Source organism: Neopelma chrysocephalum, unplaced genomic scaffold (assembly GCF_003984885.1).
Source record: "Neopelma chrysocephalum unplaced genomic scaffold, ASM398488v2 Primary Assembly neopelma1_23, whole genome shotgun sequence".
NCBI classification, from domain to species: domain Eukaryota; kingdom Metazoa; phylum Chordata; class Aves; order Passeriformes; family Pipridae; genus Neopelma; species Neopelma chrysocephalum.
Genome location: NW_020897691.1, coordinates 19,181,087 through 19,325,265, shown reverse-complemented (window position 1 = coordinate 19,325,265; position 144,179 = coordinate 19,181,087). Strand labels below are relative to the sequence as shown.

The 144,179-nt window shown below is 37.5% G+C and overlaps 2 protein-coding genes across 5 annotated transcripts; one reads left to right on the top strand and one right to left on the bottom strand.

The window, feature by feature from the left end:
• Positions 1-31,914: 31,914 nt before the first annotated feature.
• Positions 31,915-129,425, bottom strand: ZDHHC14 (zinc finger DHHC-type containing 14). 4 transcript variants are annotated; one of them, XM_027688994.1, is made up of 9 exons: positions 128,094-129,425; positions 75,316-75,488; positions 65,909-66,067; positions 53,773-53,910; positions 50,100-50,148; positions 45,024-45,126; positions 43,275-43,384; positions 40,741-40,843; positions 31,915-33,133 (listed from the first exon to the last, which is right to left on the bottom strand). In XM_027688994.1, the coding sequence occupies exons 1-9, from the start codon at positions 128,342-128,344 to the stop codon at positions 32,777-32,779; spliced, it is 1,443 nt and encodes a 480-aa protein (XP_027544795.1). In that variant the 5' UTR covers positions 128,345-129,425; the 3' UTR covers positions 31,915-32,776. The 4 variants fall into 4 exon arrangements, with proteins under 4 accessions (XP_027544795.1, XP_027544777.1, XP_027544786.1 ...); XM_027688976.1 differs by having other exon boundaries at positions 31,915-33,178; positions 128,094-129,424; XM_027688985.1 differs by having other exon boundaries at positions 31,915-33,178; positions 75,328-75,488; positions 128,094-129,424.
• On the top strand, positions 129,267-130,168 carry LOC113967699 (proline-rich protein 2-like). Its single transcript, XM_027683518.1, has 2 exons — positions 129,267-129,550; positions 129,649-130,168. The coding sequence occupies exons 1-2, from the start codon at positions 129,267-129,269 to the stop codon at positions 130,166-130,168; spliced, it is 804 nt and encodes a 267-aa protein (XP_027539319.1).
• The last annotated feature ends 14,011 nt before the right edge of the window (positions 130,169-144,179 follow it).

The window sequence follows — 144,179 nt, the reverse complement described above, 5'->3', positions numbered from 1 at the left end:
CTGACCTGATAATTTTTGTAAGAAAATGTGTGTCCTTACAAGATTTTGGAGACTTCTCAGTTTCAAATCCCTTATAAACCAAGAATTTTTCCATAACATTCTTTCAAAACACATTCTTAGCTGAAATCTTTGAATCTGTGACTACTGCTGCTGCATTTACATTTTCAAAAGCTATTCTGCTGATGGAAATGGACAGGAAATCTTATTATGCAGCTACTTAGATATAGGGGAGAATAACATACTAGAGCAATAAAGGAAATCTTAATATTTGGGCTACTGAAATAAACAGGGTAATAATGAAATCTAGCATAAAGGGGGAGGAAGTCATAGTTGAGAAACAAGCAGGTAGTATCTATTTTGGGTAATGGATAAGCCACAGCCTAACGAGAAAGGAAGAAAATATCAATTCTTTACCATAAAACTTGGCATTTTGTCTTTATTAAACAATGTGCCTACCCTCCCATAGCATAGCATTTCCTTTTACATATGTTGAAAGAAGAACAGGATGGGGGATGAGGTTTCAGAAGATAGGAAGAAAGGCTGTATAATGCCAATTTCAAACAGCGGAAAACAGAGGAAGCAGCTAATTATAGTCTTTTCAGTAGGAGGAAACCACTTGGAAGAGTCTTGGCCCTTTGGGAGAGACTGGGAAGCGAGGTAGCTGTCGGGATGGCTTTACAGAGTGGTCCCAGCAGACAAAGAGCATCTGTCTAGGCAAGAAAAGGAGGTCACATTTAAAAGAAAACTAGCTAGGGTAGAGACAAAGACTGATCCTAATCTCTTAGATATGTTAAATCTGTTTTAAGTAGCATTTACCATTGGTTTGTTTGGGAGTGGGGGTGTTAAGAGCATGTTAGCCCACATCTTTTTAAACATGACCTGTTTTCCTCATCTGGGCAGACAACATGGATTTTTTAATTCTTTCCAAGGGAAACAAACAAACAAAAAACCAAATTCCTACCAGGCAAACCGGTAATTTATATGGGAAAGATATGTTCTGAGTGGATTTCAGTCTCGTTTTTAGTAACATATTCCAAAGAAGATTAAAGATTAAATATTTAAATGTGGTCATGATGCTTGATCTGAAAGAGAAGTTCTGCAGGAGGCCAGGTGGGAGCACAGCTCAGAGATAGTAATTGAGCCTTGACCCAGAATATTTCTCCTGTTTGGGGCTTTTGAGAGCGCATTATCAAGGCTACTGAATATCACAACGTAGGATGGGGAGCCTAATAACTTCATACTGACATTCCACTACCCTTCTGCAGTATATTTCTTCTCAAGTTGCTAAGGTATTTCAGCTTGCACAGCTCATCAAGGAAATGGAATAATACTGTTTCCTAGTAGTTAACCAAAGTGTAGAGATGTACAAGATTTTGTAACCTTTGCTCAGGTTAGTGACTGCTCACTCATGTCTTACCTGTAGCAGTCAGTTGGACTGCTCATGTGTTTTAAATACTCATCAACATGAGTAAGGATGATACCACCCAGCCCAAATGCCTGGTACACAAGGTTGCACGGGAAGTATGTGGAAGATCTGGCAGTAAACTCCTGATTCCACCACCTCTGCTGATCATTTGATCAGGCAAAAGTTCAATAGTATTATAATATGAAGTCATATATTGCAGTAAAACCAAATTGCAAGAGGTAACACATGAATATATAAAAGAAGGAAAAAGGGACCCACGGACAAGCATTGCCCAAAAGTGTAGATCCTGTGTAGTGAGAGAAAAAAATCTCATTTATTGAATTTAGAAAGACGGCAAAAGTTGCAAAACAAAAGGAACAAAACGAAAAGGAAAGATTACAACACGTGTTGGATGTCCTAGGCATGCAGGGTTCCCAGGAACACACCCTTCAATTCAAAAGTCCCACTTTTTAAACATTCTTAAGGTTCAACCCCGTTTACGTCATAGAAGAGGCGTTCCCCTCTTTCTGGTTGGCTGTGTCATGCTGGGAGGTGGAGTGTCCAGCAGCATGGCAGCTTCCAGGACCAGCCATGTAGTATAAGGGGTTTCCTTACCAATATTCATTTACAGTTCCCTGTTCCCGTTCGCATGTTTCCCTGACACCGGTTCCAGGCTGAATCCGGCGTCTTACAACTCCGCGATACGCCCTATAGGTTAGTAAAGAAAAACTCTTATGTTAGTGATTTGCTAAATTCATTTGCTTGTAATAAAACCGATTCTTTATTTCTCACAGTAGGGCAACAGAATTCAGTCCACCATGTCCTCTCTGTGACATTAGTAGTTTTATTGGGTGGAGGAGCTGGTCCCACAAATTATTCTGTGCCATCCAACAGCCAGAACAAGACTTTTGGATGGAGATGTCACTGGACCAGAAGAAGGGAAACCAGATGTCTGCCTGGATTTACTGAGTCAAAATGTAGGTGGGTGGAATCTACCTCTGAATAAAAGTTCTTGGTTCTGGCCTCATTAACCAAGTCTATGAAGTAAACATAGCTTAATACACAGTATTAATAATGTAATATTTTATGATAATATTGGATTAATATATTTCCCAAACAAAAAGTTTCTATAGGACTTAAAATTCTCAGGAACTGCAGAATTTTTAAGTGGGAGGAAAATACTGTAAAAGTGACCACATGTAAATTCAAAGTGCTAACAGATTGAGAATGGTTTAGCCACAAAGTTGTAGGTACCTCACAAAATGCCCTGTATCAGCTCCACCCTGGACTTGTGGCAGATAATTTGTCCCCACAAAAGACAATGCTCCTGGACAAGATCTGCTCCTTTCTTGCCATTGAAAATGCTAGACCAGATGCTGGCATGGGAGGCAGCCATCTCCAAGGGGGAGAATTAAGGGAGGACACAGCTTGCTAATTTCCATTTTCCCTGGTCTCAAGTGTGAAGTGTCTTTCTAAGTTTATGGTAATGATTTCTCGAGGAGGCTTCTGAAACTCAGATGCTTTTGTCCTATGTGAGACTGAAACAATGCAATTTTATTTGTGAGATAAATGCTAATTGTTCATTATAAAAACGTTCTGCCAATTTCCAAACCCTTTTGGCTTTGCCTGAGCTGATGGAATGTGTATATTTGGATTTATAAAAGCGAGAGAGTTTTTGACTACAGAAAATTTATTTTTGCACTTAAATAGCGGTTCAATACAAAATAAAGCACTTTACATTCTCACAAACTTCAGGAAATTGAAAACATCTTAATTTCCCCCCCCTCATTTTTCAGCTTTTCATAATAGCATAAATAAAGCTGAAGGTTTGTTTGCTTTGGGGTTTTTGTTTGTTTTTGTTTGTTGGGGGGGGTTGTTTGTTTTTTTTGTTTGGTTTGGTTTGTTGGTGGTTTTTTTTTTCATATGGAGACTTTACAGCCTGGGAAGCAAAGGAATTCTTGAATTAACTCTGCTCAGCAATCTACTGGCACAGATGCTGCTCAAATACCACACTCTGCTGAAGTCTACACTCTTCATGTTGATTCTTAAAACTAGACATTATGTGTTACTTTTTGTAGCCAAAGAGGCCTTGCACAGATTTATCTCGACAATGGGAACCTTCACATAGTTTTAGTCTCATCCAAGCTGACACTCCTTTACTCACCATGGACAAGCTTTGGATCAAGCCTTATGTGGGGCACAAATCAGAACTGTTGTTGGGCAGACAGATTAACCTCTTTTTGTTGAAGGGAGCATGACTCAGTACAATGAGCAGGCAGTTGCTGCCTGCCAACAGGCAGAGTTGTCTTTTTATAAAATTTAAATTGATTGCCCTTTAAACCCACTAGTTTTGCAGAAGGCTGCAGAGTTAGGTTATTGCTGTCCCTGGACTCTCCTATGTGGCAATCCGGGAGGTATAGTGGAATAAGTCCTGCATTTCCTGACTTCTTACAGTTCCTAAAACAGTGAGTAACAACCGTGATTTATCAAGTTTTAATGCATTGCCCTCCTCATCCAGTCCTCTGGGGGGGGGGTGTGGAGCTGGCATGCCACAGCAACAGCAGTTCTGACCAGACAACAGAAACTTCTGTGAGCAACGAGGTCATAGAAGCTCGTGACAGCTAAACCCTCATTTACAGCAGCACTGATGCCTAGAAGGTGCTGGCCACCACTACAATTACAGCAATGTCTGTTCTCCTGGAGCACAGGAGTCCTGTTTATGCAGGGACAGGTAGTTTTGCTTGCTGTGCTATCTTGTCTCTACTTCTTTGCTTTTTTGATAACTTATTTGTGAAGGTACTTACAGTATTACAAGATAATCTATTTTACAGAATATCACAGAGAGCTATTGTATAAATAAACACAGCTACCCATACTTACTGTGGTAAAAACTTCACATGCACTTTAAAAACTCTGGAGCATGTTAAGGTTTCTTAGGCATTTTGTTCAAATACTATATTTTTAAGAGGGACGCACCATTCTGTGATCACACAAATATGACTGAATCCATCCTTAAGGTAACTGCATTGATTTTGATAGATCTGCAGCAACATTATATTCGATCACAAGTTTTCAAAACCAAAATCTGAATGTCTCGCCATCTTTGCAGTGGCAAAGAAGGGAAAAATCCCTCATGGTTTTTGTACAGTTACTGCTGCCTTTACAACTGAATTTCACTGCAGTTTGAATTACTTTTCTTTTGAAAGTAGCATGTATAATTATCATTTGTTGAGCTAGATGCTAATAGCATCTATCTGGCCTCAGACATGTAATGGAGCTGTGCTCTTAAGCCTTGACAAATTGCTATTTAATCCTAATCTTACAATTAAACTCTAGCTGTGTGCTCTGTGTTGCTGACCCACTCACTGCCTTTCACTTTAGAAAAGCCTCTGAGCTGTGCCAGTGAGCTTGTTGTCAAGATCACTTCCACTCTGGCCAACATCTCCTCTTTACCTGAGGGCTCACATCCAGAAAAACACTCAGTGATTCATCACTGCAGCCTGGAGAGATTCCTAAGCCATGAGTTTGCTGCTATTTCATCACGTGCTTTGCTCTGGATTATAGGCTATTTCCTTTTCCCAGCCCTTTAACTCTGATGGGTCAGCAGGAATTTAATCCACTCTCTGCTACTCATTATTTACATATACTCCCTAGATATGGCTGCATTGTGTGCGTGCGTGTGTGTGCACATGTGCATGTTTTAATAACTTGCTGGCAAAATTTCTTCATTAAGTGAATCACGCTCTTCTGCCAATCATTCCTCCACCTGTCAGCCAATGGAGCCTATTCATGCTATTCTGATGCAATAATCACAAATAAGGACCATGTGATAAGAAATTCAGGAGGAGCTTGAAAAACATAGTGACAAGATCATGCCTCTATAGATTGCTCTATAAGCAATCTATACTGGAGTAATGCAAATACACAGGGCTGGTGTCCCGTATGGTTGCTAGTGCTGAACTTCATCCACAAAACAACATTGGCTGTCCCCTATTTTTTCTCTAAGTTCCTTGTACTCTCATCCCTACAGAGAGACCCGCTGAATAAAATGACCCAGTAAACACAATTAAACCCAGAACTGGCTCCGTATAAGTTGCCTATGTGGAATATCTGACTACTTTTTCCAGCATAATATAAATTCTCCAAATATGCACATTGTTTCATTTTCAGATAAGCTCATCTTACATGTAGGCATTAAATGAAACATTTTTCAGATGAATCTTGCACTCAGCACATAGAAATCTTGGAAAAGCCAGCCCTTGACAGCTGCTATGATGCCTGTCACAAATACTTTGGAGGAAGAAGCAATTATTACACACAATAAGAATTGATATAATTTAGATTATAATTAGACTTAGATCAGGAGAAATAGTTTCGACACAGATCCTTAGGCAAGAGTCAACATTTCTTTTCCATGAATCATATAGTAACTTTCAAGGTTACATCCAGTAGAGGCAGTGAGAATGTAAACACAAATCTTGAATTTCACTCTAATGACCTACACAGCTTTAATCAACCTTCACTGCTGCATCAAACTTCACTGTATGCATCTGTTTCAGACTGGGTTTATGCATAATTACAAAATATATTACAAGAAGACCTTCAAAGAACTTCATAGTGTCTTTGCATATTTAAGTATCTCAGAACCGTCCTGACTAGCAAATGACATAATTAGATCCAAACAGGGGCAAAATTCAGGATGTTTGATAAAATATTTCTTTTTCACAAGCCAGCAGAGGAACTTCAATGTCAGACACATCCTGAGAAGATGGATGGTATCCTGCAACTAAGAGGCCTCTATTCTACAAAAAAGGCATTTCCCTTTCCTACCTTCTCCACTCCTCAGAACTATATTGCTTACTTGGGGAAAAAGAATTGAGAGATGGGGCTATTTTTTGAACAATATCATGCTAAACTTAGGTTAACTCCTTGTTTGCCTTGGGGTGATATGCCAGAGGGATCAGGAACTAACTGTTAGCACCACATTGTTACAGGGATGGCAGAACATACTGTGGAGACAGATGGATTCACTCCGAGGCAACTTTTATTTTGCCATCTTTTGAAAGAGCAGAGGACATTCCCTTGCGCTGTGTGCAGTCAACTAGCTCATCCTTTTCACGAAAAAACTGGGCAGACGTAAGGGCTGCTTATCTGAAGCAGCTCCTCTTGTTTCATTGGGAGCGTTGTGAAACCACTTCTTGCTGGATTCCAGAACAATCCTCTTTGCTGTCCCACTACTCTTTCTGTCTAATATAAATTATTAAAAAACACACATGAGCATTAACATACATCATCTCATACAGCTTTTATTTCCTGTACTCTTCTGCCCTGTATCCCAAACTGCTCACTGGAGATTGAATTTCCTGAAAACTAGTCCTTAAATCCAAATTTTTATGTTGTCTTTTATGTTGCCACAGTGCATCGTAACTAGAAGGCATATCAGCACCTTGCACGCTATGCACCATCCCCTGTCAAGCCACCTGCCCAAATCTTATCAGATCGGAGTAGTTCAAGCAGCCCAGCACGCTGAAAATATGTTGTTAATATTGCACTTTGCTTTATTTGTGAAAGAATTACAGAATCACATAGAATCAACTAGGTTGGAAAAGACCTCTGAGGTCATCGAGTCCAACCTATGACCTAACACCACCTCGTCAACGAGACCATGGCAGTGTGGCACATCCAGTGCCATATCTTCTCTGAAGTAATTCATGCCACCACTGTCACCACTTGCTATGTCCACTAGAGTTTGGCTGTAATTACTAAATTCATTTTTAGAAGCAGGTGATTATGATTATTGATATGTAAATGGTAAGAATTAGATTTCCTTTTCAACTGAAGAACTGAGCTTTTTTTTTTTTTTGACAGAAAGTACAAAAGTATTTAGGATACTAGAACTAAGTTCTTAGGTATTCTGAGACCTAAGAAGAATGGTACCCTATATGCTAAGAAGCTTCAGCTTCTTCCCAAAGTTGTATGCCTATGCCGATGCTGATATGAATTTGTTTTAATTAAGCTATACTGATGATTACATTTTGTGTTTGAAGCAACATAATTTTCCTCATTTTGACTCCTACCCTTCTAGCTGAGTTCTCAGATTTTATACTTTGTTATACACTTGAAAGTTTTGGAGAACCGTTTTCCTGTGATTATGTAGAGTACAGATTGTAGTGAAAACACTCCAGATAGACCTATATAGGGTCTGAAAAAACCCCAGTTGCACAGAAGGCTAGCTGGAAAGAAGCAGCTGACTCACAGGAAAAACAGCTGTAGTTGATCTTGACATGGATCACCAAGGGGGACAAGAATTTCCATCTTGTGTGTGAGGAAACAAAAGTAATTTGGGGTAAAAGTTACAGCATACATTGTCTGTATGTTGGAGTCCCTTTAAATAGATGCCAAAAGTATCAGTATAAGAGATAATAGATACTGACACATTTAAACACATCCTAAAAATTGCAAGTTTCCTGGTTTTGTTTAATCAAAATGTGTCATATTTTATTTGGTTTAGATGTCTGGTAATTGATGTTTTTAATCAGATGCATGCAGCTGGATCAGACTTGTTTCAGACGAGTACTTTCCATTTGCCTCACATTAGTCACTTTTGGGAAAGATCAGCTTTCTGAGACTTCAGGCCATTTGTTCCAGGGTCATCTCTTACTGACATAGAGTCTGTTTAAACAGAGGTTTTTAAGACACAAATATTGCATAAAGCATAAATATAGCATGACACCCTTAGTGACCATCAGCTCAGTGACAGAACTGAGTGCTTCTGCTAAACAAAGCCAGGAAACAGTCAAAAGTAACTTAGAATAAAAAGGCAGGAGGACAATGAAGGTGACCTTTCAGTCACCTCATATTGTCAGGGCCAGGAATACAAGCCTCCTCACTTTATTTAATTCAAGCATCATACTGTCCTCTGTCAAGTTCATTAGATTTAAAAAAGTCACACATTAAAAATGTAAAGTAGTAAATCTTTTAAATTTTATATGCACATCAAGTGGCACTGTAAGAAAATGATTTCTAATATTGCCATTCATTTTAAGGTATATTGTTCTTTCCATGAGCAACTCCCTCATGGAGAGGATGGATTTCATCTGTGTAAATTCCAGTCTGGTCTGAAATCTGGCATCAAACCATCCAGATTAATAACTCAAACCATCTGGATTCATAACATTAATAATACCAATCAAAAGTATTCAATGCTTTCAGAAGAGCTATTTTCATCTATTGCGTTAACACTGTAACACATTTTCCTTGTCATCTTGCAAAGTATGGCCAAGGAGAGTGCTCAGAACTCGAACGCGAAGTGGATCTTAGTGTCTTGTGGGTTCCCATGTGCTCCAAATTATGGAGGCTGGAGGAGTGTCCCGGTGTGCTTCCTTGCCAGCCCTCTGCAGGTGCACACAAGTCCTCTGTCCCAAGGTATGAACCTTCCAGCAGACCCAGAGAAAGCTGTCATGGCACAGCACACTAAGCCTGAGGTAGTCCTTTCCTGCCCAGCCGTGCCAGTCTTGGGGGCACGCTCCTCCAGGCAGCACAAAGCAGCTGCAGTGCAGGAGAGGATCTGATTCTCCACTTTATGGCAGGAGCACACACTGAACTCTTTCTCAGGGCACCAGGAACGAACAGACGAGGTTGTGTTCACTCACACATAAGTGAGTATTTATTCGGTCCTCTGCAGACTGCCTCTCTCACAGACGCCCATCTCTCAGCTTCCCGTCTCCTCGAGCAGGAGAGAAAACACAGGAGCAGAAGCCAAGGACTCATGAGCTTCAGTTTAACTGCTGGTATTGACTCATTGTTTGGCCTTACTTAGTCGTTTAACTTCTCTGTCTTTAGTTCCCTCATGGAAAAAGGACAAAGCATCTGGACTCAACTGGGCAAGACAGCTCTCCCAAGGAAAAAAACAGGGGGGCTATTTCGGAGAGCAGAGGCAGCAGCTATCTCCCCAGGGCAATCCCAGCTTGCAGCAGGGACAGGGCAAAGTACAAGGGGCAGAGTTGTGCTGTGATTCGAGGTATACTGCTGCTAATCTTTAACCTCTGAAAGCAATTTGCCTGAGCTCCAGCAGCACATCTCCCTGCAGCTGGTATAACATAGACACCAAGCTATTCTCTGTCTTTCTGCTGTAACGAAAGAAATCATGGCTTACCAGTGCTTACCAATAGTGTGATCCCCCCAGTTCAGAGATGGTGGCTGGCTGCCACATTCCCCTTGGAAAGAGGTCACAGAAAGGGCTGCCAAGCCTTGGACCCTGAGAGGCATTTGAAGGAAGGGAACTGCTCTGCCTTGGAAAATACCCATGTGTCCTTGCTGATAGCAAGGGACCTTGTATATACCAATCGTTGTACCAACAAACCTACTACATAAGAGGCAAGTAGTGCTGCCCAAATGGCTGAACAAATACAGAATGAAGATTTGTGTCACTGTGTTGTGGCCTGGAGAATTTCCTCCTAGCAAAATTCAAAATTCTGTGACCTTTGGTATGTGTTCTTCACTGCCACATGTGTCTCATAATGTGACTAGCAGTATAACATCGTGGTTTTATTATTATTAACAACAATGAATAGTCAGTTCTTTTTTCTTTTTCTTAGTTTCTAGATTTAAAAATTCTGATATGGTGGCATTTCTTTCTCAGCCATAAAAAAACCCCAAGGATAGAGGTTGTCATTTATCATTTGGCTGCAGGAGCCAAAGGAAGCTTAACAGACCAACCCAGTGGCTTTTGACAAAAGCAGGAAAGCTGCCAACACAGGCACTTGCCAATATTAACAGATAAAAGAGATAGGAAAATATTTCAAAGCACCAGTGAAGACACTGAAATGCTCTTTAACTGTGGGATGTCTTTCTGCATTTCTTTAGCCAGGATAAAGGTAGAAGACAGAGCTGTGCAGTTCTGGCCAACATAGCTACTCTAAGCAGAGCTTGAATACTTGCCAGGACACAAGCTGTCTGGCTGCTTTATAATTCCTATTTCTCTTGCAGGGATGCAGCAATGAAGTGTCGAGCAAGGGTAGAAATCAGAACTTGGCCATGTGTGCACCCTACACATTCTACCCTCACAGGGCACCATCTCTAGGCAGGAGCACTGATGGGCTACCATCCACAAGGCCAAAGACTCTGCTGGGGGCTTGCCCTGGAGAGGAAATGCAGTTGGGGTGGGCCAGGAACAGAAGACTTGACCTCTTTTTTTCATGTCCAAAAGAAGTCAGAAGGAGAAAGTCAATTTGGTTGGCCTTGGAAGGCATACTCCAACTCCCTGCTCCAACATGGCCTTACTCAGATGCTTCACAGGAAGTCTGCAAAGTAATTTAAGCACTAGTCACCTATTTATGCACATGCATTCCTACCAAAATTTCCAAAGCAGCTGTAAGGTACCCAATATCTTTGCAGAGCTGGTCTTTATTAGGTGGGTGTGACTGCGCTGATGTAGAATCAAAGGCACAAACAGTCCATCTCCAAGACTTGAAGGGAGGTAATGGAGGAGCCCAACCATACTCACCACCTTAGCATAGGAGCACAGGCAGATTGAGCAGGGTTAAGGTACAGCTTGCTATCAGAGCTACCAGCAGTGTGCCAGCACACATCCTGGACTCATCATAAGAACAAGTGTGAACCATTCAGGTGTGACAGTGGCAAGCACTGAACCAGCAACTCAGACAACAGTGACATCCCCATACTGCTGGCTGAATATCCCAAAGCAGCTGCAGCTCAGGGTGTTGAAATGGGGGAAAGCTCCTACACAGAAGCATAGAGTCCTTTACTAGGTCATGTAAAGTCCCAGGTTTTGCCACTCCTTAGGGAGGTTACTATGATACATCATACCACAGTATCCCCAGCGAGGGACTGTGGTGCAGTCTGCTGGCAGAAATTCTTGTCCCTCAGCTTCCCCTAGGCCTCTTTTTGCAGAAAGAACGAGCTGGTCTTAGGTAATGCTTCAGATCTCACATTTAGAGAAGAAAAGCCAAAGCATGCTGCTTAAAAACCTGATAAAAAGATATTTCAATGACTAATATGTCACATGGGGAGATACCCACTGTCTATTTCAGAAGTAGGGTTTGGGCAAGCTGTCCTCCACAGAAGCTACACTTCAATAAAAGGATCTCACCAATACTGTGTCCACAGTAATGGATTATGTGCATTAAATCCCATGAATTTATAGTATGAAAATATGTACTAAATACTACTGCATAAATTCATGTGCTTATATCAAATACATGGATAATTATGTGAAAAAAACCTGCAATCTACAATATGAATGTTGTCCAGCCTCATGCGGAAGGACATTCTGCTTCACAGTGGGTTTGCAATCTGTTAGGACTCAGGTTGGCTCTCAAGTGCTAGTTACTTAACAGTTTAACATTTGGGAAGGCAGGAATTGCAGCAAGAGAGGACAGCAAAAAGTTTGGCAGAAAGAAAACTGAAACTCCAGGCTCAAAAATAAAGTAAAAGTGGGATATACTAATGATCCTACTTTGTTAATCTGAAGTCCTCTCTTGCAAATGCATCCTGAAGAGAGAAGACACAATATAGATCAACTGCACCTTGAGAAGACAGAATACATAATATTATAAAGCCCTTTTTAGCATCTACAGCTTGTCAGCTGCAGAAGGTGGATTCAAAATACTTTCACCATTAGCTAAGTAAGCATGGCTTTCTTTACTGTGTTTTATAAGAACCCGGAGGGAGTTTTACTAAGACAGAAAAAACACTTTAGGCATGACTTATTGAGCACAGCAAAATGATAAGGAAAAGGTCACAAATAAGTCCTGGTGAAAGTAAAGCTGTTTCAGAGCACAAGGTTTTGGGTGCTTTGCTGAGGGAATATCTTCTGCAGAGACTCTTGATTGAGCCTCAAACTCCCTAATTTGGGAAAAAATGGTTATATAGCACCATTAGTGCTGTACACAACCTAAACCAATGACCTCTGCTGAGAATACCTTGGGAGAACTCATTTGTTCTGCTTCTATTCACTGGGGAAATTACTTGTTCAAGCAAAACTATTTAGTTCACTGGAGTAGTGATGGAGTTACTCCAGCTGGATATCCATGCAGCAGGTAGCAGAATGCACTCCTTTCAAAAAAAAATGCTATATGAAGAAGGTGACAAGTGTCAAGCACAAAGGCAATGAAAATGCTGACATTCAGGCAATCTCTCTTTGCTTTCTAAGAACTGCTTTGAGAGAGAACAACACAAGCAACCACAAGGCAGCCAAACCCTTCTTGCCCCAGTTTCTTGCTGCCTGAGGAAAGCCTGAGCATTTCTTCCAGAGCCTCTCAACCTTGGTGGTCAGCCTTTCCTGCCCTTCCAATCAAAAGGTTGTATTTGACTAAAAGCAGGCACAAGAGGAGAGGAAAGGAAAAGCATGGGCAGAAATAAAGTTCTCTGGAATACAACTGCATTCGCTGGAACCCCTGTGGGTTCATAGAAATGTACTATAAGAGCGAATAACACTTCAGAGGCTGAGCACAAGGCTTGGGTGACAGATATTGGCTGTTGCCACCACTGCACAAATATCAGAGGGCAGAATTGAAAATGACATGTACAGTGTTTGTAGGCCGTAATTAACAGTGCAGCTTCCCATGCAGGCACTGTGAAAGTGCCACATAAACAGTCATCTGTCCACATTACAGTGAAAGATGCTCTATGGAGAGATTAATGTTCTTCAGCCTCTGCTGAAGAACGTTCTGCACATTTCTACATTTAAATGAACACTTGGATGGTTAAAACTCCACAGTTTCTTGCACTTCCACAAAAGGAGGTACTCCAGTTCAGCTCCAAAGCCCAGGTAGCCTAAAAGGAATTCCCATGGTGTTTGCTTAGGGGCAAAACTCAAGAACAGATTGAGGCTGAACACATTTTTCTTAAGTGAATTAACTGGATGCAAGTCCTGGAGAAGGCTGGAGACAGCCCAGGGAGTCCTGAACTTTGCTCCTGAAAAGGAACCTGTATACAATCTGCAGGGAGTGCTGCTCTCAAGAACTGGCCCTGCATCTGTCTCTATGTGTAAGAAGTTGCAGTAAGCCTAAATCAAGTGATGACTTAGTACCATAGACAAGCAATCCACCTATTTGCTTTGCCTCAGAAGGTCATGGAGAAAAACAAAACAAACCCAAACCCAACAAAAAAGATAGAAAGCTAATATGGAGATCAAAAGTAAGAAAAAGTGTTTGAAAAATTATTTTTGGAGAGGAAACATGTATTGACTAATTAGGGAAACCTACTACTACATGTATTACAAATGCCAAGATCTTAGTAGGAATGAAAAGCACTGGGAATTTCCAGGGAAACAGAAACCCACCTTTTTTATTTGTTTTTTTTAAACAAAAAGTGAACAGCATCATCCTGGATGTTATGAAATGGCTAAAAGTCATCAGGTTTCATATCTTGGGCCTGCCCTTCCTCTGAGAGATTATTTCCTCACTGCTCATGCCAGGATATAGTGCATCTTCCTTCTAGCCATTGCAATCAAATATGACCACACTAAACAGATCGATGACCTGATAACTTCTCTGGTTCTATGTTGTATTTGTAATTAAGTTTAAAGAAGAGGTCAAGTTTAAATTTGCAGCTTATAGTAACACATCATTCTACTTCTGAAACTTGCTCTGACTTTCTATTTTATTAATTGTACAGAGACATCTCAAAATGATTACAAGTATCCTGAATAACAAGGAAATAAATAAATTAACTAGTTGCAGGAACCTTTTCACATGAAACCAGACCCGATCAAATTAATCTAAATGATTTATTAGGACACCACAGATTTCATTCCTCCTTCTCTAAGGAAATTAAATAAAAAGAAATAAATGCTTAAATTCAATTTATTTTGAACAGATTTGATCTAGTAGTTGATTTTTAGAGAACAAAACTATGATATTTGTCAAGACTTTTCTACATAACAGTGTTTTACACTAGTGCTAGTGAAAAATAGAGATAAAAACTAATTTTTTTCCTGAAGTTTGCTGAGATGAGTCTAATTTAGAAAAGTTCTTTACAGTTTTCTGACCTTTTCAGTAGGAAAGAACTTATCCATATTCATTTCAGCAAGATCATTTGTATAGAGCAAATGCTTCAGAATGAAATAAAATTCACTGAGCTCTTGGTATTTTTTCTTGTTCCTTTGGGCATTGGGAGAGCAGTTGCAAGCCAGGCAGATACAGCTGGTCTTCATCCCCCTTGTATCACTGCCATCGGCTGACTGAGGTCACAATCCCTCCTCTCTTTGCAATATGTTTGCTTATTAAAGTAACCAAAACAATAAAAAACAACCAAACAACCAAACATCACCCCCCCAAACTACAACCTGGAAAATTGGTCATTCAAATTCCAATATGATTTAATGACAGGCTGAAAATAACATATCTACCCTTCAAAGGTGTAGTCATTTTAGCCAACGTGAAGATATCTGAATCATCTTGAAATATGGGTTGAAAGGACAAGATGTGCAGAAATAAGACTGTGTTACGGATATAGGCCTATGTACCATGCAGAAACCCAGATCACAGAAAATACTGGTTTGCACACTTTTAGGACGTAATAAAAGGCATCCAAAAGGGTAATAAATAACAAGGATAGCTACAGCACAGGCACGTGTTCAGCTCTGGATAACCACGAAGGCATGGAAAGAGTCATAGCTATGGGCATACGTGGCATACTGTCCACATTTGAGATAGCTCTAGATTGCAAGGAAGGAAGTTGGAAGGACATTTGTCTTCCCTTTCCTATTTTGCATCCACTTAGGACAGCCCTAGCATTAGGACAATACCATTTCATCTCTGCTTCTCAACCCTCTCAGCACAAAATCTGCCAGACATCGGCAAATATAATCTATGCCAACAATGAGAGACACTCATTCAGGCCACAGCCCAAATATAAGAAGTCATAATATCTCCTCTTCTCTTCCAAATCTATGTGCTTAAAAAGGGACTGGCCTAGTTTCTGGCTTGCACGGTCACTGCTTTGAACCACCCTGGCAGCACTAAAAGGCTCTAAGGCTGATGTCATTGCAAGGTCTCTAAGCTGGAGAGTAAATTTCCAGTGGCACCATGACTGTGTAGCATCTGCACTGCATTCCTCTTGGATGAGGAATTGTGGATCCTAGCACTCTAACAGCTCTTTTCTGCTGCACTGGATTCCTGAAGATACTATCAGATAAGTCTGAGTTGCAGCAAATTATAGGACACCAACCTGCTACTTGGAGAGCAGCAGCAGAGCTCTTAGTTGTCACTAGCTGGGGCAGCACAGAGACTAAAGCTGTTTTTGTACAATCTGCCCCAGAGCTGTTCCATCCAGCCTATGACCACTATGTAGTATTCATCTCTTTTGCACTGTGGTATAAGCAATAAGGACTCCATAAAAACTTTCAAGATCTGGAAGGCTGCAGCAAAATGCCTCAGAAAAGTGTTTCCCTGATGCCTTGGAGAGGCAGCTGGGGGAGGAGACATGATTTAGCATTTCAGAATCTCAGCACATATGAACCCCTGTGCAACTCTCAGAAATCTGAAGGACAGATTTATAATGAAGCCAACAAAGCTGCACCAAGATCTTCTGAACCTGGGCTACAATCTGTCCCCACAGATTCTGGAAGAGCAGGAAAAGGTTTCAGCTCAGTACAAAATCATGTGATTTGGCAGACACTGCCTGGAATAGTCTGGCAGAGCCAGAGGTTCTTAGTTCAGTTCCTAGACTGTGAAAATGACTGCTCTTCCTTCTGCTAGCGACTGATAACATCTTTATGGCAATGAAAGCCATTTTTTTCTTACCAAGGTAATAAATTAAAAAAACAAATTATAAATTAGGGCTTCTGTTAAGTCTAGTGCAGCAGCAACAGCAAACAAGAACAGCCCATTTTTTTATGAACTACTACAAAGAAATTCAAAAATTGCAGGTAGTCTGAGAAACAGATTTTGGAAACCATTATTTTAGCTATCATTAGGTTCCTATATAGCATCTAACATATGGTCAAAGTTATCACAAGTTTTCTTTCAGCAGTGAATCATAGGAAATGCATTCCACTTAAGAAATACGATGATATTTTGCATTATATACTAGTTGATATTAAAATGTTTATTTATTTCTTAATAATTATATATTAATAAACTGAATAAGTTAATTAAGTTAAATTTAATTAATTTAATTAATTTAAGTGAAACATTGTCATATTTTCTCTCCTTACAGGATGGTGCAAAAATGAAGCATTCCTGAATAGAGGGAGTTTAATGTCTGACAATAACTCAGATAGGGGAGCAATTTTTCTCTTTGTTGCCTGGACCCTGCCATAACTATCAATGTCAGAACACATTTATCTATACACAAATATATTTATTACAATGTGTTCAGGTGTAGGTACACGTGTACACACGCATGTAGTAAATACATATAGTAAATGTCTGTGAGAAAAATACTTGATCCATGACAAATCTATAATGCACTATAATGTACACTTACACCACATCACAGTACAGCACATATTACTCCATCAAGCTGGAGCACCTAGGAACTGCAGAACATGATAAACCTGAACCTCGGAATTCTCAAGTTCAAAATCTCTGGTACGTGCTTTCAGTGTAGTAAGCAAATTTAACTTAATGCAGTTCCTCTCTGGAGGGAAGGGAGGGAGCAAGAAACCACATTCTACGTATGAGGAAACAGAAGATTAAGAGAAATTGCTTTTCTGCCCGGGAACTGCATCTTTGTATTGTAACACAGTTAGTTCCCATAATGAACCCAACCAGTTTGTAGAACATTTGGTACTGTAAACAGGACGACAATAAACAACTTGCTTGAGATCACCCAGCAAGTCAGCAATCCAGCTTCATGACTGACAACTCACTCACTAAGGGTAGGCCTGCATGACACACTTACTCCAGATGACTGGCTCTACTGACTGAACACCAAGATTAATTAGCCCAGGATTACTGTGCAGATGTGCCTTAAATGGTTCCCAATCTTAGAAAAAACCCTTTAGCGCTACTGTCTTGTATTCAGAACAGGGCTTTCAGTTCAACAAAAAACACAAGATCACGAGGTCTGAGTGTGAAGTATCAAATTTCCATAGCAATGGCTATTATAATTTTTCTTTTGTGTTTCCTGCTTCTTTTTGTTTCCAAAGCGATAGCTTCAGCCAAGTGGTCAGTTCAGAACTCTGTTATTTCCAGGTCAATGACGTTTTGCTGGATTTCTGAGGACTGTTACCTTCATCTCTGCTCACTGAGATGCCAGTCTTTTCAGAAGTTCTTTTCTGCCAAGTGCTGAGCTGAAACAGAGCCTAACTTGCATTCTAGGCTCTACTTGTCTTTCATACTTCTCTCTTCCTCTGCAACTCTATGTTTTTATCGCATCAAGCCATTTGTAAAAAATAATTGAAATTACTTTGGAAAAGCCTGAACAGTTGAAAGTAAAGTTGCCTGTTTAGGGTAGGAGGTACATGTACCCAAACTTTCTTGCTTACACACCTTTCACTTGCTCCTTAGAGCTCCCTTTCAAATCCTTTGAACACCCTTATAGCACTGCATGACACAGTGCAAGACACATACTACCTGCCAGTGACTAGTAGCACCCTTCTGACTCTACACAGTCTCTCATCAGAGAGTAACACTGCCTAATTCAAGTTCTCTGATAAATAAATAAATGCAGCAATAAATCTCTCATAGGAACAGGCTGCATTTCTAGTATGGGAGGGGAGGGAGCTAAGGACTCCTGAACTGACCAGTTGGCATGCTCAGAGGAGGAATGACCCACTGCTGGAACAGCTGAGGCCCAGGATATTTCACACCAGAACAAGTAGATTCAGCACTTACTGGAGCATTACTAGGGAGCACTGGTGCTCACCAGGACTGCAAAGGGAGCCCGAGGAGCATTGCAAATGCTTTGTAACTGGTAGGCGGCTTGAAATTCCATATTAGGTTGCATTTGGTTAGGTATTTGCTATTTTTGCCATTTTCTCTGGGGTGAAAGCAGGGGATGTGCTGCTTTTAAGGTCCTTTCCACAGAGTAATCAGAAGGCAGCTGCTGGAGAGTAAAATCTGTTTACTCTGTATGCTGAGAAAGCAGAACTTGTATGTAAAAGTGAAGCACAGGCTCCATATACCCAAATTATTTCAGCACAACACATCCTAAAACGCAGAACTATGTACCATTAATCTCCTTACTTAGACTTAAAACATGTGTTAGTTCATCCCTGTGGAAATACATGTTCCTTCTTTACTCCCTTCCTTTCCTTCTCCCCTTCTCCTTCCCCATCCATCTCCCAACAGTTCTCCATTATTGAACAAGATGAACACATGAAATTCATGGTATACACAGAACAAGATGCTCAAAGGGTGCTCAAAGGGATACTTCCATGAGGAATGTGTGCGATGGTCTCATCGCACACATTCCTCATGGAAGTATCCCTTTTTCAGAGCACAGGAACTACTGGCACCACATGCACAATCCACCCAGCTTTGCAGCTTTTCTGATAGCACTGTACCTGAGAGTATCCAACAGAGATGTACCAATGTCATGCCTCTTCTGCCACTGTGCAGTGCTGCCTAATGTAAGATGCGATCATCAGCAACAGACTCTCATATGTGTCTGGAAAATGAAGACTTTCATAGTACCTATCTTGTCATAGCAAAGACTGGGGATCTGTCTTGTACCAAAACTTGATATTGGAATTGCATGATGAAGACAAGGTTTCTTTCCAAAGAATCATATCAGTTATATTAGGAATTTTGGATGAGCTGGCATAAATAGACTGTCACAATGCATTCACTGAAACAAAGTTATTTAAAATCTCTATCATCTTTCCCATGCTTTCAGGTAAGATAGTAGGATCTAAGTACTTTTTCAGCTTTCCCTCACTTCTATTGCAGATTAGGAAAAAAAAAATCAAAATAAAATCAAATACAGTAAGATATTCTGAATCTTCTGTAAGTAACCAAAGGTGAATACAATTGCCAGCACTGAAAAAATCGCTGCCTGCACAATATGCCCCAAACAGCCACAAAGTGGGATAATGGGAATGAGTTACCTTGTGGGAGATTTAATTTAGACCCTGAGAAAACGTGTCTAACAGTGAGGCTACTGAAGCAACAGAAGGTTGCCTGGAGAGTCTGTGAAGTCTCCCTCATTACACACAGTATAACCAAGAACTATTCAGGTGTGACAGAGACAGGTATTTGTATGTGTCGGGACACAAGGATGGGTTAGAAGCTTTCAGGGTCCCTTCTAGCAGTGCTTCTTCTCAGTAACTATTTCTTGAATTTAAGCTGGGATTTAACACTGAACTTTTGCTTTTGTTCTCTGTGAGATATAATCTACTGAATTACTAATATTTATTTAACGACTTGACTGGACCACACACTTCTGATTTAGTTTCCTCACTGAGAAAATGAGAGTGGAGAACAAAAAACACCCTTAAAAATACATTTCACTTCCTTGTAGAGCTAAACTTTCCATTCCCAGAGCCTAGAACATGGGTTAAATGAGAACAAATGACACTAATTTTGAGACTGGGAGGCTTCAAGCAGAAAAAACTCCCAGTTAATTTCCTGACAGACAGAAAAGCTTCTCACTTTCTTGGAAATTATAAAAGACAATAAAAATTCCAAATCCCAGAATTTACTAAGGGCAACATTAAAGTAGTTAACAAGAGAGGATAACAAAATGTAATCTGTTTACTAGGTCACACATGCATCTAACTCTTGTCACTGCAGAGCAGCGCCGATTCTACATTTTAAGAATTGGCATCGACGTAAACCTATTTAGTTAATTGTTTTTGTAAAACATTAACCTGAGGCAACAGTGACTCAAAGCTTGGCAGATATGGCAATAAAGAGGTCAAATGAAAAGGCTTTTTTTCTAATTGTTAATCATATCTTAATCTTAGCTGATCAAACCACTGGATGTAAACACACAGTTTTGTATAATACCTTGTGTGCTAGCTTCCAACTCCTTTTACGTGCAATGGGAAAAACTATCAGTTGCTTAGCCCATTTTGCAGCATTACAGGCAGGTAGGAAAAGACTTTCACAAGATCTGGACTGCAAAATTTTATCTCTTGGAAATGGGGTCCTTCTTTTTCGTCATAGGAATTATTACAAAACTCTTTCCTATTCACACCGTTTTGCTAATTTTGTCTACATCAGATCTTGAAAAAAAGGCAATTATTTTTCTTTGATTGATAAATATATTAATTCCCAGTGAAACTCACATTTCAAGAGGAAGGTCTTCACAACATATATAGAGACCACAGTTACGCACAGGTGTCTTATGTAAAGTCACACGTTAGAGTGTTTTTTCACCAGTTTAACTAAAAACCACACAAGGAACTTCCCATATTATTGCAAGTGGGCAAGATTATTGCCTGAAACTTTCCTCTTTAGAAAAATGGTAGCTATGAACTATATTTCAGTAAATAAACATTTACTTAAATGAATGGAAGAGATGCATCTTAAGGTGATCTGATAAACAACACACCTGTTTACAGCACAAATGCCTTCTACAGATACTTATTTTCCCAGGAAAAGAACCAGTAAATTTTCTGGAGGAACAAAATGGCACCTCACTGAGCCCAACTGCACTGAAACAAGCAGTTTATTCTGAAAGAAAAAAGAACAAACAACATTTGTTTTTATAACCAGTAAGTTTTAAGTGTTCTGATGTAACAGCACAATTAAACAGGGTTGTTACTGTTCCTGTTGCCTTTCTAGACCTGGATGTATACTCCTACATACCTAACTTCATTTAACATAGAATGAGGAACATTGAACAATGATGAAGGAAAAAAAAATTACATGCAAGAGATTTGCTTTAATACCAGGTGAATCATATTTCTTTTTGTATGTGCCTGTTCACTCAAGTGTGAAGTGTTTTCTGAATTATAGAACATATAACCTAGCTTCCGCCATTCTGGAAAGACAGGTACTGAATCATTTATAGGTTGAGTCGTCCAGCAAGCCACTTACACAAAGTAATCTGCTATCTTGGAGCTTTCAGCAGACTTAGAAATAAGCTCAAGGAATTACTTTAGGTAAAACTCAGAAACACTGGGGAGTTGCAGAAGTATACTGAAAGAAACTCTATGTTATGGCTTATATTCTTTGAACAGGAAAACAACATCAGATATTAGTCAGCATTATATGCACGTGGATGAAAGTCCACGCTATCTATAGTGGACTTGCACGTAAAGAAAATCAAAGCATAAAGCAAAATTGTGTGGATTGTTTAGAAGGGTTTTCTAAGGCAAAACAGACTTAAGCAATCATCCTGAGCTTGTGGGTATGCATGCGGGTGTGGATCCTCCTAATAACCTTGAAGCTACCAGAGAATGATGCCAACAGTTGTATGGTGGGGTAGAGATGGGGGTTCAGCCAGTGTGCAGAGGGAAAGGCTGACGTTCAGGGAGCCTGAGGCAGGCTGGAGGACTACACAACATCCCTGTTAAGTTCAGCAATAAACAACGCAGAGCTTGGCAGCTGGAGCACAATAAGCCCCTGCAGCAATACAGGGAGCGTGTACGTGTATATATTTATACATACGCATAAATATATATATCTCCATTGCAAGTCTGTGGGAGATGGTCATGCTGCTGTGGCAAGCAAATCACAGAAAATATGAGTCTTGGGCAGGAAATTGATATTCCAGGGCTTTCAGATGAAGAGGATAAGGCAATATATTCTTCCATCACCCAGCTCAGACTCAAAACTGGTGTGTTCCCAATTTAGGAAGCAAATGCAAACACAGAAGTGAGTAGTGGTGACAAGTGAAAATTTAGTGTAAGTAACAAAGGTGAGTGTTGCCAGACAAAAGGACTACTTAAAAAGCCCAGAATTGTAGAGCAGCTCTTTTCCCATGTGAACTGAATATGTCTATTTGTTTGTTTTTGAAACATAATTAATTTACAGAACCAATACAATCTTGTTATTCCCTACTCTTTGAAATTCATGCAACCATGAGGAAAACTCTTTTCAGTTCATGTACCACCACAAAAATTTTCAATTTATTCACTCACTTAATCATAAATATAACTGCATCTTTGTTATACCTGTAAATTCATATATTCACTAGGGAAACTAATAAATACCTACAAAACTATGGAACCCCCCCCATATATAAAGTCCTGTCTCAAACAGAAGACATGACATTTCAGGCACAATGGGAGGCTACAGACCTCATCAGCTTCCAGTTTAAGAACTGAACATTTGAAACTGTTTATAGCTGATCCCCTCCAAAGAGTTGCAACTAGAAATCAAAAGAGAAACACAGCTAAATGTTCCATTAGATGAAACTTCCTAGTAGAACACCCTCCTTACGAACAAATGACAAAAACCATGCAGGACAGAGGAACATCCAGAAACCTAGAAGAAGGAAATGCAGAAGAAATTGCAGAGATAAGTATTTATGAAACTGAAGTGGCAGAAAAGAAGCCTGAAAGGAGTTCCTGCTCCTTGTTTGGGGCAGAACTGCAACCAATTGCATTGTCCATTAGAAAAAGATTAAAGCAGAGCACTAACTAAATCTGTGAGGACAGAAAAACCACCTCAGATCTATATGACAGATAAGGTCTTGGGACAGCACCAGGCTCTGTAAAATCAGCACAGCACCCTGGCAAGATGTCAAACTTGGATATTTGATTTTTAAGATGGGTTATACATTATCCAATATAATAAAACAGAGTATTGAAAAGTTGTGTTTAAAAAAAATAAAACCAAACAGACTTTCTACACTCAGGAATAGTACCCTGGTCTTTTAATATATCTTGTTCAGAAAATATTGCTTATTTAATTACAAAATTCTACATATGTTACACCAACACAGTATTTGCCATTTATGTACCCCTGAAATGGTAAAAACAAAATAAATAAAAATCCTTTAATTATGTGGGACTGCCTGCACTAGGTCAGAGATTTTGTCTTCTGAGCTGTATTTTTCCTTTAGAAATTCCATGTCTACCTAAACTCAGCAGCACTTCCAAGATAAATATTCAAAATTGTGATTTCACACAAAGACACACATGTGGTTATATTTCTAAATTATTTACAAATTGTAAAATTAATCTTAGTAACTAATCATTTCACACTGCTTGTTCTTTACTGCATGTTATTGCTCAAACATATTAGTTATATAAAACTGCCTACTTATTACTGGGGAACGATTTGGAAAGAATTTTTTTTTCCTATGAGAAATAAGCAAAAGCCAGCTGCAGAAACAACAAGAGAAGTTTCTGTGCTTTTAGAACAATTACTCACAGTATGTTTTACTATAGAATTCTCAGTATGAACAAATCTTTACAATGCAGATGTTCAAGGACTGATAACATGAATAGCATGCTGGGTCAACAGCTAATAACTAGAATAAGATAAAATACAATAGCAAGTCGTAATTTTTAAGTGTGTCAGCATCCTTAATTTGCACACAGTTGTTGTGAATCATATCACAGGCTGCGTGCAGCATTCCCCACTCTTATTTTCCTTTCATGTATAGGCATTGCACCTGCCACTGTACTGGTGCTACCAACAGCTCATTGCTGTGTATCTCAATAGAAAGACACTAAATTAAAGACTTAAAGGCTACCTCTTTATACTTACATTGCTTTCCCACTAACACTAGTGTGACCACAGACAAGTATCAGTTTGTGTGAATGTAATGCTGCTCAAATGAGCCTAGATAAAATCCAACACACTAGTCTATGTTTCTGTTTTCTCTAATGTAATCTGTTTTTTCCTTATTGTTAGTGGGAGAAATGCATCTCTTTAAGACTTTTTAGGTATGTATTCTAATCAGTGCTGTGCTCCTTTATTATCCTTGACATACGTGTTAGTAAAATTCTGTAGGACGCTATTGTCATTATAGCTGAAGTGTTAAGCAGAGGTAACAAGAAAACAAACTTCAAAAGTGCATTGAAATACTAATGCGAATACATACAGAAACAAAGGCCAGAAGAAATTCAGTCCCAAGCATTTAGTAGTCAGACAGTTCTGGATATAAGTCTTCTTGTTCTCTCCTCACCCATATATTCCTTTCCCACAACATATTTTGGTCTGTCAATCCAAATTTTTAGTGTTTTTTTTTCAGTCTGGTTTCCTACGCAATTATACGGCCAGCGTGTCTCTCTGTCTCCCTACCCCTAAATAAGAATATATTTCAATCAAATTATATAAAAGGGTAGGTATCTTGGAAATACAGGGAACTTTTGCTTTTCATGAAAACGAACAACTGAGGAACAACTCCTGTTCCTGTGTGCCTCCCAGAAAACCTCCCTGGTCATCTCAATGACAGGATTGGTTTCAAGAGCAACCCCACATGAAGGAGCAGAGAAAGCCCAGCTGGATTTGTTGCAGACTGAGGGTTTCTCGGGAGCCACAGCAGTAAGGGAAGCTGTGCACCAGGGTGCTGGGCAGGCACAGAGAGGGGGGCTGTGACTAAGGGGGTAAAGGCCGAGTCAGACACAACTGTCTGACAGATGGGACGATCCAAAGTTTCTTCGTCCCAGGATTTTCTGATTAGGTGGGGAAACAGGAGGATGAAAGGGAAAAGACACTCTAAAATGGAAGATAGGAATTCTCTCTGCCTCTCTTTGATATCAGAATCTGGAATCTAGAGCAAGTCATCTCATATCAACTGCAGTTATACTACTACTATTGTGAAGTCTTGTGACCGAATTAACAAAAAATATTATTTTGGGGTTTTCTCCTGATTTGTGTGAGTTGTTTTTAATAATTCTGACTTACCCTATCAGAAATTTATTAACTAATTAAAAAAGATCAGGTACAATGTGTTACAGAACATTGATTTAGAGATGAAAGAGAATTTTAAATCTCTGATATGAGAAAAAATATTCAAGAGTAACAGAAAAACATTAGAAACTGTGGCTACTCATGTAATTATTGCATAAAGCATCTGTTTTCGTCTTCAAATGTAACTATAATAAGAGATAGTGTGCACCTGCCTGTGGCAGGCGGGGCTGAAACTGGATCATCTTTAACATCCCTTCCAAACCATTCTATGGTTCTATGACAGACACTGTGAATATGAAAACAACAGTAGAACTTTGAGATGATTTTTTTAGTATCTCAATATTTCAATTTCATATAGGTAATAAATTAAATACTAAATACATAAAGGTACTATTTATTTAAAAACGAAACACCATTTTTGTTCCAAAAGGTTTTTCAATTGAAGTCTTCAGAACCTGTGGAAACTTTTATGAACTTTGTTTTTCCTTTCAATTTAGAAAGAAAACCAAAGTACACAAAAATATTAGGTATCTTCTGCCTGCTAGAAAACTAACTAGTCAGCACTACAGAGCATGCTTTAAATTTTCTGTGACCTACAGAGAAAGAAACTTAACACTTCACTAAAAAAAGAAAGTTTGGCTAGCTGTGTCCTTCCTATTTCAGCCAATAACCACAATCAACTGCTCCACTACCACAAGGCAGGTAGCAGGGCAGACGAATTAGAAATCCTACAACCAATTTTCTGTTTATTGCAACATAGTTGTGGCTCACCTGCAAAACCATGTTGTGCTGGCTTTGGCTGGGATAAAGCTAATTTTCTTCACAGTAGCCGGTATGGTCCTATGTTTCAGAATTGTGCTGGAAACAGTATTGATAATACAGTGATGTTATTGCTGAGCAGTGCTTACACAGTGTCAAGGCCTTTTGAGGCTCTCACACCACTCCACCAGGAAGCAGGCTGTGGGTGTATATGAAGCTGGGAGGACAGCTGATCCCAACAGACCAAAGGGATGTTCCAGACCGTATGGCATAATCCTTGGCATATAAAGCTGGGGGATGAAGAAGGAAGAGTAAAATGCTCATAGTGATGACATTTGTCTTCCCATGTCACCACTGTGTGTGATGGAGCCCTGCTCTCCTGAGATGGCTGAATGCCCGCCTGCCCATGGGAAGTGGTGAATGAATTCCTTGTTTCACCTTGCTTGCATGTGCGGTTTTTGCTTTTCCTATTAAGCTGTCTTTATCTCAACCCATGAATTTTTTCACTTCACTCTTCTGATTCTCTTCCCCATCCTACTGGAGAAGGGTGTGTGAGCAGCTGTGTGTTGCTTAGTTGGTGGTTGGGGTGAAACCATGACATCCCTGAATTATTAACTCTTTCCTGCAAAATCCCAAACATAGCCCCATACTAGCTACTACGAAGAAAATGAATTCTGTCCCAGCCAAAACCAGCACAACATGCAATAACTATAAATACATATGCTGAATAAGATTAATATTTTCACCTTTAAGTAGCTTTTTCTTTTTAATAAATGAACTTTTCTGTGTGAACCCACTGTGCACTAACACTCTCTCTCCTGACAGTGTAGAAGGCTCAGGAAACAGGTCACAGGACTTATGCATTTTTGTTACCGAAACCTTCATGCTTAGCAAATGTGACAGGAATCACTCACTCATTGCCTTCGCACGAACACTGCTTTAACTAGAGTACCACCATCTTCTGACTGAACTTCCCACCCTTATTAGAAATTCATTCCCTAACAAGTACAACAACCAAATAGTCCAGCTCATCTTCCACCTCCCAAGTGGCAGTGCCCAGCCCAGTCAGATCCCTGCAATTTGCCATGGACAGACTATAGAGTGCAATATCAAAGTGAGACACTTTCAAGCCTGCTAAACTCACATTCTTTTCTCAATTGTATATGGCGCTTTCAAGAGGAGCTGAAGAAAGGCTCCAAGAGTTCTCCTCGCATCACAGATCATATTCAGCCAAGCTGTTTTAAGGTGGTCCCTTCCTGCCCTTTCTATAACCACACCTAAATATATACAGTAAGTTCCAGCAGCTGTTACCGGCTTTGGGTTTGACAAGATTTAAATTGTAGTTGGATTAGTTTTGTTTTTCCAAGTTTTCAGAAGTGGCAATGTAGCTAAATTTGGGAGGAGCATAAAATACATCAAAGTAACTCTGTCATTGATGTTTTGTTGCCACTGGAACTGACTTCACTATATATAAAAGTAAATATATCTCTGTGGGATAGATTTTTGGTTTGCAAACCACAAAGTTTATCTAGCCCATAGTCTTAATTCCTACTTGCACACTAGTCACAGAAACTCTGACTGAATTCCAGGTTTCATGTTAATTGGTGAGACTACTGCTTAGAAAAACACTTTCACTAAAAGGTAACCAAATTTAATAAAGGCATCATCAAGAAACACAAAACCATACTACACCATTCATTTTCCCAGTGCAATGGCACTTCTGGTATGGAAATACAGAAGGCTAAAACAATTAATGATATGGATATTCAACATACTATTGATATACTATGGATATTCAACATTGACCACTTTTAGCATGGTCAATGTCTTTAGATTCCTGTCAACTTCAAAAGGCCTAAGACTTCACCTGTTTTTATATTTACAGATAAATTTTCTAAACAGAAGTAGAAAATGATATTAGGGAAGAGGAGCTTGAGGGCATACCAACTCCTCACATTTTCCTTATCATCTTCCTACATTTACTTTCTCTCAAAAGTCTGACCGTATTTAATTTTTTTCTAGAATGATTTTTAAGAAATTTCTCAGGAAAAAAAAAACAAACCCAAAACAAAGAGCAATTGTGGGTTTTTAAAAAAATATTGTTTGATCAATATTGACAGTTGTCCTCATTTTCTTTCCCATGTAGCTTTTTTGTTTATACCCCCTCCCTCTCCTTCCACAGCTAACAGGTAATTCCTCTTTTCCTCCATGTCACCTGCTAATCTTCTCTGTTCCGCTTTCACTCAGTCTTTTCCTTTTTATCTTCTTATTCTTGTCCTCTCTGACACACCTTAGAAACAAACTCCTATTTAATCTCTTCAGAACATCCAGAAGTTTTCTCCTCCCCAACTTGCCTTGTTTGTTGTGAACTTTCAAATTCTGTAGTTGAGTGTTAACAGACAGTTGCCTTCTGGTGATGGAACTGAATTGCTGTAACAATTCATAATTAATCTAGACATCCACAGGTTTAAATATCTCAATCTCATGACTCTTTTGGGAGTCTTGGCAGTGCACTCAGACAGATGTCAAATTGCAACATCTTTGCAGGCAGGTAAACAAAACCAGGAAGCCCTGATCCAGATGAATCCTGAAAACTACGACAGTTCTAGTTTAACTAAATCGATATGCAACTGTCTGCAACACATTTCATTCATATTTTGGGCCTAAGAATATTTGAAAGTGTTGAAGTGTAGTACCTTGTCTTATGTCAGCCCTTAAAACAAAATCATTCAGGCAGCAACAAAGATCAAAATGGCCCACAAGCAAACACAACATGTTCAGCTTCAGGGTACCACTGCTGATAAGGAGGTGAAGGGGAAAAAAAAAAGATCAACAGATATGTGATGACAGTTCCCACATATAATTTAAACCAGAAGATGACTAATGTAAGGATTAGATCCCTCTATAACATTGCAGAGCTGTTCTTCAAGATGTACTGAATTTGGGAACTAAGAGATGAATAGAAGCTCAGTTTTATAGGTTCTGCAGTGAAGCTCCTTTGTTTAGTATTTTGAACATTAGGCAACCATTTACTTACTGTGAACTATTATACTCACCATTATAGACTTAAAAAAATAAAAATCTGCATTACTACAAGTTGGTAATCACCCTTGTGATCACCATAGATCTTTGGGTTTCCTCTATGAGCACTTACCAGGATCAACTGCAAAACAGCTAATCTTCCATCTACAAGATTATTTTTAATGAATGCACTAACCACTTCATGCAGAAATACATCTACCTGTATCACCAGTTAACAGGAACAGATGAAAAGTTGCCAAAGGATGTACTATAATACAAAAATACAGTAATACTTGGACTTTTATTACATTCCTGTTTAACTGATAGTAATTTAAAACTCCCTTTCCAGGCAGAAGTGTCTTTAAGAAATCACAAAAATAAAGAGCCTTTAAAAACATTTTATGAAGCACTGTATTTCATTCTACAAATAATATTATATAGACAACTAGAAGGGAAAAATATGATTTAAAAAAACTAAAGCAGAATAAATATTTTAACTCAGATAAACTAATTAGTTTTACACATTCAAAGATTTTAGGTTTTTAAGAAAAAATATTTACTTTTCTGAAAATATCAACTTTGAATTTATATTTATAAATCAAACATTTAATTTTAATAATAATATACTAATTATCAAAGGAAAAAAAACATAGAAAACCCCCTGTGCAGTATTAACTAGGATTATAATTTTGAATCCTTAGTGTGCATGCTCTGTAATCATAGTTTAAAGTAAAATATCAGTAATCAAATCTGTAGAGAAGGTGATGAATATTACTTCACTGACTCATTCCAGATGTATACACAAATTCCAACGAAGGGAGTGCTCACGACTGAAGACAGATGTGATGGAGGTGAGGGGAAGGGACTAAAACCCCTGTCAGAGGCACCTCTTTGATCAGCCTGCTGCTAAATCACTGGCTGCTGTCAATCAAAGACTGCAATTACCACTCCGCCTGGGTTAGTACTTAGTTCCGAAACCTTCCAGCAGATGTCCTCGCAAGGCAGGCGTGTCAGGAAGGTTAGAGATGTCACCATTTAAAAGAGACAGATGGAGAGGAAAAGAGACCTAAAATAAGGGTGATATAAATATATAAACGAATTCAAGGTATTAAGTGCCTTTTCAAGCACCAAACTTAAAAACATAGGCAGCATGTTTAGAAAATAAGACCATTATCTTAAAAACTAAAAGAAAGTCACCTGAACAAGTACATAACTAGCACATATTTAAACTAACACATCTGTTTCCAATTTGTTTGGTAATTCTTACACCTCACTTATAAACAAAACAGAAAGTTCAGAAAATGATAGTAGAAAGCATGAGCACCCGGCAAACAGCATAAAGACTCTAATCCTGTCCCACTCCCTTCCCTTTCATGTTAAAACTGACACAAATTTTATTGTGCACAGAGCCTTCTGCACTACTCCCTAGTGGCAATGACATATAAATGTTGTCACGAAGCTGGTATTCTTGGAAACATAAAATCCCCCGTCTATTTCAGGGAGACTTAAAAAGAACAATTTCCTTAAAATAGTCATCCTCATCATTACTTGTACAACTGGAAAGTTTTGATACCACATTAAAAATATTTGACTTGCCCTTCTCTGTAGTGAGTAATGCACCCACAGTTAACTACCCACAGACAAAGAATAATTATGAGATAATTATTCATCAAGTACTGGACTACAAACTCAAAAGCTGGGATTCTTTACCCAGGTCTATGAGACCAGTATCTCCAGCCCTCAATCCATTACCTGCTTTAATGCAGATGTTCACAGCTTCATACACGTGAAGCTGTACTAGAGAAAGATGAAATCAAGATCATCAGTATCACTGACTCTTCTTCAAGAGCAGATACAGAAGTAAGTGCTGATACTTGTGGCTTATTGGGAGATCAGCCAAGTGGGACATGTCAGTCACTACAGTTTGGCTGGTGGAAAGAATTCAAGACTGTCCCAGCTTCTGGAAAATGCTGGGAGGGTAGTTACAGCAGCTGGGACAGACTTGTCTGCCAGAGCTTCTTTGGTGGCTCAAATGACTGGGACAGGTTTGACTGCCAGAGGTTCTTTGTTAGACCCATTATGGCACCTACAGACAGAAACCATTGCTATATTCTACGCACTGAATTAGGTCAAAGCTAGCATCATCAATTATAGAAACAGGTTGCTTACGAAATCTTAGAGGAGTAGGGGATTTGTCAGTATCTTGTCTGAACCTTCAATAGCACAGGTGACTGATTTTCTGCAGGCTGATTGTTCTCAATTTCAACAATGAAAGTAAAAAAGAAAAAAAGATTTTAACTTAGTGTCGGTGAATGACCACAGTCAACAATACAGAACTGCTACATTTCTTAACTGGTGGTACTTCTCTTAACTATGGCTTTCATGATAAAACATCAGATAAAACACATTCTGCACTTAGTCTGTCCTTAGAAAAGAAGAATCCAGGTTCCACACTCTGAAAAGCAGGTAAATACAGTATTAAAGCTATTACAGTTTCTCAGCTTAACTAAGGTTCTCTTCAGCTGTCATGAAAAATACTTATAAAAATCTCTTTAACCTTTTAGTTGTGCTTTACTTAAACAAACAAACAAAAAGGACAGAAGAATTCTATGAAATCAAGATTTCCATTTAAAATATCAAAGGACAAATACAAATGAAGGATGATGGCTGGGGACAGCTACTGACTATGTTAATCATTTAAGATTACTTCACTAAGCTCTCTGTCTTGAATCTTAAGCCCCTCACCCTTTAGCCATATGATAAGGAACATAAAATTACAGTGCAAGCAGAAGGTAATTCTACTGTTTCCAAATAAGGACCTCTTATGGGAGCAAATACACATCTCAAACAAAGCCATAAAAAATGGTGAAGCCATCCTAATCATAACCAGCTATTCCTCCATAGCACTAGTTCCATTATGTACATATATTCCAGTCAAATCTTTACAAACTGTGTTACCAAGTCATGCTTTCCCCCTCTTTCCCCACCAAAACTGTGTAAGGATAATTGTACACATGTCCACAAAATAGAGGATGTAATTTTATTGGAGGTCCACAGGTAACTGTATCACATCAGGGAGTGGAAGAATTTTGTGGTATGGCACAACACAATACCTCACTCTAAACACTTAAACAGAAGGTTAAATGATATGCAACATGATCAAATCAGTAATTTGTCACCTTCTAGGCACCACTAATTAATTTAAAATAAAATTTAATAAATTGAAAAAATATAGTCCATTAATTTGTTTATTGTACTGTCTTTAAATGAAACAGCACTTTGAAAGTCACAAATAAAAAAGCAGCACTTTCTCTTAATACCAACACCACTGTAACACATACTGTAGCGTGGCATGCAAATCCACATCTGCAGTCTTTTTTTTTTTTTATTAACAAATGGAATGGTAATTTTCTATTCTCAAATATTGGTAGCATAACATGTAAGTGCAGATCATTCTGGCCACAGGTGTGGTAAGCCTTAACAAGTGTGTATTACAAGAGCATAGAACACAGAGCATGACACTTACATCCAATAATCTCTCTCTTTTGTACTGTACATGGTGTTTGTTACAGGCAGACTTCCAACTTGGTGTACCAAAGCTTCAGGAAACAAGATTATTGACCTTTTCTGGTTTTATTTAAAAATAAAATGCAGTCACCATCAAAGCACAACCATTAGCAACCTGTTCAAAAAAATGCCACAGCTCCATTGAAAAATAACTTGTTTTTTTAGTAGACTCCACTATGCGATATAGTTTCCATTATAGGTGTGTTATGAAGTCTTACAGCGGGTACTGAAGTGTCATTCCTGTTAAGTAGAGATTTGTATAGACACCAGGAAATGGTGCGATGTTCAAAAAAGCTGTTCAAACTGAGCTAAGCTTCACGAGACCACGTACTGAGTCTTCATGCAATGAATCCTGGCTGGCTAGACTCAGGACGTGCATTGTATGGCTGTGTGTAATAGGACTTCCACTTGGCAGCATCCCAGGGGGTGATGGAGCTTCTTCAGGAGTGAGAAATTGATGACCTTCGTGTTCCTCTTTTAATGGTATGATGTCTGTCAAACCTGAATCTGACGTGAGATTTGGCATAGAAGATGGTGGTGTCGGTTGCCCTAGAGTTAGAGCTGCACAAGGCCCACTGATAGAAGTCTTTCCTGGTAAAGGTAGCTCTTCACTAGTTATGCTTGGCTCACTCTGTAGTAGAGGGGTGGCAGCAGCCTGCAAAACGAATTTGGTGCTCTGAATGCACTGATCTTGGTCACACTGTAGAATGGAAGGGTGTGAAAATCATACAACGCAAACAAAACAGAGAAAAAAAAGGGAGAATATGGACAAAAAGGTATGGAAAAGAATGGGATGTGAAGAGAAAAAAAGAAAGCCATTAGTATCATTCCACAGTTAGCCTCCCAAAAATCCCATTGCATGCTGCCCAGGAAGAAAAAGAAAGGCATGCGTAACTGAGCCAATGCTTTGAATTATTATCAAAGTAAATTATGAAAACATTTACAGTGTTCACTTAAGGGCTTCGGTAGTCTTTAAAATAGATATAAGCATCTTTAAGTTCAAAAACACTAGGCAATTGTCTTCTTTTAACTGGTCTTCACATGCAGGAATTAAGCTACTATAGAAGGTTTCCAAAACAAGAATTCCTTTGACGCAGGTGATTTTATAAAAATATAGTTGGCAATACAGCCCTTATAAGTAAAAATTTTTCCTTACATTATTTTTTAATACATGATATATACATTCTACAGAATATACTACACTATACTCTATATTCTAGCGGATGTGTGAAAATCAGGCAGCACTGCAGATGCATCAATTTGAGATCAACCTGAATGATTTTTTTAGGCAGTTTCTTGACTAATCTTGACAATGTGAACAATCAATGTATAAAACAAAAGTTTTCTGGCAAGTACTGTCTCAAAAACAAGCAAAATTCAGCATTATATAAATTCAGTTAAGCTGGAGTGACTATTACCAGAAATGCTTTTGGCTCTACACCTATTCCTGTTTATACAAAATTATCACTTATTCCTTGAGATGACAAGACAGGTAGGTGTTTCAGTAATGTCCAGCTAGCTAAGTGGGTAGTACACCTACTGCCAAATTTTCTTTAACACAAATTGGCATGATTTTGAGAGCTTCCAAGGAAAAAATATATTTAATTCCTAGCCAGATCAGTTATAACACCTGCAGATTTTCAAAATCTTGTTAGATTCATTTGCCATAAGTACTGTTCTGCTGTGTAAGAAAAAGACTACAATCAATGAATACAACTATAAATCCAATGCAATGAAGAACATTTGGAAGCAAGCAAGCAAAATAAAAGATACGTCCAGAGGTAAGACATGCCTATTCACTCTTGTTATTTCAAGAATTCTGTTAAGGCAGTATGTTCTGCTTTATGACTAAGTTCTTTGATCTATATCAAATCACTAGATGATACAAATCCATTATCTTTTCCAATATTACGATCATAACCATTGCTACTAACATCATAGCAATTCCCTAAAATGTCCCTTGAGTTTAATAAGCCACTGTGATACACCCAAAGGAAACTTATGGAATGACTTTTTCTTCCTTTACTGTATAATGAAAATACCTCTAGTATTTTCAGGTTCTCCAGTTACACTCAGAAAGTGTGCAGGCAGAGTACTTGTCATAGTAGATAGGTAGTATTTAAAAGATGTCTAAGTGGTTTAGGACTTCCACACCAACTACTTTTTGATAGGCAGAAGTCCAATCCTTACTCAATTACATATTTCCAACACTTCTGCTTTCAGAAAGACTTCCTATTACATGAACTGAGTTATATAAATTGTAAGCAATTTCCCCCCCACAAAATGACAAACAGCCCCAGCCAAACAATTGAAGTGGTCCCCTATAATTTCAGGGGGATTACTCACAGGCTTAAAGCTGAAACCTTTCTTAAGTTACTAAGAAGAAAACTGTCAGCATCTTTTAAAGTCATGTTTTCAATTAGTAATTCAGTGTGAATAACTCATTCTTGATCAATATTCTGTTATTCACACCTGCTTACTTCAATTAAACTATAGCCCCTTCAACTAACCTTACTATGCAGACCTCAAAAATATGTTAACTGAATTTTCAAACTTCAAAAAGACCAACAAAACCTATCCTCTCTGAAAAGCAGCAGCCAAAGCACAAGTTAAATAACAAACAAATGCCTATAACCACTGGGGTACACTGAAAACAAATAACATTAGCACTGACTTATTGCTTTAGTAAACTTTCAGCTCTGATCTTCAAAAGGCAATCATTAATGTGTTCCAGGCAATACAAGTAATACAAGTACACTATTCTAAATTAGCTGAAGGTAATTTACTTGAACTCATTGTATAGTCTGAATTCATTTTCTTACAGAACTCTACTGCATTTCAACTGAATCAATACTGGAAAAGAAAAAGTAGCCTCATAAAGTTGCATTAAATAGTGTTATAAACTTCTTCAGGTGCTGTATTTCTCTTCTTCATTTTTCATGTACTTGTCATTTCCCTAAAGCCTCTCTTTTCATTTAAATACATTTCAGGTTTTCCTTTTCTTGTTCTGTTTAACGGTGAGCAGTATGAAATCTTTGGGAAAATACAGGCTGTAAACAGCTTTCGAAAGAGAACTACGGCAGCGTTTAAACTAGAAAAAGTATATGTGCTCAATGAAGCCCTCAAAAATATCTGATAAAAACACACAATATACAGGTAGACTATTCTCGAGTCTAAACAGCCAACACATACCTAAACAAGGAAATCAGATTTGTTTATAGGGCTGGCATGGTAGGTTTTCCTTGATTCCATATTTCACTCTTGACTGAATGAAATTTAGGGCCAGAAGCCTTAACTGTTACTAATCACATGAATTATTCAACACCAGAATTTCAAATGAAATAAAAAAGCCTATGACTATAACAAAAAGAAACCCAAGAACTGAAATCTAAATAACTAAAAGTCTGTCAAAACTATTCCCTCAGTACCTTCTTACTTCAGACCTGACTTTATTTTTCACTGTTTCAAGAGGAACAGCAGATTCTGAAGGTAAGTCCAGTAAGTTCTACCAGTACAGAAGTTCAGCTACATGCATGCATAGAAATTTTTAGCCATCTCTGTATTTATTTTCACATAAAAAGGCACAAATTAAAGCAAATTAGACAAAACCTAGAATTCTGTGTTTATTTCACAAATAATAAATACAAACAACTAAGGAAACAAAATTTTTTTCCTGAAGAAAATCTGTTTTTTTCTAAGCTACACAGAAAATACTTGGTAACATAGTTGTTGTACATGGCAATAGATTTTTCACATTTGTAAGTGTGTTTATTTCTAAATAATCAGAAATCATTTAGTTTAAATTTTAAATAAACTTTGTTAAAAATTTTCTAAACTCTAGTAACATTCAAGAATTGTTACAATTCTCAGAAGATGGAGAAAAGGAGGTTGAATTATCTCAGCATCTCTGAATAAAGTACAAACAACAAGAAGTTCAAAGGAGGCTGATAGCGCTATGAAGTAACAGGAAGGATGCTGAAATACCATACTAGGTGGATACAGTAGATAGGTAAAAAGTGGAGGGATGGAGCTGTATAACTGTTCCCAACAGGTGCAGGATTTCACAATCAAAATCAATGTACTGTGGATACTGTGCAAGAACTGAGCCACAAACCCCACCAAGTGAATGGCTCCACTATCAAGTAGTACAGTGCACAAGGAGCAGATCTATGAGGTAAAATAAATCTAGTTCATGTGCTCTGACACTGCTCCAGGATATGAATAAAATTGCAGTGAACATGCACTATCAAAAGAATTGCTCCTAAAACATATCCCAACCCAAGGCAAAATGCTGAAGTTGATTTACTTGCATGTGCCCTTAACCCATTTTAAACGTGAAGTAAAATGCTTTAATGAAAAACCTTGACTGTAGTGATGTTGACTTCTGTTTCAGGCATTTGGGAAGGACATCAGTAAATATACAAGGAAACACTCCCAGCAAAATGGGACTCCTGTCCTTGCCGATCCTATTACTGTCATAATAGAAATACTTACTGCTAACAATGAAAATATGAAAATCAAAGGAAAAAGTACACCAGGACTGTCAGAGTTACTGTTGCCTGGCGCAGCTGGATTTGTTTCCAAATGAGTAATAGAAATACTTATGTGAACACCTGGGAGAGGACTTTCCTGCACATCTCACTGGTAACAAATGTTGCACATGCACTATGGCTCCTACAATTTTTAGTGGTACATATAAGTAAGAAAACACTTTAAAGAATTTGCATCCAGGAAAGGAAACAGAGAACTAGAAATAAGGGAATTTGGCACACAAGGAACTACCTAAGCACTGAAGAAGAGATGCCTAGGAATGCAGGAGTACAAGCGAATTTCTTAAAGACAAGGAAATAAACCTGTCCTGACACAAAGTCAGATAGTAGCAAAGTCTATCAGTTTATAAAGCATTAGAGAACTCCTAGACACTTCATAGTAAATATAAACCAAACTAATTCCTCACAAAAAAAAAAAAATGCATGGAGTGAGATAGTCTGTGTTTCCTCTTAATGGAATACTAAAGAATAAAATACCCTGTATCAAACCCCAAGGATCAGCTCAGGCTTTTAAGGGAAAGCTAAGTACTACAACAGTGCAGACCTAAGTAATGGTAGCTTGAGGGTTTATGGTGAAATTAGACCTTTTTTCAGAACACAAAATAAACTTTAAAATGAAAGAGAAAGAATAAATTACAGAGAAAATTCTTATTTCATAATGGATGAGATACTGTGCTTCACACAAAAAGAAATTCTTAAGAATAAGAGATATACTTGGGCAATCCAATTAATGACAAGGTTGCGAAAATAATCAGCAGTAAAATGCAATAGGGAAATACTTTGGAAATAACCAGATGTATGAATTATGAGCTCCAAGTGACCATGCTTGTCATGTGGATAAGGATATTAAGAAGTTGGCTAATCAATTTACCAGATTAATTTCAAATTATATTGGAAAAGAAATTAAAAACACTTGGAACATACTGGCAAAATAATAATTATATGTGCTTCCAGTCTTCATAAAAGTAAATACAACTTCAGCTTTTAGTAAAATAAGGGAGATATTAAGGACAGAACATGAGAAAAATCTCTTCTATAAAGATCTATAAAAAATAAAATCACAGTATGGGTTTATCAAGCACTGATTGTAGCAATAACCTTGACTTTTTGAGATTGTGACAAACTGGGTCACTATCACGAGTAGGGTAGATCCTATATGAAATATTCAAAGTCTCAGAGGCAAAATTACCACAAAAGCTGTTAAATACAAAAATAGTGCCCCACAAATGGTATACTGAATAAGAGATAATATATTGCACTGAAAACAAGCGTCTGGCAACTTTACACTTAACCTGATATTTATGTTGAGCTTAAATGCAAAAATGATGCTATGCTAAAAGATTCATTAAAATACATGAAAAGAGAATATAATACTAAGCAACTCAGAGAGATTTAAAGAGGGATAAGAGGCTAGTTGGGTGAGGCACAATAATTCTATTTAGAAAGACACAAGTCACTGAGTAAAAGATTTGAGGGAAGAGAAGGAAATGAAAGAGGGAAGGAATAAGAGAAGACAATTGTGAGAGAACATGCTCATTAAAATCTTTATTTAATATCAATGGGCAGGATAGACATTTTAGCACGCTATGTGGATTAAGCAGCATAACATCTAGACATTAGGATTCAATGTTGAGACAAGAAGATGCAATGCATTCCGGAATAAAACTGGACACACACCATAAAGGTGTACTGAAACACACTTCACAGATTTCTAGTAAATTATTTCTTGTATGCAAAAGCGTTAAGCTTGCTAAAATAGTGTAAATATCTCTGAAGATGTATAAATGGCTAAACCTCTGCCATTTAAACAGTATTTATAGTCTAAGACTATGATCTACACATGCCCTTTCAAGGCAAGGAATTTTACTTTGTCTGTTCTTATCTAAAATCGTAATAATACAAGCGGCAGTACCAGACACATCCCCTTCAATAGGGAAGAGAAAACAGTGTTAGAGAGACTGGTAAACTAAGCCTGTCTTTAACAGTTTGCAACAAAACTGAAGGGAGAAATTTTAATCCTTATAGCCAGAGGCCACCAGAAACCAACTGGTCTTGGATACAGACCAGGAATAATGAGAAAAATAGCATTACAGTCGTAAAAGATATTCCTCCAAACCAAACTTGACATATTACATTTTTCAAGCTTTTTCTAAGAGATCATTTTCAGGAATGAAATCTGGACATTTCCTAGTGACTTTGATAACTGTTTAAGAACTAAGCCTTTCTCAGCTCATGTGGTGTGGTGTTCTAGGACATAAGAAGTTCAAGTCCTCGAAGAATTTGCGTAATTACCAGTATTACACTTAAAAATCGTAACAGCTACCTGTTTGACTTAAAGTAATACCATAACAGATTTCTCCATTCCTAGAGACAAACTTAGTCAATTTTCTATCAAACTAGCACAAAATTTTCTCATTAATATCTAGGAATAATGATAATGTCTTCTTATAATGCAAGTATAATCCTCATAATGATAAGGTAATTTAATGCCAGGGACATACTGTGGGTTTACGATCCTCACAAATAAGAAGCCTTGACACAGTCAGAAAGTTTGGGTAATCCCTGAAAGACCTCAGCCCATTTCTAAGGTTTGCTTTCTCTTTTTTTTTTTTTAACACCCTTTTCTCTCTTCAGAGTTATATTATTTTGATAATCTGCATGGAGCATTACCTTGTTCTGCTCAACTGCACCTCACAGAAGATTCAGACTTAACACTGTGCCTCTAATACATTTTCTTATTAAGAAGACTAACAAATCTATTTAATCCTCAAAATAATACGTAAAACCAGCTTAGGAACTAAACCGAAATTTTTACACGAGTTTATCAGTGACACGAAAACTAATCTGGCTGAGAAGAGAGAGTCTTTTCTTCTTTTGTTCAAAAGAAAGGCTGAATTATGTCAGAAGGCCTTGTGGCTCCCTCATTTTTTGGCAGAGGGAGGGTGTCCATAACTCATGACTTCTTGGACAAAGTCTTAGAACCCACATTATATGAAGATATGTGGATAACAGTTCAGAAATAGGCACATATGCAAGCCTTTGGAAAAAGATCTTTCCAGTTATTCTCTTCTTCTTGGCACTGGAAATCCTATCTTCCATTATGATAGCCAATGCTACCAGCAAAAAACAAAGTAAAAACTATTGGCACAGTTTCAAAGGTGTTTAAAAGCTTTTGTTGTAACAATCCATTTTTTGTTCATTGCAAGTTCAGTGTCCTCCTGCTCTTTCTTCAAAATACTTCTCCCCTAGAAACTTCTCTTTGTTCATCTTTGCTTTTTTAAATACATTGGTCTATGCAAAACCGCAGTGTACAAGCAAGGAAGGAAATAGAGTATGAAGGAAGTGCCATATAAAATAACAATTAGCTGGAAAATGACGAACCAGAGCAAGTCCATGATACTTGAATATTCCAGTTGAAAACACAGCAGGTGTCAACAGTAAAAGTCAAAATGCCAGTATATTCAGCAAATCAAGGGTAGAAAAGCCTTTTTTTTTTTTTTAGAATCCGTGAGCCATAACTATTACACTGTGTGAAATATATATTAAAAAGAGCCTTGGGTTTTGGTTTTTTTCTTTACTGTTAATAAACAAGTCATTCCACCCAGTGTGTCAGCTGTATCCAGTTAGTTATTACTTGATTAGTTCACATGAAAGTGGAGAAGGAAAACATTCACAGGAATCTTGATGAACAACACTATGGGATGATTCCTACCATGTTGCTCTGAGATTGTGTGGCCCCATACATAGTAATGCCATTTGATGGTCCTGCTAATTGCGGTGTATCTGGTTGTATAAATCCTCTTCTGTCAATTAAGCTACAGAATAATCACAATAAAGAAAAAGTGTTAGAAATATTTCTGGTCAATAACTACTTCCTCTCAATAAAAAGAATGTCCTCTTTTACTCAACTGCAGTACAAGACTTCATTTGTACTCATCAGTAAGGTACTTGTTCCTTATGCTACTGTCTATCACACAGTCATACATACTACTACTTTTCTGGATTTTTATCACAGACAGTAGATTTACAAGCTTACCAGCAGATATCACAAAACCAAAGAATTTTAAACCACAGATGTGAAAACAAATTACAAAACTCACTAGGGCACTTTGATTCAGCATCTCTTCTGAAGGTTGGTTTTTTTGCCAGTTTTCACATCTAAATTAAAACTACTTAGTCACAAAATTTAGCAAGAAAGAAAGAAAGATGAACTTTTGTTCAGACAGAAAACTTACTCGCCAGGCTTTTCATGACAGCTACTTAACACCGCTTATAATACTCCCCTGTGCTTACCAAAGTGATGCACTCATAAAGTTGCTTATTTGCATCTAAGAAAATGCTTTGTGAAGAAATTACTAAAAATAAGTAAAAATCTACATAAGATTTAAAAAAAATTAATAGAATGGAATAATCTACTCTTGTTAAAGACTAAAGATGCTTAAAAATGTTATATGATTTATTATATCAGAAGACTGATTAGACCTATGCTGACAGCTATGGATCAATTAAGATTTGAAAGTAATTGTTGAGGACATGTAAAATGCATTCTGAATTTGCTAGCATACATTTAAAAATGAGAAACCATCTTTAACAGAAGTGAGAAAAGTTTTGATTATTTACAGATCCTCTCTCCCTGCATTGCACTCTCAAAGGCACTTGAACATTTTGAATTTTAAGCTGTAATTGCTGGTAAGCCACTTTTACAGAATTTAAGGGAAAAATTAATATTTAGTGACTTGGGGACACAGCTTGGGGACACACTTATTTTGGGACACAGTTGAGATTAAAAGTAAAAAAAGCAAGGATATAATTTACATTTTACAGTCAGTATTTTATGACCAAGGGGAAAAATTTATCTCCCTGAAGAATTTCTACATCTATTTCGACACCTAAATAAGTAATGTTGCTGCATGGAATAGGAAAAAATGTACAAACTCTGTTAAAACACAGGAGTCAATGCCAGTCTGGTCTAATTGTGTGCTGCTACTTGTATCAGCCTAAGATGCTATTTCAAATACTGAGAAGTATGATGTAGTTTTAATAAAGATTTCCATTTGGAGTCAAAATAATTTGAAGTGTGCCAGTAAGCTTTTATGTCACATACTTTTATGAAAAGAAAAATGGCAAAATTAAAGGGCTGGCTTCAGGCAACATCCACACAGGTAGGAAGCAGAGATAGGGCTACTCCTTCTCACCAGTGTTAACCCAGTATGTGGAAATCATTACCCAGTTGTCTCTAATTTAGGAAAAGACATCAGTCTCTCCTGTTGACCTTTGACTGCTCATAGAAGAACCACCTCTGATATTCCTGACAGCGAAGGCAGAAAATCCCACTTCCAACTAAACACCTTGGCCATTGGACCATAGAGCAATTTACTTTCTTCCTTCTTGATAGTTCAGATTCATCACTACATAATTCCAGACAAAGCAAAACATATCCATTGATGAGTATGCCACAAAAATAATCTACAAGATCTCAGCTAGTCTCTACAGTGAAACTGTATATGTAGTTCATGAACTATGTAATCACTGAGCACTGGAATAAGAAAAGAATGAAGTCTTTTCAGCTGGCAGTTTTATTTCTCTACTCTCAGCTCTGTCCTACATTTTGTTCAAGCTGAAAAAAACATCTCCAACCTTACATATACAAAACATTTTGGATTTCAAAAGTGAAAATGTATGCAGCAAAACTTAATCCACTGTGCTTTCTTTTGAATTGCTTTGGTGTAAGACCACCAAATTCAGCTTAATGTATATATCTTAATAGTAATAAAAAAAATACTGTTCATTTAAATAAAATAGGTAAAAAATGAACAATTATCAAGCTGCTGTAGATTAAAGGTTCATAAACCCTCCTAAACTCATGAAACATTTGTTAGATATGTTAGATGATGATGATGATAATAAAATTTCAAGTTGCCCTTTATGCAATGGCTAACTACTAGCAATCTTCCACTGCTGTAAGTTATTAACTGCAATGGCAAAAGTTCAAACAACAAATAAGTTTATTTTCATTTCAGATGTCAATCTTACCTATATTTTAGAGCATCTGATCACTAATTTAGTTTAACCACAATTTACCAATTTATCTCTTTACTACTGAAGAAAAACCTAATTAAAGCTCCTAATGGACACTAATACAAAACTTTACTTTTATTGAGTCAACTTACGCAATCGCAAAGAATAATTCTTTCATCAATAGTCAGGTGGCTCTATTTATGTTAACAATGCTTTTGATACTCTTACCTTGGAGAGAGGGGCCCACAGAGTGCAGCACAGCAATTAGTAAAGATGTTGCCATAACTGTAGGGATTATAGTTTTCTTTACCTCTTTTGTTTGACCATGATCCTTTAATCTGAAGAGATATGAACAATACACATCTCATGTAAAACAATATAGAAAATGGCTGGGACAAATTAAGGATTACCAAAGCAGCAACATGCTACTTGCAGAAGCAGACCACAGAAAACCCATGATGACGCTTCCAAACAGCTTAGAGCTTTGGGCTGTTACGCAAGGCTGGATCCTAAGATCTTAAAAGTGAGCCCATGCTTTACCTCCATAGATTTAGACAACCCAAAATTTCAAGGAATCAATATATTCACAGTAAGAATTTCATCATCTAAACCTATTGGTCTAAGTTTAATTTTACAAATAATACAGCATATCACATGACATTATCTTCCCTACAGTTCACAAATGGCTCTAAAATATTGTGAAGTATCTGCAGCTGTTACTACCTTTTACTGCATATTACATTTTTCCTTAGCTAGTTAGCTTTTCTGTTTGTGAGATACTTGAGGGCCTGAGTAAAACGTCTTGCTGTATTCAATTGGGGATGTAAGTTTTAAACTGAATTACTGAACAGTTTACTTGAAATTCAGACATGTTTCACTGCTGCAGGTCACTGCTATCTGTCTTTCAACAATCCAAAAGAGACATTTATTTGAGGGAAGTGGGGATAGCGGAAGCAGAACAAGTTCACGTAGAGAGAATGTTGGCCTAAACTTAATAATTGAGGAATACCAGAGTATCTCATCTGTCTTACTAACAATGTAGCTTTCTTCCAAGTCAGGCTACTTGCTCTGATACTTGATGCTGAGGCACAATTCCTTCTGAGCTTGCCTGGGAAGTTTTTTTGTGGTTGATTGGTATTGATTGTAAAGTTTACTATTTTAACAGTGACCTTAAACAATGACAAAACATGTGTTTGACAGTCTCAAAGATGCTACTTTTATATCTGCCAAATACCTATGAAAAAGGTACAACATAAAATTACAGTAAAGTTACTTAAAGTTTGCAGTACTTTGTTAGATCACTTACTAAATTTCCAACAAGCTTTCTATACCATTAGCTCCCTAGCTAATTTAATTTTCTCCTTTCATTCATTTTGTGTTTCTCCTTTTAGTTAGGGGAGGACACATGAAGACTTCACACACAGTTAAACATAATTCCACACCAAAACAGTGGAAACCTATGTGCAAAATAGAAAACTGTAGAAATGAGAATGTTGACCTTCATATACTCCGTGCCAAAGGTTTTAGACCTCAGACTAGCAAAAAAATTTCAAAGGTAAAATAAAATAAAGGGTGAAATTTTTGTTTAGAGAATTCAACACACTTTTTAATTTTCACAGTAATCAATTTTTGAGTCAAATAATATTTAGAACTCTCAATGAAATACTGAAAAGTATTTATTAATTCCTTACTGTATAAAATATATTTGTTTCTTTGTATCCTCTATTCTATATTTTCCTATTTGAGGTCCTGTATGCATAAACCATAATGGACATACTATGTATATAAACCAGCATATTTTCAAGCCACAACAAATACAGGCAAAAAGATTTCATCTGATCTTTCGAATCAAGCACAACCATCTTACTGTCTTCTTTCCTAATGAGGTATTCACAAAATGATGCAGACAGGTGTGACTTGAGAAAAACCTCCTCGCTACTATTTAGAAACATATGTAGAAATAAACTACAAACTTACATCTTCATTTGTTGTTTGATTGGAGCTGATCAAATATGTATGAAAACCTGAGAGGCCAACAATGGACCATACTGAGAAAAAACACACCACAGCTTCCAGGACAGTAATTGAAAGTCAAGGAAATATATGCAAATGGAAAAAAATCCAATAAAAAGTAGTTAAAAATTACAAAATTCCAGGTAATCCACAAGTCCCTTTAGATCTCTGGGGTACTTCAAAGGGGTCAGCAAAAATTAAACTCAGAAAAGCAAGACTATTGCCAGTAGGCTTTATTGTATAGACCACTGAATAGTACACCAGCAAATATTTAAGGGTTTGCAAATTGAAAAAGGCTAGAAACTACTGATCTTAATTCCTGAAATTCAAATTTTCATGTTCATCCTTTAAGTCATCACACTTGTATTAAGACAGGTAAATTGATAAGTAACAGTACAGGTTTTGATGGGGTGAGGAGAAGATCAAAGACGAGAAGTAACCCAAGGCTAGCTGAACACCAAAAACTGAACAGATATGTTTGTACAAATACATATTGCACAGTATGTGTCTTGAGCCAGGACTAAGGGTTCTAGATCTCTGTTCATACGTATGGCAACAACAACCGAGTAAACTGCATCTCAGTCATATGTTCTAACTGCTAGACTCTCCTGTTTTTCTTCTGCTACTGAAGTTAAGATGCTGATAGGCATCCTAACACTAGCATTGAAGTGCACTAGTCCAAATAAAATATAAAGTTCACTTGCTCTTTCAAGTGCCCCTAATAACTGAATATATTCTATGTTACGACTGGGGGGATGCCTGAGTGGCCCAGCTTTGGCAAATGGCCTGGAAAGCAACTTTTGTTAAACCTGCGAGTCTAAATAGGTGGGGTGGCATTGAATATTCAAAACTCAGCAGCATTCGCCCAAAACTTATGTTAAAGAGGAAGCCTATCAACTCCCAGCTCACTGTGCTGCTGCTATTAAACACTAGTTGAGGAATTACTAGTAGACTTTTTAATGAAGACATCAGTCTGATTTATAAGCAAATCACAAAAAATGGCAGAAAGATAACTTCTGTTCCCACAGAAGTGGGAACAACAGCAGTCAAAACTTGGTTTGGTACAGCCACAGGTAAATCTGCTGGAATCTGTCGAGCCCAGACATAGCACCATCCCTGTCAAACAGCGAGTAGTCAGCATCCAAACAGCAGACTGTCAGTATGAGGTGCAATTTATAGGGACTTGCACTCAAGATACATGTATGAGAGCTCTAGGGGTGTTCTCACTTGTGAGTTAAAGGGAGCGGCACAGGTACATGTACAGCAAGAACACTCTCACCTCAAGAGAGCAGCAAAGGTGTGCACGTGCACATTTGTGTGCATCACTACAACTTTTCAAACTACCTGTATTTTCACTCATTATAAACTGTATAACCCAAATGTTATACCCATAAAGAAGTAGCTAGGCTTTAAAAGTGAGATTGGTATACTAGGAAAATCAGTCAGCATTCAACACTGCTTACTAACTAGAGTTTATATAATTCCCTTAACTCTAAAGGAATCATTGTCTCAGCAATAAGACAATAAAGTTGCTTCTAAACTTGATATAAGCAAACATAAAGAGGAACTTTCTATAGAAAGCTTCCTGCTATAGTTATTTATTTATATATATTTTTATTTACACAAAATAGCCATGAACTCAAAATACATCTGCTTTGAGAATGCTATTTTCTACAACACTTCAATAGGTTTTCAGGTTTTTTTTTTTAGGGAACATAAATCAACAGCAGAAGGAGCTTTGGTTCCCAGAGATATAGATCAAATGAATCAGTAGGAACAACACGATGGGAAGAGGATAAAAATAATCTGTATATTAACCATATCAACCTTTAGTATAGTCACTTTCCAAGACAATGTCAACTCAAAATTTTCCAGAACAAGGCCATAGCCTTAAAACACAGAATAAATATCCTGAACGTATCAGTGGAAGAGAAATATGACAGCTCCTCACCATTACACAGAGACACAGACTGGAAAATGCATGGATGGACGTGTTTGCAATGAAAAATCCTAATATTAGTTAACAGCATAGAGTTTTGTATTGCAGAGTTGCTCTCCCCTAATGAACTGGGAAACACCTGAAGTGCTGGTGTAACTTTCCCTACAACTTATTCCAATCAGAGTGGTTTAAAGCCAGAAGAGAGACATTTTGCATTCGAGCAAATTTTCTCCAAAAGCAGTAGGATGACCAAAGTTCATTCCTGAGCAGCATGTTCACTGCTCTTTCCCTCTCATCTCCTCCTCAAACTATGTGAAGTCAAACCAACACAGGACAGGAACTCTGACTCAGCTGACTGTTAAATGGCCACAGCTAAAGCGAGGACTACAAGGAAGAATGGATAAGGAAGTAGACTGTTGGCAGAGGGTTCCAGAACGTATAAAAGAAGGAAACAGGCCAAAATATTACGCACAATACAAACTGGGCTTTGAGAGGATAGAAACAGTACAGAAGGCTGTAGACAAGCAGTGTTGGATAGAATCTACACACCAGGAGGAAGATTGACCTGGTCAGATAATAAGAACCTTAGAGGGAGAACGGGACCCCTGGTGGCCTAGTGGTTAGCATGTGGGACTCTCACTGCTGTGACCCAGGTTCAATTCCCAGTCCCCCGGGCAGATGGAGCTCGTTAGCCCTGTGAGGCCATCCATCTATGAGAAGGTCACTCTAAACAAACCTACGTCCTGAGGACTTCACTGCCATTGTCCAAGCTTGCTTGGCCCCGGCAGATGAACCTTAGGATTAAAGGGCGGGCTCAGTACAGCGCATGCTGTGTCTCACTTAAAAAATCCATTGCGCAGGCTGGAAAGGTAAAAGACCTTTCCCAAAATCTTCGTTTGCGAAGACTGGCCATTATATATTATATATACATAGAGGGAGAACACACCACTTATAGGATGTTCCTCACCACAATTACACTCAAAAAGGTACTGAAAAGTGTATTTCTCCTCCCCACAGTAATTCCTACTGACAAAAAAGGGAATTTCTTTCAGTTCAAAACCTCTTTCAGTTCACTACCCGAAGGGACATTTTTCAGTTTCCCACACCGAGATCCAAAAAGACTTCTAGAACAGCAGGTGTGGTTTATGTTAAATTAACATGACTCCATTAATTAAACCTGAGTCCATTAATTAAAGAGAAACACAAAAAACCAATATATTCTCAACATAAAGTATAGCTTACTAGCATATTATAGTATAATTATCTTTCTAGCATAATATGATATCTCACACAGGGTTGTTAGCAAGATAGAAATAGCAATGTTCTCTGTGCCTGAATTGACTGGCTTCAAAGCAGCATTCCCAATAGTATTTGGACAATTTAATTTTTTACTGTTGTTAATTGTAACCAAGCTATTAAATTGTCTAACATATCACTATCAAATCAGACATTTCTGGAAGATGCGCTACTGAGCCATTCAAAGCAGCACATCTCTGAACACAAATTATGAATTAATAGCCCATTGCTCCTGTACAAAAAATCCTCAAGTGCATAAGTGATCACATTTTGATTTAAGGAAAACTGAAAGCTATTCTCACTTTGGAAATAGTTTGAAAGAATCATCTTTTGTAAGAATTGATTGTAATTATTTTTATTGGAAGCTATGGTTATGCTATTTAGAAAAGTTTGTGATTTGTAAAATTATTTGTACAAAAAAATCTGAATAATGGCTTTGTTTAAAAAGGGAGTTTACAGCTCAGTGACTCTACCTGATGAATAAAAACACAAAAAAATTCTATCTGCATAATTTGACACTTGGGAAAACTATCTGGAAAGGGAGGTCTCTATGCACAACTTTGAAGGACTCTTCCTACTCTTCTGTGGAAAAGCAAACTCTGTGAGGCACAACGGACAAAAGGGAAAGAATTCTTTTTATAGTATCTTTGTGAGAAGTGCAAACTGTTTATCCAGACACAAACAATTCAAAATATATACATAAGGAACAGGAAGCTTATGGTCTGTACAGAAATGTAAGAAAGAAATTAACCAGTAGTTATGTAGCTTCCCATTTTTTCATTATGTTAGCTGCTTTCTGACTCCATTCTCACTGAATAGAAAATACACAGAAAGCTCTCATGAAGAGACAAATAGTACATGGAGCATTTACAAAACAGAACCACAGAAAGGCTTGGGTTGGAAGGGACCTTAAAGATCATGCAGTTCCAACCCCTCTGCCATTGGCAGGGACACCTTCCACTAGACCAGGTTGCTCAAAACCCCATTCAACCCAGCCTTGAACACTTCCAGGGATGGAGTACCCACGACATCTCCAGGGAACCTGTTCCCGTGTCTTACAACCTTTATTGTAAAAACCGTCTTCGTTATGGCCAATCTAAACCTACCCTCTTTCAGTTAAAAACCATTGCCTCTTGTCCTGTCACTACAGGCCCTGGTAAAAAGTCTTTCTGTTTTTCTTATGAGACTTCTTTATATAGTGACAGACCACAATGATCTCCCCAGAGTCTTGTTTTCTCCAGGCTGAACAACAATAATAGTCCCTGTGTACGCAAGTTACATACTGCTCTGTAGCTTAACAGAAGTTAATATTTGAAAATGACTACTCTAAAAACACAAGAATAGTTTCAGGAATTGAACTCTTTGAGGACAGCATATGGTTTCAGTTGTTCCAAAATCTACTTTTTCTATCCTGAAAAGAATCAGCCATTGTGGATACTTTCGGATGTAAAAGCAGGAGAATTATTGATTATTTTAAGTGAAACCACAGCACGGGCATAGTGTAAGATATATTTATGAAATTCACCACAAAATACGAAGCATATTTCATCACATATGGAAAATACAGATCTTTGTCAAGAGTACTGCTCTGCAAAAGATGAATAAAAACCACTCCGGGCTATAGTCTCTTTCCTACCTCCAACACGTGGCAAGAAATCCTATTGTGCAGGAAGTGATGAAGTCATTAACTGATAAAGTCCCAAAGCACATATCCAACAATAGAAAAAAAAAAAAAAAAAAAGTAAAACCACATCTCAGATGTTATTTTGCAACAAAATCAACAATTTGTTTCAGTGAAAGGATATCTTGCAGGACTGTCCTTCAGGGCATTGAGGAACCCTGTTTGTTGAGAACCTGTAGAAATAGAACCCAAAATTACCAGCTAAGAAATTGGCTACAGGCTGTTTTCATATAGTTAAAACAATTAATATTTGAAGATAATCAAATAATCATAGAATAGATTTACTAATATGAATAGGAGAATACGCTGCACAGCAGCAACAACATTGAAAAAAACCTGGGTAAGTTATAAGGTTTAACATCTGCAGGATATTTGCTCAGTCATACCACATTGATGCATGCTTTCCCATGAACAAGATTTCCGATTATTCTTGTTCTTTTCAGACCTAATATGGAAACAAAAAATTATAACCTCCTGTTTTATTTTGAAATACTGTTTTTCAAAGTAACTTTTTGACTTGGAAAATTTATCCTATAAACTCAGATTTTTCAACTTTCCATCCTTTGTTTTGGAAGCAGAGTTTTCTTGACTATAATCCTGCTCCTATGCACCTACGCAGAAGATTTTTCTAATAGGTTACTGTTGCCTCTTGGCAAATAAAACACAAAAAAGCTCAAGAGAAGCATGAGCTATTCAACTAGAGATGCAAAGCATGCAGAGTGCAGAAGCACTTGGGTTCCATAACCATGAGACAGTAGTCAAAAAGGGTGATTTGACAATTTCCTGGTTGCAGCAAATGAATCTTCGGTAGAAATTAACTTAATGTGACACACTGTAGGCACATAGTTTGAATTTTACCGTCTAATGTAACTGATTTAAATCCATCAGGTTGAAAGTCCTCCCGCAGAAAGATTTTCCACTTAGCTAAATTAATCTGAAGACTTATATGGAGAGAAGAATCTTGTCTTTATAAGAATAAAAAAATATTCTCTAGACCTATCTGGTCAATTTACTGTTTGTCATTACAAAAGGAAAGTTACTTACCTTGTATTTCTGAGACTTTTCAGATTCTCATAACTGATTCTTATTCTCAAGGTACAGAACTAATGGAACTTCCCCTACCTCCTCTACTATTTTTTAGGTTCCTTAATGGCAATGGCAGCAGGTAGGTGTGACCTCTATACCCTACTGCTGGTCACACTCCTCTAAGCAGTGCGACCAAAACATCAGAAGGGGAGGGTTCTTCACTGCAACAAACTGTTGAAATACTGGTGCCTCAAACAGAGACGAGTAACTCTGAACAAAGACACTATTACTACTGAAAATGCATTCAGCTTCATGAGACGGAAGAAAGTCTTGCAAGACAATACCTTTGATATTTAAAATGAGTTTTATGATCTTCAAAGATATTATGTACACACACTCTTAATCCTAGCAAGAGCAAATTTCCAATGTATGCCTCAGAAGTTAAGATGTATCTCATATCACCACTTAGGCCTCCCAAAAATTATAAAATGCCAGCTTGTGAGATGTATTAGAAAAATATACAAATTTCAAAATCTGTCTAAATCAAGGGGCATTAAAATAAAATAATTTTGTCAGGTCTTACGAAAATACACATGTATGACTTTGAAACACTGCAGAAAGGTCACAGTTCCAGGTCTAATAACTGAGACTTTCTTCAGACACAGTAGCAAAAAGCAGTCTATGCCAAGTGCAAAGGTTCAGATTAAGTAACTGAGAATCCTGCTAAATGGTTAGCATCAGCTGAACAACTACAGGGCTGCAAAACAGAACACAAATAGTTGAGCGGTAACTATTAGAAAGGTAGATATGAGGACTTCTAGAAGCACGGTAGGCACAGAGTGGAGTGATCAATGTGATAAGAAAACTTTATTTGTAAAGAACTCTTTTTTGGACACTGCCAAGATTACAGAAGACAAATCTGAAAGCTGGGCTTGAAGCCCCAGTGTAGCAAATAAACATCGAGGAACTAATTGCATTTCATACCTGCTCCCATTGCCTTTGAGGACTAACCAAACTTTGGAACTTAAGGATGTTTTTCCCTGTCTCATCCAAGGTAGATAAACCTCCATAGCAAGAATATTTTGCAGGTGGTAGACAGTTTAGCATTTAACATTTACTATACATTATCTGTAACACCTACACAATGCTGAAGTGTTTCTCAACCACAGAGAGGCACAATTAATTACTCTGCTCTTTGTCTAAATCATACTTAGAGTTAGAAATGGACACTGTAAAGTTAAAATCCACTAGATAAACCTACCTGACATAGAGTACATGAAATATTGACATAATATTGGTAATTCATATGCTGAAAACTAAAGAGAAAAGCACTGCAGTCCTTGTGAAATGAAGATAGGCTAGTGTCAAAAGTAGCTTTACATTGTCAGACTAGTAATGTTTTCAATTACTGAACTCTAGCAAAGTAAGATGGCAGAAAAAAACACGCTTCCTTCTTCTTAATGTAAAAAGTATGTATGTATATATGTATATAAAATGTGTGTATATATGTATATCTGTGTGTATGCCCAGATAAATGTCAAGAATTTAAGTATTAATGGCAAGTGTTCTTTTTCCAACAACTACTTTTCCCTTTTTAAACAACTGGTATTAGAAATGCTGTATCTGTTAGTGAGAACAACTTGTTTATTCAAACTCCCTCAAAATTAGGCACACCAGTTCTAGCCTATGAGCTAGATTTCTGAGCTATAAGGGAGTTGCTCAGTCCTCTTATCATTCTTTTCTAAAGAACAAATAAAAGTACGAGTTCTGCTTTTTAAAATACAGCTTTTCCCAGCACATTGTAAGCAATTTAGAAGAGCACAATCTAACACATTTTTTTCAGGAAAACATTCTCTAATATTACCATTGTCAACTTAGCTTTATAAATGCGTTAAATACCAAAATTATTATTTCTTCCAGGTTTGTGTTGTAATACAGAATACAAAGAAATAAAAAGATCACATTTCCAAAATGGTTAAAGACATACTTTTCAAGGCAATATCCTACATAATTAGTGAAAAAAAATAAAACATTCCTAAGTTTCCTATGATAGTGGGTTAAAAAACCCCAACATACAAAAAATCTTTAAAGACAAGTCATACAGCCTGTCACCATAAATGAGATCATCATCATATAGGAGCCAGCAAAATTTGTTAGAGGTGTGGAAAAAAAAAAGACAATACCCAAAAGAGTTCTGACCTCAAACACAATCCAGAACACAAATAAAAATCAACTTCAAACTCCTGAATATTTATCTGATTTACTCCATTATGAATTGGTTATTCTCAGAATGTCTATGCAAATGAAAATAACGTGTGTTAAAAATAAGGTAGAGAACAATGTAAATTAAATGGCAAACAACCAAAAGTATAGCTCCAACCTATTTCCTAGTAATTTACCTGTTTGCCTGGATGGCAAGTGACCCATGCTTACAGTTAAAAAAAGCACACAACAGTTCTTTGGGTAAATGATACTACCTGTATACTTAGACATACAGTATGTGTGATGCTTTTCCAATAAATCATCCATAAAAGGACAAAAAAAAATTAAAAAAATTAACCCTGTATTAAGTTAAAGCCACTCCTAGGTCAATGATTACTATGAATGGGGCCTACTATAGACCAGAATGGGACTCACTGGGGATTGTGAAGCTTCAGAGAAAAGGCAAATAAACAAATAATAAAGAAATAAACCCTGAATGATCAAAATATTAACTTAAAAAACTCAAGCAAATGGCTACATACGTAATCTGATTTCATCAGCATACTTACGAAGGATGACGTGGGTGATAACGAATGCAAATATAAAGACTGTCAGAAAGGACAGAGATAAAATAAACATATAAAAAAATCTGTAGTTTCTTTTCCCCACACAGTTGCCTACCCAGGGACAGTGGTGATCAAACCGTTCTGAAATGAGAGGCAGAAGAAAAAAAAATGGAAAACAATTAATAAAATGCTGTTTATTCAAAAAAAAGCTCTCTGAATACTACATTAAAACTCATGATTTAACTGGTATTTGCAAAGTAGCTGCAGAGAAGTTCTTATTTAGAAAGGAACAGAAAATAGAAAAGAAAAAAAGGAGTATTTTAATGAAACTTTACAGTTTTTAAAGAAATCAAAGCATGGCTGAGGTGAGTTCCTGTTAAACTACCAGTATTATTGTGATAAACTGCGCTGGCAGATCAAAATGTTTGTATTTATCCACTGTCACATGGAGCATTAGCAACTCAATAGTATGTGATTTTTTCAAAATAAGAGTGGGTTGTTTTTTTTCTTTCAGTGCATCTTCTACTCAAAATTGGACTTTCTGAGGTTGTTTTACTTATACCTGACATGATCACACCTCTGACTTACATGTACTATCATATCACCCACCCATTAAGGAGTATGAAATATCTACACCTTCCCACACTTCCTTTTACTGCTTCACTCAAGATACTCTTCATTCCAGACCACCTATTTTTCCACTTGGAGTCGACACTGCCATACAAACCCATCAAAAATAGCAAAATCATTCACATAAACCATTTTTCAAATGATAATATTTAAACACATAGTATAAAAATTGGTACATGTAATCTGAATGCTGTTACCCTTTGCACAATAGGCTCCATCTCATTTTTACTAAGCCAAGGCCTTTCCCGTTATTTCCCTAAGAGAGGGAGATGATATGAGATAGGAAAAGGCCAGGGTGGATCAGAAACGAGCATCCCCAACATGGGGGAAATGCCCCAGCGCTGGAAGGCAGCAGGGGGAACAGTTTGCTCTACTTCTCCCCAGGCAGCCTGGACCCACCCTCTGTGTCCCATATGCCGGATAGTGGAAACAGAGCCGTTGCCAGGAAACAAACTTGCATTGCCTAACTTTATTTTGGAGAGATTACACTGACAGAATTTTAACTTTTTTAAATCAAATCCAAGACCATAAGACAGATGCTCTCATTCTGACTCTTTCTCTCACTCTCTGATCCTTGTCCAAATCCTGGTTTGTTTTCTGTGACTTTTATGCCTCCATTGACGTATGATATCAAACTATTTGTAATTCCACAGGAAAGGCGAGCTATAAATTTGAAGTCCTTAAGCCCTGTGTTAAAAGGCACACTGACCAAGTGCATCAGTTTATTTTAGCTATGGATTTATGTTAAAGAACTACATTAGAGGTTTTCCTGGAAGAATGTATTTAGTATTCTCTTCATTAAATAAAAGTCAAAACAACATGCACAATGGACTTCTGAGTTCACTGGACTTTCAGGGGTTTTCTAAACAGTTTTGCATGACAGCTGTTTGAAACATAAGTTTCTGCCATAAATCTGTTTCAAATTCCAATAGGGCTATTCAAGGTGAAGTTACTGAACTTCCATAGGATAAGGCTTCAGAATATTTTGACTGAATGAGTACTGCTAAGAATACCAAGAACTAAACACTTGGGATAGATGATATTACCTTTATTCAGTGCAATACAATTGTATTCCCAAAATAAATTGACATTGCCTTTGAACAGTGCTTGTCTTTAAATTTGTGCTTCTGAATGAGTCCTTACATTCTGATAAACACTTCATTTAAATTTATTCATACATACAACACATGAGCAAGCAACACCACAAAGAAACATACAGTTACAGAGCCTTTTTAAAGAGCGTAATCCTAGGGTACTTTTGTACCCTACTGCTAAAAAAATACATTATATGTCTTGGAAGACAAATTCTGTACATACAGATTCATTCTCTTCTATGCTGACACAGTAGCAAACAACAAATTATACTGACTTAAAGCTGTTTCTAGCCATGAAACAATACTTAGAAATATGTAGACATATATTTGATACTCAGATAAATGCAGACAAAAATAAAAACGCACACATACACACAACCCCTCTACGTGTAAATACACATCCATCCACACACACACACACACATATATACATTCCTTACTAAAGACTGTGGCATTTTTAACCTACTTGTCGTTCCTCTCCAATTTTCATCTTCAAACTTTCCTGGTGAACTGAAAGACTCTGCTTTTTTAATAAATACCTTTCCAATCATTGTGAAGCTAAGTAACTACCTAATATGTCTATAAAGGAGAAATGGACAGAAAAGGCTGGACATGAAAAACTGCCACAGTGTTTAACTGGAATCGACTCTAATGAAAAAAAAGATGTATTAAAGGGTTTGCATGAATGTTATGGTAAATAAACTAGGCCTCATTTTTCTCAGTCATAAAATAGAAAGGCATGTGACACGTGCCACAAAAGAGCATATTAAAAAGCAAAACATTCTACTCAGTAGAGCACAAATATGTAAATGCAATTTAATGGTAACAGCTCACGAGCTGCTCTGCTTAGTTATTAATGCAGGAGGAAACTGCCAACCATGTCAAAAAGAACAGACAAATACTAAGCAGAAACTTCTGACGTTTAAGAAATATAAAAGCTATTAAATCTGGAGCTTTTTTTTTTCCTTAAAAAAAGACACAACTTAATAAATACTAATGAAGACATAACACAGCGTCTTAAGGTTCACCCCTGGTCCTCCAGATGCCTACTAACTGAACAACCAATTATTTGGTAAAGGAAGCTCTGTCTGATATTTCTACTTGGCTTGGGCAAAGTTGGCAGCAAAATTACAATTTAACTTCACAGAGAAATGAAAAACTAGTGATGCTGAGAAAAACTGGAATTCCAGCCCTTGCAAACCTAAAATGCAGAGAAAATAGAAATGCAACTTCTTATTGAAGAATAACAGACTGTTTAGAGGTGATGACTGCAGTTCTGGTTTAAATGTATAGGCTATAGTTAACATACTGCTGTATTTGATCATACATTTGTGACAAGGTTAATGTAAAAATATTTGAGGGAAATGAAGAGAATGAAAACATTGGTAATACAAGCACTTGCCAATGAAAGTGTATTAGAACTCTTAATGAGGGAGGAAGAAAGCTGAAAGGGTTGAAAAGTTTTTCTATGGAAGAATCTCATGGATAGAAAAGTTATGACAGATCATCCTCCTGCATTCAATTTTAAGCAAAAGCAGCAATATATTTGCCTTAACAATGTGTGATGCTGCAGCTATACCTACCTAATCAACAACTGCTGCTAAAACAGCTTCTACTCTTTCAGCAGTCCTGGGAACAAACTTTTGCCTGTGTCTTTATGGCTCCCCATTCTTAGGCCAAGCCTGGTGTTCATTTTACTCTGTGGGGAGCTGGTTGACATAGCCAGATGAACTTAAAACCATGGCTTTCTGTTGCCTGTCTCCTCAGACCAGCTCATCACAGTATCAGACAAACACCAAAGCTATGCCAAGTGAAGAAGTAAGAACACACTGCCAGAGAAGGAATGAAATGACACTTTCAGAAGCAGCTAAGTGTTAATTCAGTGCAACTGTAACACCAACCTTACTACATGTTAACACTTATCACAACTGCAGGAGAAATCTTGGAGATTAATTTTTTAGGATCTGAGAACAAAAGCTGAAGCATACAAAACAGACTGAGAAAATGTGCGAACAGTTTATAAGGTGAAGCATCAATGGAAAGAGGAGATGATTAAATGGAGACTAAAAACACTGCTGTGAAAACCACAGAAAACCAAAGAAGTAAAAAACCTCAAGAACTGTCAGTAAACCTGTAACAATGACTTTATTTCACTAGTCTTTCCCAAGTGATCAGTAACTTTGAATTTAGATAATAACTTGTGAGGATAGCCAGCACCGTCATAACCAAATCCAAAAGATGAGGCTTCACAAGATAACTGAGCCAATCTAAAAGCTTAGTAGCAGTGAAAGAGATGGTCACACGCTGCCTTTCCTGCCACTTTATCCCATCTCCTTTTTTCATTGTGAAAGCTCATGATGAATCATGTCACCTCCCTGAACTGGCAGGAAAGAAATAAGAGAATTATTTTGTTCATTGCTCAGTGGGAAAAACTGACTTACCAATGGCTGTGTGTTAGCAAGGCTGTGAGAACAGGCACAAAGGAGAGAATCACACAAGTAGGATGATGTTCAGATCCCTTTGGAAACCACAAGTTGTCAGCATGACTCAGTGGTATCATTAACACTCACCTAAGTGGTCTCATTAACACTCAACTAATAATCTATGCTAACTGGATCACAGAAGAACACTTTACCTCATACTTTAGACACTTCTCGTTTTTTACCTTTCCTGAAACATTTACATTTGAAAACTTGCTTGAGAAACATTAACTGCTGGATATCTCAGATTTAAAAAAAAAAAAGAGAACATTTGCCATTTTAATAAGCAATGGCCTTATAGATGGAGTGTTTCTTTCAGAAGCCACACCAAAGCATGTTCCTTGCTGCTCAGAACCAAGGAGTCCAATCTCTACTTTCCACAGCACAGCCTCTTAAAATCCTTAAAGCCCAGACTCTTAAATCCTTACATGTTCTGCTTCCATTTTTCAATCACTACACTCCAAGAAACCATGTAAAAATGACCCCAATGCTTTTCTTCCTCTTTCAGAACATTTAGTAAAAGCTTTATAATTCAAAAGAAACACAAAAGCATTTTTACAGGGAACATTCTTAGGCCAGCTTGGTCCTTCAGATTGCAGTATTTATGAACTGCTTCCTTTTTCTTTTGCTCAACAGGATCACTACACACCAGCATACATTTTTCTAAAGCTTAATGTGAAGGCAGGTCTCAAAGACAAGAAGTCGACAGGTGCAAAAATATCTAGGTCACATTACTCAGAGATTCCAATGAGCACAAGTTAGAATTCACTTGATAATTCTTCCTTGCCATTCAAGTAAAGCGCTGTGGGGCAAAGGCATAAACCTAAGGCATTCACCAAATGTTACCATCCTTATTTAACACATGCAAACATGCATCCCAGGACCGGAGAGAGTCAACAGCCCACTATTTAAATCTTGTATCAGTCAAAAAATCACATTACAGATCAACCATTCAGCTCAATCCTGGGCCAGGATTACTCAAAACTACTTGTGATACTAGCAGCAGTACAACACAAGACTACAATGTCCATTGTCATGGATTCACACTGAGCAATTATGTAGAGATACTGACACATCTGCAGGTATTTATAATGATGACAATTACAGCTTGTTGAAGGACTATGATGTCATGATGTGACCACATCTATTCAGGCTTCTTGACTTGACATTATATATGAAAAACAGTGCCTTCAGAATGTGATTGCTCTTGAAATGTTTAGGAAAACAAATGTGGTTTTTAGAAGTCCGTTTAAAAAATAGGTTTTTATTACAAAGAGTTATTTTTTTTCCTCTAAGTCACAGCAGTCAAATCCCAACTGCTGAGAGCGACGCATGCACAAAACCAAATATAATCATTGCATTAAGACCTTTACAGTCAGTTCAAAATGCATGATAATTTAACATTATAAAAAAATTTGTATCCAGTATTCATAGCATATTCATAAAAACTATCCTTAGTCCAGATGTTCAGTTCCATTGACTAAAACTGTCACTCCTAAGAAAATTATTTATTTAATCATATTTAAAAACCACACTGATGATATTTGCCATCAATTGGCAACAGCAATCAAATACTTGGATCAATTTAACTTACACACAATTCATCTGTCTGACAGTCCCCTGTCAATACCTCTCCTGTTACTTCTGTGGAATGAAATCTCAGTAGAAATTTATATGAAAATAACAAAAGACCAATTGCAAGTTACATTTATATGCATGCTGATGTTATTTTAGAACATCTGTTATGGACAATGCACAATGGATCCTTTAAATCACCAAGTTTCTGTACTTTTGTACTCAGATTCCAAATCAAAACACCCCACGAAAACCAAAAAGAACAGAGAGAGTCTTCCAGCCTTAAGTTAACTTTTGGGGAGTATTTCCCAAATGTGTACTCCAAACTACATTCGGGACACTAATGTCTACAAGGTGATGCCAACTGAAACAGCAATGTAACACTGGGAAAGATGGTCTCTGTTAATGAAATAAACTAATAATGTGCATGGATATCTACAACTAAAAGTCAAACAGAAACACAAACACAAGAGCCACTTGACAAATATTTCACTCTCATGATTTTTTAAACTGTCCCACATAGCTAAGCTATTAGGGAGGGGTGTGGTTTTAGAAAGTTAAGTTGTAATGTCAACTTTTTGCATGCTAATCAACTTCAATAGTAGCAGACTAATGCCATTCACAAAAAGAAAACAAACATGCCTAATTTTAAAAATAAAAATAGCAATTGATTTATTAGGAAAACATCCAGCCATTGCCCTAGGATAGCTCTTGGTAATTAAAGCATATTGTCACATAGATCACCGCATCCTCCAATAATAAATGTTGACTAATTAAAAAAATCCTTTGACTGCATGCACATTAATGGTGACATTTTCAAATGCAGCAGCAGCAGTTTAGAATGCCTACTCTTTGACAGGTACGAAGAGGGTACAGTGATGGACCTCACTGCTTCACAGTCTCTCCTTAGATACCAATCCTTGTCAATACAACACCTTCGCACTTTGGGAACCAGATGAGTACTGGACATGCCTAGCTGTGGAGGAACAGATTTTAAACCCCCGAACTTGTCCCTAAAGGAAGCATACAATCCTTACCAAATAATAGCATCCACAAAGGTTATAGATTTGTTCCTCTTTTTTACAGGAAAGCTAAATTTTCTACCCAACTCTGTTGCTGTCTTTTATCTGAATTTGAGTTTAACCATCTTGCAAATGTTATTGCACCAAATGTAAATATTTGTTTATTTTCTTAGGTTCCTAATTTTTTTTTTTACTCTGACATCTGAGGTTTACAACATCATTTATGCAGTTAGATATTATGATCATCTCTGCCTTTTATTATATGCAGACCGATGCATAAGTCACAACCTCTCTCTGAAGTAACTTATACTATTTTATTTTTGAAAGAGACTTTCTGATATATTTTGCAGTGTTTTGGCTTAAGACTTAAATACTCTGACACACATGCCATGCTTTCTTAATTTCTAAAGTACATCTAATTATATAGATGGTACAATCATAAATAATATATTGCTTCTGTAAATACTGGTGTGTACTCCATTTGACAGCTTCTTGGGTGGCCCAAAAAGGTAGAACAAACAAAAAGAGCCAATGCCATTTCTCACATGCATGAAAAACATGCATGAAAAGAAAAGAAAGAAAAAAGAAAGAAATAAAAGGTCTTAGCAGTCAACTTTGTATTTTTAACTGTTCAGCTAAAGAGTAATTTCGAGACGCTCAGAGCTAAGGTTTAGGAGGTTCAAAATGAAATAAAAATTGTAGTCTATTCATCGCAGGAAATGTAAGGAAAGAAATAAGCAAAGGTCATGAAAAGGAATTGAAGGCAAAATGGGAAATAATAAATTAATGAAGGAAGAGTGCTACAGAATGGAATTTAAACCAAGCAAACCAAAGTCCCAACAACAAGTAAACACACATTTTTTATAAAAAACAAAAACGTCCTGGGAAAATTACTTTTAGACATATTTCTGTTATAAAAGCCAAACTGTTATGATGCCACCTCTCAGCCTGCTTTTGAAGTAATTTGTGTTCTTCAGGTGGGAAGATGGTGCTATCCAGAGTAACTACAAGGAAAAGCTTCTCCTCAGAACAAATTGGTAATTCTCACTCTTTGTCTTACATTGTATGTGTCATGTTTTGTGTGTTTTAGTAATTATTTCCCCATTTTAAAAACAAGTTTACAACACTGGTGCCTAATCTGGGAAATAACTTTTAAAAACAATTATTTTATCCAAATTCTGCTGTTTGGCATACTGCTAGGTACATAACACATTGAATTTTCAAATTAATGGAGTCCAGTCAAGACTGAAACCAGAAGACAATGCTTACCATTGCCTGGCAGAAGTGCTTTACAGAAGCAATGATTTACTGGAAAGGAAGTGTCTATGGGCTTCTAATACAGCATATTTTCTGTCAAAATTTCTGTCAAAACCTTGACAGTTGGTCTCATGTTTACGATCTGTATAAAAGGAATTTCACTTACGAGTTAGAGGAATCCTGAATCCTACAGGAAAAAGCAACATCAAGAAAAAATGCCGCTATGGTGTGTGCCTTCGGCACTACTGGCATGCTGGATTACCCTCTCAAGAAACTTATATTAGGTATAGAGGCCACTAGGATCTATCAAGAGCTATTGAAAAAAAGAATAATCACTCAGGGTTCAAGAAGGCCTACACTGAAGATTTCTGAGAGTGTGAGAATATTCACAAGAAGTATTCCCACATGCTCGCCCTCTTGTCCTGTTCTTCCCCAGGGATCCACTCTGCCAAGGTGGGAAAGGGGCTACTACATGAACCAAAATTTTGGTCTAAGTATGCCGTTCTCATGTTCATCAGTGATCTCTGAAAAATCAAAGTAAACGTTTCAAAGTAGTGACATCAAATTTCAAAAATCTGAGCTTTGAATCCTCTGAGCAAAAAAAAAAAAAGGTGTTGAAAAAAACACAGTGAAACCAGAGAAAAGAAAGTAATCTTTATCCATCAGTTGCACACAAATCTATGATACACAGATTTTGAAATTAATAAAAAGGCCATATTGTGTTAGACTAATATAAATGGTGAATCTCTTCTTCCACCTTACTGCATTTTTGTCTTAAGTCTAAAAACAGTTACTTCACTTGAAAAGAAAAACTGTGTCATTGTGAAGACAAGCAAGACTTTAGACATTTAGATTAGAACACTTAAGTTGATTTACTGCTTGCTAATCATTATTCACTGTTTCTCATTAGTCATTCGGTACTATATTTAAGTAAATTGTTTGGATACAGTCACCTGCTTCTTCAGCTTTTATTATAGAAATCAAATTAAACAAGACAAAAATTATTTATTAAAACCAAGTAAAGCCAGGATAATACACAGTTGATATTGAAATTACCAAAAATAAATTAAAAAGAAGCAATTTGTTAATTTCAGAAGCAAGCCCAACCACTGGCTTTACTAGCATTACAAAGCAACCTCTTGTCAAAACCTGGCAATAACTAGCTTGGGCTCAGAATTTATGTCTGCTCTCATTGTTTATCTTTAAAGTCTTTATTTCTCGTGTGTGGATGTACATTATTTTTAATTCATTTATAATTCTTAAGCAACATAATGGTACACAAAACCCTTGAGAGGCTAACTTCCAACTGACATTCACAGAGGCAGTAAAAAAAGCAAATACACCCAAAATATTTGCTTCAGGGAACACTTATTCAACTAAATTTTTGAAGGCATTACATAAATGCAACAAACTAGATTTGTATGAAAATATGTACCTTTTTGGATACTACTAGGAAAATGTTGTAGACTTAAAAGAGTTTGAAGTATTACCATGGGTAGAACTCTAATTACCTCTTCATTATTATTATTTTAAAGCTATTTCTTGCTATTTTTATCGACAAATATAACATAGACATTTATAAAAAAATCAGTGCAAAAGATCAAGTAACACATGCTTACTAAATAACTAGAAAGTTAGGATTAATTCCAAAGAGGGAAAACCCCAAAGAATAAGTTTCTGTTTGTACTTACATATTTAAAATGCTGCAATAGATTCCTTAGAGAATGAAAAGCATTAATAGAAAACACAGGATGAAAGAACCTCTCTTTCACACTGCATTCATTTGTCAAGTAGACACTTTAGGTAAGAGTAGCATACTGTTTTTTTCTGAGCAGTGAGTGCTAGTTTGAAGACAGACTCCATTCCTGCACTACATAGTCTCTATAGCTGGTTTGTAACTATGCAGCAAAATCTTTGGAATCTATGTGGTCAAAAAGGAACACATGGCCATTTTGGTAGTGGGCTGCTTAAATATCGTATGTTACTTAAATATCAGATCTTATGCCTAAGTAGCATAACTTACTTAAATATCTATATGCGTGTGAAGCAGCACTACCTGTGCATTGCTTTAGTTACATCAGTAAAGACCTAGCAAATGACAGCGGCGCAAGAACATTCATTGCTATTACAAAATTTATTCACAAACTAAAATGAAATAAAAGCATCACCATATAGATAGACAATCCTAACTAAAAGGTTGTGGTAAACTGCATAACACATTCTGATTAAGTGTATGCTCTTACACTGTTAGATTGCCACAAGTATGTAAGCCATCCAATTTTCTTGACACCTATTTTTCACAGAAAATTAGTTGCAGGTATTTGTAGATTTCCCTTTTTGCATTCAATATATCTGCATACTTATATGACAAACAGCTGTACCTAATCAGAAAACAGTGTACTCTGAAAAAGTCACTGGTTTTTGTAATTCTCATTATAAACACTGAGGAAAAAACCACAGCAAATTCATTCCAATTAATGGATGCAATTATTTTAAAACAAATAAACTCCAAATTAAAAAACGTGCAAGAGCAAATTACAATGGTCATATCTATTTTATAGGCAGAAAAGATATCTCACTTGTATGAATCATTTGCTCAGATTCTTTTCTGATAGACATTCGTAATAACTCACATCTGTTGTTTCATCACAGACATAATCAAAAGACTGTGATATTTCACAGAATAGGTTTTCCAAATGTAGTATGAAAACGGTACAGAATAACCTATAGAAAAATCCTTCATACCAGTGTATTAAAAAACCAAAACATTATTTTAAAATAAGCTTCAAGATGTGTGTGGAGGAGTTGCTCTTATTTATGCTGTCTTGGTAAAGACAACAACAGCCTTTTAACTTTATTTACTGCATTGGTCAGCAACTGCATTTTCACATTATCAGGTTTGCTGAGTAATATCATAACACTGTAATGTTGAGGTTACACATTTGCTAAAATATTTTTCTGAAAAATATGTCAACTGCAATTCATAAACATTCCTACTTGCTCAATAGCTTTTGCAACACTTACAAAATTCTAACACATCAGAAAAATTTATTTACTGAAAGAACTATCTACAGATACCAATCAATTCCATAGGGCCAAAAGGCTAATAAACTTTTCACTGTGATGCAAGTGTACTCCCTAAATGAATATCATCTAAACATAAAACTCCAATTCTTCCAATGACTGCTTTATATCTAAAAATATCACTGCTGAATGCTGCAATTACATTTCTCAGCTGGAGACATCTTTCTACATTATTTTCTTGAATGCTTAAGATCCAGGCTCAACAGTGTGCTAATCAACTGCACTAAACTCCAAATGTGATCTAATTAACTGGAAACCACTTAGATTTGATTGGTAGGGGTTTTTTGGTTTGCTTTTAAATCCAAGCATATCTTAATCACCTTGTCTGCCCTCCATAGAAAATACTCATGAAAAAGGACAAGATGTTCAGAAAGAAACAAACCCCAACCCTATCATCATAAAATATGCTTAGGTCCTGACCACATGTACTTACTCTGAAAATACCATGTTTGCCCATAATTTCTTATGGATTCTGACTTTAAAATTTCTAATCATAAAACTGCTCAAAGGTGAGAATCACCTACAGTGTGTATTTTGGTCACAGTCCAAGCCCTAACAGTTTGAACTATGTCTCACAATCAGTTTCTAATGAACTGGGGAAGCAGCTTCTTGCCCACAATTTAATATGCTGAAGGAAACAATTCTGAGACTCCCATGAAAGTTGATTCTCTGCATCAGAAAGGTCATTGCACATTGTATGTGGCCCTATTCGAGTTGGGTGTGTTCTCTGTCTTAGAGAGAAGGTTAGGAAACGTGTATGCATCAGAGGACATTTTTCTTTCTTAAATTAGCAACATCTGTTAGGCCAAATCTCCTTTCCTGCTTCCAATAAAATTCTTAACTTTTAACAGAGGTTGCAGAAAAGAAGGATGAACACAGCAAGTCACCTCATGAGTAATCTTGTCACTAGCTCTGATTCTTTTCTCTCTCCTAAGTATTCATAACAATACCAAATACTACCAAATTGAACATATGCCATATCTTTTTTTTTACTCACCTACGCAGTTATCACAAAGGCTGCAATGTGAGGCACGAGGTGGGCGGAAAATCTTGCAAGTAAAACAATATTTTAGTTTCACTGTCTGTCCATTGATGATCACTTCTTTTGTTCTGGGAGGGGGGCGATATCCTCCTGAACTGGAGCCATTTGCTATATCTAAACATGGAAAATACAACAGATTAAATTTTTCACAAGCTATGATGTATGCTGATGTATGACTGTCCTTGATGTCAATCTACAGCAAGCCTCAAATTTATATTAACACACTTAAAATAAATTTTTCCCCTCCTAACTCCCCTAAGACAACATGTAGCAAAGAGATATTTCATCAAAAATAGCATACATAGCCAATCAATTTGAATTAAAGAAACCATCCAAGCCCAATTCTCAAATGCTGACAATGACCTTGATCCCCAAACTCTTACAACTCTCACACCCCCTAATAGTTCATAGATAATACATTAAAGACAACTATGAATACTGGTGTAGGATAGTAAAACTTGGACAAGTTTTCCTTAGGATCTTCCTGAATATTTTAGAATTCCAGTAATAACAGAAAATCTCTCTAGAAGTGCTGCAGAAATTTTACAACCAAATATAGAACCTGCACATTTACTTAAGCATCAACAGCTCTTTCATCAGAACCTGGCATATATTGAGATCCCTTGAATGCTATGATACAATGGGGCACATTCGCAATAGTATTTTTCAGCTCTTGCTGTTTAGAAGTTTGAAAATCCAACTCCCAATGTTACTTCTACACGATCTGAAGTTTGTTTGTTGCATAAAACCAGTTTCCAACTACCTCATTTGATACAAGTGGTGGAATTTTGGCTTTTGTTTCTTAACTTCATTTTGTTTTATTTTAGGACATTAGCAGTAAGTTTTCCAGCAATTAAAGGACCGATCAGGCTAAGTCACTAAAATTCAATCTTGCCCAAGCTGATCTTTACTCAAAGTTGAATATCTAAAAGTGGCACCTTTTTCTAGGTTTAACTGTTCTTGTGTAATCACAATCAAATCAAACCACAGAAGTGAAAAACCCCTAAATTATTACTCTTGGACAGGTAGAACAGCTAAGACAATAGGAAAGTAAAATAAACTACTTTCCAATATATGAATGAAAATACATTTCAAAGTCACAGTCACTTGCACAACTGTGTCTTAAGTTGTCCCACTTACTTTCACGTGGAGCTTGTTACTAAAAGATCTATGAGCTGTATTTAAGCTCAAATTGTTAGAAACATCACCCTCAATTACAGTTTCTGTGAATTACACAGCCTACAAACTATGTATTTTCCAAGAGGGCAATAAGAAAGCCTCCCCACCTAGCAAGATATTCAAACTAGCAACAGCACAGCTAACAAAGGTGTAATTATACAAAGTGCCTGATTTGGCAGCAAACCTCGCTTAAGAAGTTCTCATCTGCAATGTGCTCACCCACTTCACAAATATGCATCAATAAAAGTCCTTGTGGGACACCACTGTAAACCTGACCAATGAAACAGACTTCAGAAAGCTCTGTTGGAGAAAAGGATGAAAGGAAGGAAGGGAGCAATAGCTGAGAGTGATGGAATCTGGGTGTGAAGCTCCTAAACATCTGTTATGAGAATGAAGTGGTGAATACTGAAGAAACAGTAGCTTAGAAGCAGCCTCCTAGAGCTCGATGAGGTATAGACATTGGCTTGTGTTGGATCTAAACCATGCCCTTGTGATGCTTGGCCAGGTCCTATGGTCTGCACATGGAACCATGGACTACCGTGTGGTTCCCATAACTATCAATGACACTGATTTTGACCTCAAGGCCAATACTACTTGACACAATATTTTTGATTCAATAAGTATTGCATAACAAGCTGTATACCAGTGTATATCAGTGTGTAAGCTGAAAAGATGTTCTTTGGAAGGCACAGCACAACTGTGTTTATACCATTTAAAGCTTTACAGAGACATGGATGACTCCTAAATCCAGAATATCGGGAAGAATGTCTTATAATTCACATTACATTAAAAAAAACTTCCAGTAACATTATAACCAGCAGGCTGGTAATATTCTTAGTCTTTCTAGAAATCCTTGGTCCACAAAACACACTGTTATGCCCATTTCTTACCATAGTTTGGTCAAAGTAAGACTTAAACTGTGAGTAAAAAGACAGGTTAAGCCCTAGTTAGTTTTTTATTGAATAAAACATTTAACACATGCATGCATAGTATATCCATTAATAAACTGAAGGTTTCCATTTGATACTCATACCCAAATTTAGGTGCATGATTATAAAAAAAAATACTTATAAAGCCTGAATTTCATCTAGGTGTAGCTTTCTATACTGCTAGAAATGTCGATGCATTAAATTTCCTAAAATAACAGTAATATTTCAGATTTTCTTCTTTTAAAAAATCTTATTATTCCTGAGTATGTACATAATCATTGAAAGAAAAGTACTGAAACCAGTCAAGGGGAATTGTTTAGAAGAAAAATGCTCTTTTTCCTAAAGAAACATTTATGTTATAAAATGAATATTGACTAAATCCAGTATTTCCCCTCCCTTTCATGAACTTCAAAAAGTGCACTGCATTTGTTTTAAATGGTCTCTGGCAGAATCTCAAAGGCAACTTCCATCTTCTCTGGTGAAGAAGGGAGACTACTGTCCAGCCCATTATATTTACAATGCTAGTTTTCTAAGAGGATTTCCTCCCAGACATTCGCAGGGAAGTTCACAGAGACAGCAAATCCTAGCTCTCTTAGGAAAATTAATCTCAAAATCCAAGGGTGAAAGCTGATGCAAATGAAATTAATGACAACAGTCTTGCTGACTTTCCACGGACTCAGAATTTTACTCGCAATCCTAAATTGCATAATCAAACCTGAAAGTCCCAGTCTTTCTGTTTACTAGCATCTTTTTCATGGAAACAAGCAACTGAGCAAGGTCAAATGTGTTTGGATTTAATCTGATTTGTCTAATCTAAATGTGCTAAACATGTCCTGGTCCCACTGTGAATTTTCAGACTGTAATTAACCTTCAATTTGACTGCTCATATTTGGGGTCTAACATAGTTAAATCTTTCAATATATGTGGTCCCTTTGAGGTACAATAAAATTAACCTTTATGGAATCACCTTCCCCCAATGACCTGTGTTTGACCACTACTACATTTTTCTCATCCAATCCATTGTTGATGTAGTACTACAAGTTATTTTACAAAAAGGCTAAAATTTGCCCACTAATGGAATTGCCTTCTATCCTCTCTGTTCTGACATGTTTTATAACTTCTCTAGCAGGGTTAACTGTTCATGCACTAGATGGGGCTCCAGCATTTTTATTACCCTATTACAAAAGTCCCAAACATATAATCCATGTCCTTGCAGGACCAAGAGACCCGAACTGCTCCAAGAAAATAACTATAAGTATTTCATTGAGTTACAGCACAGCCTAGCAACCTTCTAATGTGACAACAAACTCCACTTAGATTTCTCAATTTATTAAGCTGAAAAGAAATGAGAGGTGCTGTTTAGATGAAACACAGACACTGCAAGTTTTTATACATATCAATGGGATTCTCCTACTCAATCAAGGGTTGGATTTTTTGGTCAATGTTCTTAAGATCCTAAGACAGCCTCTAGGTGGTCTCCCCACATTGTCTCTATACAAGCTTCACAATCATATTATGCAAGGTTTGCTGACAACTTTAACAGGACACAATTTCAATCTTCAAACAATATTATTAAAAAAGTCAGCAACTTGAAATAATTGTAATGTTTCCTGACAAGAAAATGACAATGTAAAAAAAAAAATCTTTATGTATAACCTATAACATCTGAAAAACAACAGAAAAAACATCAAACAAAACAAAGCCCTACAAAAATCCAGACCTCTAAGAAATATCTTCCACTGTATTGAAGCACATAAGTCTAAGCTACACGCTTAACAACAGTGGGCTACAAGAGGATCGACTAATTTATTTTGGGGTGGGGTGGGGGGAGAGAACTTTAATCAAATGTTCTTGTTTCCAGACAGTAATCTCAGGGACAAACAATACTGGGAACCTGGCTGAGACTGAAACCACCAGCCGCCAGCTGCATTCTTAAGATAGCTCTTCATCTGACAGCCAGCAAGAGATATTGACTGCATATTGGTCTTGACTTTAGGACTTAAGACTTGCTGCCTTAAGTTTTTCTGAAATCATGTATTATTTTCTTAAAAGTAGAATTGCATGATCTTCTTGAAGTCTAAAACTTTATTGGAAAGGTATGCTCGTGTAATGACTGATTAAAAGATGGAGTCTGCTTCGCCATTGCCTTGAGCATGGAGCTAAAAAGCCTTGATGACACAGCTAGGCTGCTGCAGGAGCTGAGCTGGTTGCAAAAGCCCCAGGAGGTACCTAAGCAAGCCGCTGGAGGGAGGTGGACTAGCATAAAACATAAGTTGTTGTTACAGTCAAGAACAGGGCAAGGACTTACTCTCCCAAAGAAGGTAGGCCAGGCAGATCTTGCTTGGATACTGGAGAACCAGTCAATGGACACTCAGGGCCCATCTTGGTACCAGGCGAACTTTGCTTGGATACTGGTGAACTGGCCAATGGGCACCCAGGGGCTACCTCAGCAAGGGTATTTAAGGCCGTGCTGGCGGCCTGCTGGAGGAGCGCTATGGAGGTGTTGCCACTCTGTTACCTGGCCTGCTGGTTCGCTCCTCGGAGGCTAGAAGGCCACCAGGGAAGAAGCCAGAGCAAGATCTACCAGCCTGAAAGCCAGCAGCACTTCATGGTGGTGGTAACACCTGTCCTGTGCTTTTAGCAGTTACCCTTAGCTTTTTCTACTTTTCTATTTCTTTTGGCTCTTTTGTGTTACAAAATAAAGTTGAATTATCATTTTGAGATCCAGCATCTGGCCTCGTTTGTGCCCTAATCTCGCTTATGGGAATGTTTTAGAACCTGGTTCCCCCCTCTGCATCTAAGTGGATTGGAACAGCTCATTCCTAGAAGGAAATGTAATCTTTAGTGATTTGCTGAGGAAGAGTCTAGAGAGGAAGAACTTCCTAAGATTTACCTGATGCACAAAGTAATTTCACTACATTTATTTTAAGAATGTTGTTTAAAGAGTGCAATATCAGCTATGACTATAAGCCTATCAAGTTCGTATCCCACCTTTGGAGAGAAAGCAAAACATGTTATACCCACAAACAGTATGTATTTGTTCAGAATATTGTCAGTTCTATGAATTGCCTATGCTGTGGCACAGATTTAATTTTATAAGGCTATAATGAAATCGAATTCTGCATTTCAAAACAAATGAAAGGTAAGGAATTGTGAAGGAGTCTCAAGTGTGGTCTTAAGCATCAATGCAAATTACAGAGCCAAGACATAAATGACTTCCAGAGATGGTGTGCTGGTGTAGCTTATACACTGAGTTCAGGGCTTTTGAAAATGCAAAAGCAAGCAAGAAGAAACTGTGATCTGGCCTGAGCTGGTTGCACGGAATAAATGAGGAAGATACACACAGATTAAGACAGTTAGCCTGAAGAAAAATCCAAAGAGTTTAAGGTTGGAAGGATAAATTACTATGATCATCTTTCCATTTATCTATATCACCAGGACCAGGGAAATGATTCTTCCCCTGTACTCAGTGCTGGTGAGGCCACACCTCGAGTACTGTGTCCAGTTGTGGGCCCCTCAGTTCAGGAAGGATATTGAGGTGCTGGAGCAGGTCCAGAGAAGAGCAACAAGGCTGGTGAAGGGACTCAAGCATAAGTCCTATGAGGAGAGGCTGAGGGAGCTGGGGTTGTTTAGTCTGGAGAAGAGGAGGCTCAGGGGAGACCTCATCACTCTCTACAACTACCTGAAAGGAGGTTTTAGCCAGGTGGGCGTCGGTCTCTTCTCCCAGGCAACCAGCAGTAGGACAAGAGGGCATGGTCTTAAGCTCTGCCAAGGAGGTTTAAGTTGGATATTAGGAAGAAATTTTTTACAGAGACAGTAATCAGACATTGGAATGGGCTGCCCAGGGAGGTGGTGGATTCACCGTCCCTGGAGGTTTTTAAGATGAGACTGGATGTGGCACTCAGTGCCATGGTCTAGTAACCACAGCAGTGTTGAATCAAGGGTTGGACTTGATCTCAGGTCTTTTCCAACCCAGTTGATTCTGTGATTCTATGATTCTATGACTTGCAATATGGAGAATTGCAGAGGAAAAAAGAGTTTAAAAAAAAAATCCAGGGTAAGTGAGCAGCTGTGTGGTGGTTAGGGTTAGGGTTCTTTTCCCCTAAAAGTTGTTTTCCACCAAGAAAACATTACTTCTCTCAACGAAGGACATGTTTGGCTACACTTGATTTGCTTTTAAATACTTTGTTGCTCTTTTTGAGACTTAAATGGCCACAAACCCCACTCCTTGCCAGGCCTAATTCTTGTAATTTGATCATTTAGCAGTTTACTCCATGTCTCTCTAACCAGAGAATAGTTTCTAGAGATAAAACTGACAGATTTCTACTAAAGTAGAATATTAGATAAACCAGTTAAGATACAGTATAGTAGATTGACAGACTTTTAACTACTTTCCCTCTCCTGATCTGTACTTCCTATCAGCAGTCAAGAAGCTACAAGTATTTTTCTGAGATCAAAGCAGTGTTGATCCTTCAGATTGTCCTCTGCTATTCTCATTTCCCAACAACACAGCACACCTTCAGCTTCTCTTTCTTCCTCTAACCTCTAACAGAACCTGTACTGTTTCCTTCTACTGTTCCTTGATGGCTGTAACTGACTTCACTCTACTTTTTCCTTTCCCACACTTTCCCAATATGCTTGTGCCATGTCTTTTTACTCACCTTTAGAAACTATTTTCACTTATGATACAAGTATCTTTTTGACTGCAATCAAATACAGTCAGAATGGCCTCTTAGTATACTTTCCAACCTTCCTCTGGATGAGGATAGCTTGATGATGTGCATTTAATGTAATATTTTTCAATGACAGAAAAATGCTTTTGCTTTTTGGACAATTTTTTTTCCATTTCTTTCACTTTTTGTTTTTCTATGAACACTGCAAATTTGCAAGAACAACTGCTTTGCATTCTTGCACCCTGGGGGTGGAAACAACAGCATCACAGCTCTGTTAGTCCCCCATCTTCACCCAAAAAAGGGTGACAGCCTTGGTGGAAACATTTCTCATTGTCAGTATGATGACCCTGTTTCCAAAAAGTCACCTGAAAGAATGAAGTACTGGCAGCTTCTTTAGAGGGCCTTATTTTGAGAACCGTTCTCCTTAATCAGCTCATTCTATTCCATGCCTTCTAATGTACCAAAAAAAAAGTTTAAAAAGTTTTAAAAAAACTTCTAAATAACATTCTTAAATCAGAATTCCTCTTCTCAGGACACAACTGTTTCTCACTGCATTTGTAATAATTTTTGGGAGTTTGCTTCCCAAAGAGACAAGTAGGGCAGTGTAAGACTCAAGTATCTAAGAATGACTTGAGTAAAGTAAAAGCCACAGATAGCATATGCAACATACACAGATTTTAGAAAAGAAACAATTCGGTAGAGGCATTATTTTTTAGGTGAGTTATTTGAAGAATTTCTTGACTAGAAATATATTACTGTTAACCTCACACCACATCTTTAGAAGGCACTGAAAGTTCAAAGGTACAGCAAGTTCCAAGGTAATCTAATCAGAATGATAGCTTTGGAGCATCTAGTTTTCCTTTCAACCGTGGGAGCCATTCAGCTTTTCCTGCTGCACAGATACCACTCCACTAGGATATACCTTTTAAGGGCACATTAAAAAAAAAAATATTTTAAGAGTGCAAAAATCCTTCTTTCCATTTCTGTTGCTGAATCCAGAGTCATAGTTTTAGGGTAGAAGGATTTCTTACAGCTACCTAGCTTGTTCCTCTATTAGACGTGCCATAAGCCCTCATGCTTGGGAATTCCACATTTGCTGGCAATGAAATTCCTTGCTTCAATACTCCACTGTCCCTTTTTGGAAGACTACTGCCTTTGCTACTGCTGAAGAAAAGACAGTGGCTTTGATCAGCTCAGCAGCCTGAATCTGTGAAGCAAGTATGCAATATCATTTAAATAAATTATAATTTGAAAACAGAAGTTCTGAAATAGTCACACATGGAAACATTTTGACTCTCCTAATCAACTTTTTGATACAGAATTTTTTCTAGTTTCCAATTTGTATTGTTAGTTTTTTATTTAGCTGAAACTCTGACAGATGCTAACAAAAAATTACTGTTAGCTGCTTATTTGAAATAATTTTTTTCCTGACACAGATCAATGTTTCTTTGCACTCAAGGTAAATAAGCAATTCCTTAAACTGGAACTTATGCCTGTATTTTGGACTAAAGTCAGCATCTTATTCTAGGTAAAGAATTCTTTGAAAGAGATCAGTGAAAGTAGACCATAACACTGATTAGGAAAAGGTGCTAAATAAATGCTTCATTATATTTTTCCATATGTGTTAAAAAAAATCTTGGTGAAATTTTGTGGTCTAAGCTGTATACCTTTTTTTCCTGAGGTTTTCAGATGCTTAAGGAAGGTGATTCAACCACTTCTGAAATTCAGATGGATAGCAAACATTTAAATACTTCTATTGTAAAAAGTCCAAGACTGTATTATAGCATTAAATGTCAAGGATGCCTCAGGTATTTCTCCTGTGCTTGCATAAACCTGTTACCTGTCATTTCAATTATATGAGTGAGCATTCCTCTGAAACTGCTTCAGAAAAATCGGATTTCCATTGGCTGTCATATCAAAGCAGATACAGTAGCCCTTGGTAAGCTTTAGTAGCTTACTAAAAAATAAGCACACAAACCCACTGCTTACGAAGCAACTCTGCAAACTCATCCTGGTTTCTTATCCAAGTAGCACATTTTAGCTATTCAGCATGTTTGTAGCTGTAGAAATCTCACTTTTAGAATTTTGTTAACAATTCTCTTGATAAGTGAGGTTGATTAAAATCTAGCTCTCTAATTATGCTGGCTTTACACAAATAAAAAACAGTAACACTTTTACCGTATATTAACTCAGTTTCACAATATAAATAATACCAATTAAATTCAGTTAAACTCTGAGGATACACTACTTTAAAAGATGCACAACTGTAGAACCTTTGAAATATCAGGTTTTTTGCCAAAAACAATTTAAAAAGTATTCTCTTGTGCACCACAGAGATACTTTTACCAGATTTGCTGAAAAGTATTTACAATAATAACCATCGCACACCAAGGCCAGGATCATGTTTACTTTTTTGGTGAAGAACTGATCTTTTCACAGGAATCACTGCAATGTTATCAGACATTACAATTCCGGAACAATCACTGTGGCAAGACAGGAGTAACTCCTCTCATGATCAGAGCAGCACACTGCCTTCACACAGTACATGCACCCTCGGGAGGAAAGCGAAGAGACAACAGACCTTCAGTGTTACCTATTTGTCTCTCTAGATCTGCTGCTTCATCTGGTGTTGCGCGGGGGAGGACACCAGGATCACTGAAACTAGTACGCAGCAGGGTCCCCATCACGAAAAAGAAAAGAATCCCACCAATTGCAGGTATAGCAGGCGTAATCTTCTCTGACAAATATGGACAACTGGAAAGAGAAAAAGATTAAACAATCAACAACACATAGGGCAACTTGCTCTCAGAAACTATTTACCTCTATAAATGCATATGAAGAATTCACTCCTATTGATAAATTACTTGTCTTGGAATGTTTACTGAAGCTGAAATTTCTGTTTATGTGTTTATGACACTTCTAAAATTTCTCAATGATTTGTTTAATAAAGGTCGAAATAGCATAATAATGGTCTCACTATTATGCAATACTCATTTACATAAGAAAATATTTTTAGTACAGGATAATAAGCTTATATATTTCTTCATCTAATGCCCAGTTACATAAAAGTAAACTGGGCAGAGTGAGGGAAGGGGAAATAACCTGAAGCAGCATATAACATGATGAAATAAGCCACACTGGAAAATGCAATTAAGTCTATAAAATGAATTTAATATCCACCAGCAAGATGGTGCTCAAGAACTTGTGACATATTCCTTTAATAGCCTTGGTATATATCAATATTATAACACCACTACTGATTCTCTTTCTTAATCCCTTTCTTGTAACTTGGTAAACTTTCTTACTCATTTACATAGTAAGAAGAGTGCAAATGACAGTGCAACACACCTGGGACCAAACAATTGGGGTGGGGAGCGCATGTCTATGGCAGCATCAACAACCCTTCAGCAGGACAAAAATGGCCCTGTGGTTACCAGATTTACAACATACATGCAGGGGTTTAGATTGGATTACAGTTTTAGCAAATTTTCCTCTGAGTTGTACATGTGATTAAATCAAAATGGATGGAAGCACGGAATCTAAACACTAGACAAGCATAAGTATCTCTCTACAGTTGTGCAAAAAGAAGGGATATGAGCACCTAGACATTAAACAGTATACCAGTCTTGCTAATCTCAGTCACACAGCAAGCACTGCAGGACCACAGGCTGAAGATTCTCTTCATAGCTCTCATATCAAGTAGGGTGGGCATAATACCAAGATGGTTTCATGTATTTCTGATGTCTGCATAAGAGGTCATAAAATAAGCCTAAAACCCACATAAGCTAAAAATCAACAAGTTCTAGGCCTTAGGGCTTCATCTTAAGCTTCCAGGTATCAAGCAAGTTTAATTAACATCATTTTCCCTGCTTCTGCTGACTGCCTCAAATGATGATTCAGATGCACAAGCTTTTGCACTGCAAGTCAGTCAGTCTCAGAGGAATGTTAACTCTGAGCAAGTGATGACAATGTCAGTTTCACTGTCCATCACTTCTGCCGGCAGGATGGGGAGAGAGCATGGAAACGCTTTTCATACCAGCTACCATGTACAAAATGTTCATCTGTCTGCATAATCATTTTAAATGTATTTGGATGGTTCAAACATAGTGGGTTTCATGGATGCAGTGAGTCCACAAACATTACACTGTGCATAACACCAGTACGAGTGGAAATCATCTTCCTCCCTACATGAATGCAATATTACAAGTGTAACAAGTTACAAAATATTAAAAGACAACTGGGTATAGAATAAAGGTGAGAGACAAGAGATACTATAGTTTCCTATAACAAATGGACTATTTAAATACTGGGAGATGTACTTCAAGTGTACACTTTGAGGAAAATCTCAAAGACCCAGATTTATAAAAATCAGTGCTAACTAAAGGAAGCAGCAGCAAGACATAAGCCTTGGTAGCTATAAGCCTTCCTCCTTTCACGTTAGCTAAGTCAGTCAGAATGAACAACCAAAGAGAAGCTTTCATAGTGTATAAATGTCCTAGCGCTCAATTTATTTCTTGCCGCAAAGTATTACTGAAATCAAAACTACTGTAAATATGCTCAGACAAGAGTACAAATAGGCTTCAAGAACGTATTTTTAAAAGGATTAGAAGGAACACGTACATTAATGAACACTAAATATAGCACAGTGCTATTTTTCTTCCATTGCATTATTCATTATACATACCAAAGAAATTACAACTGTGAAGAAGTCTGTTGACCAAATAAGAGCTGTATGTGCGTGAAAGGTAACATGAGATAATCTCAGGGTAGCACAGTAGGTGCAATACAATTTTGACAGCTGTTAACACAAAAACAGCAATGGCATCTACATACACAAATTCTCACTGATACTCAAAGAACCGAAACTGAAGGGCCATCATGACACTGACATGTTTTCTTTTAACAGTAATTTCATAGGAAATTGGTAGAAAGAACAAATTCCTGTGCTGAAATACTGAGAAAGCCTTGCATTGCTGAAAATGATGTCTTCGATATAGTAAAAAAACATGAAAACATCTGTTTCTGTCTTGCTGAACCAAGTCCATCAGCAGTGAAAAAAAGTCCACTCTCAAAGCTGCGTATACTCTTCATGATAAGCAAGTGTAAGGTAATCTGCTTTACCCTAAAGGTGTTTTCAGGGTTTAACAACTTGTATTTTACCAACTTTGACTTGGAATTAATTCAGCAGTAATGTAGAAAAGTAAGTAATGTTCAGAAATTCAGAAATTATTTCAAGCTCAGTAAACAGTCCTTACAGAGATTCAGACACTAAGCCTAGGCAGGACCACTTAATACAGTCTGATTATATGGGCCTGCAGGCATCTCAATGACGTCTATCCTTTAAAAAGGTCCAATTAATTTTTCAAGTAGCTGTCAGCTAAATAAAAAAAAAAAAACACTAAAATAAAGCACAAAAATCACCAACAGAAACCAGTAGATACTGCTAGACTTCTTTTCTTTATCTCTGTATAAAAAAGGAGGGTGAAAAAATTATAATTCTCCTGGGTTATTAAAACTCCACTAAACATGACTCCAAATTAAAAATGTGAATCTTAGCTCAAAATTGTGAATGTATCAGTAGAAATACACATACATATTTACATAATTTATATTTACATGCTTATATAACAAATGTACTGCTACATTAAGTCAATATTAAACAATTTGTTTTAGTGTTACTACTTTCAGAAATGTCGAGTACACAGAAAAAGATTATCCTTAATATTTGCTCAAATTCCTTAATTAATTTGCTATAAACAAGAATGTATCCTTTCAGGCATCCGCTTTCCTCAGATATTACAAGAAATATCTTTTTTTTGACGGTATTTTCAGTGAGTAAAGTAAACATTAGTGGGTATTTCCTGACAGCAAATTTCAGAATTTTCAGGCAGAGGGACACCCTAAGCAGAGACCTGTCCATTGCCAGCACCACTTATGACAAAAAGCAGAGAGTTCCAGAAAAATTTATGTCCTACTGTAGAGCAAACAGCGACCAACCTTTTCAACTGACACTTGGTAACTACTAGATGCAAACTGATGTCCTCAGTTTACATCTTAGAATAGAACAATTGTTCTTAATCAGTATCTGTAATGACAGCAAGTACTGATTAGGTCCATCCCAGAAAATTTTTAGGAAATACTACTTGACCACAGATCCCACTATGTGAAATCCCACTGTGAAAATAGCTTCTTCAGAGAAAAATATTTGTTCTGCACATAGCAAGCTATAACACAACTTGAAGGTTTGAATTAATTAATAGAGGAGTTTTATACCTTTAGCTCTGCCTTTTGCTTGGCTTCTCAGCTGCTTTTTTGAAGCACCATGTAAAAGTTTGCATGAGTGTAGGAGGGAAATAAAATCTGCTGCAAGACTAGTCTGTCATAGCTAGATAAAAATAAAAACACGCTGGCAATATTATCAAGCATCACCCCTGCGAACAAAGGATACAGGAGAAGAACAAAAGCAATTCTTACCAGCAGCCCTCTTAACTGTGTAACCACGCTCCTTGTGGCTACGGACACCAGCAGAAAAGTACACATAGTAACTGTACTGAGGAGCACACACAGTGAGAGTCCTACAACTTGCAAGCACTGTCATTGGAAAAGGGGAGGAAAGAAAAGAAGTCTCCTTAAGGCCTTTCCTGGAAAGATGAAGGCTTTCCTGAACAGTTCTCTGACAGTTATTCACTTATGCGGAGATTCAGTAAATGAAAAATTTGCCCAGTAGGGACAATGGAGATTTGGAGAGAGGCTAAGCCTTTAGTTACATTAGAGATTTCATTTAGTATTTGCTCAGTTGGCAGACAGAAAACAATAAAAGTACAAATTTCATGCAGAGATCATACTTAATTACACTAATTAAAAAAAAAGACCCCTACAAGCTTGGCTAGCAAGACTGTTATGAGGATACTCTATGTCAAGCTTTTCATCAACATAAAACTCTTCATAGCAGATATCAAATATAAGTACTCTAGGAAAAACATACTATAAATATAGCTGAACCAAGTAACATAAGGAAATAAAATAATTGTTCATTTTCCTACATCATCAACTTAATTTTCGTTTCCCCAAGTAGTACCTATTTAATATACCAGTAGCTATTGGTATGCAGGTGATGTCCAACAAAAGAGAGAAGGCTGGCACATGAGACCGTGCTGCTTTCTTTAAGTTAGACCAAAGGGTTTGTCGTTTCTCCTTCCACTCTCATTTATGGCTCCTCTCAGTTTACCCTTCCTTTCAACTCCACTGCATCCTTGCTCCAAGCCTCTCGGTCCCAAACTTCTGCCCTTATGCCAACATAAAGTTTCATCAGGTTCTTTTGTGAGCAAAGTTAGTTTATTAAAACGTATGAAAACAACACCATTTTGTTGACTTCTGTCTCTTTAACAAACCAAACATGCACTTGGAAAGGAGCATTGAGACTGGCACAAAGCAAGAGAGAAAGAAGCACACACCAAATTATAGTGAGAGGGAACTTGGGACAGAAGGAGGAGACCTCCATTTCAGCAGCTGTCAGTAAGGTTTTCATTCAGATCACTGCCTCTTGTGAAACCATGTTCTAACCTTGACCTCTTAATTTAGAGATGGCAACAGAATACCCACACAGACAAATCACAGGCAAATCAAGACTCTGGGCTAGAAGAATAAAAATAGTTCATAATTTACTTTTCTAATGAAAAGTAAAAGTTTAAAGAAAGCAGCCAAAGACGTGCATGAAGAACAACACAGACAGCACAAGATGGAAAGATGGGCAAAACAGAGGGCACAGCAAGAACCTTGGAAGCTGCTGCCTGACAAAGAATATATAAACAGGACAAAGAGAATGATCAGAGTGAAATAATTTCGCTCTCTTGTAGGCTTTGAAAAGTTGCTTCTTTGTACTTGTTTTTTTCACAAGCATGCTGCTGGCACACAAAAAAATGTGTAATTTGAGTATAGATTAGTCCAAATAATGTTACATGAAATTCCTAAAAAGATTAGCTGAGGAAGTTCTGCATTAGTTTCCCACATCTGCCTGATTCTTTTGAACAGCCTTTAAAATTCCTACTGAATTTTTAAAGAGATATTAAGGCATGCACAGACTAATTTCAATAGGATTTGAAATTTACTTGTAAAAGTAGATTTATTCAGTTATTATTTTTGTGTTTTGTACATTTTTTCTAAATCATACACTCCCTCATTTCAGAGCGGTCAACCAGTTTCAAAATTTATTTGATAAAATACAAGACAAAAATCAGTCTTCTAATAACTTACTTCGTTTCAAATCCAGAAAATTTGGAATGTTTGAAATGTGTGAAGACTATGGAAAACAATACCTGACAAACAAAAGGCAAAATGACAACAGGAGGGGAACCAATATGCAGAATATTACTTCCTCCTCAGTTTAACAATCTAAAATCAGAAAGGCATGTTTAATGAATTATTGCAGAAAAGTGGCACTGAACCTTACTTAAATACTTTACTCGTTTATTCTGTATTTTAAGATATTGGATACATCCTACTTTTTTCTGTATTTGCAATATTGCTTGCGGGTAACTCCACTTCAAATTAAAATTAATTTTAAAGTGGGAAGACATATAGACTAATAGTAATGATAGTGTGTACCTAAGTGGTCCTTGCCTCCACCAGCACTTAGAAATGATTACTTAAAAGAAGATTAATATGATGAAATCACACAGATTACTGAACAGCATGATCCTTAAACCTAATGAATTAAATACTTCAGAAACCTAGTACAAAAAAAATTAGAGTAATGTTACCCTAGGCAGGAAAAGCTCAACAACTGGTCTTCAAAGTTTCATGTGGAAACCCTCTGCAGTTTGGTCTTTCAAACTGCTTTGCAAACACATGAGCAATTTCAAGAATGAAAGACTGCAGGGACCTGTCTGTCCTCTGCTCAAACCTGCAAGTGTTCAGTAGAACACCTTGCAGCACTGACTCAATTAAATTGTAGTGCATTATCATTGAAATCAGATTTTCACTGGCTGGATTTGGATGCAGGAATTTAGATGAAGCTAAGCAAGCAGTGTTGATTATGACATTGTAGAAGTTAACCACAAACTCTCTTCTACAAGTAAAGGTCTTAAGGGTTTAATGAAGCAGATATACAACAATCAAAGTAACAGCCTTGCGTGACCTCCCAGTTTTTATTGCTACATGAATTAACTCTAATGATTTGCTGTCAAACTCCAAAGTTGGGATAAATAACATGCATAATGCAAAATGAACCTGTCTGCAAAACAGATGTGGTTACTGAAGCTCCTACAAGGGCGATTAAATTTTGCTTTGTTATACAGAGAAGGAACATCTGTGTTTAAAAAAAACACAATTTCTAAAATTTTGATTGCATCAACTGTTGGCCAGAAATTTCCAAGCAAGGTAGTAAGAAAATGAGGAATATCTACCAAACTCTACCTTGAGTGCCTGAATATTAACAAATAATTGGTTTCTTTATGAAAGGTCAATGCAAGTATGCCATATCCTCAAAAGACAAACTCAGAAAAGGCATGGCTTCCAACCACGCAGCAAATCAAAGTCTTGCTTCATTGCTATTTCTGTTCTCTGACTACTTATTCGAAAAGCCAAAAATATATTTGTACTTGAATTTTCCAGTTTTGCATACAGTGCAAGGTCTGGTTTTCATAGTGTACAACTACCAATAATGAATTCCACAAAATACGTAAACTCACCATTTATTTTAAACAGCTCATATAGAACACTTCCTTTCCTGTTATGCTTCATATTACTTCCTTATTATTTCTTATTATTTCCTGTTAGGTGATTTTATAACTAAACCATCAGGTTAATCCCAAGTACTAATGAACAGAAATGAAAACTGGGACAAAACAAGCGGAAATGCCTTACATCACGAGTGCCTTACATCACTCCCTCAAGGAGTGCGAGCTTCTAGACGATTTTTCACAGGATTCTCTGGAAACTGAAGCACACATAGGTAAGCTGCTGCCAGCTCCAAGCTTTCAATGAACCATATTTTATTTTCACCTTACACTATTTATAAGATCTAAAGGCTAGATGTAAAGCCTAGCTCTTGCTAAAGGGCAAAGGTCTGTAAATGCAATTCCTACCCCTGGCCACACCCCAGTATAGCACAAATGAGCTGGCTAACACTGAGTTAAAACAGAGGAATTGTTTTCAACCTGTTCCCTTTTCTGGAAAACAAAACAAAACCAAAATACCCAAAACCATTCATTTTCTGTTTGATCAGTTTCCTGAACAACTTCACTCACTGTACAGTTAATGAGTGCCAGTGAACACACAGAAGGCAGGATGAAGTTCAACTGTTGTTTCTAGATCCACTCAGCTGCTATGTGGACTTAGCTTTAAAATGAAATCCCGCATATAATCATATGAGCTTAGGAATAGTAGATCCACTGTCTTATTGGCATGGTTTAACCTGGCAGGTAGCTAACCACCACACAGCTGCTCACTTACCCTGGATTTTTTTTTTTAAACTCTTTTTTCCTCTGCAATTCTCCATATTGCAAGTCATAGAATTATAGAATCATAGAATCAACCGTGTTGGAAAAGAGCTCCGAGATCATCAAGTCCAACCCTTGATCCAACACTGCTGTAGTTACTAGACCATGGCACTGAGTGCCACATCCAGTCTCAAAAAACCTCCAGGGACGGTGAATCCACCACCTCCCTGGGCAGCCCATTCCAATGTCTGATTACTCTGTCCATAAAAAATTTCTTCCTAATATCCAACTTAAACCTCCTTGGCAGAGCTTAAGACCATGGAAAAAATAAAACACACAGTGCTTCATCTACACAGAAAGCATCACCACTACAATATTTGGGTTAGCAATATAATTCAAACAACTAGGAATAGCCATTTACTGTTTTGCATCAGAAATGAGATTTGGGTGCAAGCCACACAAGTTCAGGCATGTAAGTTTAAGAAATACCCTACACTGAAAGATTGTTCTGAATGACCAGAGCTTAGCAATGTCATAGCATTTATTTAATTATTTTATTATTTATTTAATTGTCTTTAGGGATAGGCATGTGTGCAGAAAAGATTGCACTGTTTGAATATTGAAATACTTTTGTCTGAATTTTTCCTTTTCTAGGAAGACATTTAAAATGCTTTTTATACACTTTTATGTTAAATACTTATCAAACCTAGATAAGCACGTTCAAATTGAAAATCAGTGGCTTTAATATATTCCGCTTTCCTCTGTATTTCCACAAACACGTCACGCACAGGCACTTTCCCCCTGAGAAAGACCACTGACTGAAATTATTAATTTCATTATTCTCTTCCTGAACACTTGTATAATTCACCAAAATTTATTTTTACCACATATCAATTCTGTGATTTACATCACCTGTTTAAATAAGAAAAGCATGTTCCAGCATATTTTCTCTTCAACCAACTACATCAAGAAAAATGCATTACAGAAAAATACAATGAAAATTATCACAGAAATTTTACTTCAAAAATTAAAAATTATTAAAATCATCCGTTAATTGTTAAAAGTTGAGGATATCATAGAAGGTTCTGTAGCAAGCTCAAGAGCAAAAGATTTCCACATTTAAAAGAATTATGTTCTTCATACAAATGTCAGTCACTTAAGAACCACAGTTAATTTACTGTTAGCTGCTGTACAGTAACTAAATATTTTGAGTACTAAAGCATAAACAAGACCTGAATGTAAGATGACAAATAAATGCCTAGTTTTTCCATTGTTTCTTAAAAATATTTTATTTAGAATTATCACTCAGTTTTAATTTTTTTCATATGCAAATTTCTCTTTCTACTATTTCATTAAAATTTTCAAGCCTTTTCCCAATTAAGTTGATACTGCAATTTTGTCCAGTAATTACCACAACTCCCAATTTTAACGTAAATTGAACCAGGATTTCAGGTAGAGAAGAAAAACAAACACAGGGTGCTACTGCTATCCTTCTTTGAAAGTATAATTTACCTCTTCAATTTAACATCTGTCTATTTTTGTCAGACTGCCAAAACTCCTAAAAACTGTCACAAGAAGGTGAAGCAAAAAAAAAGGTCTTTATTACATCCACTGTGACTGTAAATTTCAATTTTTTTCCTAACATTTCAATTATGCAACTTGTTAGCACCTATCTATGATGTGATTTCCAGCCCCCCCTGAAAGAATACTTGTTTTACCAGTATTTATACAGATGTCCAGTAGACAATTTTGCAAGTGGAATGATGTGAACTCTCACTCTAAGGCAAGCCAGCCACGAAAATCATTGTTCCCAGAATATACTCCCAGGAATTGCAACACAAGATTTATTCTCCATCTTTCCACTGTTAACCATGTTCTGCTGTCCACCTTCCAGTTTCAGATGCTGACATAAAAACAATTCCTCCAGACACTCTCAACCATGCAAATACTGCACCAACGCTTGGGAGTTCTACACAAACACAAAACCAGCAGGGCACAAAATTAAATAAAAATGGAAATCTTCTGAATACCTAAAACAATTGCACAGAAGCTAAAATAAAACCAAGACTGTAGCAACCAACAAAATACCACTATAAGACCACTACCCTGTCAAAAAAAAAAAAAAAAAAAGAAGCACTTGGCTGTAGAAAACATCATGCTACAGCCAATATGTCTGTAGTGAACCATCTCTAAATGTAAATCAGTGACGTGCAACCTATTTCACTGAGTCCTTCAAGTACTGGTATCATGAGCTCCACCTTTCAACCTGGTGTTTTCTATTTTTAACCAGGTTTTCTGCTGTCTTTGGCCAGTCCCTCCCAAGTTCCTCAGGCTCTCTCCTGGTTGGACTCTGGGCATCAGAGAACAGAGGCTGCTCAGGCCTTTCTACAAGCTCCATACTCACATGCTCCTTGTACTACAGTATTAGAGGGGAGCTGCAGCTTTCACAACACCCCACCAGTGTCCCCACTTATCTGAGGATATTGGCAACTGAACTTAAAGAGCAGCTGCTACCCTGGAATAATTACCAGCTTCATATACAGACTGTAACCAGGAAGAAGATGAAGAGTTTGGTAATGTTCGTCAGCCTTCTTTCAACCTGTCCTCCAATTATGTTCATTCTCCATGTAAAAGCTTACCTTTCAGGTTTGCAGAACATACTACATTCAAATAGATATGCTACATGTAACTAAGAAGGGTGCTGATTATGTAATTTCAAATAGCTGCACTAAATGAAAGGGTAAATGCCCAACATGTTCCTCTTCCTTCCTGTGTGCTTTACATGACAACAAAGTTCAGGAGTTGTCAAGTTCACATCTGCATAGTTTTTCTACAGAAAGGTGCAATGTAGTGGGGATTTATAGCATTTTCCGTTTGCATGTGTTCAGAAAAGAAAGACCTTGGTGCATCTTGCTCCTAGTTATTAACATTCCTCTAATGCTCACAATGAATCAATGACAAAGTAAAGTGTACATGCACTGCAGCAGAGTAAGCAATTTCTATATACAAATAAAGGACAGACCAGGAGCACAAGATTCTGTTTCTTCACAGGTTTACAAAAAACCTTTTCCTCTCAAAGCATAGGAAAGTACTCTATTTTACAATTGAAGTATAGAATTCTTTATTCCAACACTCTGTTTTCTATGAAGAGGAAAAAAAAAGAGAAGAAGAATGGACAGTCATGCAAGCAATCTTAAATCAAAACACAGCTGTAAATCTAATTTCAGGTCCATTGAACTTTACATTATAAGCTTAAATAACATTATGTGCACTTATTCCTCCAAAAGCAATTATTTTGCCCTCTTACACGCCAAAAACCCCTCCATTTTTCACATCTATTGAACAATAACGTATTACCTAGTGTTTTATTAGCCTGAAGAGGATCAAACCCTCAAAGGTTCACTGGTATGATGAACACACCAAATAATTCATCATATCACTGTGAATAAGTTCACAAATTGAAGTCCAGAAGCACAGTCAGGCAACTAAACTTCTCAACAAACTGAGTATTCAATTCATGCTTGCTTATTTTTTAAAGTCCTTGTTAAAGCAATAAACCAAATCATTCTCACTACTAGACCACTTCCATTCTTTTCTCATATTTGATGCTTTGTCAGACACATTTCTGTTCTGTCTATGAAGTCAAAGCTTACTAGGAAACAGAAGATTCTAACAAAATTTTGCTGAAAGGATAAAAAAAGGACTGAAAACTACACGACTTGTGAAAACCACACATTATCCTAACACACACTCTAATCTACAGAGAAACTCCTATTTTAAACTTATGTTTATTAAAATGCTAAACATTACATTTTTGTCCTGAATTGCAATACAACATTCATATTCTCTGTCCCAAATACATACTAATAACCTTGTTTAAAACATGCGGAAAAGACTAGGGCTGGAGGGAATAGAAGCAAACATGCAAGAGCTGGTAGTGCAGTTATTCCATTCAGAAAAGCTACAAACCTTAAAATAGCAAGCAGCATGGCAAATATCAAATTGCTAGTATAGCTGCATCCATTCCCCCAGAAGATTTTTAATGCAACTATTCTTGAATTAAAATTCATAGCCATGAATGGATATGAGCCCTGTTACTGGTGTCCAACTCCACACAGACACTGAGAAATACTAAGATAAGAGCTCTCTGCAATTTTTCAGACTGTTAGAACAGTGAAAAGGCATTAAAATGTAACAGCCCACATCTGCCAACTAGGAACTACTGCCAGGCTTGTGTTTCAGGCTCATGCACTATGCAGAGGGTATGACCAACTCACTTTGAGCATCCTGAGGACACCACAAATCTCCCTCTTTGAACATGAACCTACTGCTCTTTCTCAACAGCAGTAATAATTATTCATAGCATCTTCAGCTGCATTTTGATCTATAACCTAAAAAAGCGTAAACACTTGTTCTGCAAGCCTATCCTACACTAAGATAAGGTCCCAGGGAAAAAACTCAGCATTTAGGAACATGATAAGCACCAACTGGAATGGAACCTAGTGCTAATATAAATCCAAACTTTGAGAGCATTTCATTAATTCCTACTCTATCAACCCCTTCTCTCCTGTTTCTGGAAACATACATACAACTGACAAAAATAATTAAAATACGTGTAGGAATTAGTCCACAATGTGGTGTTCCGTTGCAATATATAGCTAGATACTAAAATTAGCAAAAGGAGCACCTTAACACAATGAAGGTCTATAAACAGAATGATCTGTGTTTTTACTCTTAGCTTTTAAGCAAGAGTTTCCAGCAGAGTTTCCTTGAAGCCCAGTTACCATTGTCACAGTGAAGAGCATCAGTGCATAAAGAAAAAATTTCTTTACATACAGAAAAGTATGTTAATGACAGTTATATTAAAAACTACAATAGAGCAAAAAATGGCACAATTTTAATAACCAATGAAACAAAAGTGACAAAAAAAAAGGAGACCTTTTTAAGAAGGAAAGTTGAACAGCAGCAAATCCTTTATTATTCTATTTTTACTATTTCTTTACTGACTACTTGATGCCCAAAGCAACAGATTAAAGTTTTGCCTTGTTTTTCCTTACTGTTCTCAAAAAGGTGGCACACTGTCCTTGTCAAAAACCTCTCAAGGTGCTTCTCATACGGTACTGAAGAACCAAAGTAAACCTTAAACCTATAAACACAATTAAAAAATTCATAATTTTAAGGCATATTTCTCCTTCACAAAAGACTTAGGTAAAAAAAAGAAATCTCTATGCCAAGGATTTCAACAGGAGTAAGTGAAGTGTAAACAAAGGCCTTGGCAGCATTACTGGCCAGAGGTGGCCTATAAGAGTCTAACTGGTATAAGAAAGTCTCTAGATTACAAAAAGAAAATACTGAAAATATTTTGGAAATATATGGCATAAAACCCCCAATTGTTTATTTGCTACACTGCACCCCTACAGTGCAATCATCCCTATTTTGTATATGACATTATAATATTAATTCTAAAATTAGCTAAAGCTATATATTCTTTCAAAACAACAAAGCAACATTCCTTATTTTCTGACCTACTCTGCACTCACATGCTTGTAGCTTAGCCAACCCTCTGCAGCTGCTTCGACACCATGCCAATTCCTTCACTTCCTCAGCCTTTCTATGCTTAGGAAAGAATCTCTGGAGACCTAAAGAGTATTGCACAAACAGTAATGTATCCTTCAACTGTTGCTAAATACAAAATCCATCTTTGCGTCTTGTCTATTCTGAAGGATGGTGAACATGTGCACTGGACTTCATTTTTTGTTGATGAAATAATATTTTATTTTCTTTCAAAAAGGAGATGGCTCAACCTAAGAATGGTCCATTACAACAGAGCTCAGAGACAGTTCAGCAGATATGACAAGAGACTAGGAATCAGTAAAGTTGCCTTCCTGGATCACCCAGCAATCTGCAGCATGACCTTGAGCAAAGGCAATTCACCTCTCTATTATTCCTCTGCTTTTTTGGAGTGTACACCTATCCAGGACACATTTAAGGCAGAATTATGTGCCAAATTCCATATGACCATAAAAATTACCCCCAGCTATTTATTTGTATTGGGGGATTTTTTGCTGCCAATGAACACTGATGATGGTATTGGACTCCACTGTACAAAAACACTGTCTAAGCAGTAAGCAAATCAGTATACCTCCAGGTAATACAGAAATAGAAATAATTGCTAACAGGATACACTGCTTGCCTTAAACAATACAATAGGTGCGAAAAAAAAGGAAGAGGACTTAAAATAGTAACTCCATATGTTACTATGTTGATTATTAGTAGTTTCATTAAAAAATACTGTGGTTACAAAAATTTAAGAAATATATCAAACCAGAAGTGTTTCAGCTCCTCCTAAACAGACAAAGTGCTTGTCCTTTATACATTTTCATCTTGTTTTATAAAATAATACCATTCAGCTTCAGAAAAGAACTTAACTGGTTTTCAAAAATATTTTATAGGAACCTGATGTTGGCAGATATGTTATCAATAATTTCTTTCCAAATATAGTCAGCACATGTCTGCCAATGTTGTAGACAGTAACTCTAAGGAAAATACTTCAAAGTCCTGAAGTAAAAAAGTTTCTTGAGAATTATTGAGATACCTGGATTCTCCTTTCTGTAAAGTGAATGATATTGAGAAATATGTATGTTCCAAGAAAGTTGATTCAAAAAAAAGCCCCAGACTTTCTGAATTTCAGTATCTGAGCCTTGAAGCAATCAGATATTACCTATTTGCTACTATGCAGAGCAATAGTACTCCATATACACCAAAGTAATTTCTCCATCACCACCATGCTGACAGTAACTTTTGTGGATGGTGCCAAATAAAGCTCCTCTTCCTCTCAGCCAACCTAGTCATTTCCACTGTGCTGACACAAATGTTCCAGGGAGTGAGGAAACAGACCAGACTGATGCCCTCCCGAGGAGAAAATGAAGTGCAGAAAACATGCTAGAGTGAGAAGTGAGATGGGTTTTTGGTTGTTTTTAAAATTGCTGGGTTTAATTGTTTAGATTTGTCTGTCTCTTATTGTAGACTGTTAATAAATAGTTGATCACCAGCTTTCAAAGATCTGAAATCATCTTCAGCTAAACTATAAACACAGCTACAATAGAGAAAAGCTTTAAAATATTTTTAGGGAAAAGTCAGACACCTCCATTTATTTTGAGGCACACCATAGGACTGACTCCAGCACAGTAAGTACCATGTAGTAGGACTAAACTTTAAAGGAAAGCGACAGAATTCATAGATAATATGAATAGGCGTTAAGCAATACTTGCAGCCCATTATAATTGAGATGACTGATTAAAGAAACAATCCAAAGCACATAAAAATCCGTAGTCCTTTGAGCATTTTACTCTTGAACTACAGAATTTTGCAGAAAAAACTTTTTCCAAACAGAAATGCTAATTTCACTCAGCCTCTTCAAAACATAGTTAAGTTAAAATAGGTCAGGTCATCTGCAGAGGTGTGTACAAATTCTACCACTACCATTGTAACAACAAGGAAAGTTTCACTTTCCTCCTTTCTTTTGTTGTTGATTTTGTTATACAGCGCTCCTCTGATTCCCAGATAATGAAAAAAGTGTTGATATTATATGAAAGTTGTTGCTACTTAACATAAAATTCACTCAGTCTGCAATTTCTTCTTGTGTCAAACAAAAATATTTTCTGTAAGATGAGGTTACTTAGTAGAACTTAAATTTTATTGGGACAGAACAACAGTTAAATTGTTAGAGTCAATAGATATTCTCCATATTACAGAATATCATTACTGTTAATCCTTCAATAACTATATCATTTCTAGACTTAAGTAAATTATAAAGTAATCCTATGATTCCATGGGTAAAAAAAATTCCTACATTGTCAAACTTCCTTTATTTTTCACTTTCTTTCTTGAAATCCTGAATACAAACATCAGGCATTTTGCACCTTCTATTTGCAAGAAAAGCACATCTCCAAGCCGGTCTCTCCGGCATTTACTATTAGAAATCTTTACTTAAGAAACTCAAATCTGTATTTCTTCCCAATGGCTGTATGAGTTGATTAAATCAACTCCAGCAAATAGAATGAATCACATGAGCCTAATTCAAATGCCAAATGCTCAGTGTCATCTTTAAGATGACATAAACACCTCTAAATTGGAAAAGGATTAACACTGGAGCAGGACTACAAATGGAGTAGGCAGTGAAGCTTACTGACCATCTGAGCTGGGAAGCACCAAAATGCCTTCCTTCAAAACTAATGGCTTTCCTTAATTCATGGCCCTTTCCTGCAAGCAGATCAAGTCCCACTGTCAGTATTGAAGAGTCCTGAGCATTGCTTGTCCTTCTAGTCGCCATGCACATCAGCTGTGACACATGGATAGCAGCCATAAAAACAGCGCCTTGTGTTCGTGGTGAAATTAAACTTTCAGAAGACAGTTGTCCAGGGAAGCATCCTGATAATCAGTTCTTATAAATAAAAATGCAAACAACTCTTTTTCTTCCTAGTCAGGTAACGAGACTATCTTAGCACCTGACAAAACCTCAGTGCTCCAACACTGCAGACTCCAGCCAGAGGACCATTCCCTCTGCTAAATAGAGAAACAACTACAGAGACTATACCTGAGAAACTCTTTATACAAAAGGATGTTGTAACTCGGTAGTTTCAATTATCTCAATCTGGCAGGAAAGAACTGTATTCCAGTGTTATAAACCTATAATAAAGAGAGAAGAATCATTTTTGGGGGGAAGGCATTTTCAATGCAGCACTGACTGAATGCTTCACTTTTGTTCCTTTCAGCACTGCTTCCTTCTCCAACAAAAGCAAATTCTGAGTAACAGAAAAGTACATTTCCCTTTCTGCCCTGCAGCTCACTCTGTGACTGTGCAATCAATGGCAAAGTCTGAAATGGGAAAAAAGAAACCCACCAAACCCCGACAGTACAGTGAATGATGAATGCCATACAAAAATATATGTCCTTGTATGGCCTCAAGCTTCAGAAAAAGAAAATAAGATCCCTAAAGAAATGCAAGCATCCAAGAGACAAACAATCCTTAGTTATCAAGATTCTTTTCTAATTTGAAGTATTGCTAGCAACTATCTGCACACTACCACTACTGTTTTGTTAAGTGACATGATATTGAGTAAATTGGGTCAATAATGAAAATGACCATCAAATGCTATCCTGACAAAATGTACAAAAATAGGCTTAATAAAAATCCTCATATCATAAGATTATGATATGGTATACAGGTGACACTCAGACTAGCTTTGTGTATTATTTCAACTTTAGCAACAATTGCTCTCTCATTTTTCACTTGGTCTAACAAAGCAAAATGGAAAGACATTGTCAACTGCATTTTGGATTTTAATCATGTCTCATTCACACTCAGAATTGTATTGTTTTAGTTAAAGGCAGGATTTTAAGCAAGTTGAAGCTGTTTTTTATTTTACAGGTAAATCAACCAAACCACTTCAGGCTAATTTATGCGTAATTCTACAAACCAAAGCAAAAATGTCTAACAGAGGCACTTGGAAGGAAATATGGAAACTCCCTGTTGTGTACAAGCTTAAACTTAAGCCCGTTTTTGTATGAACTCAGTACCCTAGAAGATTTTGGATCTTGGAGTCCAAGAGAGTATTAATGGAGTTTTGGTTTCTACACCCCTGTGAAGCTGGATACACAAACACAGCAGAGGATCCAATACGGATAGGAGCTATAGTCACTGCAGTAGCGTTCATGAAAGAACTGTACCTGAACTGACTCTTTCAGGAGAGGTTAGAGAGCAACAAACATTTGAATATATGAAGCCTGGAAGACACAATGTGAAAAATTAGAAATCATGTTTCCAGACATTAAATTCAGCACATTAAAAATACTACAGAAAAATACAGTGGAATATCTATATCAAAGCTGAATGGTTGATGGTATTCAGAAAAAGTAAAGCAAAAGTAAAGCCAGTTAGATACTGAAGTGCATTAGTAATGTCTTCCCAACTAAAAATACAGATTCCTTGGATAAAGCAGAATTAGCTTTGGTCAGAGTTAGGAAAATGATAGTTCAAAAAGATTATAGTTACAGTGCTGCTATTTGCAATAAGTGGTCTGGGAGATGAATGGAGGATAACAGAACAAAAATATCATCTTGGAAAGACTATCTTCACAAGGAGACAAAAACCACCAAACAGCAGCATCCCTGAAAGACTAAGATTTCTTCAGTGAAAAAGCACTGACCTAACAGGGAGGCAATGTTAATTAAAATCTGGTTTAGGATAAAAGGAAGGACTTTACAAAGGAGCAAGTCATAGGAAATAAACTGATATTAAAGTGAATTAACTTTTTTAATACTGAAGTTCAATAAAAGGATAAATCAGTCAGTAACTAGGTACTTGCCCATCCCTTTCCCCCCAACAACTCAGAACAATAAAAGAGTAGAACTGGAGAACACAAAAACCTGGATCTGAAGGAGGCTTTGTTATTTCTTAACTCAAAAAGCACAAAAATTATCTGGCTGGGATGGTCGCAGAGAGAGAAGAAGCAGGTGCCCAAAACTAACTAAACAAATTAAAACCTCAGAAAAATTGCGAGGACTGAATAGAAGCTCAACAGAAATGCTGAGGGAAGACATTTACATCCTGGAAGTCAAAAATTGCTTGCTTAAGAAGAGAACTGCTCAAATAAATATTTGAATTAGTATAAAAAAGTACAAATTTTGTCACTTTTTTTTAAATTTGAAAACAAACAGAAAAAAACACACCCAAACAAACAAAAACTACAAAAAACCCCACCAAACACACGCAACCAAAACCCAAACCTCATCCAAACCAGAAAAATGTGCATTCATGCCATACAAAAATCAAAGATAGCATCAAACAGATGCTTTGCCTCTGCTTCCAAGAAACAACAGATCAGCATAAATAAAGAACTGGAGAAAAAGCTAAAAAAATACTGAAGAGGAGTGCAAAAGTCCCCATCTTATGTGAGAGAAACCCAGAGAGTATGTCATGCTCTACTATGGGAATGATAATCCAGAAAAATGAAAAAACCAGCATATTAAACTGGAAATTAAGTTGGAAGTTTTTTGTAATAAAACTGTGAAAGTCGTTATATGTTACCATATGACTACCAGTCAATAAATAACTGCATTTGTGAAACCAATTCTGACAAATATAGAGCTCTGAATTTGTCTTAAGGACCACAAAAAAAAAGGGCTTTAGACTGCATTTTGAAAGAAAGAACTGAAGAAGTACATAGTAAACAAACTAAAAATGAAAGTCTTATCTCCCAGCATTATTTTGTCTACATTTACTCATCAACTGAGGTGAAATAATGACATTTACAAAAATGTGTAAAATCAATTACAATGAAGTGACAAACATATTTAGTTGGATTCCTTCACCATAAAAACTATCAAAGAAATTCCTGCTTCTTGTCCTATCCAAATTTACAGCTTAGATCACCTAGTTCAAGGTCCCACACCCTTTGTAAAAAGACCTGCACAGTGTCCCAAAACCCTTATTCTACTCATGATTGCCAAAAATCTCTACCTTACCTAAATCATAGCAGGAGCTCACAATAGCAGAATGACCCACTAAAATTAAAAGACAAAGTTTACATGTTAGAGGAGAATAGAGTGAAAAATGTCTGAAGAGCATAATCCATTGTTTTTGCCAACACAAACACATTTTTACCATAGTCACTTTGGCAATTGAAATTTTCCATGCATAAGTCAAAAAGCTGATCCTCTATTTGATGGCCTGCTTCAATGATTTTGTCCCAAATTAGTACACTTTCTAAAAGCAGATTACTGATCCTAGATTACTACTACGTTAAAGGACTCTAATTTAATAAAAAGGACTCTTATGAAGCAACTTTGATTTAAACATACATATAATTAGATTCCCTGGAAACAGCTGTTTAAACCTAATTTTATACAGAAGGAAAAAATGGACAGAAACATAAAAATATTTTCTCAGCTAACTGATTCATAATACATATGCATAATGTAAACTAAATCATGCACAACATAAACCAGGATACACACAATTATAAACCAAGCTATAGACTACAGGAAGTGATGGATCCTGCAAATTACCCCAAAAGAACAACTATAAAAGTCAGTATCTCTGACATCTGGCAATTAAAGTGAGTTACGAAAAGTCTAGACTTGATTATAGTTATTTAAGTTTACAATTTTTTGCTAAGAGATAAAAATATGCTCTTGATGAACTCCTGAAAACCCAGAAAATGCTCCCTTATATTAAATAATAATCTTCTTAATAATGATTAACTTGTATAAAAATAGCAAAATTTTGCCTGTAAGAAACTTTTAGTAATAATATTAAAGCTGCACATTTAAATACTTTTGGCCAAAAGAATTATCCTCATCTAAATTGTTTAATTTATAGGAAACCAATACTAATCCCCAGATTAACAGAGGCATGTGATTAAAAAAAAAAGATCAACCAGGAGTTGAAGCAGAAAACTATATTAAAATTTTGTACTGAAAGCTTCACAAGAAAGGATTTGTGCAGCTTGTAAGAAACTCATTCAGAGGATTTATAAGTTACAATAAGCATATTGATAAGGTATTATGCAAAATATGAAGGCTAAGAAGTCCAACTTCAGTAAAAAGAATTTTAAGTCACTAAAATGTACAGGTGGGAAGAGATATGTTTAAAAGGTGAAATCTAAAATCTGCAAGTGCTAAAAAAAAAGCCCATGGGGCAGAGATCAAGGAGATCTGATCTCTTGCAGAGCAGCTTTGGTGGGAGAGACTAGCAATAAAGTTTTGAAATGTGCAAAATTAGAACTTGAATGCAGGGTGTATTTGAAAAATGACTGCTGTGTAGTATGAAAAAGCACAGGGATTACAGACAAAGGTAGGACTCCATGTGACAGAAGGAGTCAATTAGTCCTGCTCTGCCCACACACCCCGCGGCTGTGCAATCCCACTGCGCACTCTGCCAGCCTCCCAAGGAGGGAGGCTGCAGCTCCCTCACCCAGCAAAAGGGCTGAGGAAGGGCACTTTCCGCTGCATTAGCAAGCCAGACGAAATCAGAGGCTAGTCCATGAAGCATTGGAATTGGAGCATGGGAGAGAAAAGTACCATACCCAGAGCTGCAGCAATGGATTAAAGATCATTAGAAAGATCATCTCTCTCTCCTGGTAACAGCAACCAAACATCATACCGTCTCAGCTGAAACAAAGACATCTCCCGCAAACTTAGGTAGTTTACTATTCTTTTTAATACCTATTTTCATATTCAATCGTTGCCAAGGCTTTGCAATGGTTTTTACAGCCACTTATTTTGATATTCTCTCACTGAGCATGAAGTCCATCCCTAGTAGACAGCCAACATAAAATACAAACAGCATTTAAGGTCTTTTTTTCTAGTATTACATTTGCTTGGTGCTGTCTCGCTCCAGTTTGAAAAAAATCCAGCTATAATAGCAGCCATTATTTTAAAGCAGTAAACCATTAAGTAATCATTTCTCCCCGATATTTCATTTTACTACCTCAAAACCACTTCAAAAATGTTATTTTTACTCATGGTATTACTAAATACAACTACTATGAGCTTAGGAGAAATGTTCATTATAAATAACACTAATTTCACTCTCAGCACAACATTACATCATGCTACTACCAGAACAATCAGAAAAGCTGGCAATCCCCACACCTGATACAGTAACAGCATACACCAAATACAGCACAACACATTATGTTAAATTATCATCCAAACTGGAAGAACTTTTTAGCTACAGAAACAGTAAGACTGGTCTTCTATTAAAACTTCCAAAAATTATGGCCAAGATTACAGGACTTCTAACTGACATCAGATACTTGAATTGATAGGCATCTTGACTGCTCACCATAATAGGCCAGGTGCCTTGGCAAAACAGAGAATGAAAGATGTTTTGCACTAAAACCCATCCCCTCATGCAGAGTCATAGAACTAAAACAATCTCCAAATTCTTCTAAAATAGCTGCATGTCTAAATCTCACGAGCTCAAAGGAATTTGCTAAACTTCTTTGTCTTCTCACGTTCAAAACAAAATTTGTGTTTTTCAGAATCTGATACTATACACAGTTATGTACACATACATATGCATACATCCTTATAGACACAAGTGTACACACACACATACATACATATGTGTATTCCAATCCTCATTGTCCCAAGAAACTTTAAAACTTTTCCAAGGTAACTATATTTAGCTATGGAGCAATTAAAAATCTAATTCAAAGTTTTATCTCTAAAGAACAAAGACGGATGACACAGGCATTAGCTAGTGCAGGAGAATCTGAGAAATCTGATGCAGGGAAAAAAAAAAGGAACAAAGCAAAGATTTGGCACCATCAGTGGCACAGTCATGCTTGGTTTTCTAAAGCAGCTGTATAAAGCGGATCTAAACCTCTACAGGAGGGACTTTTACAAAAAATTATTGAATAAAATAATATTTGAAAAGTCAATATAAAAAAACCTTGCAACTTCTAACATTAGCTCGGTAGTAAGTCTGAACACCAGTGGGAGTCCATTCTGACAGAGGGTTTTACAGTCCTAACTTCATACCATGGTACTAATCATAATCCAAATGGACACTCTGAAGAATCAAAGATATATTTGGCCTGAGCACAGCAAAGCTGAAAATTCTTTTCTCTCACAGGACATCTGATAAGGAAAGCTCAGTAGAAAAATTTATGAAATTGTTTTCTCTCATCAGAACTAACTATTCCAAATCAGCAATTGATTTAAAACTAGCAAGTTTGTTGCACACAGGCATTGATACAGGTAAGAGGAAGTAAAACTGACAGTGTAACTCCACAAGTCATAACAGTAATATTATCCTTTGGCCTAAAAAAATCCATGAAAAATAAAATGTTCTACCATAACAAAAAGTAAGTACATCTTCAAAAAAGAATAAAGTGAAATTTAGAACCGCACTATTAAAAAGACCAAATGTATAAAAATAAATTCTGATTAGTGAATTTAAACCCATTTTTACTTTGTAATAGGAGTGACACGTTCCAGAACGAGCCTTTTGATTTCTTTCACAGTATTTCAAAACACTACCAGGTTGTGATGTAATTTTTTTTCCTTGGCTAAAAATAAATGTGTTATGAATCATCAAGAAAACCATTACATAGCACTTCCTGGGCTCTGCTAATTCCTGTCAGCCAAAGAGCAGTAGTTTTCATCTTTTGTGAAGTCACTTTCAGTAGAGTCAAGGCAATTCAAAACATCACTCCAATTAAACCTGTCCTCTATGTATACTTACACAGTATTAACATATGACTGTAAACTCACAACTCCTCTATAAAGCAATTTTTGACATAAGGCTTTGTTAAATTTGTGTCCATCTTTTACTACAAGTATCAGATATCAGCACTATACAGGAAGAACAAAATTGCCAGGCTGTACTCTAGATTATGAAAACAGAAAGAGAAGAATGGCACAGAATATCACATAGAAGATGAAACTGGAGGCAGACAGATAAAATGGTTGACAAAACAGGCAAAATTTAAAACACTAATGCAACATTAGGTATTATTAAAAAAAACCAAAAACCAAAAATGAAACAAAACAAAAAAACCCCCCAGAGGCACACTTTAATTCCTATAGAAAAACAGATTTTTTTCTTCATTGTGATCTTTTTTCTCAAAATGCTTGAAATGAAATTTTTTACTCTGAAAACTTCACATCTTTGCATGAACTATATCAATAGCCCTAGATCATGGATGAAAGAACATTTTTAAAACCTTGTTACATGCTGATTCTACTCCAACAGCGATAACAATAAGGAAAGACCCTAAGGTGTTCCTGAATTGCCTCTGCTCTCTGCCTACCTTGTTACATCAGCAATCAACAAGGTCTTACCCAAAATGCTAATTAAAAAAACTTGTAGGAAGAAATGTACACAATGCTGATCTGGATTTTTTTTGGAGGCCATTGTTTTAGATTTATTTATTTATTTATTTATTGCAATGTTGCCTGTTTCAATCAAATACTTCCCTAAAAAATTTATATCGGCCTACCAATTATGTACCAAGTGTTCCTTTATCTAACGCTGCACACATTACTTCATGTACCTGTATACAACACAGACATGAAAAGAAAAAGGAAGGGGAAAATACAGGGCATTTTTGCAAGCAGCTTTTTCTATGTAAATTGAATCTTGTCCATGAACACTTCAAATTGAAATCAGTTCCCTCCAATTAATGCCATAGCCAAGAATCTGGAAAGGAACTTTTTACAAGGGCATGCAGCGACAGGACAAGGGGTAGATTTATATTAGGTATTATGAAGAAATTCTTTACTGTGAGGGTGGTGAGACACTGGAACAGGTTGCCCAGAGAAGTTGTTGATGCTCCATTCCTGGAAGTGTTCCTGGCCAGGTTGCATGAAGCTTTTAGAAACCTGGTCTAATGGAAGGGGGCTGGAACTAGATGACCTTTAAGCTCTCTTCCAACCCAAACCATCCTATGATTTTATGATTTTTTTGTATATTAAAATGCCACATGCTTTGCTTTTAATGAAAATAAACTGAAGTTACTCCTGTTATTAATCCTTTAGAAAAAACCCTTTATATTTTCTGCTATTACCTGCTTTAATACCGATCAGAGATTAATTAAACTCTTGGGGAGTAGAGAAAAAACTCAGCAAAAAGGGAATAATATTGGTTCCTCATACAAATGTCTTTGAAAGCAGAATTTTCCAAGGGTAGTTCACAGACATCTACAATAGGCAACTGAGTATTTTGTATCTTGGTATACTTAATCCAGGGGAAAAAAATCTCTGAAATCCATTTCCTTCTCTTATCTGCAATCATAAGATGTAAACAGTTTAAGAGTTAGAACTTGAAAAAAAGATGCTAGGAAAACCATTCTCACATAGAACATATTTAGAAATAAGGACAATTAAGGGATATCAGAAAACTAAACAAAGGTAAAAAACATCTGAATGGAAAAAATATTAACAAACAGGATGATAAATACCTTGCTACTCTGACATTTTAGTTATGTAGAGCCTTCACAGAGAATGCAGCATGTTACAGCAGGAGCCTCTGCACGAGAGCTCCATTTTAAATCTTCCCAACTCAAAATCTCCTGCTGGGAGAATTTTATCTGAAGAATTTAATTAACAGCAAGTTTAATATAGGGTCTCTAAAGTATACTGTTGGTTTTCATATGGAGTAGGAAAATCAAAACAAGACAAACACGAGCAGCAAAGGGAACAAATTCTGCTTGTCTCACACAAAATATACGCATGTTACTTCCCCCTTTCTTCCCACAGAGTGGGAGAGGTATGTGAAAACATACAGCCTTGCTGAACAGAACATCCATCACAGAGAGCCAACCCACCCTGCCCCAGGATGGTATCAGATACACTAGGTTCTTTCCTAAACACTCAAGTTTCTTTTTGGATGCCGAAGGAGTTATTTCTGGAATTATGAAAATTTTACAAATCTCTTCCCATGACCTTTCTGACATTCAAACTTTGATGAATAGCTCCCACACTAGATTGCTCATTTTGAGAAGGAAATTTCATGTTCCTTTTCCTTAGTGGTAGATAAATTACGGATTGTCCACAGCAGAGATTAAACACAGTTTACAAATACACTGGCATATCAGTCATTTTTTCTTAACCCAAAAACTCCCGACCTTTTTTCTGGCATGACCCTTTTCTTTTCAACTCTACAATGATCCTTGTCAAAATCAACTTCTAAAAGCTGTTCAGTGCCAGATCTCCCTCATGTCATAGGTTTCGCAGGCTATTCCTAGTTATACGGTTAGGAACAGACACAAGGCCGAGAGACAAACCAAGCTGCAAAATCCAGCACTCCAAAGTCAGCAAATGTCAAAGACATTGCCAGAAACAACGGGCAAGATGCCTAGGAGCCTTGATTTGCCCTTGCCCTGTGTGCATGCATTATGGTCAAGTTTTTATTTATAGAATTACACCCTACTACTGCCCACAAGGCTGCTCCCTGATTCAGTTAAAAAGAAGAATCAACACCTGTTTACCGACCAACTCAATATTTTGTTTTCTTCTCAGTATTTGAAATACAGCTTGAGACCTTCTACACTGAGCACTACTCAAGTATTTCTACGAAGGCAGACTCCTCAGTTTCCTGGTGTGGTGTTCCATAGGGCTCACTATTATATCAACTAAGTGTCTTACAAAACACTGTCCTGAAAAGCCATCCCTAAAACCCATAAAGCATTACCTCAAGATTTGACATGGAAAAATTCAGGCACAGAAAGGCAAAAAACATTCAAGATTTGGATGCCAAACTGAAACATCCAGCAGCATATTTATCCAACTAGGTGGCCTTGCATATTTTTATTATATATAAAAATAGAATTTTGTATTTACTTAACACAAAATTACTATCAATTCAATTGCACATGAGAGCTCAGAGCACTTTTCCCAGTCAAATTCAAGGTTCTTAAGTTGAACAAAAAATCCCCACAAGTAGTGACTATCTACAGAAATTCTGATTTTAAGTGAATCACCATAAGAAACCTGGGAAAGGTAGGAATGCTGCACAGATCTCAACACAACACTGAGCTGTACTCTATAATTGAACTCTAAAATAAAGTCAACGATATAGCTGATAGTCCCAAGCTTCTCAAATGAATGTATGTATGGCCAGTCTTCGCGAACGAAGATTTTGGGAAAGGTCTTTTACCTTTCAAGCCTGTACAATGGATTTTTTAGGTGAGACAGCATGCGCTGAACTGAGCCCACCCTTTAATCCTAAGGTTTATCTGCCGGGGCCAAGCAAGCTTGGACAATGGCAGTGAGGTCCTCTGGACGTAGGTTTGTTTAGAGTGACCTTCTCTTAGATGGATGGCCGTACAGGGCTGACAAGCTCCATCTGCCCGGGGGAGTATCCCTGACCAGGAATCAAACCCGGGCCATGGCGGTGAGAGCGCCGCATCCTAACCCCTAGACCACCAGGGGTCCCCTCTCAAATAAATACTTGGCCAAAAAATGTAATGTAGGTCACCATAGTAAAAATAAGAGGATTACCAAGGAAGGTTGAAATTTTGTAATGGAGGACATACAATAGGACCAAAAGCAAGCCACACAACACAGAAAACTACAGTAATATATACCAAAACATACATCCTGAAAGCAATTTCACACCTTAATGCAATAGTGTGACAAACAGCAACATAATGAAGGAGAATGGAAAATGACACCATATTTGAAGGTTTATTAACAGCACGTGGGGCAGATTCCAATAACCCAAAACCTGGCTGAAAAGAACACTCTCATAGGAATCTGCAAAGCAATTAGGGATTTTGGCCAATGCAATGCTTTTTCAGTCCCCATACAGTGTGGGAATTGGTGAGTACTATGGACATATACACCCAAGACAAAATAATAAATATAAAAATTCAGCATTGGTAGAGCACTGCAAAAAAACTTAAGCTAGAAGAATTCTAGATCTAACCAGCACATGCTAAAAAATAAATACCAAAAGTTATTTAAGTCTAATAGCAGATGTTTGTGCAATCCTGTTCTGACACTGTTTAATGAAAGCTCTGTGCTGCAAAAGGTTTCAGAGTAAAGGTAATTAATAACAAGCAGAAATAATCATGTTATTATTATTGTATTGAAGAATACAATACAATTGTATTGAAGTGTTCATACTAGATAAAACTACCATAAAAACTTTTATGTTCATTCCAATCAGCTTGTCATTTCTGTGCCATATCCACACATCATAGGTAAATGACAAAGGGCATAGCAGAATTTCCAAAAAAAAAAATATATTTAATGGAATTAAGACTGAGAGTATGGACCTCATATATACTATGTGCATATACACATTTTAATTATACAGATACATTTGTAAAACATGTTACCAACCTGAAAAGTCAGGATCAATTTGAAATCAATGTCATAATGCAGAAATACTTTTTTCCTTTCAAACAAGAAAGTGAAGTAACCATCAGAACAAAACTAGCACAAAAAGTAGTGTCTTCTCAATCCCTCAGCGTCTTTAAATAAATGATGGATATACTTGCAAATGCACTTTATCTAAGCACAAACTACATTTTGCTCAGCTAAGCCACAAGGTCCATTATCAGGAGAACTGGATGAAATATAAACACTTGTAGTATGTGAAGGATGGCAAACTAGACAATATAATGGTCCCTTCTAGCCACAAACACTATGAAGAACTGTCCCAAAAGAAACCATGCAATAAACACACTATTACAATCAACAAAATCAAGCCCACACTCAATAACCTAAAAGTCCATGACTATCCTCTTTGCCCAAGGTAAAGACCACCTTTGGAAGTGTTATCCACGAGGTAGAATAGCAAAATGAATCCACTACACACCTTCCTTCCCTATATCCAAATACAATTTGCTATGTACTTGAACGTATTTACCCCTCCATCTTGGTCTCACACACACTGACGTTCTTTTTAAAAAAAGGTTAAATAAATTAGGACAAGCAGGTTTGGGTGGTTGGTTTGTGGTTTTTTTTTTTTAAATTACATTCTCAATTAGAATAATTACTGTCAGCAGGCAGCTTAATCTAATATGCAAACCATGGCTATTTACCAAAACAGAAACTGTCTCTCACAGCTCCTAAAGCAAAGTCAAGTTTCCCTTAAAGAACAGAACTATACAGCACCTTTGCAAGCAAGCAAAGAAAACTTTGCCTGTACATATTTACATAATAATTTTGAAATGTGGTTATTCTTGCTGGCATTCTCTGTGATACACAGTATCACATCAATATCTCTTGCAAAAGAAACTTACACTTCTAAAGAAAAAAGTGATCACTTTAAAGAACAGTTCACTTAGTGATCACTTTAAAAAAAGTGTTATCACTAGGCCTAAAAAGCATTAAAAATCTTTGTGGCCAGATTCAAAAATTTATTTAAGGTGTCTCTCTGAAATACTACTGATTCCATCAGGAAGTTAGACATCTGAATATCTCTGTGGACCCGAGTCCACTTATACACTAATCTCATATAAATCAATTTTATTATGAGAAAGATATAACAGTTTATTTTTGATGTTATATAAAAGTAAAGTAAATAGTAGTACGATTTAAGAGATCATTTCTTTCAAATAAAAAAATCTCATTAATACATCACAACCAGGAATTTACATACCTGAAATTACCAGAAAGACAGTCAATTACACTAAAAATACGTACAAGCATCCTGTTTAGGCCAAGTTAGGATAAGGTATTTGCTGAAAACAAACTCGCCAATTCCTCTGTCCTCTACAGAGCTCAATACCATTAAACCTAAGCAGCAGTGAAAAACAAGAAGAAAAATCTATACGGCTTAGCTAACATTTAAATAAAATTTTAACTGCATGTTAAACACAAGTTCAGAGAGTTCTCAAACCAAAAATGTGGCAGTTGAGAGGCACGTGTCTCAGTCAAAAACACATGAAAGCACACACTGAAGACAAAACACTGCCTGTCTCTGTACAACTTTGTATCACTATACAAGAAAAAAAAAAGAAAAAAGAAAAATAGATAACAATATAAATTCCAAAGAAACATTCTGCACCAATCAACTGCAACAGTTACTCTCTCTGGTTGCAGATCCAGCCTTTGCAACTGCCACAGAATGCTCTCACACATTTTATAATAATTTAGAATACATAAAAAACAACATCCAAAAGCATAAATAGATATTTATGAAAAAGTGGTAGATATAAACTATTATATATGGCTTACTGGTGAGATTTTAACCAATAGCCTCAAAGTATCTCAGTAATTACTTTGGTAGTGAAAAAAACCCACATGATTTTGGGGAAAAAGACATGATAAAAACCCAAAACTGTTGCATTTGGCATGTTGTTTTCATAAGAGAAAACTAGATTCTATTCAAGACGGTATCACTCTTTCACTTGTATTACACTTCATTGTGTGGTTTGTACTTGTAGGACTTTGTCCACATTCTCTTTCCACTCAGGCTGGGATCACAGGTCTAAATGGAGGGAGTATGCTATCTTGGCTCCAAGTTTCCAAAAAATTTTGAAGTTTCAACTATTTATCTGCCTCTGATTAAAAGGTTTAAACAGAGAGAAAGTAAGGGAAAGATACAAAAGCACATTAGTTACATTTTACAGTAAATATCATGTGTATTTTCACCTCACTTAAAACATCTGGTACAGTATGCACATGTGTACAAAAACCACTCAAAATCCTCTGGTGGCCATTCCACCACACAAGGAAAGTGAAGAAGAACTGAAACAAAGTTCAACCATTTTACTTTCATCTTGGACATTCTAAGGACCAGAGTGCACACCATCATCCTGTCCATCTACTTTTCCTTTTCCAGCTTCTTTCCATAACTTCCAAAAGACCAGGACAAACCTTTCACCTGATTTTGACAAAGTACAAAGAAATAAAGAATACCTAAAAGCTTGCTTGTTCTAATAAAAATCAAAAGATAGAGGTGACAAAGAAATTAGTACTCTACTAAATCAGCAGCTGTTGCCTATAGTTATCTTTTGTATTGGAGATACTGTGGGAGGAGGATAAGAAGGAGGGTGTTGAGGGCAGGTATTATATCTGAGGGTTCTCCGTGGCATTTTCATGGAGAGGAGATGCAGTTATTTTAAAAGGATTTTATAGACAATTAAAAAAGCAGCTTCACCACTTCTGCCCTTACAAGGATCCACTTGTTAAACACAAATGTCTGAAAATTTGGGGGTCCTAGATCCAAGAGAAAAACATATCATTGGATCCACAGCAAAATTGTCTAGTTTGCTCCAATGCCTTGACAGCATAACTTCTGGAACCAAAGTAGAAAATGGTATTCTAACTCTCAATAGTCATCACATTTCTTCATCAAGTAATCAATTCTGATATCTATATTCATTCTTTAGTCTCATGTTAAAAACCAGCAAAGTTTCTTTCCACAATTAAGCTTGAAGTCACAAGTACTATTTACGAAAATACACTAACATTTTTGTTCATTTAGTTCAACAGTCAGCCAAAGGGTATCATTTATGAAAGACAGGGGAAAAAAATAGATCCTAATTTGTCTAGATGCTTTATCTTAATCTCATAAGGGGGAAAAAAAAGGAAATGCTGTCAATACCTGTTTTAAAAAGGCTTCAATTTTTAAATTGCTAGCAATATAATCACAACTGCCTTTTTTACTCTGGCTCCTGCAAATCTTTCAAACATTATGTTTGTTATATCCTGCAACTGGTCTTTCTTGTTAACAAAACTGAAAGAATAGGTGCAACTTAGAATGGCTTACTGTCTGAACAATCAACATAGCTCTCAAAAATTATGTTAAATTGTACCCTCTGGGCAGCTGTCAAGGAAGAGGGCAGGGCACATTACCCTATCTCTAAGTGGTATGAATGAGTTTAAATAACAAAATACATCATGCTTCCTATTTAAATCGCATACTTATGAATCATTAGAAAGCTATCATTGCATTTGTTTGGATTTTGCCATTCTCAGTTAGACAGAATCTTAATGCAAAAGGAAACTGTTTCATGTAGGCAAACATCTGCTTACACAGAAAAATGCATTTCCAATATTTGTATTAAACAAACACTGAAAATTACTATAATCCATGTAGACCATCCCTTAACTAATAATACTTTATCTAATCTCTTTACAAATAATTCCATTAAAAATATAGAGCAATTACCATTATTCCTCTCAATAGGCCAAAAGTTGTCATCTTTGCTTAACAAAAACAAGCAAACAAAAAACCCACCACAAACCCAACACCTCACATAAAAAAATCCCCAGCAAAAGCAAACAAAACCCTCCAAAAAACCCCAACAACTAAGAGAAAACACCTTCTTGGAAAAAATGGTTCTTTCCAAGTATATGTGTTAGGAGCAATGAAAACACAGGTTGACAAGTTAAAAAAGAACTGATCGAATATATAAAGGAAATAATTTTTGGAATATGTAAGGTAAAAATAATCTTTGTAAGTAAGATTATATTTTCTGCTGCAATTCTGTTAAGTATGATGTAACATAATGCCTTGTACCACAAGGAGAGAGGACATCAATTTTGATAACAAGGCTATATTTATTAAATAAGAATCTGTGCCAAAACAGGTCACTCTTCACTTACTTTGTAGAATGACTGACACACCCAAAAGAATAATTTGGAGTGATTCTTACTTTGATGGGAATTGTTCACATCTTTGCTGACTGTAACAAGGAAAACATTTGCTTTCCCCTGTAAGCAACTATCCAAGCGCAGACTTTAGTAATTACAGTATTCAGAAGAATCCCTGGATTTGGACTCCTGCTGTCTGAAAAGCAGCATTAAAACATGCTCAGTTTACAAATATTACAACTAGTCCACAAAATTGCTTTAACACTTTTTGATCCTTAACTAGCCTTGCTTTAACATCCTCCAGTCTCCTGACTATGCACTACCGATCAGCTCAGGACAGGACTCCACAACCAGGTGTCAGGGTCTACAGACAGCCATCAAATAAAATAGTCCCAAATTAGTTTTCCTTCATGTTCAAAGGTAGACTTTACACCCTTTCAGTCAAACTCTCAAAAACACAGTATCATCTATAAACATTTCTACAAATATACTGTATGTTGTCTATAACGGTATTCCCTGTAGACCTTTCCGTGAGTTTACAGTAGACATTTTACAAATCCTTCTTCCTCTGTAAATGTCTAAATCCCAGCAGGCTTCTGGCAGGTCACCAAAAGTAAACCACTGTGCAAACAGCAAGACATAATTCTATCATTATGAAATGACACAGAAGAAGCAAACTTTCCAATTAATTTTAGCAATTACACGCCTAAAACAGGGACTAAATTTAACATAAATTAATAATAATAATGGCCCATCTTCGCGAACGAAGATTTGGGGAAAGGTCTTTTACCTTTCCAGCCTGCGCAATGGATTTTTTAGGTGAGACACAGCCTGCGCTGAACTGAGCCCACCCTTTAATCCTAAGGTTCATCTGCCGGGGCCAAGCAAGCTTGGACAATGGCAGTGAGGTCCTCAGGACGTAGGTTTGTTTAGAGTATCCTTCTCATAGATGGATGGCCTCACAGGGCTAACGGGTTCCATCTGCCCGGGAGGGACTGGGAATCGAACCCGTGGTCGCAGCAGTGAAAGTCCTGCACGCTAACCACTAGGCCACCAGGGGTCCCTTAACATAAATTAGTGTAAAAAAAAAAAAAAAAAAAAAAAAAAAAAATCAACAAAGTAGAGTAAATAAAGCAGACTTGAAGTGTACCCTGAAGAAAGTGCTCTAAGTCACATGCCAGTCAGAGCTATGATGGTTATTTACTCTTGCATTACCAAAAAAAAGTAGACTATATGAAGAAACTGCCTACTGGTTCAAAGGCACTGAGATACCTAGGTTTCTTTAACACAGACAGTTTTTATCTAGTCTTAAGTTATATGCCTTAAAACACCTACCTAGAATAAAGAGTACTACATAATTTTGGGTTGATCAAAATGACCTATTACAAATAAGGGCCGGTTAATCTACTTAATAGGTAAATTATTTCAAGTATATCTAATATTTACAAATAGATTCATTTTTCAATCTATGAGTAAATATCCCTAGATTCAAAGAAAATTAAAGTGCTTTCTGTCAAAAATTGAACACAGTAAAATATTTTCAAGTAGAAAATAGAAAAAATATAACGCTATGTTCTTGATAAGCACACACAAACTTAATGCAAGCAAAACTATGAGTTTAGAAACAATCATGAGTGTTTGATCTTTAATTCTGTATGTTACATTATTTTCTGATCTTTGTGATACAAATCATTGTCAGCTAATACTAAAGATTGAAAAAATGTTTATCAGCCAACTGAAGTAGAGGAAAGATGGCTGTAGAACTATTCATTTATTTGCTAAATCTCAAATAAATCCCAGTGGCAACTGTAGTACCGATTTCAATTACACTTGTTAGAAAAAATTATGAACTTTTTGGAAGGACCCAGCTGAAATAAGTCGTGGTAACATCAAGACCTAATTGATTTGTCTAGCATCGCACACAGTAGTATGTTCCTGTTTCTACATAATACCTCAGTAAAGCCTACAATCAATCACACTGCTATGCTGAAAACAGAAAACAGGTAACATTATTTACCTTTAATTTCTCTTTACCACAGTACAGCAGACTTTAAAGAAAAAAAAATGGAAAAAAAACCACAACAAAACAGGACAAAGATTAACTTAGTTGCAAAGTCCCAGTGTCAGGAACAAAGATAGGCCTAAAAAGAAACTCATTTAGAGTTCTCATACAGTTAATAGAATGCCTTAAAAGCAGTATATTTAATAGACACATGGTGAAGTGGGGTGGGGGGACAAATATATGTGAACGTACAATCTACAGCTAGCTTTTTTCCCTCCTCAGGAAGAAGCACAATTAGTTTGTTAGCACAGAGTGGGAATATGATACCAGGCAGTTATGACCCATTCCTAACCCACAGATTTTTAACATTCAACTATGAAAGCTTTACAGTTCCCATATAGTTCCTTTAACATTATTTTTTTTCATAATATTAATTTCCATTACAGACACAAAGTAATAGAAGCACACACAAAGAGTCTGGCATGCACTCATCCAAAGAGACCTCATCTCTCCCCTATTTAATGAGCCACCACAGCTGCGGTCCCAAAGATGGGAGTAGCAGGAGAGCAGGATTCCATATGTTGGTAAACAACTTACAAGTTAACTCTAATCAACAAAGCAGTTTAGTTGTTTGCTTATTAAGTGCTAAAGAGACTAACAGTAGTAAGCAAGAACACCTAGCTAAAGCAGACAAACGAGATCTCACAGATCTGCAAAACATCAGGTCCAATCAGGTGATTGTTACCTATCCAAATTACCTATTTGAACATTCAAATTAAGCATAGTAATTACAGCTATGCTGCAAGATCCATAAGTGTTCTTTCACTGTCAAATTGCTCCCATGCCATTTTAAGAGGTTATTTCCATAAAAACCCTGACTACTTGTCCCAGATATACTTCAACAGCTTGAGAGAAGCAAACTAACCTCTACTTGCCACTGTGGACCAGTCTATTGTCCTACCAGTCAATTCAGGATCGGTCCCGCCACTTGTTTGCCAATGCTTTCATCACCTGTCTTCAGCTGTAAGTTACCTTGCTAAATTGAGGTATTCATTACTCATTCTAATTCTGAAGCTAACAGTGGACAGATAAATCTGCTTAGACATGTTAAAATAATCCTAAGTACTAGTTCATTAAAATTCAGATGTTCAGTAATGCAAACAGTAAGAATGGATTCCATATGCATTTATTTTATGTAGGCCAAACCAAACATGTTTTCATACACTATTAATTTTTAATATATCTCTTGACAATGCTACTGAAACTCATTGGAAGGTCATAAAACATACTGTAATTTAGAAATTTAAATATTTAGACCTCAATGTATCACATGGAAGCCCTTTGGAAGTTTTGCAAGTTTCACATCCTATCTTCGACTTTAGTTCAATACATTTAAGACACTGGACCACACAATTTCTAGTAAGGTGACTGTATAACTTCCTCCAGTGGCAGAAGATGGTTGCAGGCAATAGCCCTTTCCATGTTATATGTCAAGTCAGCTGACAAGTGTACATACTACAGCTCCAAGGCTTCTTAGAAACTATGCTTACACTATCTTAGAAATCAGGCACACAGGAGCTAAACATCACTCCTGATTACTTGGTCCAGTCTACCTCCAGCCATCAAAGAAGCTGTGGGCACCAACAAGCTGTTCTCATCCGCCATTATTCTTCAGGGGGCCAACTCTTCCCTACTACAAGAAGATACGTATCATAGGTGACATCCAAAAATATTATGCCCAGGAGTACAGTACTATTTGTTTCAAAAAGACCACAAGCTTTGCAAGAGATGAACTGATGAATTGCCCTAGTAGGTAATAGGCAATTTGTATGTTTACTAGAGTAAACTAGTTTACTGGAGCATGATTTTTCCTGTTAACAAGAAAATACATTTACAACTAGCTGATTAATAAGAACGCAGAAAAAGACCATGCTTTATAATGAGATTCTTCTTGTATGCAGTAGGACTGGAAAGTACCATGTAATCAATTTGGTAACCTTCTCAATTTTTTATGTCATATTTCATTAATTACTTTTCCTAAGACATCAGTGAATACTTAGATTGATTCCTTCACACATTAATAGTCTACTATGATTACTCTAAACTCCGGATTGTAGATTCATTTGAAAGCTCTTTTATATGAGCACCCCTGCTTTTGAAAGTTCAAAAGTCCTTTCCACTATCACCTCTACCTAGTAATAGCTAAAGTGCATTAAATAAGTGACACAATTATTTCTACTCAATATACAGTACATTCCTCCTCCCAACCCCCAGTTGTGTTGCACTATCAATAAAGACAAGAAAAATAACAGTTTCAACTAAAGTCCTTCTATCATTTCATAGATATACTCCTGACCAGTGGGGGAGGAACCACCTTCGGAAGTTACCCTTCTTCAAGAAAAGACCAGCTATATATGAACCACTTCAGGTAAAGCTTGTGCCTAGCAAAAAATTTCTAATGATGACAATTCCACAGTCTTTGTAGGAAATTTATTTCAGTCCTTATCTATCCTTTTTCTTGGAAAAGATTCTTTTCTTCTAGTGTCTACTAACCTCTAAACTGAATTCTCTCTTCTGCAACTTAAAAACATAATGTCCTGTCACATCCCAAACAACATGGAAAACCATTTTTTACCATCCTTCTACACATCCAAAGGCAATGACCTTAACTCTCCCAGCATCATCCTCTCTGAGTAAAAGAAACCCCAATCTTTTTTAAGGTATCTGGGGTGGTGAGAGGGGAGGAAGAAATTCCTGTGATGAAGAAAATGGCCAGTTTTAGTGATAGGTTCTCTAATTTTCAGAGAAATAAAAGAGAAGAAGTTCAGGAAATTGAAACAAAAATATTCAAAACATTTCTCAATTTAACAACCTAACTTATCTCTAGTTAGGAAAGCAATACCCAAGGGAATACACCATCTTTCATTATATTGCCCTTATACATCACTCCATGCAGCATCAGGACTACTAGGAAGGAGACTGAGTTCTCCAGCAAAAGCAACAGAAGAAAGCACATGCTCAAGTAATTAAACACATGCCACTTCTGATCTACAGTAACAGTTTACACTGACACTAACTGCATTTAACAATTTTTGTACACATCATAAGTATTGCCTGTGAAGTCTTCCAAATATGTGAAGATTTCACTTCATAGAAATCATCATTCAAGTCTGAGAAGAATATTCTGATCTAACCTCATCTCTGAATGGATTCTAATGCCCTATTTGTCATAGTTCAGCAACCGTCATCCACAAAGATTTCTTTTTACATATTTTTTTTATTGTTGTTTTGCACAAAGCACACGATTTGTTGAACTGCTATCCTGCATCTAACCAAGCAATGCTGCTGGGAGAAATGTACTATTCTGAAGAGTTTGATTTGGCTATGTTAGTCCTACTGGCAGAGCACAAACTGAAAACAGAGTTTCTGAGGAACAACTTTCAATTTTAAGCATAAGCATGTGAAAAAAGTCTGCAGAAGACAACTGGGAAGATACCATCTTAAAATACAGGGTGTTCCAAAAGATATTTTTGGCTGTAATAAGCAAGACTTTAGAGCTGGCCTTCGATTTGTAGGATGGCCTGTGCTGCAAATGACATTTTTAGAACACAACTATAATTCAGATACTTCTTGGGAAGGGATGTATTAGATTTGTCCTCAGACAAAAAGAAAAAAAAGTAAATATCATGTCTGCATCTGTCAGTGACCATTTTCTCCATTTCAAAGATTCCACTCTACAAGTACATCTTTATTAAACTGGTAACATAGATGTGTACACAAACATGAGACCAAGAGACAGACACTGATTACTGGATTCAAGCTCTCCCAGAAGACAGCCTCCTGTATCAAAGTCTGTCGCAATTAGTACTAAAATGTACTCGATGTCTTACCATAAGAATAAGACAGTCCTTTAAAACTCCACTGTCTTCAAATAAAGAAAAAAGTTTGTTTGTGGATGAATTTTCGCTTAAAGAAAATTCCAGTGGAACCAATACAAGAGTCCATTGCATTCAGCTACCTTAACAGGACATCCTCCTAATTCATTTCCACAACTGCTGAAATCCCCTCAGTATCCTGTCAGCCCTTGCTTTAGATGAGGGCAGCCAGTGGCCTAGTATTATATATGAAGGGTCAGTAGTTCTGAAATGATTCAATCCCATTGCTCAGAAAGACAGCTGGACACAGTGACCTTCAGAACAAGGTTCATCTTTTTTCCCAGGCTTTGTGCAAGAAAAATAAACTCGAAATGGCAGGGAGTCTCGATAACTAGCTGAGGAAGCAGCCAGTGCCAATCTTACTGCAAAAAACCTACCCCAAGTCACAGAGTAATAATAAATAATTAACAAACAGCAAAGCAAAAGTAGTTTTGCTTCTCCATTCTGCCAGCTGTTTAGTATTAACTAGTTCTTGTGCCTACTGATCAACAGCCCAGAAAAATCTATACTGAAGTAAAAATTTGCATCCAGCATGTCTGTCTCATACATATCTCTGACTTGCCTGTAGTCTGATCAATGTCTGACCCTTTTATAACTAGCACATACAGTTAAAACACTACTTTGAGATATTTATATTTTTTCATGCATAGTAGACCAATGCTGTCACTGGAGAACCAAGCTGAACTCCTCAGTTTCCTCCACTGGCAAATGAACTTTAGTCCACTTCAGTCAACACAACCTATCAAAAGGTAGAGTCATCTTACAAACTGAAAATAAATTTAGAACTATGATATATGACCAAAGCTGAAGCAGCAGTAAGTTTTCTGCACCTTCAAACAAATAAAAATTAATATGTAATGCTGATACAAAAAAAGCAAAAATGAAAGCCGATCGTCAGAATTAGAATCCAAGAATTATGTTGGAAGTAATTACAAAAAATAATAGTAAAAAAAGGTTCTGAAGCACTACAATATGAAAAACAAAAACAGTCAAAATAGGGGTAGTATGCCTAATTATCAAACTACCCGTATTACATTACCTTGTGAAGAATAGCATCTTAAGCATGTAAAATGGTCACAAAATTAAAATTGTATACATTAAAAAACTATTATGCCATGGACTTTACTAACCTAAATTTGGTGTAAATTTCCATGTCATCAAGACCCAGGCAGTTTGACTGGTCACTTTGCTATACCACAAGTTTAACTATGGACAGGTACTTAAATCAAATAGCTCCACTTATGCAATTTGCTTAGAACCTTGACTCAAAAAGCATTATTAGTATTTAGGGTTACAAAGTGGGGTTTGTATTTTTTTTCTATACAAGCAACAAAAGCCTCCACAAAAATAATTTGAAACCTTGAAGCACTACTGGTATAACTATCTTTAACAGCCCTCTTTTCTGACCCACTCTTAAAACAAATATATAAATAACCAAACTCCAAAGGGAGTCAAATAACAAAGATCTAGGCACCATGCTGTCATTCCCAGAGTTCTTAATTCTGCACTGATGAAGCAGGACTGCCAGTGTTTCATTCTCAACTATTTTTCATATGCTTATTTTTTACTTTCAGTCTCTGAAGTGAGAGAGATGTTGATAGGACACAACATGCATAAGCAACTTAAGTGCAGTCCAACTCTATCTACAGTTTTGGATGCTATAATAACTGAAAAATCCAGCATGCATATCCAAAGTTATTACTAGCTTACTTAAATCTACTAAATATGGCAACAAAACAACTTTCCCTTGAGTAAATGAAAATAATTTCCAGAAGCAAATACTACAGCAAATACTTCAGTTCTGCTCCACTTCTTGTTCCCCCCAGCTCCCAAATCTTCTGCATGCATTGAACAATCTTCCAACATTGTCTTTCTTTTCATCATTCAGAACATGCAGACAGGTATAGCTGGCATAGGAATGTACTCATTCTGGATGAATAAGATAACTACGCAATTCATCTGTAGGGTTGAATTTCAGTAACAAGTTATACGCTTCCTAAATCTTTGACCTTTATTTTGTAGTCAGAAAGAATACTTGCAATAAAGCTCAAATTAAAATATTGTTTCAGTCACAGTGTTATTTCAGTAACAGTGAATTACCTTTGCAACAAATGTCGCTTCTTTTGTATTGAACTAAGAAACAACAAACCTATGTTCTCCTTTCACAAATGCCATTTCTTTGTTGCAACAGCAAGAGCTAGTGCCAACAACTGTTTAAAAAAAGTTTTAGAACAGGAAATAAACTTACTTTTACCAAGAACAGTCAACCATTGGGTAATTACACCTTCAGACTATCATTTAGCAACTTTAACTATTGGTTAAAGTTTGCTAGGATGCAATAATAGAAAGGTATGTGAATTGGGAAGGGCATGTTTACCTTTCAATTGTGCTGGACATCAGCCTGTAACAGTTTCACTTACTGGGATAAAAGTATGTCAGTTGTTTTTCTCGTATCAGACTGTTTGGATTTTCACATTCATAGTCAATTGCCTGTTTCCGAAACTCATCTCGAGTATGAGCTGAGTAAAAAAGCAAAATTATTTTACTCCACCCAGTCTTTATATGCTTCCCTCTGCAATGCCCCTCTGTCCCTCAGCATGCTACTGTTCATATACTCAAGTACTGGAAAGATTTCAGTTTTCAGAGGTTAGCATTAAAAACAATGCACAGTGCAGCCTGATCCTAAAAGGATCTGGGGTTCATTACATTAGGGAAAAAAAACCCCAAATTTTACTGAGGATGAATACTTGCATCAGTGATGAAAAGTCTCAAAGCCTCCACAGCTCAAGGTAAAGAAAGCCATGTGAGCTTTCCCTCTTGTAAAAGAAGAATGATTACCCTTTTCAAGGTCTTACAATGAATTAACCTCTGCTAGATTTCAGTCCACAACTTCTTCCCTGTCTTCTGCTCCACAGACAATCCCTTCTGCTCTAATTAGCTTTAGGTGTCTTATTTAACAAAATCATTTTAAAGGCCATTTTTTTAATTGCACTGTGAATAGAGGCATACATTCCAACTGCCTCTTGCATGCAGGCTGTTCAGATTTCCATTAACTGCTTTATGGTTCTTCCTTCATTCTTCTAAGCTGAAAGTTTCAACATTTACAAAAGCAAACAAACAAGCAAAACAAAAAAACCCCACCCAAGTAGGCAGCTGAATGGAACTGTGGAGAAACAGGCAATTTCCCTGGGTTGTTTGCTATCTCAGCTGAAGCACAGAAGAAATAGCAAGGATCGACAATACTCCTTTCCTGGTTCAGTTTAGCATATTTTGAGCTAACTCGGCTGGTTTTGTACAAACTAAGGTGAAGAGGCATTCATGCAGCTTTCCATAGGCTCTGCTATCAAATGCAATACAATGCATTGGCTCTGGAGTCTGGATATGGGGAACACAGACTACAGAAGAAACAATGAAAGAAGAAAAATTGCTTCAGTTACTGCCCCGCGTTGTGTTACAGAATTGTGTGTAGTGTGTTTAAAAAAAATAATCATAAAATCCCTAACACAAATTACTATGGAACATTTAATAACGTGCTATTTGAAAGATGTTGCAGTTCAAGTTCTGCAAACTACAATTCAGCTACTTCAGAAATAAAGTATGGTTTAGAAGTCAGAACTCTGTAAATTCTAATTAAGCAACTATGATGTTCTGTTCGCATCCTCACAGATGCCAAACAGACCCAAGTCTTTATAACAACAAGTTTCCTCAGATTGAGATATGGTTTCAAATCACAGCTAAGATGATCTAACAATCTCCTCCCTCTCACTTCCTCCCTTGCACTAGTACTAACATTTTTCTGAACTTTTAGGGATCCAGCTCAGTGGTCTAAAGCAGCAGAAAGTTTTCTTTGTGTGGGCAGAAGGGAAGGATAAGCTCTACGCAGGAAGGGAACTCCCTGAAGTAGCTGACCATTGGGTAGGGAAAACAGTAGAGCCAGACAAAAGAAGTGACACATGAAGCCTGGGAGAAGGGAAGAGGTGGGTCCATCCTTTTCAGCAGCCAACAAACAGATTCATCTTGCTGCAATGGAGAATGCTAAACAGAAAGTAAACTGGGGTGCTGCTATGAAATTATCTGACATTTTGTTTGAATACTTAAGCAGAATCTCAACCCCTGCCCTCTCAGAAAAAGCAGGCAGATCTAAAGACATGAAGTTCACTCTAAAAAACAGTGCTTGGAATATGTGGTATGGGAAAATCCTCCCTTTGGCTTCCACCAGCCTTGGAAAACCTTAGCAGTGATCAATGCTATGAGACATACAGATACGTTTTGCTGAAATAAAATACACTGCTTCATTTAAGATTTCTTTGCTTATCATTTTATTTCCAATTATTAACCCAGAAACAGACATCTGCCTTACTGGAATTATTTACACATTATATCTTTTTTAAGCAAATCACCATTTAAAGGGAGTTTGGATTAATCTGACATATCTAGGGTGTTTTCTCTTCCCTAAAGATAACTAATCCAGCTTTAGCAGCTTTTCAGACAAGCCATTTCATCTTTTATGTCTAGAGTCCAGAAGCTGGAACACACTATAATTTAAGGTACAGGAGTTGGCCTGAAGCCGGTATTGTCAAGGCAGGCTCAAGGAAAAACCTGAATCTGCAGGATCCAAACTTTTTTACCTGACTCAAGCACTGAAGACAGAGACCATGACTTTACATATATTTACAATGATATAGGCAAACAATGCAGATTGCAGGAAAAAAAATGGTACTCTCATCCTTTATGACTACAGAAAGGGGAAAACTAAGTCTTTGAACTTCACCTTTACTGTCTCCCTATTCCTTCTACAGCAGTGCTCTTAGTCTATTAAGGTGAACAAGTAGCTAGAAACAGTAAATAAAAGGCAAGAAAAGTTCAAAAAGTTAAGCAAGACAGACAAACTGATGAATACATAACAGTGCTGGAACAACTGCATACAGAGACATTCTTCTGTATGAAGTGAATTACATTTAAACTTAATTCTGTTATTTACATGACAAGAAAAGACAATACTAACTATAATTCAGCAAAACCCAGATGAATAGTAGAGGGCAAAGCTTGGTGAAGAACAGCATGTAAATGAAAGAAACCAGGAAAAGAACCTCCAAAGAGCGTTGGAAAGTGCACTTTGAATGGAGAAAGCTACATTCAAAGGTGAGAAAATAGAAGGAGGGACAGAAAGAACAGCTACATCTATTTCACTCGCAATTTTTAAGTTCTGTTAGACTTTAGGTTCATATCCTAAGACTAGATAAAACTGAAGTTTTCTTGAGGTATGCAGGTGATAAATGGGTCATCAAAACAAGATTAAAATTATCTTGCTAGATATATCTTTTGCTGTCTTCTGGTAAGTTCTCAGATATTCAGGTAACACAGAAAAGCTAAGGTAGGATGAGACCACAGAAAACTGAGTCCAAATCAAAGCAGAGTCAGCTAGAGGAGACTGCTCAGGTCTACATCTGGTTGGTTTTCACTATGCCCATAATCTCTCTGGGCAACCTGTGCCAGTGTTCAATCATCCTCATGTTAAAAAAACCCAAACCAAAACAAATAGACAAGCAGACTAAAAAAAAAAAAGCCAACAAAAAAACCCACCAAAACCCAACCCACTCTTTTTTCTTCTGTTTTAATTCTTTTTGTGTCCTGTTGTTGAGCACCACTGAGAAGGGTCCAGGGTTCTTTTTCTTTCCATTTCCCCTCTCCAGTCAAGAACTTACTTTAATAAGATTCCTCCATGAGCTTTCTCATCTCCAGACTAATTCACTGAGGCAAATCAATATGCTCTTTACACAGTGCACTCTAATCTTTGGTTTCACACCATGCAACACAAGTCATGTTGAATGATAAAAGTATCTTAAAAATGGTATTTTTTTTCCCCATGTAGAAGCACTATGAGTTTCAGGTCTAAGGAAACCACACTCACAAGAAGTAAGTTTATTACAGAGTTGCAATGCTGATTAGAGAGAAGTCACTGCTATTCTAGCTTTTACTTTTCTTCTTAGTGCTTTTAACTGCTCTGCATAGTTCCAAATTAGGAACAATTATAACTCTTTCACATACTAACTGAATATTAGAAAACCCTTTTTGTCAATAAAAGTGCTTACTAAGGAACATACATAGATGTGCCATGAAAATCCTCACCATGTGCACAAACAAGCATGCCAGCAAAATTTAAGTACAGGTTGGTCTGACACACTTCTCTGCCCTGAATCATGGCATTCGTAACCAGTGGGATATCTCACAAGTGTAATGGACAAGCAAGACCAGGACTGCAATTTTCTGGTCAGCTCAAAACATATAGACAGCTCAAAAAAAGAGAGTACGCAAAATTTATCACAATCAGAAAAATTTTGTATTGGTATTCCTTTTAAAGCGGGAGGGAGAGGGGAAGCTTCCAATCCCTGATAATGTTTTAAATCTACATTCATAATTTGAAGTAATATACTGAGTGTTTATGCTAAAATACTAACAAATTCTAGTATATCTGTTCCTTGCTCTTAAGAACTGCTATATTTATCACATGTACAAGAAACGTATTCTAACCCCAAATTTATTTAATATATTCACTCAATGCAGCCAATGTAAAAATGTTGTCTTGCACTTAAACTATAACATGAAATTCACACCCTCAGAAATTATGTACATCAACTTCTGAGTTCAGGTTCTCAGTTTTCAATTTGATTCTCAGTTTTCTATTTAATCTGCTTAGTAATTTTTATTTTTTTTAAATAAGAATAAAATTCAAAGAAGCAGCTGAACTGACTGCATATTCACCACAACAAATGCATGCTGCCAGTATTTATTGCAATAAGCAACTTAAGGGGACAGCAGGAGTGGGATAACAAAACAAAACCAGCTGTGATCTCATTAGCCAAGCTCATTATATAAGACCTAATTAGCCACCATTCCACAATAATGTGAATAAACCCTATGGACACTGATGAAAAGGGGGTACAGGTGCTGAATAATCATATAGCACTGCAGCACACTGCCAACTTAGCAGGTGAAGTTCTAGAACATATTTGGGTAAGAGCTCCACTAATGCACACTGTAGAAAGCCCATGGTCAGGCTTTGCAAATGCAAAGCCCCCTTTGCTTACTAACTGCAGTATGAACAGGAGTTCAAATATGAACATGTAAAACAGGGCAGGGGCCAGGGCGTGTGTTACATGAAACAAAGTTCAAAACACTTCAGTCTCCTTCCATAAACATGTTTTATGTTAGTATTATTTAATACTTCTGCAACGTGAGAAATATGAACAGAATTTTATTTTGGGTTATTACACATAGGCTTCATCTTGATTTCTCAGTTTGTCTCCTCCTTTAATTTATAAAAAGTTTAACCACTCCCATATTAAGTTCTTAAAAAAAAAAAAGACCTCTAATTATATACTTCAGGCGATTTTTTCCCCCCTTTTTCCATCAGTTTTGTCACATGAAAGATGAACAGCACTGTCGTGTACAAATATTTACTGGCAGCCTGGACCTCAAGTCAGCTACAGCCTCACCTAGAAGAATCACCAATCAGGATAACAAACTTCCTACATAAAGTTGTTTAACTTTTTAAGCAATTTTTCAAAATGTTTCAGTATTTTAAGCCAGTGTTGCGGGTTTTTTGTGGGTTTTTTTGGACTAGGATTTTGAAACAACAATGCAGCTTAGAAAGTTCTCAGCTTTCTCCTCTTCTGCAATAATTTTCACTTCTCATTACTAGGTCATGTTTGAATGTTATAGCCAACAGTTTGATGCTGCACTAGAATGGAGAGACCATTTCCATTAGAAACTTACTTGTTAAAAGTGAATTTATATATTTAATATCCAGCTCAAATTTCAGCATTTCAATTTCTACTGAATCTACAAATAAGCCCAGACGCTTTTTAATAAAATATTTTTTCTTGAAAAAAAATAAAAATTAAGAGAACAGTTTGGTTCAAGTTCTGCACAGACTAATATTTTCTCTTTTCCTTCAAAGGAAGATAATTTCTCAGTTATCCAGATCCACTGATATACTTTGTTTTGTATGAAATGCCATTTACAAAATAATAATGGAGCACAGCTACGACAGAAAATAAATCATGTAGCAAAAAAGGTATTTTTTGCATAATTAGTCCAATTTTAAACATAAGTGAAAACAATACTTTACATGAACCTATACGTATAATATGACTCCTGAGAAACTAACTTGAGAAAACACCTGAAAAAGACCATCTTTCCTCTAAACACTGTACAAAAATTTCCGCAGGGTTTACATGAGAAGACTTCCAGTGATGGCCACATGACAATGCCAGTCTTTCAAGAAGAACTTATACAAATTTCAATAGTGTAAATCTATTTAATATGACTCTCCCTACACCAGTCTCCAGAAGATACATTTTATACCTTTGGCACACATCCATTCAAATAAAGGGACAACAGTATCTACTCAGGGAAGAACAAAATAAAACAGGCATACTATGAAGATTATATCAGCAATAGAAAGCTCAAACTTTTGAGTGATAAATTAAGATAGATTTTATCAAACAACTGTTACAAAATTACAAGTCTAGCCTCACATTCTAGAGACTCAAGCCGTACAAAAGTATCATCCATTAGCATTTGTAAATATTTGAAGATATTTATATAGGTAAGAACAACTAAATTATTGAAATTACCTTTTTTCCCCAGTCTGAAAGGGATATCAAATATTCCAGGCAACAATTTACACCTATCTGCAATTATGATGAGCCTGAAAACCACCCCCCAGCCAACTGTGATGGAATTTCCCCTCTTTCTGCAATGGGTCAGGGTGACATCAGGCAAAGACCATCACAAGTGTTCACATTTCATTCTCAAGATGCACATGTGTTGATGGTCCAAAGCTACAGCTACACACTGATTTTCCCAAGGTCCTAAAAGGACATGGCATCCCTTCTTACACCACTGTAGTCCCTATTTTCATTGCCCTGCACCTCCGCAAAGAAAACATGAAAATATAAGTAAAACAAGAACAAAAACTATGTTCAAAACTTCTCTCCTCAATGAAACAGTAGATAAAGACCATCAACTAAGCTGAATACAAAAAAAAAAATTCCCAACCAACAAAAAAACCTCAAACACCCTCAGAAAGAAGGAAAAAAAGCTGTTTAACATTTATTTTGGAAAAGCAGTTAGTGTTACAAAACCATAAAAAGTTTCTGTGGTTTCAGGGGAACTAAAGAAGATATAACTTCTAAAGCTTGAGAGGTTATTCTTCTGTTACCCTCACAGAATTTTATCCTGAAAAATGAAGCATTTATCATTATCCATTTCCACATAAATAGACCTAGCCTTGAAAAGTAGAGATGCATGACCTCATATCAAATGCTGGTCATTTTTAGATGAAAGAATTTCAATTTATGTAATATAATTAATTCAAAGTAGGTTTACAAGTTTAAACTGATATACCTGCTCAGTGAGGTACTACTTTAAGGTCTGGTAGTACAAAACCAGGGAGAAACTTCAGCAGACATAGTTGCACAGATCACCAGGAAACTTAAAAGACTAAGCAAACTCTTTTGTGACCAAGGAAAGAAAAGTCCCTTGTCAAGGAAAAAAGTGTTAGATATACTTTGTATGCGAGAGGTATTTGACTCTGATAGATAACATTTTCAGGGCAATTAAGTGCAAAGAATAAACACCACCTGGTTTGAATGCATGTCATCCCTTCAAAATCTGTCACATCATTTGGTATAACCATATAAATTCAATACAAAAAGTGAACCCATAAGATTAGACTTAACCTGTTCCATGTCTTTTTCGCTTACTTATCAGGGATGCGTAATATGGCAAAATGAGAAACAGAAATATTGCTCCAGTTCAGTTTTGATGACAGGGTTTTTTAAAAAACCACTTACTCAACACTGCATTCACCTATGTCACTATGCACAATTAGGCAGCTACTGCCTTCCAAGTAAAAAAGCATGCAGTCCTCTTACTGAAAAATAATTTTAATTTATATACCATGATTTTTGCTTTAAAATCCATTTTGACAACTTCAGTGGGAAATGCCCTGTGAGTTTATAGCAGCCTTTAACAGCTGAAGTCAGATTGGTAGCACTTCCTTCTAAGGAACTCTTAGTTTAAGGACATTGCAATCAAAAGACACAAGTAACCTACTTGACTTAAGAGCAGAGGAAGAAAGATAAAGAAGGTTATTACGTGAAGACCATTCTACCTACTTGGAATACAAACCTCACACTAAGAATCCAGCTCTTGCAAGAGCAGAAAACACTTGCCATAAGATGATGATGATTATTGATACCACAGTGAAAATGCTCAGCTTACTGACATCAGTGTTTACACATAGAGGTTTGTCACAGTGAGCAGCAAGTTACACCACTTTGCCATAGAAGTTCAGTATTGAACAATCAACATGGCATCAGAGTGTGACTCATCAATGTCCTCCACTCACACTGGTTTTCAAAGTGGGAGGCATGGAGCAGGTTGCCAGCAACTGCAAGAGTGGATAGAAATCAATGGCTTGTATACACATAGACACATAAACAGTCTCAGTTTAAATAATTTTCCAGCATCCATCTTGTGCAAAGACAATGGAATTACACAAATGCTCACAAAAAAAAAAAATAATCAAGGGTTAATTAGCTCAAAACAAACAAACTAAAAAACCTTCCAGTTTGTTGAATCAGTGCAAGCCTCAAATGGTATCAGAAGTGATAGGGCTCTGACTCATGTTTACAGAGAAAAAAGCTGCACTGCTTCAGCCCTTCCAGCTTCCTACCATCTGCTTCAACCTTCTCCCAGAGCCACTCACCCTGCAAATGAGTTGACAGAAGAAAACATGACTGTGCCTGAGTCAATTCAGTTCAGCTGGTACCTTCACTTAAAACCACATTTTATGGGAAGTTTATTTTGCCTGCCTGAACTAAAGCAGCTCAGGTGCAGACATGTTCCCTCCTGCTACCTGCCCAGTAAGGTCCAAGAGGGAAGGGAGCTGGCACACAGGGGCTACTCACAGTAGCAACATACCCAAACTTGTCTTCCTCCGCTCTGGAACTCATGAACTTGTGCATCCACCCAAGATTTGCCATTTAACAATATGCCCATTTAAAAAATCCTACTGTGTTAAATGTCATTCACCCTCCATTTTGCTTTCCTGTAACCTGCAAAATCAATACCCCAAATGACCACAGGTATAAAGGATTCTTTTCTGAGTATGTATACCTAGCTGAATAAGTGCAGTAAGTATGAAGTGAGTCCTGCCTCCATTGCACAAATAAGGGACTTTACATATATGTAAATACAGTGGCTAAACTGGCTAGGTACAGCAGCAGATCTGCCCTTCAGTTACAGATGCTATCTTTGCTGTGGGGAAAGGAATTTGTTTTCTGAGCTTTTCATGCAGCTATCTTGATAAGTGAGCACTGAATACTTTAGAAAAATATGCATGTGTGTGTAATAGGGGAAGGCAAAGGAAAAAAAGAAAATGAAACACAACACCAAATTTACAAGAAAAAAAAAAGAACAGCTAAATACCACATGGTTAGAGTTAGGAAAAAGTTTCAAGGTAAAATAACATACTGAAATTTTAAAGACAAATTCAGTAATTTGTTGTGTCTCAACTTGAGCAATTTAAAACAGGCATAATTTTTAAGGACAACTCAAGCACAGCATCCCCCTTAGGACCCAAAAGTGCTTGCAATCACTCATGTTACATTTAACAGACAAGTTGCAGAAATAAAACTGCTTGTTATTTGCATTCTTTTCCTTTGGAAGGGGAGGGAGACAGGAATTATAAATATTTTACCTGCTTGAAAGCTCATGGTTTGTTGCTTTTCTTTTAAGCAAATCCTAGCTTATCTCTTTGAAAATTAAAAAGAACAGTGAAATGATAAAAGGAAGAAGTGGTGATGTACTTGGAGTATACAAGAGATAAAAGTCGACAGAGAGAAAGGAATAAAACCTATTGAAAGCAGGAGCTGGAAAAAGTAGGCAGAAAAAAGCACAGAAGCACTAATATGAAGAAACAAAGATTACAAAGGCACAGCTCAATGCCAAAAGCTATCCAGGTCAAAAGGTGTGACATATGTTTGCTTTTGGAAACCTAAGATTTGTTGATTTGGAGAAATTTATTTCTCCCCTGAAGAGTATTCCAAAGTACATGAGATAAAGCTCTGGATGAATGGATGTCAAGAGTAAAATAAAAGGAACGGAGGGGAAAATCACGTTGGAGAAACAAATGAAGTCAAAGGATAAGGGACAACTGTTTATGTTAGCATGATGTTTTCAAGGAATTAGCTCTCCAGGAATAATCTCTTTCCTATTTCCCCTCTTCACTGTGTGCAACCAGGGAATGACCTGGACCATGAGTACCTATTTTCCAGTTTCCAAAACCAAAAGGAACAAAACAATTTATTTCAATTAAAAAAAAAAAAGACCAAAGAATTCCAAGAACATACAGGGTATCTTCCTCTTCAATGACAGTTGGACCTTATAGTTCAGACACATAAGGCACATGCCCGTTTCAAAACCACTTTGTTCCACGTGGACACAAAGAACCGAAAGACATTTCTGCCTTATTCAATAAACAGCTGGTTAATGAGAAGCATCGCAACCAAATAAACCAATAATGGCAATGACACTTAACAACTCAGGATGTTATCAACTGATCAATAAATAGCAACTTCACAGCACTAGGAATAATGCAATTAGAAACTGCTTCAAAGTAACACTCTTTAACAAAAACTCCCCACTTTTTCTAACATTGACAATCTTCTGCAGTTGCAACATCACTAACATACTGAACACCGTTCTCTTAGTCTTTAGGTTTGGGTTTTAATTAGCCTTCAGAGGATGAGTAATAATTTTTCAATGCGAGTGCTTTCTAAAGACCAAAATCTATCTTATAATTATAAAAATAGAATACCATTGCCACCCTCTACTTTGATTTTCCTTAAAAGGAGAGTGCAAGTGATACAAGAATGACTCAAGATCAGTACATAGGAGAATTTCTACAGTTATATTATATAAAGCCCAAGATTCTTCCCTGCTTCAAGACTGCCAGTTAGAATAAGCACCAACTATATATGAAAATGCTGTAGCTTGACTAAAAATGTTGTCAATCACATATGGTTACACTGCAAATAATCTCAAAGACCTGACAGAAGTTGCAGAATTCAACTCTGGTAGAGCACGTAACTCACAGTAGTAATGAAATCAGAAGGTGATGAACAGCCAGCCGCTCAGCCTGCTTTAGCAGTTCTGAATCATGCAGCTGCAGAGAAAATGTCTCTCTGAAGGATCAAAAAGTGTTAAAACATACAAATAAACTGTAAATAGTGGTTTGATAAATCAGTTCTACAATCATGACCATAAAACATTACAGTTTCGATCCTACATTTACACTTGCGTTCAAAGGCTGTTCTGAAGATGACGAGTCTGCACACATGCAAGTGTCAGCCCACATAGAAAAGCTTTACAAAACTAGGCAAACAGAATACAGTAGCACCCAGTCCTGATGCAATACTGTCAGGTTACACCTTTAATACCCGTTCAAAACCAGGAAAGTAAACACTCTTGCACTGTAGATACCATAACTGTGTTATTTCAACTACTCACATGATATTCAAGCTTCATAATGTCTGCAGAAGATTTACAATTAATACATCCCTCTAAAGTAATCTGAAGCCCACAAATGACAACTCATCTGCTGAGCTCACATATGCATTTAGCCCCTGGTTACCTGCTGAGCATTTATACCTTCTTTACTGCTACCAGTGTTGTTAAGATGATCTGCATTTAACAGGTACAATTTTGGGGTTGTTAACGTCACTATCTTCTTGCTTGAAGACACCAAGTAATGAACGACCTTTGTTTTTCAACTGTATCACTTAGCAAAGCAAACGTAATTCCTGTAGGCAGCACTGAACCTATGAGTTATAAATAATAGCTCCTATTCCAGAAAAAAAGTAATGTGAAGATTTTTTCCCTGCCACAAATCAAACTACCATAATTTAAAACAGGTAAAGCAACACTAACCCTTTAAGAATAATTCAATTATTGTTATATAAAGTGTTTTAGAAGTATAAACATCTTTGTACTTGGTGCTTAAATAAAAATAAGTAAATAAAAGTCAAACTGTATTGCTCATATCAAATGCCTAATTCTTTATTGCCCTACATAGTTAATTTAACCACTCCAACATATGTGCAAAAATCAGTATATCTGATTTGCTGTCACTGTATGTTCACTTTACATAGATGAAAAGGACTCTTGAAAATTCAGAGCAACAGAGAAAAAAGCCCTAGAAGGACAACACAAGCTCGCTTAAAAAAAATACAAACCAAACCAAAGCAAACATAGCTTAAACTAAGACCAAACTCATATACAAGCTATCATCACAAACAGAAACTAATGCTGTTACCTAGTGGTGGAACGCTAGGTACATGCAAAATTGTACGGCTCTTTACTTTTTTCTCCTCACTTGGAACTTTCATCTACAAGCTATTAAACGATGTCAAGAGAACAAAAACAGGCCTAATTAATAAACTAATGAAAGATACCTTTTTTCTTGCATTCAGTTCTGCGACAAAAGGTCAGTATTTTTGCACCTGCCAGTTTTGATTCTCAGAGTAATTAACACATAAGAAGCTACATCATTTCCTGGATATCCCAAACCTGTTGTTTTACACTCCTCAGGCAACATCAGCAAGAGCTTTTATACCTTCAACGTTAATCCTCAACATTAGTTTTTCACAGAGTATGATAACCCAAACTGTATCATGCACTCCTCAGCATCTTATCAGATCTCATTTTCAATTATACAAACCTGTATTAGGTGAATTCAGTCAGCATTCTCCATAACACCTAATTAAAAATGTTTATTTTGCTTTCAGTCAGAAAATAAATAACTAGAGGAGGAGAAGGAAGATATGAAGACTTTAACATCACTTACTCAAATGCAAAGAAGAGTCCACTGGTGACCAAGATGAGAACAAGAGTCAGGTAGAAAACTCCAGTCTGTCGAGCCATCATGATCCTCCCATTGCAGAAGAATTTGTTTCTTCCAGGAAAAACCTCCCATTTTCTCTTGGGAACTGATTTCTTTTTCTTATGGGGAGACTCCATGGGAGACGAAGAACTGTGTGTGCTGATCTGACTGTATTCACAGTCTTTCATGGGCCCACTACCACCTCCAGGAGTCATCAAGAAAGAGTAAAATGTGGGGAGAACCCCACCAAAAATATATACAATATATATATGTGCAAATATTCTTGTGACCAAGACAGCCCTCTCCACGAGCCCCAGTTAATAAAAAATGCAAATAAAATGATGAAAAGTCTGCTACCAGACTAGCAATAGGTGTATCATGCAAACACCAGTTAACTCTTCAGAAACCAAAGCTGTCATATCAGAAACGCTTGAGAGGGATCCTTCCTTCCTCCACCAGTTACAAAACAACCATGTAGGACAATCCTTTTCAAAACAACTTATCACAAAACAAAACAAAGAGGAAAAAAAGCAATTATAAAGCAATTAGGCTCCAAAAAAATTAGTCTTTTTTTTTCCAAGTTTATTTTCAAATGGGAGGATTTTTTTATCCTTCCCACGCACACCCTGAGAGCTCTCTCCGAGGGTCAGAAGGTTGGTCAAGGCAAGGTTTAGCAATCGAGTCTATCATTCATAGAGATCTCTTATAATCCTCCTTTGCGCAGCAGATTTCACTGCTAAAAATGACCATTCCTAAGACGTTCCCTCGAGAGATACGCGTAACAAATCATTAAGGAGGAGAAGACAAAAAAAAAAAAAAAACAAAACAAAAAAAACCCACTCAAGTAAGGAACCAGGCTGCAACTCCAGCTCCGAGGAACACTTCAAGCTCTCCTCCTCCTGAAGCCGCAGTCCAGCGGGAAGCGGCCGCCTCTCCGCGCAGACCCGGGGGCGCAGGGCTCCCCTGTCACTACTCCATAGAAAGGGATTCTCCCGAGCCCGCGGCAGCCCGGGGCAGGGCCAGTCGCCGACGGACACCAGCGCCTCGGCAGCAGGTCCTCCTCATCCTCCCTCCCCGCCGCCGCCGCGCTGCTCAATCCGCGCCTCCCCCTACACAACAGGTCCCCGCCGCCGCCTCATGCTGCCCAGCGCCTCGGCCCCGCGGCAGGGAGGTTGGGAGACAGGGGACAGGGAGGCTTCGCCGCCAGTGGGAGATCTCCGCCAAGACTTCTCGCTCCCCGCACCATCCTCCCCGCCCGGCTCAGCGCCGCCGCGGGCCCTCGCACCCCGCCCCGCCGCAGGCTCTCGCCCACGGCCCGCGGCGGTGCTGGGCCCCCCCCCACATCCCGCCCCCTCCCCCGGCGCCCAGGAGCGGCTCCCGCCGGCGTCCCTGGCTCCGCTAGGCTTTGGCCCCGCAGCGAGGTGAGAAAAACGCCCGGCCTCCCCCTCCGCAAACCAGAGAGCGGCGACTTTCTCTCCACCTTTCTTTAGGAGCCTCTATCCAGGTTTCCCCCCAGCAGCCAGACCCAGAAGCAGCAGCTGCCACCACCTCTTCATTTTCAGGGGGAGGCGGTAACCACCGCAGCGCCGGCCGCCCGCCCGCGGGAGGAGCCGGTGAGGGACGGGACCACACAGGCGCGCACCCTCCGCCGCCCCCGCCGGCCGCTCGGTCACTCAGTCGCTTCCCGGCGAAAGGGTAGCAGGTCCCCGGCAACAGCCGACCCGGCCCGGCCCCCTCTCCCCGGCCACTGGAGCGCGGCGACAGCGCTAACTTCTCCCCATCGCCGCCCCCCCAGGCAGCCGCCCGCCGGGCAGCGGGTGCCCGCGCTGGAGCTCCGCTTCTGCCGCCGCCTCCCGCTCAGCCCTCGCCGCCCCCAACCCCACACTCCGCCGAGCCGCAAGCGGCGTGTGCCGCCAGCCGTGGGCGGCGACGGCCCGATCCTGCCCCGCTTTCGCTGCCGAGGGCAGGCGACTCTCGCAGCCGAGTCCCGCGGGCGACCGCTGGGCACGGAGAGGCCCCACCCACGCGGCCCGACCTAGCGGGACCAGCCCCCGCCCCGTGCGGGCTCAGACACGGCACTCAGGAGCACACCCCTCTACCCGCCGGGACTTGTAGTTTTGCTCAGTTGTAGTTTCGCAGCCGGAGGCGGGACGGCGTCGAGCGGGACTACAAGCCCCAGCAGGCTTTGCGAGCCGTCCCGGTGGGGGGGCGGGGCGAGGCCGCCCCGCCAGCTGTCGGAGGGTGGTTCCTCCGTCCGGGCCGGCCGTGCCCCGGGCCCCGAACGGCCCCGCACGCCCCGGGCAGCCACGCTTGCACCTCCGCCCTCCTCCACCCTCCCCCGCGACCGAGGGTCATGTCCGGGCTTGTGTTTCAGTCAGGCCGGAGGGCCGGGGCTGGAACCCGCCGCTCCCGCGTGCTCCGGGTCCCCTGCGTAGCCAGAGGTCGTTCCCGTCCCGCCCGCCCGAAGTGCGCGCTTGCACCGCTGCTGGGCCAGCAGGCGGCTGTCCCCGCTGTCGCTCGTGAATGCCAGTGTTTCACTGCTCCATGGGTGCCATTCACATGCTCCATTATGCTATTCTGCTGGAAGACCAAGGCTCGGCCAACGACGCTGACATGTTTGTACAGACCCTCGCTCTCTCCTGACTTCACGTCCCAGAAGGTACTGCTCATCCCAGAAAGGGACGAGCCATGAAGGAAAAGCCTTTCCATAAATGCAATCTTGCACCAAGCCCTTCTCACACTAGCGCTGGTGGCAGGAGTGCCTGCAGAAAGGCCAGGGAGGCTTCCCACAGCTAAGGCAGAACCAGTCTCAAAGTTGCTTGATGTTGTTTCTGCGTGGTATGTTCTTCATGTGCATCCAAAGAAGAGCTATGAAGCTGGTGAAGGGTCTGGAGCATAAGTCTTAGGAGCAGCTGAGGAAGCTGGGAGTGTTTAGCCTGGAGAAAAGGAGGCTTAGGGAAGACCTTATCACTCCCTACAACTACCTGTAAGGAGGGTGTAGCCAGGTAGAGGTTGGTCTGTTCTCCTAAATAACAAGCAATAGAACAAAGGAAATGTCTTGAAGTTGTGCTAGGGAAGCTTTAGATTGCATATTAGGAAAAATTTCTTCACTGAAAGGGTAGTCAAGTGCTGGAACAGGCTGCCCAGGAAAGTGGTGGAGTCACCATCTCTGGAGGTATTTAAAAGACGTGGATGTGGTTTAGTGGTGGATTTGGCACTTACAGGTTTACAGTTAATTCTATGATCTTAAAAGTCTTTTCCAACCCAAGTGATTCTATAATTTTATGATCTGCTAGAGGTAAGCAGGCATGCACAGTGCTAAAAGACTTTCATTTTAACACATCCTTTAAAGTTTTGCAAGTTACTAGCAGAGCTGTGTAAACTGCAGAGACTGGACTAGTCTGGGATATGCGGTAGGAATCAACACAGTTCAGAAAACTCAAAAGCACACTGAACAAACTTCTGTAGAAAGCTGAGATAAAAAGTTGATTCGAACCAGCCTGCATCTCTCATGGTTGAATGTTGTCCTAGGAGAGACAGCAAAAACACCATGTGAGGATGCAGGTAAGTGCTCGCACATAGGCAATGTGTTTTCTGTTTTCATAATTCTGTTTTGAATTTTGGAATGGAATATTTATCTCTTTAATTTAATACAAGCTAATTCTTTATCCATAAACTGTGTGTGATAACAAAGGAACCATGGAACAGATTGACCAGCACTTGATAACTTCCCCTTTCTAGGAGGAAATTACTTTGGTAACCAAATTACATGGAGTAGCCTGGTAGACACTTTCTTGGTGATTATATGATCCATTTTATTGATACACAAAAATAATTTTGAAATGTTAATGACACATGGGAAAAATATGGAGGGGTGTCTCCCTCTGAAAGGTGTAAAGGAGTAGTCCTATGGTAGCAGGATATAAAACCAGTTTCTGATATCATCTCTCATGCAAATGCATTGGAATCCTTTTTCCACATGTGTTGCTGCCTTATTCCTTTCCATCTCCACCTCCTGTTATAGTGCCCATTGTCGACAGTTTGCCTGCTATCTTATAACTTGGATATCACAGCATTTTTTATTCTTTGAAATGGTCTTTATAAACAGCTAATAATTTTTCTTTCTTAATGAATACAGCATCTATGGATGCCAGCAGAAGGCTGCTGACAAAATCTTTTTTATTCACTGACAAGCACCTTTAGTCTTCCTCAAGTTTTTATTAGCATATTGCTGGAGATCTGTCTTCAGTGCTTTGACAATATTAATGACTGTCATGTCAAATGGCACTATTCTCTCCTGAGATTATGGAATATTTTAGACATTCACAAACAGAGCAAACGGTTTATGCAAAAATGTCATTGTTGGCTTATCTTCACAGGTAGCACTCAGGCTAATTTCAGAAACACTCTTCAAAAGCAAAACACTTGTAAACAATACCAGCACCTCCTTCAAGCTGCTGTCTCATGCCACAATCTTTCTCTTAGGTTTTAACACGTTATATAATTGAGAAGTGAACTTCAGGCATATTAACTGAGAGAAATACATAAAGAAATTTGAGGAGTGCGTGGAAAAATAATTCTAAAAGTCAAACTCAGAGAACAAACACACTTTTATTTTCAATAATGAGTCTACTTTGATTCTAACAGGATTGTCCAGTGCCACACATTGTACTTTTCACATGACAGCCTGTTCTAGTCGCTAATCGGTACTAGTATTGCATTGGAATTTCAAGCATTATTCGTATCCTTTTGCAAACGTTACAAACACACTACCAACACCTATTTGAAGTTTTTTTCAAAACAATTTGAAAACTCCCCTATAAAAAGGACATTAGACAGCTAATATTTCACACAATTCAGCGTTATTCTTGAAAGCATTTATTATTGTTTATTCACAGTAATGAAAATTGGTTTGAGGTGCTGAATAGTTTAAATCTTACAGTAGGTAGGACAAATATTCTCTCTTCATAAAACTTTGTCGGATCTTGTGTTATGGTATGTACTCTTCTGACTTCTTAATTTTGACTCAGGTTAATCTCATGCAATAGATGAATATGATGCAGCAATATTACTTGGCTTAAAAAAAAAATCTAAGACAAACTATCTTTTTGTTAGGCAAATGCTAACAAAAGAACTGTTGCCACTGAAAATTGCTGTTTCTTACCCTGTCTGCAGTGTGGAGGTATCATAAGAGCAAGTCTTAGAGAACAAGGAAGCTAATTTGCTGTGATGAAATGTCACCTTACCTATATAGAACATCTGTTACCATGCTTCATGTCAGAATCTGCTTGAATATGTTGGAAGCAGTATCAAGCAAAGTATTTAAGTGATTAAATAAACACAAACTAGCAAACTCTAGCATTCTGTATGTAAGATATCTGTACTTCATGTGTCCAACACTGCTAAATAAAATGCTCTTTGTTTTCAATCAAAAATGGGGGATGAAGTGACCAATATTGAACTGAAAGTTCTTCTAATATTCTTACAGCTGGAAAGAAAGTTAGGCACTGCTGTGGACACATTTTCTAGACACATTTTACACATCTTTCACTATGAATTTTGAAAAATAAATGAAAAAGAAATCAAACAATAATACCATTGTCATGCAAGACACTGAAAGTAGCCTTGCACATCCAAACTTGCTGAATGCTAGTGTATAAAACATGCCAGTTTAAAATGTCAAGAGTATGTAATGGTGAGAGTTTTCCCAACCAAATATTTTTCTCCTTTTTCTGTGCTGTTTTACGTTTCGCTGCTATCATTTTAGTCTTACCAACTGTTCATTTTGTGAAAGTACTTAGTTTCCTTTAAAAAGCTGTTGTGTAAACTAAAAATATTATATTTCATAAGAGTTGGCAGGAAGAGAGAGTGAGAATGCACATCATAATCACTCTCTAAGGAATAAAACAAAAAATAGAGTTTTTCATTACAACAATGTGATTGACTTAAGCAGGTCCAAAAAGCTTTTAAGTATCTCTTAAGTCTTGCTTTCAAAAGACTGAGATGAGTAGTCATTTATTGTACAGCCTTCTAACAAAGTGTAACATATATTACTTCTCTGCAGTTGGTGAGTTAAGCAGACAAGATGAGGTAAGAAAGCTTTTTCATGGTAAATTCCAGAGACCAAAATCAAATTTGTATTTACATTTATCCACTGCGTGTTAAAACCATATATCTTGATCAAGGTGGCTTTTTTTTCTGTTTTGAAGCATTAGAAACACAATTGTTTATAATTTAAAAATCTGAAATGGCTTAATCATATAGAGTCTGGAATATTTTGGTAGTTTTTCGACTTCTTACTTTGGCCTCTTATCATATAACTTCATTGCTTTGGATAGAAATCAGAATCTATGGACATTTTAATTTATTCCAGCAGAATAAAGTGAGAATTCTCCTTAAAAATGCAATTAAAATCCAGAAATTTTCAGAATTGGCCATGCTTTCCTGATCAATGGCTGATTCCAAACACGAAGGGAGACTGCCTCAAAATCTTACAATTTAAACTGAAAAAATAAAGATGGGCATTGTGCAATGTTATCAGTGTGGTATTGTAAGCCTATTGAACATTTTGTCTTGCTCTAATTTGAGTGAAGGAAAGAAAAAAAGTCTTTGATTCTGGGAAGCTGACACAGAACATGAGCCAGCCAAAAGAAAGGACCAGGAAAGTACAGTTATATGAGGAAAATCCTCACATTTTCCAGTGTTACCAGTCACATTGAAAGTTCCCTCACTAGAGCCATGAAATAATTTTCTGCAGTTCTACATCATGTATTAGTAGAGTACACTGCACGAACAGTGGAGTGAATTACAGTTTTTTTGATGCTTTGCTTCCCTGTGAAGAACCTTGCATTGATCATTGCTTGATGCAGAACAGCATAACTTAATTGGTCGGTACTATACAGAGATTTCTGTATACTTTAGTGAAGGTCAGGTATTCCCTTTATTAATTCTTGATTAATATCATTCATACAGCTTTATCTTAATCCCCATTCATCAAAGCAGTTGTTTTTCTTTCGTGAACTTCCTCTTTAAAACTACTTCAGTTTTTTTTTCTAAGAAAACGTACAGGAAAGGAACTTAGCACTTCAGAGAAATAAACATGATCATGGGTCATACCTCTCTGTACTCTTAACCACACATCTCTTTCCAATTTCTAGGTGTTTTCATGCCTAAACTCCTCACTGTTGAGCCAGGTCTCATTCTTTGCAAAGGTCTCATTCTGTACAAATAATATTAAAATGAGTGTACGTGTGAGCAGTGGATGGAACAAGCTGGATTTTCTTTCCCCATCACAACCACCTTGCTTTCCCCCATGGTCTGCATTGACTCTCTCCATGTGACAAGAGAATCCCATACTGTGGCTAACTGGGGGACCAGATGGCTGCCACTGCATGACCAAAAGTGAATTGACATAAGATGGGTGAGTGGCTGAGCAGAGCTCGCAGCTCACAAGCACCAAGGGAAGAAGGCCTCTCTCTCCACATTTCCTTGCTCCTAAACTAGCAGTGAAGTGTGGCAGTTAGCCTGTCCTCTCCTCAGATCCTTCCACCATCTCCCTTGCAGTCTCACCACTGCTTATCTTTGCAGAGCTTGGTACAAAAATATTAGCAGAAATAGAAAACTATTCCCTTTTTTTTTTTTGCCAAGTTCATTTTCTGCCACTTTATCACGCTGAAATGACTCAGCAAAGGAAAGGACATGACAAAGCATGACAAAGGACTGCTACAAGGGAGAGGCAGGAACACATTGCCCAGGGAAAAGGAAGTGAAAGAAGAAAGAGCTTTACTCTTTATAAATATACATTATATAAACTTAAATATCTATAAAATAAAGGGGCAGAGAGTAGGACTGTATGCAGCAGTTAGATTGGTCTAAGCTGACACAACTTCAGGCTCAACCAGATGTGCTCATGGAGGTATCCCATAGGATTCAAGAGCTGGCAAAAGTGAGAGAACACAACATGCAGCTTAAAGACAGAGAAGGAAGGGAAAGGAGGACCTTTGTGTCTGGTAATGGTGGACTGTTGGATAAGCCATCTCATTACAACTTGCTCAGGATGGTAATACATAATGCCCAAGTACTTCAGTAAGCGTTGTCATCAATTTGTCTTTCATTGATTTTCTGGAAGCTTCTAAAAAATATAATTAAACTTGAAGCTTGTACTCTCCCATTCAGCTGAGCAAATTCCAAATTCTTCTCTGGGGAGAGAAGAAAGTCTGAATGACACTTTAAACAATTGCTTAAGTTTGTTCCCATAGGAAACAAAACAAAAAAAAAATAAAATATACACCTACAAAGGGTCATGTAATTAAAGGGATGCTGTCAATTGCAATTATTTTAATTAATGAATTCACATAGTAAAAATGTTTTGAGATAGTGTTCTTTAACCAATAGCTCCTGTGTAAAAGAATATCTCTTTTACAGGTGTTTCTTTTTTTTCTTCCTGTTTCCTACTTGAGGCTAGGGAAGGGACTGTACTCCTGGTTGGCAAAACAATAAGTGCAAGTATGCTCCAGTTTATCTTATATACAAACGTTTTTGCCCCTCTATGTGCATTTCCTGGCTGCCTTTTCTTTCTCTTCTCTGCTGCCGCAGCAAACACCCACTCGCAGTACTGTGGGAAAGTACGAACTTGTGCTTTGCTGTGGAGTGCAAGAAAGTGATTCCATCCAGCTCATGTGGGAGCATGACACTCATTTTAAGAAAAGCCTTCTTAATAATTACAGCTGTGAGCTGTTTCACTGTTTTGGACCATGCACTTTGAGCATTTACAGGAGAACCATCCATTGCTGTCAGTGGAATGCATCCATGATGTGTGCTTATATGGATTAATACAAAATACATAATAGTTTTCCTAGGGGAATCAGGCAATTAGAGACTTCTGTCAATCCCAGAGGGGGGCTATCTACACCATTAAACATTTAACTAGGCCATCTCAAAATGGAGCTAGCTGCTTTTGAAAATCTCTTTAATGCTTCACTGTCACATTCAGAATCATTAATGGGGAAGATTTAGTACATATCATTGCTTTTCTCTTGTTTTTTTCTTTTCCTACCTTTAACTTGGTTCTGTGTCTCTTCTAGACCTGCCCGTCCTCACAGCATACACTTTCTTTCAGCAAACAGCAATGTTGGTCTTGGATTTCACACTCACCCCTCTTTCCCACCTTCCTACCATAAAACACTGAGCAAAAAGAATAAGAGAGAACAGGTCATTTTACACCTCTCAGAGCTATTGTTTTCAGGACAATAAGACAGGAGTGCTGTTCAGGGGTGCAGCACTGCAAGGACTGAATTAATTTCAAATTTGGAAAGCCTGGGTTCCTTCCCTTCCCCCCTAGCAAACAGAATAAAAAAAATAGTTCATTTGCTTGGTAATTTATACTCTGTGGAGTCTGAATATTCAATGAGCTCTGTATACAAAGGATTAGATATGACTCATGAATCATATGGCTGACAACAGTGTGGTAGAGAAAGGAAGTCTGACAATCAACAGAAATGTGATACTTACCATACACAAATGTGGTCAGAGGCATCAAAAACCAAAAACATTTTTTCTGCTATTTTTAAAATTTATTTACTATCATTATCATTACGATATTTCTGTGAACACTTAAACGGATGGGCTTTGCTCTGCTCAGAAGCGTGTGCCCAACGAGGTATGTGATTCTGGCACCAGAGTTTTAGAAATTACTTTTGCTACTGGTTGATGCATCATCTTCTGATGGAAATGTGGTTTTCACTTAATATATGCATATTTCATATTGCAGTCAACACAATGGTTCACTTTTAAGCATTCTCAGAAGTTTTTCTTCTTCAAATATGTCCAAATGGATCTCATAACACATATTTCTATTTTCTCCTATAAGATTATTAGCATATTTCTATTTTTTCCTATAAGATTATTAGCTTTAATTATTTTAATATTTTAATATTTAATAATTATTCTAAAAAAATTCAATAACTTCTTACAAGAAAAGGTATAGGATTATTTGTATGGTTAAGAGAAGATTTTGGCCAAGGTTGTGAGAGTGACGTGGAAATACTTTAGAATATATGCTTTTTACACCAGAATAGGAGAATGAGTTTATAAATCTGATTTTTGTAGAGTTAGTTTATACTAACCTACTAGCATCCATATAAATGAATTCTGATGAGCAAATGGCAGCCTGGAGTTTAATCACATCTTAAACCAATAAAACTGTAAACAGCAAATCCAGGAAAACTATTTAGAATTCCAAAGAAAATTATTCATGCAATAAATAATATGCAAAGATTAGTCTCGGAGGCATTCTGAATTGGTATGTTTTATTTGATTTAAAGGAGTGTAGGTGCAGAATACTAGCAGGAACAAAATAGGAAAAAAACTTCCTAGAGAAATGAGATTTGGAGAACAGGTTAAGTTGCCCAGAGAAGTCATGGATGCCCCATCCCTGTAGGCGTTCAAGGTCAGGTTGGATGAGGCATTGAGCAACCTGAGAGGTGTCCCTGCCCATGGCAGGAGGGTTGGAACTAGATGATCTCTAAGATCCCTTCAAATTGAAACCATTCCATAATTCTAACAATTTCAACTCAGACTTGATATAAATGTAACCAAAACATTTACGAGTAACCAGAGTTCCTCCCAGTGTGAGATCCACGTATTCATTTGTACCACAGGTGTGTGTAAGCAGACATTGGAGAAACATTTTCACCTTGACTCTAGCAGGGCATACTCAGCCTGCCTTCTCTTCAGCTCAGAGGACATGAAGTGGACCCTCATAATTCAGTTGCCTGTCAGCCGCACAGCCTCAAGTGACCAGTAACATCAGATGGAAAGAGGGAAGGGAGGGAACGCTTGTGTGAGTATCTGAGCTTGATGAACTTCGGTTTTTAGTAAGTTTGAACTTTGAGATAGAAACAGAAATATTTACATGGAAAAATTTATGAAGTGAGGTTACGTGCATAAGAATGAAGTCTCCAAACACCCATGTGGAGTCTGAGTCCTTCATGCAAACACCATCAGCCCTGGATACCTGAGAGTTGGTGCATACTTGGTAAAGTTTATGGCTGAAGCTTCAGGTGGCTGCTCAGAGCTGAGGAGTAGGGGCAGAGGACATCAAGAGGGGAAAAGTCTGACACTTACTGCCTATGGGAGAAACTGCAGGCAGATTTTTAGGGACACCTTACTCAGAAGGAACATCTTGTAAGGGGAGATGATCTGTAAAACCTGGCATTTTTTCCACTTCTGAAGATAACTGCAATAAAGCAGTTTTCTTCCACAGAGAAATTCTAACAAAAAGCAAATTACTTGTGGCATGAAGGGGCAGCTCATGGGGATTTATGAGAACCCAATTTAACTTTTTTTGTGATTCTTGTCCAGGCCATCTGGCACAGACTAGCTTTTGGCACACAGGTCAAAGCTAGGGCTTTCCTAGCAGGCTAGCTTCATCCTTTCTTCACACTCACAGAAGCATATTTTAGTGCAAAATCCATCCCACGCTTTATCTGCATACCACAGCCCTGCCTGTCATGCATTATGCACAACACTCAGCAATTGCCTGCTCTAACCACAACAGCTAACCACAGCATGTTGCTCAGAATACGCCTAGCACACATCTGTAACCTTTGTGTAGCCTACACTACAAACACACTCCACCCACTGTTATTTTGCTTGCTGTGCCTGCCACTGTACCTGCTCCTTGTGCAACAACTTAAAAAATCATGACAGTATCTCAGGCCTCTGCTGAGCCTGCCAGGGCCAGGTAAGCCACTAGATGTCACACCCCAATACCTTGCAGGAATTTCTAGACTTATATAAAATAGATTTATTTTTTTCTGTAAGAACCACTTTTTTTTTTCAATAACCAGTACTTCATAACTTAAAGAGGTTTTGCATCTTGGAGACTAACATTCCCTGTGGCACCATGTTATGGTCTGTATTTGGAACAAGCAGTACATAATCAAAAACTCAATGTGAGATGCCTGTCTCAGAGTTAGCATCTGCCATTCAGCACTAACTAGCATTCTGGGCATCCATGCATATTTAGGAGGCATCTAGTACAGATGAACTTCAGCAAATCCAAGGTGGGTCTGTTTACAGTCAAGATCTTCAAAGCCATTCTCCACGGCTATATCCCCACATAATCTTCAGCAACACTGAAATATTGATAGCTCTTTGCCCAGTGTGGGCTCTCCCATTGCAGGGAAAAAAAGACAAGATTCACATTTCCACAGGATGTGGCTACGTAGTTCTTACAACTACACTTAAGAGAAAAATATCAGTCATTGTCAACTCTCCACTCTTCCAGAGTGGGTAGCTGGCACTCTCTCCCCCTCTGCAGAACCTTGGCTTCTACAAAGCTGGAAAACCTGTGTTTATTTGAGGCACTGCAGTTTTTAAATCCTGGATGAAGTATCTGTACCCAGCCAAGCTGCACACATGCCATGTTGTGAGGGAGTATGCACTCATCTTGCTGACTACATGGACTGGTAGGATTCAGGGAATTACAATTTCCCATGTTGTATGAGAATCCCTATGACCAGATAAATCCCATACCATCTCTTTATGTGGGTTTTGGTGAACTCTTCAACATGGAACAGCCCCATAAAATTGTCTTTCAGTCTATCTATATTCATCTCAGCACTGCTGCTGCCTCCGAGCAATCCTGAGCCCTGGGATGGTAGGCAAATATGTGTTAGCAACAACACAGCCTCAGAAGCACCACCTGGGTCTGTAGGGCAAGAAAGGCCTTTACGTTAATGAATGTTTGTTCCAACCAGTGCTCACAGGGCAGAATGTTTCTCTCCATACACATCCAAAAAAAAAAAAAGCACTTATTTCCTTCCTTCCTCTGCACCTCCTCAAGAAAACAAATGCAAGAATTTCCTCTCTATACAACAAGACTCAAAAAACTCAATCCTCCCACTTCCTTTTCCCACCTCCTTCCAAAGTCATCAAAAGCACCAGTTTATCTCTCCTCTCCACCAACCTACCAAAGGCTACAGCTCTCCATCTTCTTACACTTCATAAGCTTAGCTCCTCTCCTGCCTTTGAGAAGGCTGAGGAATGCTCTTTGCACAGGTCAGTTGTCAAACCTGTGCCATGAAAGGCTCACACAAGAACAAAACCCAGGCTCTCTTAGGCTGATGGACTGTATCTCACTGCTTTGCTGCCTGCCCTATATCCCTGCCAGACAGAGGCAGGCGACATTCCCTACCATTCCTCTCCAGGAGGCCAGCATGGAGCTGAGATGAGGGAAGAAAATACTTGCCTTCAAACACCTTACTCAAAATAGATGGCAAGCAGAAAACTTTAAATAAAAGCATATTGTACAGTACATGTAGAAGAGTTCACCACAATTAACCCCTTGAATAAATAAACCCAAGTACTTACATGTTAAGTCTCCATCTAGTGTTGCTATGCCGACCACTTCAGAAGAGAAGCACTGGATTTGGCCACCATGGATAAGGGATGCTCTGGCTGGAAGTTGTTTGGGCTGGTTCTGTTTCTTGGTGGGCTGTCAGGCTATGTGACTCCTCCTTGGATGGGGTTTTAACAGAGGTGTAAGTCAGAAGGTGCCAGAACAGCTTTTGAGGAAACACTCCATTGTACATAAATAGTATCCAAATCTATGGGCAGTACAGAAGCATGCCCTCTGTGGACACTCAAATTTATTCCATCGGGAGTGAGAGGACAAGAGGACATAGCTTGAAGACAGAAATACGGCTGATGGGGAAGTAACTCTCCTGTGCTGTGAGGATTCGAACCAAGTTTATATTACAATGACACATTTTGAAGAAAAGGAAATTTTCACAAGATTAAGTTTTCAAGAGAGGAAGGAGTTCACTGGAGTAAAAAAGGTTGTTGTCCAGATCTTGCAAAATGCAATTAAGAAAAAAAAAAAGAGAAATGTTGCTATTTCTAAAAATTGTGAAAATAAGAATACTATTTTTGAAAATACTCTATGTGAAAAGACAGCCTACTTTTTTTTCCAGTATTGAATTAAAATGGGAATAGTAATTTTTAAGAGGTAAGGCTTTTAAATTTTGAAGATTAACACAATCTTTTGCGCTTCAATTAAAAAGTTGCTACAATTTATAATTTTGTAAGTAAAAACCCAAAGTTCCTTCCAACCTTAGGAATGCTATTTGATTGCACTGGAGGATAAATTATATAATAAATTATTTAAAATTAATTGTATCATGGGAATATACTACATTGTTGTTTTAACCATTGGGAAAACAAAATGAATTGTATTGATCAACAAAGATCTCCTTAAAATCTTAGAAAGCTCAGCTCACTAGAGGAACACTGAGAAATTGTGCGTGTGGCTGTCACTGTCTTGGAAGGCCTGCTAGATCCAGTGGTGGAGGTGATGTACTGCTTGGAACAAAGACAAATGGTTTTGGTCACCTCAGTATAAGAAAGATATAAAGCTATCAGAGAGCGTCCAAAGGAGGGCAATGAAGATGGTGAAGGACCTTGAGGGGAAGCCCTTATGAGGAGCGACTGAGGTCACTTGGTCTGTTCAGCCTGGAGAAGAGGAGGCTGAGGGGAGACCTCATTGCAGTCTACAACTTCCTTGTGAAGGGAAGAGGAGGGCCTGACACTGATCTCTTGTCTGTGTGACAGGACCCGAGGGAATTACATGGAGCTGTGCTAGGGGAGGTTAAGGTTGGATACTAGAAAGAGGTTTTTCACTCAGAGGGTGGTTGGGCAGTGGAACAGGCTCCCTAGGGAAGTGGTCACAGCACCAAGCCTGACAGAGTTCAAGAAGTGTTTGGATGATACTCTCAGGCACATGGTGTGACTCTTGGGGATGGTCCTACGCAGGGCCAGGAGTCGGACTTGATGATCCTTGTGAGTCCCTTCCAACTTGGCATATTCTGTGATTCTGTGAAATTAGATCACAACGTACATCACAGAGGGCCATCATCTGCATGGCCAAGTGCCACTTTTATACCCCCCAAAAGCATTTGCTGTCAGATTGTGTTATCATGTCTTTGTCCACCCAGAGCAATACATGCCACAACCCTGGCATTTATCAAGTTCAGAATTATACTTTCTTTTATTTTCTGTCAAAGGCAAAACTAGGAAGACTCTTTTCAGTTGTTACTTTCTTGTCTGCTTCATATTAGACAGGAATACCCCTTTCTATCAGTTCAAGGAATCACGTTTCTTCATCCAGCTGAAGAGGGGTGGAGGGAAAGAAAGGGAGGTCGCTTTTGCAAACCTGGAAATTCCTTTAGCTTCTTCTGAGCTGAAAGCATTTTAAATGCCAGCTGTGAATCGGAAACTTTATGCTGCTTAGTAGCATCTGTGCCTTCTGGTTCTACCAAATAGGTTCAGGTGATCTTTCAGGTCCTCCAAGGGTTCATATACCCTTTAACAGAGCAAACCATCCATGTTTGCTCATTAGGACATTAGATATAATAAAATCTGACTGATATATATACATGCAACATACGTGCACGTGTACAAACTCCACCTCCCTGTGCACAGATAGAGCAATGCTCCCATCTGACCTTCCAACCTGTCAGCCTTCCATGTGTCTGATAAAATGCTCTTCTGAGCTACCTCCTGACCCAAGGGCTTATTATAAGATCAGGGCCATAGTTTAAACCACAGATTAAAGAGCTGTAAATCCTGATATAAACAAGAATAATCATTCTTTCAGTTCAGTGAATATGACAAAGTGTTCTTAAACACAGTATTCCCGTTTCTTTCTCTGGTCCTGTCATTACTAGAGAACAAAAAGCACCATCCAATGAACACAGAAGGAGATGAGAAGTCAGCTTTAAGCTTTATTTCAGCTCTAAAATCAAAGACCTCTTTATAGTCTAATAGAATTATAGACTCAAGTCTACCATGTGTGGCACCAGTATAATAAAAAATGGAAATTCATTGTCCAAGAATGATTTATGAAGTTCAGTAATTCATGTCAGAGTTTCCACAACATTGTGCTTCTCAAAAAATCTCAGGTCCGACTAACTAAGAGCACTCAGTTAGACATTGATCCTTTAATGAATGTGTGCACTTTACCGATTTTATTTTGGCAAAGTTACAAGT

What these genes read in the sequence shown, in the direction of transcription:
- LOC113967699 (XM_027683518.1), top strand. Translation starts at nt 129,267, where the DNA reads ATGCTGCCCAGCGCCTCGGCCCCGCGGCAGGGAGGTTGGGAGACAGGG. An exon ending in GGCTTTGGCCCCGCAGCGAG is followed by an intron (nt 129,551 to 129,648) that starts GTGAGAAAAACG and finishes TCCCCCCAGCAG; the next exon opens with CCAGACCCAGAAGCAGCAGC.
- ZDHHC14 (XM_027688976.1), bottom strand. Translation starts at nt 128,344, where the DNA reads ATGACTCCTGGAGGTGGTAGTGGGCCCATGAAAGACTGTGAATACAGT. An exon ending in CCTTTGTGATAACTGCGTAG is followed by an intron (nt 53,911 to 65,908) that starts GTGAGTAAAAAA and finishes CTCTCATTTCAG; the next exon opens with AACGGTTTGATCACCACTGT. An exon ending in ATCAAACAACAAATGAAGAT is followed by an intron (nt 43,385 to 45,023) that starts GTAAGTTTGTAG and finishes ATATCTCTTCAG; the next exon opens with ATTAAAGGATCATGGTCAAA.